Below are 144,179 nucleotides of genomic sequence, written 5' to 3' on the forward strand. Positions count from 1 at the left end.
GGTTGATGATCGGGAGCTGGTCGTGAGGTGTTAATCGCTTCTCGTTACCCCATGCTACAAGATGCACGACACATGATTAAGGCAAGACTCGGGCCGATAGTGTATAATATAAAGACAGCATAAATGGTGTTAGTGTAGAGGATGAAAATCAACCAGGACAACTCGTAAAACATCTGCTGACGTCTTGTTGAATTCAGGTCACAGCCTGATCACAGCTGGGACACTGAGAAAATCTACTGACCCTCTCAACTGAAATTATTGTGAAATATAATTCCTTTATTAGAATTAAAGTTTAGACTTAAATAAAGTTTCTATTCTATCACATACATGCAGTATAAGGTTCGGTTAGCAATATTTCAATAAAAAGAGGTGGTAGAAATGTTCTTCAAGGAGCTACTTTTACTTTTTTACTTTGAGTGCACTTCAGAGCCAGTACTTTTTCACTTTTATTTAAGTCTGGACTATTTTTAACACTAGTATCTGTACTTCTATTTAAGCAAGGAATGTTGGTACTTTTGCCACCTTTGTCTACTACATTATATATAGTAGACATTTATATTATATATAAATGTCTACTATATAGTAGAATAGTGCAAAATATTATATTTTGCATATTATAGTGCAAAGTATTATATTTTGCACTATTCTACTGTATATTATTGTATACTTGTATTCTATTGTGCATATTGTATATCTTATTACTCTGTTCCTCTGTCTGTCTTGCTGCATTGAACATGTGTATGACAAAAGAATTTCCCTCGGGATAAATAAAGTTCTTCTTATCTTATCTCATCTCATCTCATCTTATCTTATCTTATCTTATCTTATCTTATCTTATCTTATCTTATCTTACTACTGACAGTGCTGTCATCATTGTGACTCCTCCCGCCAAAGAATTGCTTTAAATGGTTGCCTTACCTTTGTTATCACACCCTATGATTTCTGCATTTTGGTTTCAACAACTGTTGTGATACTTTCAGCAGAACACTCAACTCATAAAAAAAACAAAAAAAAACCCCAAACAAACGCTTGAATTATTTTTCATGGGACTAACACAATGGACTGGATAATTCGTGCTACACTGTTCTCATCAGGTAAGACAATTTTTGTGCCTTCTGATTTTTCACTCTGTAATAATTAGAGATGGCACGATACCACTTTTTAATGTCCGATACCGATTCCAATATCATAAATTTGGATATCTGCCGATACCGATGTGAATCCAATATAGCGTATTTTGTAATCAATAAAACTGTTTTTTATAAATATCTTGCTGCATTTTGTATAAGCTCATACTCAAGTTTTAAAAAACAAGAGACTGAAGCTATTCTGTTATACCTGTATGCAAAAAATACACTCCACCCAAAACATTTTGAAGTTCAGCAACACTGATCAATCTAATAAATTTAAACCTACACCATCCTCCCTATTCTGGTATTTTAAAGAGTACTTACCCACCTAACTAATAGGGTTGCCAACTCCCAACAAAAATATTAGGGAACCACCCCCCGCTCTTAATTGATGTAAACTTTAATTTAATGCAAGTGTAAAACAAATGCACAGAAATAAATTATTTTTCTACAATAATTAAATAGATTCATCATCTTTCTTCAACAGAATTGCAGACTGCACCTTACTAGAGTGTATATTAGACTTAACAGTTACTATATACAGTAATGGATTTCTATACATTTAATCAGATGACCACTTTTGTTGTAAGATTCAGACAATTATTTATTCAAAGTTTTTAAATGACAAAACACAAACGAAAATATTTCTTTGTGCCCCCCTCTCCCTGTTAATGCCCAACCTGGCCCCCGACAAAACTTTGCTAGACCCGCCCCTGCACAGTTACCAGTAGAAAAGGTAGAAAAGGATCCTGGTGTTATTTGTCTCTCAGAAATAGTTCATAACTTCCCTTTAACTCATTTATGTCACCTAAAAGGTAAACCTGTTTCTCCATCACCTGCTCAGCTCTGATGATTCAGTAAGGACATCTCCTGGTTTCATCTTCATGTTTCCCTCTCACCAGATAACCAAACCGACATAATGACCAGCAGCTTTTACAGCTGTGGCTCCAGCAAACACTAGCTGATACTAGAAAGTATTATTAAATAAACTCTTAAGAACAGCTGATCACACTTAAACGTGCTGCTGTTGTTTAGCCGCTGGTTTCCTCTTTCTGGGGCAAAGTGAGCGATAAACAAACAAGAGAGACGGGACTTTAGGCAGAAAAGCCGATCAGCTGATCATTGATCAGTTTCACGTTTGAAGTAATAACAGGAGAGGGAGGGGGAGTGAATGAGAGAAGTAGATGCAACTGCGCAGCAAAGACAGAATAACTCCAGCTTTGTGTCTATTTTTTAATTCTAGCTGACGTATGGGACAAATTGCTTCCTTTTCAGCTGAATATGGAACTCCGATGGCCAGTCCAGCTGTGGCTCAATATATCAGTTGTTAAGCTTAACGTGGAAATACTAGGCAAACATTCAGGGATGAACTTACACACTTGCTTTACTTCTCTGGGATAGTTTTCGCCGAGATGAAATGGACAGGTCTGGCAGACTTCAGCCGCTCTATCACGTGACACATACTGCTCCAATGCACCGAGCTGGGTTACGCCAAGTAGCGCGTTTTGTGAGGTGATTTTGTGATACTTCGGATCGGATCACATTTTGTATTTCTCTCCGATATCCGATCCAGTAATTTAGGTCAGTATCGGATCGATACCGATACGTAATATCGGATCGGTCCATCTCTAGTAATAATAAATGTGTGCAAATATGGGACGGCTATCTGCCGTGCAGATGCAGAGATGTATATTAACACATAGTGAGTGAGAAAGGTGACTGGAAAGGAAAAACTCAGTGCATCATGGGAATTCACCGGCAGCCTACGTCTATCGCAGCATAACTAAGGGAGGATACAGGGTCACCTGGTCCAGCCCTAACTATATGCTTTACCAAAGAGGAAACTTTTAAGCCTAATCTTAAAAGTAGAGATAGTTTCTGTCTCTCGAATCCAAACTGGAACCTGGTTCCACAGAAGAGGGGCCTGAAAACTGAAGGCTCTCCCTCCCATTCTACTTTTAAATACTCTAGGAACAACAAGTAGGCCTGCAGAGCGAGAGCGAAGTGCTCTAATAGGGTGATATGGTACTACAAGGTCATTAAGATAAGATGGGGCCTGATTATTTAAGACCTTGTATGTGAGGAGCAGGATTTTGAATCCAATTTTGGATTTAACAGGAAGCCAATGAAGGGAAGCCAAAAATATGCTCTCTCTTTCTAGTCCCTGTCAGGACTCTTGCTGCAGCATTTTGGATTAACTGAAGGCTTTTCAGGGACTTCCTGATAATAATGAATTACAGTAGTCCAGCCTAGAAGTAATAAATGCATGAACTAGTTTTGAGAGATGAGTCCACTGTCAGAGGCTATAAGAAGGTCATCTGTAACCTTCACTAAAGCTGTTTCTGTGCTGTGATGAGCTCTGAAACCTGACTGAAACTCTTCAAATAAGCCATTCCTCTGCAGATGATCTGTTAGCTGTTTGACAACTACTCTTTCAAGGATTTTTGAAATGAAAGGAAGGTTAGAAAGGAAATACATACAACACAGCAACATTCTTAATAAGAAAAACTGTAGTATCCAAAACTAACATGGACTATAAATCATTTAGTGAAATAATATCATCCAGAAATACTTTAGTGATGGTCATTACTGTATTTACATTTTAGCCTCTGCTAACACAAATTAAATGTGCGATTAGCTCAGTTAGCTTCTAGCTGTAATTAGCATTGGTTTTTTTGTTGTTGAAATTCACTGATTGAAAAAGTCTTTCATAAATAGTTTTACTGAAACAAACGAAACGCTTGATTATAAACCATTAGAAAATGGTAAAACTGGATTTAAGATCCATAGATAATAAATTTACCATATCTGCCTCACTACCTTGTGCAGGGCTACAAAAAACAGGACATTTTGCACCACTGTGACGTCATACTTCATCCATCCAACGTATTTATGACCCTGCACTCACCTTTGCTATAGGTGGTTATTTTTTAAATTCTTTATTTTTATATTTTAATGCTTGTTTTATTTTATTTTATTTTTTAATTGAACACTAGTATATATTCAGATAAAAATACACCTGAAAAATATAAATGCACATATGAAAAAAAGCAAACTAGTGAAGAAGTACATTTTTTCTTTAACTGATGTTGAAAATATCAAAACATGTGACAATAAGGAAAAGCAGAACTGGAGGGCGTACCACTGTTACGAAATGTATTTCAAAATAGGTTTCGCAAAACTTTGAAATCATGACACTGTCATTGTTGAATACTGTGACAAGAAGCAGGAAACAAAAAAGCGTTAGCACTATGTGACGTATTGACTGCTCTTAGCATGTCCATAAAAGCAAGGCTTTATTTGTGTGGCAAAAATAAACAACCGGACAGCTGTAGGATCGCAACAATACACGATTTTACTGGATAGTAGTCATAGCATGGATCATAGAATGGGTGTGGCACGTATTGATGAATCTGGCAGACAGTTCAAGAGGAAAGAGGAATATGCACACCAGTAAAATTTTCTACACAATTCAATTTTTAGTACTGCAAAATAAGCAAATGTATACAGTATATTAATAGTTTTTCATACTGTAGCATAGCAACAGCATCTTTTCTTGAAAGTTTTAAGTGTCAATATTTTGCTTTTGACAGATGGAGTAAGATATAAGAATCAAAGACACAAAACTAATTCCATAATAAAATCTTAAGTATGTTTTTCAAGTGAATAATTACCTGCCAGTATCTTCAAATCTAGTATCTGACTTTGGTGCTCTCTAGTGGTAACTAAGAAAACGCTGGATTCAAGAGGTGGAATGAAAGTAACACAAAGACTGTATGGAGTTCCTCATATGTGATTAGAATTAGAGATAATATAACCATGTTATCATCTTTTACAGTGGCTTTAAATAAAACTACAGATGTTCTTCCTTCTTCTTTAATTCTCAGTGTTAAATGCTGCACTTTGTTTCACTATTGATCCCGCGGCGTGGAAGGCCCTGAATAACTCTGCTGCTGGTTTTGGGTACCAGGTGGTTCAAAGACAATCAGAGTAAGTCACATCATACATTGTTATGTTGGATGTCGATCTATAACTGCAGGTTTAACAATCATTTCTGTTAAGGCCCACAGTAATAAACAAACAAGGATATAATAGTTCTTAACAGGAAACATATGGGGTTTATTTAACCACAGTTTGCACTCTAGACTTCATCATTGTCTGAATTTATTTCCTCAGTTTGCTCGTCAGTGCTCCCCTTGAACAGTATTCACAAAATGGAAGAGGGAAAGTATATAGCTGCACCATGTCCTCCCCAAACTGCCAAAATATCCAAATTGAAGGTAGGTAACCAAATGTGATGAAACTCTGACAGTAACCATGTTGACATCAAAGAAATTCGCTAGCACAGAAACTTGTTTAACTCAAATCACAATAAGTAAATATCTTAGTAAGTGACACTGAGACTTGATGAAGTAAAAGAAGTCAATGTTATTAATAATGTTATTGTTAAAATGTTTCTTTTGTAATTATTTAAAACTTTAAAATGAAGCAATAGTGAAACTGAATCCTATTTGCATTGATATTAAAGCTTCCTGGTTTACAGTGAAGAGAAGTTTCAATGTCTAACACTTGTCATATCAAATGGGGAAGTGTTTCAGTCATGGTTCTTTGCAGTCATCGATTTAAGTCTTGTTTTCTTCCTTTCAATTGCCTTTTATTAGTATTTTTTTAAAAATATTGAATGCTTTCAATACAGCACCAGATTTTGCAGTCAACATGTCGCTTGGTCTGACAATGAAAAGTGATCCCACGAACCAAAACACTGTGGTGAGTTACTGAACTGCAGACACTATGAGAACTTTGTTAAAAGCACTGAGGATCAACATCCTCTATCCTTAAATGTCTTGTTATTGTTGCATGAAGGTCATCCCATGAAAAACCAGTTTGCCTCCCATCTGTCCTTCACAGAATCAGGGTTTACAATAACTTCAGCATATTCAATAAAGTAGAAATCAATGCAAAAATGTTATTTAAAAACACGTATGCGCTAAAAGTTTTTACACACCCCATATACTTTGGTAATAGCATTAAGGGACACATTTGAATGGCTTTAAATAGACTGAAGTTATTTTTTAAAATCTACATATTCTGCTGGATCGTGTGAGATTTTTTTTTTCAGTTTTGGTTGATTTTATAAGGAATGAACCGATGTTTATGGGACTTTATGGGAACTTGCCTTTGTCTCCTCTCAGGTGTGTGGTCCAACCATTCCAAGGGACTGCAAAAGTATCACCATGTACAATGGTGTGTGCTTTCACATGGACCGATCTAATAGATTTGGACCACCTGTATCTTCTTCTCCAGACGGTAACAATAAATGGAGTTTGTGAAAATGTGCCCTTAATAATTAGAGTCCCGGTGCTTCCTTAATAAAAATCTCTTGCATTTTTACTTGAACATAGTCTTACAATCATTTATATTTGTGCTTGTATAATCTCAAATCAACTGAAACTGTCTCAAGACTTCTCTTATATATTCCAGCAATTAAGGGTTAATCAGAAACAGTAAATAGAAAATTACGTTTGTGTGAGATGTGATTACTCATGATGATTACTTTTTTTGTTTGTTTACAGTTTTCCCCTCTAAGCCTTATTTCAGATTGTCTGTTTGGATTCATTGTATTGTAGTTTTATCCAAAGAGCTTTTCTGGACTGATTTGACCTGAATCCATCAACACTGAAACAAATGCTGGTAAAATTTGAGCTAGCCAAGATTAAATCTACAGCATAAAAATGTATTTAATTCTAAGGATCAGAATTTTTTTGAGATGGTCTCTTCAGTTATTCAGAATGAAATAACCATATCTGCATGTAAAATGAAAGTGTTATTTGAAAAACAAATACAAAAAAACCCTTTGATTTCAAATTCATTACAAAAATGAAACTAAGCCTGGTTGTTTGGGTTATGCAATGCATGACAAAATGCAAGAAGACTAGTACAGACACACAAGATCTTTGGGGGAAAAAATTAGAAGGAGACCGAGAAGTTTACTTCCCTCTAAAGCTACTTACGACTTCTTTAAAGCTCCGTATGCAAATAAGTAATGTATTATGGTTTTCCTGGAGAAAATAATTTGTGTTGCTGTGTGTTACATCACGGTGTATTCCTGTTACATAAGAACAACGTAAACATGAGGCTACTGTCGCTCACACTAACACAAATTCCAACCGTAACAAGAACGGATTGTTACGGTGGGGTAAGTACGGGTCTTTCTTTTAGTGTTGTAAGTTTGAACACAATGCTGTATACACTCAGCTTTAACATCATTCTGGGTTGATTCAAAGCGTTGTGTTAGCATGCTGTCTGTACAGATGTTTGCAAACATCTGATGTTGTGTTAGCAGTTTAATGCAGCTGTTTATGTCCTGGATGGGGTTTGCATGTTACCATCATGCTCGTGTCCCTTCATGGTCAAATAAATAAATAAATAAATAAAATAAAATAAAAGTATTGTCCAAAGCTCCACCATTTTCCTCCTCCCTGTACAAACCATTGTTTCTATGACTGTAATACAGGAAGAAAATTAAAGTAATTAGAACTGAATGCAAAAATCAAGGCTACAAATAACTAAATTAGTTTAATAACAAAATTAGGCTTCTGTAAGTAGTTTTAAGACTTGTTTAAACTCATTTAATCTCTTAATCTTAATTTCTTCTTTTCTTTCTTCTTTTAAAAGACTAATTGTCTAAATATGTGGGTATTCATAGTCGATTTGCTAAAATGTTAAAATTCACCTAAAATAATCAATTTCAATTCATCTCTTTGATAGTGTGCCCGACACAAGTAGACATTGCTTTTCTGTTGGATGGTTCAGGCAGCGTATCTGTCCCTGATTTTCAAACAATGATGAAGTTTGTGGAAGATCTAATCCAGGCATTTCTGTCAGTTGATGCACAGGTAAGACACTGTACTACCTGTCAGTTATATCATATTACAGACACAAATAGTTTCACCTGCTTTTCATTTATCTCCATAAAACAGGGCTATTTTATATTTTTTTATATTGTTTCTCCCTTTCTTCAGTTTTCTGTTTCCCAGTTTTCCTCGTTACCTCGGGTTCATTTTTATTTCAAGAAATTTTCCTCATCTGGATCACTAAAGACTGACATCAATGGAATCACACAGCTGGGGGGATCAACTTACACAGCTAAGGCCATCAGACATGTTGTGTAAGGGTTGCAATGATATTACTGAAGCATTAAAGTTAAATGATCTTGACAGACTTCCTGTGCAGATAATTTTCTTTTTGAGACTGACCACACTAAAAACTGTATTGACTGATGCAAGAGTTTTAAAAGAAAAACTTGCATTAACTAGATTTGCAAAATACTAAAATCTCCATGAGCGATAATACAAAACAAATGGATGCATGCAAAATAATAATCATTCATGCAATTTGCTCTATGATCAAAATGTGCACTGTAAAAACATGTTTTATGTTGAAATTAGATTTGTTTATTTTTAATTTGACAGAAACAATGTTTTCACACCACAAAGAGGTTCCAGACCAGATGTGAAGAAAGTCTTGATAGTAATTACTGATGGACAATCTAATGACCGGTATGACCTGGAAAATGCAACACAGCTAGCAGGAAATCAAAACATTGTTCGATTTGCGATTGGGGTAAGTACCTCCATTATTTAAACCTGCATAATGTTGAAATTTATACTAATAATGTGTTTTGGTTATTTATTAGACTACAGTCACATGATCCTACAGTATATGGAGCAAAGTAATGAGCCACCTACACAGAAACCATGGAAACCCGGGCCATACCATCACACTGTTTTTACACTATTGTTAATGTTAATTTCTCCTCTATTAGAGAAATTAACATTAATAATAGTTAATGTTAACAATAGCCAGGATTAAACTCAAAATCCTGCTCCTCACAAACAAGGTCTTAAATAATCAGGCTCCATCTTATCTTAATCACCTTATACTACCATATCACCCCATTGGAGAACTTTGCTCTCGCACTGCAGGCTTACTTGTTCTTCCTATATTATTTAAAAGTAGAATGGGAGGGAGAGCCTTCAGTTTTTAGGCCCCTCTTCTGTGGAACAAGCTTCCAGTTTGGATTCGAGAGACAGACACTATCCCTACTTTCAAGATTAGGCTTAAAACGTTCCTTTTTGCTAAAGCATAAAGTTAGGGCTGAATCAGGTGACCCTGAATCCTCCCTTGGTTATGCTGCAACAGATGTAGGCTGCTGGGGATTCCCATGATGCATTGATTATTTCTTTTTCAGTCACCTTTCTCACTCACTATGTGTTAATAGACATCTCTGCATCTGCATGGCAGATAGCCGTCCCTTCCTGAGCCTGGTTCTGCTGGAGGTTTCTTCCTGTTAAAAGGGAGTTTTTCCTTCCCAAAGTGCTTGCTCATCGGGGGCCATATGAGTGTTGGTTTTTTCTCTGTATGTATTATTGTAGGGTCTTCCTTACAATATAAAGCGCCTTGAGGCGATGGCTGTTATGATTTGGCGCTGTATAAATAAAATTAAATTGAATTGAACTGGACGAGGAGCTGCATTTACACCCCAGCATTTACAGCTGATCATTGAATATGCAGGAGTGGTATCTAATTACAGTACCATGCTCAAATTTCAATAAATAAAAAAGCTAAATTAATAATGGATATTGTATTAATGTCTGTATTAAACAGACTGTATTAATCTTTGTATTAAACTGTATTAAAGTTTTAATAAAATCAGAAAAATAATTTTGCATTAAATGTAAACACGTTTTAAAAAACCGTAGGTGGGGAATGCATTTATTCTGACTGAAGCAAAAAAAGAACTACGCACCATTGCATCGTCTCCCTCAGACAATCACGTGTTTCAAGTGCAGAACTTCAACGCACTTGAAATAATCCGGCAGAGTTTGCAGGACAAAATTTTTTCCATTGAAGGTAAATTATATATTTAACATTTAGCAAGCTTTGATAAAATTTCTGTAAAAGTTACATTGCATTATTGTATCATTGCTTGAGGCTAAAGGTCGAAGCATTAGTGAAATGAAAAATAACTATTGAGGCACCTTTATAATAAACAGATATCATTACACTAAATTACTAGTGTAATGCGCTGTATTGTGTCTATCAATAAACCTTTATATATTTTATATTTTTACAGGATCTCAAACCGGTGGAGTCTCACTGAAAATGGAAATGTCTCAAGAGGGATTCAGTGCAGTTATTGTGCCCGAGGTAATTAAAACTACCTGAAACTCACCAGACAGTCTAGTCATAGAAAGAGAGATTCAAACACTTTTTATAAAAACAAGAGTCCAGATTTTAAAGGTAAAATAAATTGTATATAAAATGTATTTCCTGTCTTCACTGTAGGGAATTCAAATGTCTATTGTTGGTGCAAACCAGTGGAAGGGAGGTTACGTGCAATACACAACTGGAGGGGAGAAGCTGAAAACACATGAGGATGTGTCTTTGGAGCCTGACAGTTATCTTGGTAAGAATATTACAGCTTTAACAATCTAACTCATACACATGTAATCATGTATAAACACAGCTCTGCTGTAATTCTTTCACACAAATACGTATATCAGATTTTATATCTATCTTCTCTTTTTGCCTACCTAAATTCTAGGTTACTCCATGGCAACTGCTAAAACCCAAAGTGGTTCCCTGACAATTGTTGGTGCTCCAAGATATAAACACAGAGGAGCTGTGGTCGCTGTTAACAGAGAAAGCTTTGAAAACCAAAAGATTGAGCCGTTGGCATCACAGGTATGTATTTACAGCAAGACAAAACTGAATGGGATTATAAACTGGTAGTAAATAGTTTCTTAAATACAAATTGTTGTCATTTGGCTTTATGCGATTATTTTCATCAATAATGTGTTTCTTACACAGTATCAGACTGGTGAATATTTCGGGGCAGAGGTGTGTGCCATGGACATAAATAACGATGATATCACTGATCTAATCTTCATATCAGCCCCAATGTACACGGAGCCTGATAGAGAGGGAAGAGTTTATGTTTGCAGACTAACTGGTTTGGTAAATCAAAGTTATATCCACTTCAATTAAATGAATTAGTTTATTTGTCAACTTCCCTAATGATCATATAATATTCACTCTCCTGCTTTTAGTTTGTGGAGTGTAATTTTGATGATCCATTAGTACTAAGAGGACGTGCAGCTGTCAAAGGAAGGTTCGGCTCTTCTCTTGCTGTGCTGCCTGATCTAAACTCAGATGGATTCATGGATTTGGCAGTTGGAGCACCTTTGGAGAATAATGGTGAAGGCAGCATCTACATATTCCACAGTGAAGGAGGAGGAAGAATCAGTCCTACTTACTCACAGGTACACAACATCGAGGAATTCACAAAGATGACTAAACTTATTTATCAATATACAATCTGCAGCTTAATTAATTACAATGTTTTCATGTACACAGAGAATAACTGGCTCTGAGGTCCAGTCAGGACTGAAGTTCTTTGGCGTGTCAATCAGTCAGTCGTCTTTTGACCAGAGTGGTGATGAACTGCCTGACTTAGCGGTGGGTTCAAAGGGTAAAGTTGTTTTACTGAGGTAAGTCACAGTCCAGATAGTCCAGTCATGCATTATAGTTATCTGTGGTAATTCCACCATTGTTGTTAATTTACAATCTTAACAAATGCACTACCTGTCAAATCTTAGGCAAATTTGAAAGGTCACCATAATAAGAACTGCATATAGGTTATATATCAATAAATTCATCATAAATGATTGAGTCATTCATTACAAGGGATTTATGCTTTTTTAAGAAATACAGATTGAGGGTAAAACTGTTGTCTAGAAGCATTAGAAACAAACAAAAGATAAACTGGAAGCTAGGACTAAGAAACTTGGAATTAACGACTAGGAGTGAACATGGAACAAAAGAAAAGAAAAGAGCAGACACAGCAGACGGAGATGACATGACAAAGATCGAAGGGAGACTGAGGACTTAAATACATGCGATTATGAGAGGATGCGCAACAGATGGAAGAACAGCTGAAAGTACTTACACACTACCAGCACATGAGAAGTATACAGGACAAGAGACTGTCAAAATAAAAGGGGAAGTAACAACACTGAGAAACAGACTAAGATGCATGAACTTGACATTAGGATTGGGAGTAACCTGACAAGGGGACACAACAGACCAGGGTAACAGGAGGGAACATAAAACACAGGGACAAGAGATAAACAAACATGGTAAGAGGCATGGTAAGAGGTACCTAAAGACTAGACGACAAAACTAAGACCACAAAATACAAATATTACACAAAGCAGAAACAAAACTAAAAGAGCCAAAACCAGGAACGTAAACTGAACTGTAGAATATTAAATAAGATAGAATCAAAATGTCCAAATATATAAACACACACAGCAAAATCTCCAGTGTTAAATTAACACTAGAGAGTGTCTATATGGGTCCACACCTCTGAGTGTTAAATACAACACTGTTGAGTGTTAAATTAACACTTTTGACAGTGTTATATGTTTAAAAGTAACCTAGTCAGTTTTGAAGATTAACAATGGCTAACACTGAGCAGTGCTGATTTTCTAACACTGGAATATTTCTAACATTTTGAGTTATTTTCCAGTGTTAGAAAATCAGCACTGCTCAGTGTTAGCCATTGTTAATCTTCAAAACTGACTAGGTTACTTTTAAACATATAACACTGTCAAAAGTGTTACTTTAACACTCAGAGGTGTGGACCCATATAGACACTCTCTAGTGTTAATTTAACACTGGAGATTTTGCTGTGCAGGATCATGACAAAAAGTTTATGGAGTCAAAAGGATTAGACATTTTTTTCAAATTATTTTACCACATGATGAAAAATGCTCTGCTGATTTAAAAAAAAAAAAAGCAGTAAATGTGTGAAACGGTAACTTTGTTCATACAGAAATGGAAATGCATGCAATATCAAAAACGTTTTCATACAATACCATGTGTTTCAGCACTGCTGACATTATCAAATAGGTATCATTTACTCCACCCATTAATACTGTGAAGTTACACCACTGGCACACAAGAGTGATGGTGATGGGAAATAGGACTATGTTGATGTACACCTACATAGATATTCCATTAAAAATCATTCCTGATTTATAATTCATTATTCCATAAATCATCATCTATCATTTAAAAGATTTCAGGACTATTAGGTGTTAAATGTCTCAAAATGTTTGAGCTGTAGTTGTTCATATGAAATGTTAGGGCAAAGGAAAGATTAGAGTGAAGTCTTGTTACTAATTCAGGTCAGAACAAAAAGTCAAATCTTGTTCACATGTGTTTTCCTACTTTCTAGATCAAGACCCATAGTAATGGTTGAAGCTGAGGTGTCATTCAGCCCAATCCAAATCCCTACTCAGAATGTAGACTGCTCAAAACCACTGGAGAACACAGCTGAAATTTGCTTTACTATGAGCAGAGTGTCTACAGTCAACACAGGTTCATCATTCTTGCTTTTTCTGAACTACAAAGCCACTGCCCAGCAATTTAATGTTTTCTAAATGTATGTAAATTACAGCATTGAAATCAAACACTGATTTATTCCAGCTCAAGCAAGGATTAATTACACTTTAACACTGGATGCCACTCGCAAACCTCCAAGCAACCGAGCATATGTTGGTGGGAAACGAGAGCAGTCAGGATCACTTACTGTGGACTTAATAAGAAAAAATTGCTCAACTGTGAAGTTCCTTGTTGAGGTAAAACAAATAACAACATCAGAAAGTTCAACTTGGTGTAACAATATATTTTGATTTCCATTTTGTTTTTAAGAGTCATCCAACACTGAATCTAAACTCAGCACTCATCTCTTCTTGCAGGCCTGTCCAGAAGATGCTCTCAATTCACTTTCCAATGAGCTCAAATTCAAGTTTGATGGTTTGCCCTCAAACACAAATCTCAGACCAAGCCTTGCCCAGCAGGCTCACACAGCAACCATTCATCCTGTAAGTAACCTTTATAGGTACTTTATTAACCAGATATCTGAGGGCAGTTTTGCGCTGAGGCCATGCATTCTGGAGAGATTTCTAGTTGAAATTAGTACTAGAATATTATTAGGAACTTTATTCCCAGTACCAACAGCAGGCACAGCTACATATTTGGGGTCATTACTCTAAAAAAGTTGTGTATTAGAAATTAATCGTTATTTTTCTTAAGAGTAATCCAATATGCTACAAACTTACTAAAGTAGTTTATTACACTGATCATTACATTATTTTCTTGTTACTCCATGAAATGACCCAAAATGCATTGTCTCATAATTATAAGTAAATAATATAAATCTTAGGCTACAGTCTGACACACCAATGCAATCCCTATCCCAATGAGAAAACACATATGATCTTTCCTTTAGTGTTTACATATAAACACAAGAGATTTTGAAATGGTTGCAACAGTGATTCTCCTTCAGAAACATTAATGAATATAAATGGAGGCTTCAAGCTCGACTGCTAATCACTGCCTTTCTTACCTGACTGGGCTCTGGCAGTCTGCATATGCTCAGCTTTAACGTTCCTCTGTTGGCTAGTTTTTTTGCTAGCATGCTGTCTGCGAAGATGCTTCCAATAATCCAATTAGTGTTAGCTGTGCAAACAGCTGCTGTTTCTGTCCTGGATGCAGTTTGCATTTTAGCATTGCAGTCTTCTCCTCTTGTGCAATAAAAAATAAAAGTAATGTCCATATTTCTACTGTAGATCACTAAACTATTTCCCTCCTCCCGCACACAAACTGGAATGGGCTAATTTTAGCCCAAGTGCACACGAGAAAACATTATTTTGTTAGATATTTTTTCCCTTTTTATCCAACCAACCAGCAGATAACTAAAGGAAACTTCGCAACACTAGTAACAATATAATTGTAACTGAAGTGTAATTACTGAATTCAGTACTGTAACACATCACATTATTGCATTACTGAAAAATATAAGGCTACTTTTTACTTTATGTTGCACCCGGCATTGGGTAGAACACACAAATTGTTTGCTGGATTCATCTGTAAAACGTTTACATTTATTCTGTGAATAATGTGTAATATAAATGTTTTTGACATCACACTCTCTTCCACAGTTAGGGTTTGAGATCAACTGTGGAACTGACAACAAATGTGTTGATAACCTGAAAGTGGATTTCAACTTCACCAGGTGAGGCAGAATTACAAAACTTTGTTTAGCTTTGCTTGTGTTTTTAGTCACTTGTTAGGTTTCATAACATGTACACTTAAACTTATCATGAAGTTTGAAGCACATAGATATTTTGGGACAGTTTGATATTTAGTCTGCATAATTTTATCCTAATAAAAGAGACAAACAATGACAACACACACACACACACTGGTGGTAGTATGTGATTGAGAGATCACCACCACATATTAAAATTAAAGAAAAACCCAACAATGGCAGGGAATATTTATTTCAAAATTATACCAATCCCCAAGAAGGCATTGAGGTTCTCTAAACCTTAGACAGGATCATGAATACTGGACCCAGAAGCAGACTCAGCACAAATTTAGCAGTGAACTAGATACATTTTATTTCTTTTGTGAGAAAACAATAGCAAACTCTGAAAGTGAAAGTTAAACTCAGGCCTGAGGAAACAGGAGCAAATATGGAGGTGAGTGCGGAGAAAAGGCATTATTGAGACCGTGGGAAAACTGAAACAGAAGAGGAAACAATTACTTAACTGTGGGGAAGCAGAGGAGAGAGAGAAAAGCAGGACAATGATGCTGCGTGTTTACTGTCAGAGCCAGACCACGGAGCTTGAAGGGTAAACGTCTGTGAGAGAATCTAGAGGGATGAAGTTACAAAGACTGTTATCCAGCGTGCAGGGCAGCCAGGTAGGACCACTGAGAATGGCTGAACGGAGCAGCAGACCATGCTGCCTGAAGTAGTCCTCCTATGACTGCCTGTTGATGAAATTCAGGTGCGACGCTGGTGGCCCTGCCAGAGGGCGTAACCGAAGAGCTATCCAGAAACATCCAGCACAATGCTCCCACAAACCATGACAGACAGAAACATGGCTCAAATCATTGAGATGTTGGTTTATTGACAATAATTAAGAAACATGAAATCAGTGAAAGGCAACAAGCAAGGCTGGGTATACTTGTATGCCCGTGGTTTGGTTTCCCCAGCTAGATTAGAGGGTTGCTTTTCTACACCATTGGGTTTGAAAACATGTCTTGATTGTCAGTGTACCCAGCTTCCATGAAGTCCCTGTATGAGGTAGTTGAAGATGCCTCTCCTGGGGACTAACCAACTAATGCTGAAGGGTATGCTCCAACTATGCTGGATGCTGTACTGGTCTGTTGTAGCAAAAAAACCTATTTCCCACCCATCACCAGGAAACAGTTGAGGTGGGTCAGCATCTGACTAGGACACCTAGAGACATCCATTCTGATTACTAGATTACTCAAGATCTCTTATTGGCCTGGGAATGCTTTGATTTCCCACTGGATGAGCTAAAGGAGCTGGCTGAGAGAAAGAACTCAGCATTTCTGCCTAGACAGAGGCCTCCATGATCCAAACCTGGATAAGTGTCCGAAAATCAATGGATAGTAATAGCTTTTTTCATAATGCATCATCAGTTATTTTATGATCACCAGGAAATGACAGCAAATTAAAATGATATAACGAGCTTCCGCACAGCCATTATTAATATGTTAGAATTCAACACAGAGCTATACTATATTTAGCCTCCTACAAGTTCAGCATCACAGTGCAGTCTTGCTTTCTTCTTCCTTTATTCTTGTTAGATCCTCAGAGGTTAAAGTGGGCATTGATGAGCTTTTGAATGTCACAGTCTCAGTGGAGAACAGAGGAGAAAACTCCTACAACAGTCGTGTTATTCTCACATACCCAGCTGGACTCTCCTACAGGAAGTTCACCATTCAGCAGGTAATGCGTCAGGATCGAGCCTGTGTCAGTTCATCATTGATTTGCTGCTCTCCCAATGCATCCAGCAGTCATTTTATTTTCTAATAAAGGGAAGAATTGAGTGCAATTCCTTGGACAGTGAAGATGGTTTATCCCGTGGAAGGACAGACTGCACTATTGACAAGCCAATTTTCAAGAGCAAAACTAAGGTTTGTTATTGTGGTATGATTTTGTCTGTTCACTTCTACACAGTTTAACAAAATGAGCAATCACTCTGATCTCTCTTCTTCAATTCAATCAAGGCTTTCTTCATTGTCTCATATGGTATCGAAACAAACACTCAACTAGAGAGGAAGATCTTTATCACTGCTAATGCCACCAGGTACTGTTTATTTAGTAGAGGTCCTTCTCATTTAAGCAATAACCCCACAGATACAGTTCAAATCATTTCACTTCTTTCTTTCAGTGGAAATCAGGAGAACGCTACTACAAGTGAAATCTACAAAATGAAATGGATTGATGTGAAATACAGCATTTTCATGACATTTGAAAAGTATGTGTTGTTCTGTTCTTTATAAGATAAATTACACATTTTGTCTTAGACAGTATGTATTTAATGTTTAAAATGTATCTGTTTAGCTCCTTCAGCTACAGCAATTTCACTTTTGGGATGCATAATTTGCAGATACCAGTCCAACAATTAATCAAGGTAAAATATAATAAAATATAATAAATATTATTGTGTGAATTAGACCTAACCATAATAGTGTTTGACTGCTTTTTCTTTACTCTCCATGTTTTAGGTTACAAATGATATCAGAGCGTTTAATTTCACTGTGGTGATCAAGGTTCCAGTGAAGCTTGGTGAAAAAGAGATTTGGGTATTGAGCAGCCTACAGGTAATATAAGTATCAGAAGATCTAAAAATGGGTCAGATTTAGCTGTGTGATGGGTGAATGAGGTAAAAATAGGACCAATCACCCTGACATTATTTTAAATGTATTTCAGATTGTAGACTGTCAGACAGAAAATGATGAAGAACCAAGTGTCAAAGATTTTGTTCCACAGATACAAAAGGATAAAGTGGTGGTAAGTATGCCTCTGTACTTTTGCTACCTACCTGTTAAAACTGAACCATGGTACAGATTCAAAACATAACATTGTACTGAATCACAGATTTGTTTCATTCAGTCTTCTTTAAATCACCCACAGGACTGCTCTGTAGTCATGTGCAGAGTATTCAAGTGCAACACATTCATGGGAAGACTGCAGAGTAGGACATACGAAATCTCTGCCAATCTCAGTTCAGGATGGATAGAGCAGGTAATTAAAGAATAGTTTTTTAAAATTGTTTCATTAATACTTTTCCTGAGTATGTATGAGTACCTTCATTAAATCTTCAGATATAACCATTTTACAGTTAAATCAAACAATACCTAATTTAGGCTTAACTCATTTCATTTTTTCTAAGATTGGACTTCAATCTGCCAAATTCCTCTTGACCAGTACAGCCACTGTGGATTATGACCAAAGCCAATACATCTACTTTTCAACAGTGTCTAACAACAATCCTCCTGTTCGCAAGGTGATTTAGCATTACTTTCTCTTGTTTGAGTTACACAAGAGCTTGAATATCATTCACAATCTGTTACCTTATCTCTCAGATTATAGTCGAGGTAGAAGTGTATCCTCAGACAAATTTCACCAAAGAGATTATAGGAGGATCCCTGGGAGGGTTGGCTTTTCTGGCTTTACTCACTGCTGGCCTGTATAAGGTGAAAGACTCTTCTTACACTTTTTCAACTCATCACACAGCTGTGAAAGGTTTTTAGAGAGTATGTCTAATTTTTTAAACAAAGTTCAAGAGTTTATATTTACTCATGTAGTTATTTGCTTTAATTTTGAATGTAAGTCTAATGAATGATCTCTGTACTTTCATTTTTTCCCCTTGCACTCCTAGGCTGGGTTTTTCAAGAGGAAATATCCATAGATGATGAATGAAAATGCAGAGACTGATCAGGAACCGGGGACTGATGGAAATGAATCCCAAACAGAGTAACAAAGCTCATATTTGTTGTTGTACATTTACTGTAAAGTTAAAACAAACATTAAACAAGTAAGGAAATTTGTGTTTGGTTGATTATCCCTTTGTTGTAACAGTTCTTCTTGGTAAAAAATCTTATAGTGTGGGAAAGCATTTTTATAGCTGGAACGGTCTGCTGGTGTCTGCTCCAAGCAGGCCACATTTGAGTGATCTGGATAGAGCTTTAGTGCTTCAGGGCAACCTCAAAGTTTTCCACATAACTAAGCTACAGCAATATTTTGAGTGAGCCCCAGTACCATCTTCAAATTGAAGGCCAAGTTCCATACACTCTAAAAAGTAATTCAGAGGCTTAGTAAATATCACTATAAATATAAGTTAGATGAGCCTGATAAAATCTATGAATGTCAAAAAAATAACACTATGGCTTGTGTCACTCAAGAATGCGAGTTTGATTGACCTTTTGACCTTACCGGAAGTACTCCGGAAGTGTCTAATCGATTCCAGATGTGTGACTAATCGCATGCAGCGGGGAAAAAAATTGATGTTTTGTCCAGAGAGGGAGGGGTCGGTGGAGGGAGGATGGTTGAGGGATAATTCTGATCAGAGGAGGGTCATTCCAGGGGCATGGAAAGTTCAGGGGGGTAACACAGCAGATTTCTGATGAGTCAGTGGAGATCATGTTCTATAGGGAGACAGAATGATCGCAGCAGTTAGTTTTTCACAGAAAAGAGTTGAACTCATAGTTTGAATTCTATTTAAATGTTTCACTAATAGCATCAATATTATGACAAAGATCTTGATAACCATTTTCTTGGTGAAGACTGAGAGCTATTTCTTTTTACAATAGTGGCTTTAGATGTATTTTTACTTTCTTATTACAGACGCAATACAATAAAAACCTTTAAGATTATCTGACTAGTAATGGATTGCATTTATATAGCGCCTGGTGGAGGCAAGCTACACCAGTGCTGGTAATGAAAAGGACTTTCTATTGCTTGTAACCTAGCAAAGAATTTCATAAAGACCTCAACTCCTTGTACGTGTAAAAAAAACCCTTAGTGAAAAAAAGCACCGCGCACATATTCAGAACTCGGTCCTACTTAAACAATTAAAACACCCTGATGAGGTATTTTGGTTTTGTGCAGCCACTCCTCAGACCAAAGTAAAGAGTTTTTTCTTCATTTTTTTGAGCTACTTTTACAACAGGTTTTCTCGTAGCAGAAAAAGCTCAATAGACAGAAAAACACAGAAACCCTAAAAGAAAACGGCCTTGTTTTGCACACATCAAGAAGGAGTCAACAACCCCTCTAATCAATATTAGTATTTCTTAATGCTTGTAACCTAGCAAAGAATTTCATACAGGCCTCATCTCCTTGTACGTGTAAAATAACCCTTAGTGAAAAAAAGCACCGCGCACATATTCAGAACTCAAATAACTTTATTAAAGCAATTCCCCCCACCCCCGTGGGAAAGAGTTTTCTTTTTTTAGAGTTGCTTTTACAACAGGGAAGCGGGTTTTCTCATTAGCAAGAAGGAGTCAGACGCCCGTTGCCCATAAAGCAAACAAATAACCCCTCTCTAAGCGATATTATTACAGTCGGGGATGTGAAAAACGGACAACCGCATTTATTCTTTTCAGAATAAATGGCTGAGAAAAAAACCCATCAAAGTTGAGGTAAGTGGTTACCACACATAAACAGTATCATTTTTTTGTTTATCTGATATTAGTTTGTGAGGGTTAAATTTCTCTTTGGGTAAAAATTAAGCCAACATCCAAGTGTCAAAGGCCTCTAAAAGGTCGGTTCTAAAAAACAAGTCAGTCCCTGAAGCTTATTTGTGCCACAGATGCTAATTCGGTGAGTAAGGAATGTTTTGGGACCGGACCCCTGTCTGATCTTAAAAAACTAACTTCGTCGTTACATTACAGCAATATTGAGGAAACATTTAAGGGTTGATCATGGAGCAGGATGAAGGTCAAAGGGAAAGTCCCTGCCACGCTTCTGGTCATGCTTCCATCCGGGGTAGTCATCCGACCGGTCCATGCTATATAGCCTCTCCCGACCTGGAGTGGTATAACGTGTTGTAGAAAAGTTTGATCGATTGTTACGGCCCTAGCTGGGCCTCCTGAAACTGCCCTTGTGTGGGCGTGGTGTTTTTCTCCGCCTCCTCCTCTCTTGCTCCACCCTCGGTCTCTCTCTTGCTCTTCTCTCTCCCCAGGACACAGTTGCTGCTCATTGGCCTCATTTACCGCCTGGGCCCAGTCAGCAATCACTTCTCTGAGGTTATATAAGCTGGGGATGGGCTGGATGTGGGAGAGTGGCTTTCTCTGGTGTCTCCGCTTTGAATGTTAGGTGTGTGATTGTCCTGCCTATGGTGTGGAGTTGTAGGAGCAGTGGGGAGAGTAGCTGCTTCACGTGAGTAGTGTGGGCTTGTGGGCCTCGTAAGCAGTAAAGCTAGCTGCTGCTAGCGGCAGGGTGAGCTTGTGGGCCCCTGGAAGTAGGGTTGCCAACCGTCCCTTAAAAAACGGAATCGTCCCGTATTTAGAAACAAAAGTACACGTCCCGTATTGAGCTAATAAGGGACGCACTTTGTCCCGTAATACAGTGAGAATCAAAAGTAGTCTATAAATGTTTATGGAATTAACGCTTTGTTTGAAAACATAATTCCCAGCCCCTCTCCTGCTTTGTGACCAATGAGCTGACAGCACACTTATGACAATTCAGATTACCGCTCATCTCATTGGTCGAGGAAAGGTCGCTTACAGAGAAAATACCGGAAGACAACAGATGACCACAACAACAAGCATGGCCAACAGGGAAACAAACGCTGACACTGCGGTGCAAGTCTCGGACGACAGTACACCTAAAGCTGGGCAAACACTGTGCGATTTTTTTTCAGCCACGTTATTCAGCTCCTGCTCAAACTGCACGATTGACTCACAGGGGTTAGAAGTTGGTAGGTCACGATGCAGGGTCTCACACTATACTCTGATGCGACCTGAGTGCTCACACTGTGCCTCCATAAAATGAAGGTTATAACAGAAAATCTGTTGCTCGCTCTCCCTCTCTGTCTTTCACTCACACAGACACACCACCACCATCAACTTTGCTAAATTGCTAATGAAAAACATTGATCAGGCAGCTGTGATTAAGCAGCAATGTAAATCCAACTATTTTCACGGTTGTTGTGGTCGTGATAATTTTGTGACGCCACATCGAAAAGGCTCGGATGAGCTTTCCAAAGTAATACAAGTTGTGCCTCCATCGCTTGTGTCCAGATCACACGCTGCACTGCCGCGCTGCTCCGTCTTTTTCACCGACGTTTATGTGTTTGCACGTGAGCAGTGTGAGCGGCTGCGGTGACACGTCACGAGCGATTGATGATCGGGAGCTGGTCGTGAGGTGTTAATCGCTTCTCGTTACCCCACGTATACTACACGATGCACGATGAAGGCCAAAATCGGGCCGATCACCAAATCGGTCGCACGACTCAAAAATCGGCTCAAAATGGGCCAAAAATCGCACAGTGTAAGCCCGGCATTAGACCAGCAATGTTTGTTCGCTCAGAGAAAGAAAAAAAGGCTGCAAAAGTACAGGGAGGAATGGGAAAAGGAAAACACCTGGCTGGGAAAATGCACGATAACACCTATAAAGCGCACTGCACTGTGCCGGCGCACTTTTTCCATAGGCATGCTTCTAATGGTGGGCACATGAAGAACATGAGGGGCGTGAAAGCTCGGGGAACCCTTAACCAATTTTTTGTCCACCAGGCCACGGCAGAAGCAGATATGGTATGTAAACATTGGTTTGTTTTTTTTAAACCCTCTGGTTAAGGTTAATATGGGCATGTGCAGTGAATATCAGCGCTATGTGGCCAGAAGTGTGATAATATAATTTCTTTTGTGTAATAAACAACTGCAAGGATAGATGATTACAACAAATAGATCACTAATACATAAAAGTAATACATAGATTAATAATGATGATGAGTTATGATGCGTAATCATGGGAACAAGTGGGTTTACAAACAGGAGCAGCTGATTAGCATTAGAAAAGCTGAAATAATACCTCAACTGAAGCCAATTGTACTAAATGCACTATATGTGCACTGTTACAAGAATATTTTTCGTTCTATTGTTTTCTATTAATTTATATAATTTTAAGTTAAGCAGGACAGAGTTCTTTTAAAGAAAGATTTACTTATATTCTCAAAAGTTAAGCGTGACAGGCTTCTGTTTAAGAAAGAGACCTGTTTTACTGTGTTAATGTTGTCATTTTGAGCTAAAAATAAATGGATAAATGATCATTTGTTTCCCATATGGTCATATCACAAAGAATATGCATCTGCTTAAATCAAATTCAAGTCAAATGGTTAAAAAATAACTTCACACACAAAAAAAAGAGCTACCACACTGGGAAGGGTGAAGACAACTGGGTTGCCCGGCCCTGGCCACGAGGTGTCCCTTATTTATTTTTCAGGGAGTTGGCAACCCTACCTGGAAGTGCCTCCTCTTGGTGTGGAGTTTTTTGTTTGGTTGTTGTGTTCTGTGTTGTTGCAACCTTTTTCCTTTTTCTCTCAAAAAATAATAAGTTCTCTGGGGTTTTTCTTATACGCTTATGGTACCCGACGGAGGAAGTTCAAGCATCCCGAGCTCTCGGAGGTAATTGACCAGGATGAACCGATCTTATTGACCCGCGGTGTGCGTAAAACAAGGCCATTTTCTGTCTATTGAGCATTGTCTGCTAATGAGAAAACCTGTTGTAAAATTACTTCTAAAAGTAAGGGTGGCTGTGGCCTCAATGTAGCTTGCCATCACCAGTGTGTGAATGGGTGGATGACTGGTTGTGTAAAGCGCTTTGGGGTCCTTAGGGACTAGTAAAGCACTATACAAATACAGGCCATTTACCATTTAAAAAATGAAGAAAAACTCTTTACCTCACAAAACCAAAATACCTCATCCGAGAGTGAAATAGTTTTAATTGTTTAAGTAGGACCGAGTTCTGAATATGGGCGCGGGGCTTTTTTTTCACTAAGAGTTATTTTTTACACATACAAGGAGATGAGTGGGCGGACTGTAGGTTACAAGCAATAGAAAGTCCTTCTTTTCATTACCAGCACTGGTGTAGCTTGCCTCCACCAGGCGCTATAGAAATGCAATCCATTACTAGTCAGATAATCAGATAAAAGGTTTTTATTTTATTGTGCCTGTAATAAGGTTAACATAAGAAAGCAAAATAAATCCGCTATTGAAAAAAGAAATAGCTCTTTACCGAGAAAATGGTCATCAAGATCGTTGTCATATTATTGATACTGAAACATTTAAACAGAATTCAAACCATGAATTCAACTCTTGTCTGTGGAAAAACTAACTGCCGCGATCATTCAGTCTCTCTATACAGCAGTGACTCATCAGAAATCTGCTGCATTACCCACTGAACTCTCCATGCCCCTGAACTTTTCCTCAACCCCCCCCCCCCAGGAACCACCCCTCCTTTTTTTCCCCACCGGTGCTATTGCTGTGATGTGTGTTGCAAGTGTTTGTCAATAAAAAGGCTACGAGGCAGCTGCTCTTTCAAGGATTTGGGTTTGGAGTCAGGTGAGGAGCATGAGCTCCAAGAGCTGGTTCTGACCCAAAACTTCCCTCGTTAGCGAGTGAAAAACCGGTTGAAGATGTTCTGTTATGTCTTGAGCTCTTCATGAGGAATATGTCTCTAAACTAGCGGGGCTTGTGGAACCACAGACCCAACAACTAGTCTCCCTTGTATCCTAATATTGCAATATAAAGGCTCAAATGCCTTTATAGGCATTCTGTACTAAGCCAGTTCCTACTTTTGACTAAATAGAAAACAATCTAGGTGCTACAAATTTGCCACCTTTATCTTCCAATAGTAATAGAAACAAAACAACATGAACACCAAGCGCACACTCAGTAACCAACATCAACAAGGTATTTTCATTTTCATATCAGACCATTCCCTGTAAACCCTGGAGATGATTATGTGGGAACATCCCAGTATCATCATTGTCTGAAATACTCATACCAGCCCGTCTGACATCACCAACCATGCCACATTCAGTCGTCTTTCTTCCTTGTTGTGATGCACGGTTTGAACTTCTGCTGGCTGTCTTGACCATGTCTACATGCCTAAATGCTTTGAGTTGCTGGTGATGTCAAAGGCTGATTGGATATTTGGATTACTGTAATGAACAGTGGAACAGGCGTACCTAATGAAGTGGTTGTTAAATGCATGTAGTGTGACTTTACTGCACTATACAGTAGCTGATTATAGGTTTTCAGATTGTATATATTTTCTAATATATATAGTTTCATGCAGTAGCGGTTTTTGATACGGGCGACATGGGCAGTTGCCCGGGGCGGCATCGGCAAAAAAAAAAAAAAAATTGCTCATACTCATGCTGCCCCGACATCAGCCAGCGCATATTGGGGATGGCATAAGCACCATAAGTTCGGTTTTCTATCGCCCATTTGCTGGGAGTAAGGGCGCCCTCCATTTGGAGGAGAGGGCGGGGCGGCGGGGGATTCTCTGGCTGGCTGGAGCGGCATCTAATAACCAACTCGCAAAATAAAAACAAAACAAAAACACCAGACATTATGATACACACTTGTAATTTGCACCGATTTTTTTTCTTTGAAATTCTATACACGAACAGTGAGCGCGAGAGCCCTCGGTGCGCCTGCTTGCTGCTGTGCTGAAGTCAAAGTAAACTTTATTGTCATCTCCGCTATATACAGTCCAGTATATAGAGAGACGAGATGACAAAGCTGCAGTTACAGCAGTGCAAGTAAACAAACAATAAATATAAGAAGAGTAAGAAAATAAATATACGCTTTAGGACTCGGGGTAAAGGGATCAATAACAATTTAAAATTTATAATTTACAGTTTGATGATTTAAAGTCTCACACACAACCCGTCGAAAGGGGAGGGGGGCCGGCTGCTTCCAAATAGAGCACATTTCATTCATAATGATGTAAATCCAAGCCCATTATGTATTCATGATTTGAATCCTGGGTTGTGCGAAATCCCAGAAATACACCTTAGACAAAGTGAATATGTGAACTAAGGTGTAGGTCTATTAGGTTAAGTTGTGGCGATCCTCGATATGGGGGATTTGTCTTCATACTGGAGTGCAAAATTAAAACCAATGGAAGATGGACAAGAAAAGTTCAAAGTCATCAGGTGCTCAGTTTAGAAAAAATAGAAAAGAAGAGGAGGAGAAACGAGCAAAAGATACAGGTAAGCAGATGTGTCAGTGGATAATGGCAGGTCATCCTGAAACAATCAGAATCAGAATACTTTATTAATCCCTAGGGAAATAATGTGGATTACAGTTGCTCCAAAAAGAAATGGTAAAAATAGTAACAGTAAAAGACTAAACTCCAAACAATACATTATGTTACAGATTTTAATATCAGTTAGTTCCGACAACAGTTTTATGTTAATGTACAATCCTTAATATGTTTTATGTATGTGTATGTGTGTGTGTGTGGGGGGGGGGGGTAGGGGGGCGCCAGAGGGAGTGTTCGCCCGGGGCGCCAAACAGGCTAGGACCGCCACTGGTTTCACGATGAAACTGTATATATGATGAATGATGAATTTTGCTTTTCTCCATTTCATCAGTTTTGTAAAGTTTAAAAAAATTCAAAGTAAAAATTTGTACTCTACGTTAGGCCTAGATGTCAGGTCAGAAGTGAAACGTTTTTATTCATTCATCACAGAGCTTAAAGGATTTACTGAGTATTCATGTTCTGACAAATGTCAAAAAGGTCTTGATTGTTGTAGTGTGACTCTTTGTTATGAAAAATGCCTTAACTGTTTTGAGAACTGCATGAAGAGTGGTTAGAACTGACTCCAATCGATTGAGAAAAACTGCAAACACAAGGAGTGAAGCTAAGGAATGCAAGAATTCATGAGACAAGTAGACAGCACAGGGGAAATATAAGAAAATTAGATACATTAAATTTTATATGCTATGGGGTAGATGTACTAAACGGGCAAATTATTGTGATGCTTCAATCGTAGGCAGAGGCAGTTAGAGGGTGATCTGCTAACAGATCACCCTCTAACTGCCCTATGATTTATATAATAAAACAGAACCAGTTCACTTCAGTAAAAACCAAAGTTCTGCCAAGACAGGTTTAAGATGTCGATGAAGAAATGAAATAACCAATCTGTTTACTAAGTGTTAATATTGATTTGCACATTACCACCACAATACTGTTTTATAAAAACAGATAGATAATATGTGGCAGGAAACAGGCCGGCAACCTCATTGATTAAAGGTTTTGCTCTTAAAATTACAGTTTTGTAAAAGTAAATTTGCCAATATTTTCAGTTGAATAACAAACTTATTATTGTTCAAATGCCCTCTAAAGTCTGGAGTGGGTTTTCAGGTGGAGATATTATATAGCAGCTGGGTTTAAGGAAAAATGAGCACAGCTTTAAATGTCCACACCATCTGTGTCAGTAACAAAATAAATGTCAAAAATGAGATTGTGCTGCTTTTTACTTAAATGTAACATTTTAACCTAATATCAAAACATTTTATACACATGTATTTAAAAAAAATGTTTGCTAGAATATCAAACTAGCTGTACTCAAAGAAAGGTGTGGTTCAGCAATTGCAATCTTACATTGAGAAATAATATGCTAAAAATATTTGACCTGGCCATCACAAGTCTTAGCAGCCAGGTTAGACTGATGCATCTTACAAGACTAGAAAAAAGAAGGAAGAAAGGTCTCAATGTGTAAGAGGGTAGTGGCCCCTCTAACCTCTGTGCTCTTTCTCAACTTGTATTACAAAACACAGATCAAGTCTTGTATTATATATCTTTATTCTTAAAGCATCAGAGCCTGGACTATCATCCTAAAGAATGAAATTACAATTTTCCAAATTCTTGAGTATTAAGAAAATTTTGAAATCTAGGCAGTATTAAATTAATCACATTTTAAAACATGCAGCATAATATCTACTACTAGAGGTGGGAAATAATGAAGTACACATAATTCATTTCTGTACTTGAGTATTTATTTTTCTGACAACTTTTTGACTTTTACTCCCAGCGTTTTTAAACAAATATCTGTGCTTTCTACTCCTTACGTCAAAACGGGCTCGTTACTTTAGGTTTGATGCATTTGAGGAGAGTTATTATTTCATGTCACTGTGGGCCTTGACACATCAAACCAATTTGAGCCTAAACAGGAACAAATGAAAGGTCAGAATTAAGCTGGGCATACACTGTTCGATTTTTTCAGTCGCGTTAGTCAGCTCCTGCTCAAACTGTACGATTGAATTGCAGGGGTTACAAGTTTGTTGGTCATGATGCAGGGTCTCACACTATACAGCCCAATGCTCTGATGCGACCTGAGTGCTCACACTGCGTCTATAACATGAAGTGATAATATGAAGTTTATAACACAAAATCTGTCTCTCGCTCTCCTTCTCTGTCTTTCACTCACACAGACACACACACCACCATCAACTTTGAAAAACATTGACCAGGCAGCTGCAATTGAGCAGCAATGTCCATCTTTTTCATGGTTGTTGCGGCTGTGATAATTTTGTGAGGCCACATCGAAAAGGCTCGGATGAGCTTGCTAATGTTCTACAAGTTGTGCCTCCATCGCTTGTGTCCAAATCACATGCTGCACTGCCGTGCTACTCCGTCTGTTTCACTTCCATTCTGTGTTTGTGTGTGCGCAGTCTGAGAGGTATCGTTGATACCCTCATGAGGGGCAACAGGATTTCAAACAGGTTTGATTTTCTTGCGACCATACGGTTGATGATCGGGAGCTGGTCGTGAGGTGTTAATCGCTTCTCGTTACCCCATGCTACAAGATGCACAGCACATGATTAAGGCAAGACTCGGGCCGATAGTGTATAATATAAAGACAGCATAAATGGTGTTAGTGTAGAGGATGAAAATCAACCAGGACGTCTTGTTGAATTCAGGTCACAGCCTGATCACAGCTGGGACACTGAGAAAATCTACTGACCCTCTCAACTGAAATTATTGTGAAATATAATTCCTTTATTAAAATTAAAGTTTAGACTCAAATAAAGTTTCTATTCTATCACATACATGCAGTATAAGGTTCGGTTAGCAATATTTCAATAAAAAGAGGTGGTAGAAATGTTCTTCAAGGAGCTACTTTTACTTTTCTACTTTGAGTGCACTTCAGAGCCAGTACTTTTTCACTTTTATTTAAGTCTGGACTATTTTTAACACTAGTATCTGTACTTCTATTTAAGCAAGGAACGTTGGTACTTTTGCCACCTTTGTCTACTACTGACAGTGCTGTCATCATTGTGACTCCTCCTTCCAAAGAATTGCTTTAAATGGTTGCCTTACCTTTGTTATCACACCCTATGATTTCTGCATTTTGATTTCAGCAACTGCTGTGATACTTTCAGCAGAACACTCAACTGCTCAGTGTGTTCTCAACAAAAAACAAACCCCCCAAAGAAACGCCTGAATTATTTTTCATGGGACTAACACAATGGACTGGATAATTCATGCTACACTGTTCTCATCAGGTAAGAAAAGTTTTGTGCCTTCTGATTTTTCACTCTGTAATAATTAGAGATGGCACGATACCACTTTTTAATGTCCGATACCGATTCCAATATCATAAATTTGGATATCTGCCGATACCAAATATTGAAAACATTACAGGCCTTTGAACAAACGAAAAGTAAATTAAAGCTATAAGTGTTCCTACTAAATACACACAAGACAGCAACATTTTTAATGAAAAAACTAGTATTAAAAACCAGCAAGGACTATAAATCATGTAGTGAAATAATATCATCCAGAAATACTTTAGTGATGGTCGTTACTGTATTTGCGTTTTAGCCTCTGCTAATACAAATTAAATGTGCGATTAGCTCAGTTAGCTTCTAGCTGTAAATAGCATCATTTTTTTGTTGTTGAAATTCACTCATTGAAGAAGTCTTTAATAAATAGTTTTACTGAAACAAACTAAACGCTCGACTATAAACCATTAAAAAAAATGGTGAAACTGGATTTAAGATCCATAGATAATAAATTTATCATATCTGCCTTACTACCTTGTGCAGGGCTACAAAAAACAGGACTTTTTACACCACTGTGACGTCATACTTCATCCATCCAACGTATTCATGACCCTGCACTCACCTTTGCTACAGGTGGTTATTTTTTAAATTCTTTATTTTTATTTTTTAATGCTTGTTTTATTTAATTTTTTAATTGAGCGCTAATATACCTTCACATCCATGTAAAAATACACCTGAAAAATATAAATGCACATATGAAAAAAAGCAAACAAGTGAAGAAGTACATTTTTTTTCTTTAACTGATGTTAAAAATATAAAAACTTGTGACAATAAGGAAAAGCAGAACTGGAGGGCGTACCACTGTTACGAAATGTATTTCAAAATAGGTTTTGCAAAACTTTGAAATCATTACACTGTCATTGTTGAATACTGTGACATGAAGCAGGAAACAAAAAAGCGTTAGCACTATGTGATGTATTGACTGCTCTTAGCATGTCCATAAAAGGAAGGCTTTATTTGTGTGGCAAAAATAAACAACCGGACAGCTGTAGGATCGCAACAATACACGATTTTACTGGACAGTAGTCATAGCAGAAATCATTTTAGGTTCTCTGTAGTATTTTTAGTATCCAAAGCAATCACATGCTAATGACTTTAATTTCTTCTTTGGGCATTTACATTCACAGTATCAACTTCCACAGAGACTTTTTTTGTTACTTGTGAATGCGTGTGGCACGTATTGATGAATCTGACAGACAGTTCAGGAGGAAAGAGGAATATGCACACCAGTGAAATTCTCTACGCAGTTCAATTTTTAGTACTGTAAAATAAGCAAACGTACACAGTATATTAATAGTTTTTCATACTATAGTATAGCAACGACATCTTTAACGTCTTTAATTTAAGTGTCAGATGGAGTAAGATATAAGAAGACACAAAACTAATTCCATAATAAAATCTTAAGTATGTTTTTCAAGTGAATAATTACCTGCCAGTATGTTCAAATCTAGTATCTGACTTTGGTGCTCTCTAGTGGTAACTAAGGAAAGCTGTGACTGGATTCAAGAGGTGGAATGAAAGTAACACATACACTGTATGGAGTTCCTCATATGTGATTAGAATTAGAGATAATATAACCACGTTATCATCCTTTACAGTGGCTTTAAATAAAACTACAGATGATCTTTCTTCTTTAATTCTCAGTGTTAAATGCTGCACTTTGTTTCAATATTGATCCCGTGGCTTGGAAGGCCCTGAATAACTCTGCTGCTGGTTTTGGGTACCAGGTGGTTCAAAGACAATCAGAGTAAGTCACAACATACATTGTTATGTCGATCTATAACTGCAGGTTTAACAATCATTTCTGTTAAGGCCCACAGTAATAAACAAACAAGGATATAATAGTTCTTAACAGGAAACATATGGGGTTTATTTAACCACAGTTTGCACTCTAGACTTCATCATTGTCTGAATTTATTTCCTCAGTTTGCTCGTCAGTGCTCCCCTTGAACAGTATTCACAAAATGGAAGAGGGAAAGTATATAGCTGCACCACATCTTCCCCAAACTGCCAAAATATCCAAATTGAAGGTAGGTAACCAAATGTGATGAAACTCTGACAGTAACCATGTTGACATCAAAGAAATTCCCCACAGACGCCAGCACAGAAACTTGTTTAACTCAAATCACAATAAGTAAATATCTTAGTAAGTAACATTGAGACTTGATGAAGTAAAATAAGCAAAGAAGTCAATGTTATTAATAATGTTATTGTTAAAATGTTTCTTTTGTAATTATTTAAAACTTTAAAATGAAGCAATAGTGAAACTGAATCCTATTTGCATTGATATTAAAGCTGCCTGTTTTACATCCTGGTTTACAGTGGAGAGAAGTTTCGATGTCTAACACTTGTCATATCAAATGGGGAAGTGTTTCAGTCATGGTTCTTTGCAGTCATCGATTTAAGTCTTGTTTTCTTCCTTTCAATTGCCTTTTATTAATATTTAAATTTTCAATACACTTTCAATACAGCACCAGATTTTGCAGTAAACATGTCTCTTGGTCTGACAATGAAAAGCGATCCTGCGACACAAAACACTGTGGTGAGTTACTGAACTGCAGACACTATGAGTACTTTGTTAAAAGCACTGAGGAGCAACATCCTCTGTCCTTATATGTCTTGTTATTGTTGCATGAAGGTCATCCCATGAAAAACCAGTGTGCCTCTCATCTGTCCTTCACAGAATCAGGGTTTACAATAACTTCAGCATATTCAATGAAGTAGAAGTCAATGCAAAATTTTGTCTCTTTAATTTAAATGTGTTTCTTTTTAATTCAAGTTTTACATATTTAAGCTGCATTAAAAACTAAATGTGTTTATAAGCCTGAAAACTTAAAAAGGTTTGAGGAAAAATGTTATTTAAAAACATATATGCACAAAAAATTTTTTTACACACCCCATATACTTTGGTAATAGCATTAAGGGACACATTTGAATGGCTTTAAATAGACTGAAGTTATTTTTTAAAATCTACATATTCTGCTGGAGCGTGTGAGATTTTTTTTTTCCAGTTTTGGTTGATTTTATAAGGAATGAACCGATGTTTATGGGACTTTATGGGAACTTGCCTTTGTCTCCTCTCAGGTGTGTGGTCCAACCATTCCAAGGGACTGCAAAAGTATCACCATGTACAATGGTGTGTGCTTTCACATGGACCGATCTAATAGATTTGGACCACCTGTACCTTCTTCTCCAGACGGTAACAATAAATGGAGTTTGTGAAAATGTGCCCTTAATAATTAGAGTCCCAGTGCCTCCTTAATAAAAATCTCTTGCATTTTTACTTGAACATAGTCTTACAATCATTTATATTTGTGCTTGTATAATCTCAAATCAACTGAAACTGTCTCAAGACTTCCCTTATATATTCCAGCAATTAAGGGTTAATCAGAAACAGTAAATAGAAAATTACGTTTGTGTGAGATGTGATTACTCATGATAATTACTTTTTTTGTTTGTTTACAGTTTTCCCCTCTAAGCCTTATTTCAGATTGTCTGTTTGGATTCATTGTATTGTAGTTTTATCCAAAGAGCTTTTCTGGACTGATTTACCCTGAATCCATCAACACTGAAACAAATGCTGGTAAAATTTGAGCTAGCCAAGATTAAATCTACAGCATAAAAATGTATTTAATTCTAATGATTAGAATTTTTTTGAGATGGTCTCTTCAATTATTCAGAATGAAATAACCATATCTGCATGTAAAATGAAAGTGTTATTTGAAAAACAAATACAAAAACACCCCCTTTGATTTCAAATTCATTACAAAAAGGAAACTAAGCCTGGTTGTTTGGGTTATGCAATGCATGACAAAATGCAAGAAGACTAGTACAGACACACAAGATCTTTGGGGAAAGAAATCAGAAGGAGACCGAGAAGTTTACTTCCCTCTAAAGCTACTTACGACTTCTTTAAAGCTCCGTATGCAAATAAGTAATGTATTATTGTTTTCCTGGAGAAAAGAATTTGTGTTGCTGTGTGTTACATCACGGTGTATTCCTGTTACATAAGAACAACGTAAACATGAGGCTACTGTCGCTCACACTAACACAAATTCCAACCCTAACAAGAACATACAGTACAGAGGGTCTTTCTTTTAGTGTTGTAAGTTTGAACACAATGCTGTTTCTACGACTGTAATACAGGAAGAAAATACAAGTAATTAGAACTGAATGCAAAAATCAAGGCTACAAATAACTAAATTAGCTTAATAACAAAATTAGGCTTCTGTAAAGCAGTTTTAAGACTCATTTAAACTAATTTAATCTCTTAATCTTAATTTCTTCTTTTCTTTCTTCTTCTAAAAGACTAATTGTCTAAATATGTGGGTATTCATAGTCGATTTGCTAAAATGTTAAAATTCACCTAAAATAATCAATTTCAATTCATCTCTTTGATAGTGTGCCCGACACAAGTAGACATTGCTTTTCTGTTGGATGGTTCAGGCAGCGTATCTGTCCCTGATTTTCAAACAATGACGACGTTTGTGGAAGATCTAATCCAGGCATTTCTGTCAGTTGATGCACAGGTAAGACACTGTACTACCTTTCAGTCATATCGTATTACAGACACAAATAGTTTCACCTGCTTTTCATTTATCTCCATAAAAAAGGGCTATTTTATATTTTTTATATTGTTTCTCCCTTTCTTCAGTTTTCTGTTTCCCAGTTTTCCTCGTTACCTCGGGTTCATTTTTATTTCAAGAAATTTTCCTCATCTGGATCACTAAAGACTGACATCAATGGAATCACACAGCTGGGGGGATATACTCATACAGCTAGAGCCATCAGACATGTTGTGTAAGGGTTGCAATGATATTACTGAAGCACTACAGTTAAATCAACTGGGCAGACTTCCTGTGCAGATAATTTCTGTATTGACTGATGCAAGAATTGCGAAAATACTAAAATATCCATGAGCGATAATACAAAACAGATGGATGCATGCCAAAATAATAATCATTCATGCAATTTGCTCTATGATCAAAATGTGCACTGTAAAAACATGTTTTATGTTGAAATTAGATTTGTTTATTTTTAATTTGACAGAAACAATGTTTTCACACCACAAAGAGGTTCCAGACCAGATGTGAAGAAAGTCTTGATAGTAATTACTGATGGACAATCTAATGACCGGTATGACCTGGGAAATGCAGCACAGCTAGCAGGAAATCAAAACATTGTTCGATTTGCGATTGGGGTAAGTACCTCCATTATTTAAACCTGCATAATGTTGAAATTTATACTAATAATGTGTTTTGGTTATTTATTAGACTACAGTCACATGATCCTACAGTATATGGAGCAAAGTAATGAGCCACCTACACAGAAACCATGGAAACCCGGGCCATACCATCACACTGTTTTTACACTATTGTTAATGTTAATTTCTCCTCTATTAGAGAAATTAACATTAATAATAGTTAATGTTAACAATAGCCAGGATTAAACTCAAAATCCTGCTCCTCACAAACAAGGTCTTAAATAATCAGGCTCCATCTTATCTTAATGACCTTATAGTACCATATCACCCCATTGGAGAACTTTGCTCTCGCACTGCAGGCCTACTTGTTCTTCCTAGATTGGGAGAAGTTGAATAGGAGGGAGAGCCTTCAGTTTTTAGGCCCCTCTTCTGTGGAACCAGCTTCCAGTTTGGATTCGAGAGACAGACACTATCCCTACTTTCAAGATTAGGCTTAATACTTTGCTTTTTGATAAAGCATATAGTTAGGGCTGGATCAGGTGACCCTGAATCCTCCCTTAGTTATGCTGCAACAGATGTAGGCTCCTGGGGATTCCCATGATGCATTGATTATTTCTTTTTCAGTCACCTTTCTCACTCACTATGTGTTAATAGACATCTCTGCATCTGCATGGCAGATAGCCGTCCCTTCCTGAGCCTGGTTCTGCTGGAGGTTTCTTCCTGTTAAAAGGGAGTTTTTCCTTCCCAAAGTGCTTGCTCATCTGGGGTCATATGATTGTTGGTTTTTTCTCTGTATGTATTATTGTAGGGTCTTCCTTACAATATAAAGCGCCTTGAGGCGATGGCTGTTATGATTTGGCGCTGTATAAATAAAATTAAATTGAATTGAACTGGACGAGGAGCTGCATTTACACTCCCAGCATTTACAGCTGATCATTGAATATGCAGGAGTGGTATCTAATTACAGTACCATGCTCAAATTTCAATAAATAAAAAAGCTAAATTAATAATGGATATTGTATTAATGTCTGTATTAAACAGACTGTATTAATCTTTGTATTAAACTGTATTAAAGTTTTAATAAAATCAGAAAAATAATTTTGCATGAAAATGTAAACACGTTTTAAAAAACCGTAGGTGGGGAATGCATTTATTCAGCCTGAAGCAAAAAAAGAACTACGCACCATTGCATCGTCTCCCTCAGACAATCACGTGTTTCAAGTGCAGAACTTCAACGCACTTGAAATAATCCGGCAGAGTTTGCAGGACAAAATTTTTTCCATTGAAGGTAAATTATATATTTAACATTTAGCAAGCTTTGATAAAATTTCTGTAAATGTTACATTGCATTATTGTATCATTGCTTGAGGCTAAAGGTCGATTTCACGAAGTATTAGTGAAATGAAAAATAACTACTGAGGCACCTTTATAATAAACAGATATCATTACACTAAATTACTGGTGTAATGCGTTGTGTTGTGTCTATCAATAAACCTTTATATATTTTATATTTTTACAGGATCTCAAACCGGTGGAGTCTCTCTGAAAATGGAAATGTCTCAAGAGGGATTCAGTGCAGTTATTGTGCCCGAGGTAATTAAAACTACCTGAAACTCACCAGACAGTCTAGTCATAGAAAGAGAGATTCAAACACTTTTTATAAAAACAAGAGTCCAGATTTTAAAGGTAAAATAAATTGTATATAAAATGTATTTTCTGTCTACATTGTAGGGAATTCAAATGTCTATTGTTGGTGCAAACCAGTGGAAGGGAGGTTACGTGCAATACACAACTGGAGGGGACAAGCTGAAAACACATGAGGATGTGTCTTTGGAGCCTGACAGTTATCTTGGTAAGAATGTTACAGCTTTAACAATCTAAGGCTACGTTCACACTGCAGGCGAAAGCGCATCAAATCCAATTTTTTTTACCCTATGCGACCCATATCCGATCATGGTATGACAGTGTGAACGGCACAAATCCGATATTTTCAAATCTGATCTGGGTCACTTTCGTATTTGGTACTGAATCCGATACATATCCGATGTTTTAGAAAGCGACTGCTGTTCGAACGGTCATGTTGCATTAAATCTGTCTTTTACGTCACTGACACAAGGCAGACGCCAATTATCAGCTCCGGAGAAGCGCCCGAGAAGACATCGCGAACGCTTCCTGGCCATGCAGTGTAGACGTCAGTGAAACTGTTGGGAAGATAATGTTGGAGAAACGTGAACATTTTATTTGTACTGTATAATCTGCAGATTCTGACAGAAATCTGCAACTATCCTTTGAAGCACCGCTCCTCTAAAACAGCAATAAGGATAATTATTAGGTTATCTACATTATTATGTAAATAACAAAATAACTTAAAGCAAAAATTGGGAAACGTAAAGTCCGAAGTCTTTATATTAAGGGCCATCAGTCAAACAATACTGTTTGCTCTGGGTCTAAACAGAGCGCGTTGTGTGTGGCGTCTTGTTTTGCGCATGCGGGCCGCTTTGAGCGTTCACACTAGAGCACGTTTGCTGTCGCATTTTATTTGTAGTGTGAACGAGCAGACAAAAAAATCGGATTTGATCAAAAAATCGGAATTGAGCATTAAGACCTGCAGTGTGAACGTAGCCTAACTCATACACATGTAATCATGTATAAACACAGCTCTGCTGTAATTCTTTCACACAAATACGTATATAAGATTTTATATCTATCTTCTCTTTTTGCCTACCTAAATTCTAGGTTACTCCATGGCAACTGCTAAAACCCAAAGTGGTTCCCTGACAATTGTTGGTGCTCCAAGATATAAACACAGAGGAGCCTTGGTCGCTGTTAACAGAGAAAGCTTTGAAAACCAAAAGATTGAGCCGTTGGCATCACAGGTATGCATTTACAGCAAGACCAAACTGAATGGGATTATAAACTGGTAGTAAATACTTTCTTAAATACAAATTGTTTTCATTTGGCTTTATGCGATTATTTTCATCAATAATGTGTTTCTTACACAGTATCAGACTGGTGAATATTTCGGGGCAGAGGTGTGTACCATGGACATAAATAACGATGATATCACTGATCTAATCTTCATATCAGCCCCAATGTACACGGAGCCTGATAGAGAGGGAAGAGTTTATGTTTGCAGACTAACTGTTTTGGTAAATCAAAATTTTATCCACTTCAATTAAATGAATTAGTTTATTTGTCAACTTCCCTAATGATCATATAATATTCACTCTCCTCCTTTTAGTTTGTGGAGTGTAATTTTGATGATCCATTAGTACTAAGAGGACGTGCAGCTGTCAAAGGAAGGTTCGGCTCTTCTCTTGCTGTGCTGCCTGATCTAAACTCAGATGGATTCATGGATTTGGCAGTTGGAGCACCTTTGGAGAATAATGGTGAAGGCAGCATCTACATATTCCACAGTGAAGGAGGAGGAAGAATCAGTCCTACTTACTCACAGGTACACAACATCGAGGAATTCACATGAGATGACTAAACGTATTTATCAATATACAATCTGCAGCTTAATTAATTACAATGTTTTCATGTACACAGAGAATTACTGGCTCTGAGGTCCAGTCAGGACTGAAGTTCTTTGGCCTGTCAATCAGTCAGTCGTCTTTTGACCAGAGTGGTGATGAACTGCCTGACTTAGCGGTGGGTTCAAAGGGTAAAGTTGTTTTACTGAGGTAAGTCACAGTCCAGATAGTCCAGTCATGCATTATAGTTATCTGTGGTAATTCCACCATTGTTGTTAATTTGCAATGATTGAGTCATTCATTATAAGGGATTTATGCTTTTTTAAGAAATACAGATTGAGGGTAAAACTGTTGTCTAGAAGCATTAGAAACAAACAAAAGATAAACTGGAAGCTAGGACTAAGAAACTTGGAATTAACGACTAGGAGTGAACATGGAACAAAAGAAAAGAAAAGAGCAGACACAGCAGACGGAGATGACATGACAAAGATCGAAGGGAGACTGAGGACTTAAATACATGCGATTATGAGAGGATGCGCAACAGATGGAAGAACAGCTGAAACTACTTACACACTACCACCACATGAGAAGTATACAGGACAAGAGACTGTCAAAATAAAAGGGGAAGTAACAACACTGAGAAACAGACTAAGATGCATGAACTTGACATTAGGATTGGGAGTAACCTGACAAGGGGACACAACAGACCAGGGTAACAGGAGGGAACATAAAACACAGGGACAAGAGATAAACAAACATGGTAAGAGGCATGGTAAGAGGTACCTAAAGACTAGACGACAAAACTAAGACCACAAAATACAAATATTACACAAAGCAGAAACAAAACTAAAAGAGCCAAAACCAGGAACGTAAAGTGAACTGTAGAATATTAAATAAGATAGAATCAAAATGTCCAAATATATAAACACAGGATCATGGCAAAAAGTTTATGGAGTCAAAAGGATTAGACATTTTTTTCAAATTATTTTACCACATGATGAAAAATGCTCTGCTGATTTTAAAAAAAAGCAGCAAATGTGTGAAACGGTAACTTTGTTCATACAGAAATGGAAATGCATGCAATATCAAAAATGTTTTCATACAATACCATGTGTTTCAGCACTGCTGACATTATCAAATAGGTATCATTTACTCCACCCATTAATACTGTGAAGTTACACCACTGGCACACAAGAGTGATGGTGATGGGAAATAGGTCTATGTTGATGTACACCTACATAGATATTCCATTAAAAAGCATTCCTGATTTATAATTCATTATTCCATAAATCATCATCTATCATTTAAAAGATTTCAGGACTATTAGGTGTTAAATGTCTCAAAATGTTTGAGCTGTAGTTGTTCATATGAAATGTTAGGGCAAAGGAAAGATTAGAGTGAAGTCTTGTTACTAATTCAGGTCAGAACAAAAAGTCAAATCTTGTTCACATGTGTTTTCCTACTTTCTAGATCAAGACCCATAGTAATGGTTGAAGCTGAGGTGTCATTCAGCCCAATCCAAATCCCTACTCAGAATGTAGACTGCTCAAAACCACTGGAGAACACAGCTAAAATTTGCTTTACTATGAGCAGAGTGTCTACAGTCAACACAGGTTCATCATTCTTGCTTTTTCTGAACTACAAAGCCACTGCCCAGCAATTTAATGTTTTCTAAATGTATGTAAATTACAGCATTGAAATCAAACACTGATTTATTCCAGCTCAAGCAAGGATTAATTACACTTTAACACTGGATGCCACTCGCAAACTTCCAAGCAACCGAGCATATGTTGGTGGGAAACGAGAGCAGTCAGGATCACTTACTGTGGACTTAATAAGAAAAAATTGCTCAACTGTGAAGTTCCTTGTTGAGGTAAAACCAAATAACAACATTAGAAAGTTCAACTTGGTGTAACAATATATTTTGATTTCCATTTTGTTTTTAAGAGTCATCCAACACTGAATCTAAACTCAGCACTCATCTCTTCTTGCAGGCCTGTCCAGAAGATGCTCTCAATTCACTTTCCAATGAGCTCAAATTCAAGTTTGATGGTTTGCCCTCAAACACAAATCTCAGACCAAGCCTTGCCCAGCAGGCTCACACAGCAACCATTCATCCTGTAAGTAACCTTTATAGGTACTTTATTAACCAGATATCTGAGGGCAGTCTTTATAAAATTATTTTCCTCAATTGTGTTTTTTATTGGCATGCACTTGAAGAATACCTTCTGGAGAGATTTCAATTGAAGTACTGGAAGTACATGCATCAACATCACTGCAGTGGAATCCCACTGCAATAAATGCAAGCTGCTTTCCAGAATATTATTAGGAACTTTATTCCCAGTACCAACAGCAGGCACAGCTACATATTTGGGGTCATTACTCTAAAAAAGTTGTGTATTAGAAATTAATTGTTATTTTTCTTAAGAGTAATCCAATATGCTACAAAATTACTAAAGTAGTTTATTACACTGATCATTACATTATTTTCTTGTTACTCCGTGAAATGACCCAAAATGCATTGTCTCATAATTATAAGTAAATAATATAAATCTTAGGCTACAGTCTGACACACCAATGCAATCCCTATCCCAATGAGAAAACACATATGATCTTTCCTTTAGTGTTTACATATAAACACAAGAGATTTTGAAATGGTTGCAACAGTGATTCTCCTTTATAAACATTAATGGATAGAAATGGAGGCTTCAAGCTCGACTGCTAATCACTGCCTTTCTTACCTGATCGGGCTATGCTCAGCTTTAACGTTCCTCTGTTGGCTAGTTTTTTTGCTAGCATGCTGTCAGCGAAGATGCTTCCAGTAATCCAATTAGTGTTAGCTGTGCAAACAGCTGCTGTTTCTGTCCTGGATGCAGTTTGCATTTTAGCATTGCAGTCTTCTCCTCTTGTGCAATAAAAAAAAAAGTAATATCCATATTTCTACTGTAGATCACTCACCTATTTCCCTCCCGCACACAAACTGAAATGAGCTAATTTTAGCACAAGTGCGCAGGAAGAAAACCAATTTTCTTTGATATTTTTTCCTTTATGTCCAACCAACCAGCAGATAACTAAAGAAAACTTTGAAACACAAGTAACAATATAATTGTAATTACTGAATTCAGTACCGTAACACATTACATTACTGCATTACTGAAAAATATAAGGCTACTTTTTACTTTATCTTACACCCGGCATTGGGTAGAACACACAAATTGTTTGCTAGATGCATCTGTAAAACGTTTACATTTATTCTGTGAATAATGTGTAATATAAATGTTTTTGACATCACACTCTCTTCCACAGTTAGGGTTTGAGATCAACTGTGGAACTGACAACAAATGTGTTGATAACCTGAAAGTGGATTTCAACTTCACCAGGTGAGGCAGAATTACAAAACTTTATTTAGCTTTTCTTGTGTTTTTAGTCACTTGCTAGGTTTCATAAGTTGTACACTCGAAACACACTTAAAACTTCAAGTTTGAAGCACATAGATATTTTGGGACAGTTTGATATTTAGTCTCCATCATTTTATCCTAATAAAAGAGACAACAATGATAACACACACACACACACACACACCTACTCACACCTACTCACACACACACACAATGGTGGTAGTATGTGATTGAGAGATCACCACCACATATTAAGAATAAAGAAACAAACCCAACAATGGTAGGGAATATTTATTTCAAAATTATACCAATCCCCAAGAAGGCATTGAGGTTCACTAAACCTTAGACACTGTCATGAATACTGGACCCAGAAGCAGACTCAACACAAATTTAGCAGTGAACTATATACATTTTATTTCTTTTGTGAGAAAACAATAGCAAACTAAGAAAGTGAAAGTTAAACTCAGGCCTGAGGAAACAGGAGCAAATATGGAGGTGAGTGCGGAGAGAAGTTGGGACCTTGGGAAACCTGAAACAGAAGAGGAAACAATTACTTAGCTGCAGGGAAGCAGAGGAGAGAGAGCAAAGCAGGATAATGATGCTGCGTGCTTACTGTCAGAGCCAGACCGCGGAGCTCGAAGGGGGAAAACGTTTGTGAGAGAATCCAGAGGGATGAAGTTACAGAGACTGTTATCCAGCGTGCAGGGCAGGCAGGTAGGACCACTGAGAGTGGCTGAACGGAGCAGCAGGCCGTACTGGTTGATGTAGTCCTCCTGTGATTGCCTGTGGATGGAATTCAAGTGCGATGCTGGTGGCCCTGCCCAAGGGTGTAACCGAAGAGCCATCCAGAAACATCCAGCACAATGCTCCCACAAACCATGACAGGCAGAAACATGGCTCAAATCATTGAGAAGTTGGTTTATTGACAATTATTAAAGAAACATGAAATCAGTGAAAGGCAACGAGCAAGGCTGGGTATACTTGTATGACCGTGGTTTGGTTTTTCCAGCTAGATGAGAGGGTTGCTTTCCTACGCCATTGGGTTTGAAAACACATCTGACTGTCAGTGTACCCAGCTTTCTTGAAGTCCCTTTATGGGGTGGTTGAAGATGCCTCTCCTGGGGACTACCCAACTAATGCTGAAGGGTATGCTCCAAGGGACCACACTCTTCAGCCTCCCCTGGAAGGTGGAAAGTAGAGCTCATCTATTAGTTGAACTGTGGATCCAGGAAAAAAAATGCAGTTGTTCTCATAATCATGGAACACCGGACCAGCTCTTGACCCAAGTGAGGTTATGTGAAAGTGTAATGGGACCAATGGGTCCAACCAGTCTACATATGCTTTGGAGAACTATTGGAGAAGGCATTGATGCGCATCCCTCGGGGAATCTTATGAGGGTTTGGTTTGGCTGCTACTGTTACAGGCCATTCAGTCCCTGTACAACCATAAGAGTAGTATGCCAGACCGGTTCCTGGTGAACATTGAGCTCTTCTAGGACTGTCCTTTGCTACCAATTCTGTTCACAACTTTTATGACCTCATCAGGTGATGACCTCCAGTGTACACTATGGTGGTTTGCAGTTGAGTGTGAAGCAGATGAAATGAGAATCAACATCAGAAGTCTGAGACCATGGGCCTCAGCTGAAACAGTGGGGGTGTGCTCACTTTGTGTTAGGGGCAAGTAATAGGACAGTGGAGAGGGATATTGACAGGCGGATTGACATGGCAACTGCAGTGATGTGGATGCTGTACTGGTCTGTTGTAGCAAAAAATCTATTTCCCACCCATCACCTATGGTTGTGAGGTCTGGGAATTGCCAAAAAAGAATACGGCAGAAATTAGCTTTCTCCAAAAGAGAATGACTTCTGCAGAGTAATTTGAGAGGATATCAGAGTAGAGCTGCTACTCCTCTCCACTGAAATGAACCAGTTGAGGTGGGTCAGCATCTGACTAAGACACCTAGAGACATCCATTCTGATTACTAGAGATTACTAGAGAGCACTTATTTGACCTGGGAATGCTTTGATGTCCCACTGGATGAGCTAAAGGAGCTGGCTGCGAGAAAGAACTCAGGGCATTTCTGCCTAGACAGAGGCCTCCATGATCCAAACCTGGATAAGAGTCCGAAAATCAATGGATGGTAATTAGGGGTGGGTTTTGATAATCGATTTATCAATTTAAAATCGATTCTGGCTTTGATAACGTGATATCGATTCATTAAAATCCTGAATCGATTTTTTAATATAAATTTATTTTGCCCAAAACGCCAGAATCTCAGGTTAAACCTCACAAAATTTCAACAACCACCAAACAGCTAAACAGTAAATGAGAGCAGGTACACGGATTCTGCACAAAGACGTAAACACAAAGCGCGGACCCGCCGACGGATCAGAAGCAGCGAGATGTCGCTTTTCTCACCCAACGGCACGGGCAGGGTCGGGGCTGAAAGCCGACAGCTCACCAATTCTGATCCGTCGGCGGGTCCGCGTTTACGCCCCTTTTTGCGCTGATTCTGAAGCTGCAGGTTTCATCACTCACCAAACAATATTGACTGAACCAGCAGAGAAAGAAGATCCAAACTACACTTCACATAAACATCGTCATGAATTCACTCTTACTTTTGCTGTTTTGCTTCCACCATGATAAAATCACACTTCATGCACAGCTCTCTCACTCCCCCCCCCTCTCTCTCTGTACTCCAAGAACAGTTTCCCATCTAAATCTCTGTTTTCTGCATTATTCGCTTGCTTGTTACGCACAAGTCTACCGTTGTTTACAGCGCTGTCGGCTGCTGTTTTTGTTCCTTTTAGTTACTTCCGAAAAGAAAACCTAATTTCTGCCGTTCAACAGGCTACTGAACAAATTTAAACTTTTACAATTATGCAAAATGGAAAACGCTCAGCAGTGTCTCAAATAAAACCGCTGTAACTTCAGAGGTAATGTTCATACGTTGATTAATGGTTTTCTTTCGTTTTTGATGTACTGCAGAATATTTGTATAAAATCCCAGGCTAGGAAAATCACCTTCATGTTTTTCTGTGTTTTATCTTCAGCTACTTTGACACAAAGGCATCTGCTGTGATGCTTACACCTTTGATAAAGTCTTGCGAGTGTCAGCTTTCTTATTATAGATACAAAAATATGTAAATGTTCTGATCTGAATTACAATATTTCTGACTGTCTGAGGCAAAATTTCCCATATTCAAATTGAATTGAATCGAATCGTGGATCAAATCGATTCGGGACCTTGTGAATCGGAATCGAATCGATTCTAGAAATCAGTGACGATACCCAGCCCTAATGGTAATACCTTTTTTCATAATGCATCATCAGTTATTTTTTGTGTTTTATGATCACCAGCAAATGACAGCAAATTAAAATGATATAGGGAGCTTCCTGACTGCCAATATTGATGCATGATGGCGCCGGTGTGTGTGGCTTGCCGTCTGTCTCTGTCAATTTTGTTTTTGTTTGTTTTGTTTTTTACAATTTGTGCCACCCAAATCAACTCGCAACTGGTATATGAACGCCAAAAACTTTTTGATCTTCAATATTTTCTGACTAATCAGCAAGGACAAACAACAGGGTATCCACCATCCCTGGCTGATGTTCCTGCTTACCTGCTACGTGGAGCACTTCCTCCTGCTCCGACGCATCGTCGCAGACGCCGCGGTAAACGTGCCGGTCGGCTAGTGAAGCTTAAAGCCTGCCTTGCTTTTTCTCTAGCGGCTGCTCCAGTGGATTATAGTCTGTTCCATCACATCTCAAGGCGTCTCCTGGATCATGTTGCCCCTTGTCTGGTTCCTGTCGTAGCCTCGGGTGCACGTGAGCCTGCTCACCAATGTTTTTCACGTCTTGGGCGTTGTGGAATAAACTTTGTGAATTTGCGGTCATTAACTTGGGCTTCACAGACAACTTCTTCCCAGACTCCAGTTCCAACGAGGATGGCTTTAATAAATGCCTGGTCCATAGCAAGTAAAACGTTTGTCATAAACGATTTATTTTCTTCAAATGGTTTGGATCTCCTTTTTGTGACTGAGACATGGATGAAAATTGGTGAGTCTAGCTTCATTTCTGAACTATTGCCCTCCGACTGCTCATTTTTAAATGCTCCAAGGATATCGGGCAGAGGAGGAGGAATATTGACAGTTTTTAAAAATAACTTTAATTGCAAGCAACTCCATGTACCGGTTCCCCCCTCCAGTTTTGAACTGTTGATGTTTGAACTGGGACGTCTTCAACCGGTTGTGTGTGTGGTAATCTACCGACCACCGAAGTTTAACAAAGATGTTTTAAATGACTTTTCATGTTTCTTGGCTGACATTGTGCCTAAATATGATCGGATTTTAATAGTTGGTGATGTTAATATTCATGTCTGTTGCTCTGATGGTCTGCTTGCTCAGGAGTTTTTAAATCCTATTCAGTCTTTTAACTTTGTACAGTCCGTACAAGGCCCTACACACCAGCAGGGGCACACTCTTGACCTGGTGTTATCGTGTGGTTTATCTGTTTTTAATTTGGAAATTGGGGATTCTGTGTTTTCTGATCACAAACCTGTTTTATTTGACATTTCTCTTGTGTATGAGTTTAAAGCTCGCGCTCCACCCAGGCGCTGCCGAATCTTTAATTCTTCCACTGCTGCGCTCTTCTCCTCAACTTTTATAGAAAAAAATGCTTTTATTGACCCTGAAATTAGTTTAGGACTTAGTCTGGATGAGCTGCTATTGCAGTTCCAAGAAACCTGTACTGAGACCCTAAACATTATGGCCCCATTAAAAGTTGAAAAGTGTTAAAGTTGAAAATTTTGAGTCCACCTCAGCCCCCCTTTCTTGTGAGGTGCCCCAGGGCTCAACCCTTGGCCCTCTTCTTTTTTCATTATACCTGCTCCCTTTGGGGTCTATTTATAGAGAACATGAAATATCCTTTCACTGTTACGCAGACGACTGCCAAATTTATTTGCCTTTAGCACCAAATGGCCCAGGCTCCATCCAAATCCTTTTAAACTGCCTTGAAGATGTCAAAGCTTGGATGGCTCTGAACTTTTTGAGTTTCAATGAGAGTAAAACGGAGGTGATTGTATTTAGACCTAATATTATTTCATGCAACCCGCTCGTAAATTATGGTTGGCTAGGGTCTTATATCAAGCAGCATGTGACAAACTTGGGAGTCATTATGGACTCAGATTTTAAATTGAACAAACATATTAATTCGGTGTTGCAAAAAAGCTTTTTCCAGCTGAGGCAAATAGCAAAGCTGAAGCCAGTTTTGTCAAGACGTGACATGGAGAAGGTAATACATGCCTTTATTTCAACACGGCTTGACTATTGCAATGCACTTTATGTTGGAGTCAGCCAAGGGTCTCTTGCTCGTCTTCAGCTCGTTCAAAATGCTGCTGCCCACCTCTTAACTGGTACCCACAGGCATGATCATGTAACACCTATCCTGTCTTCTCTTCTCTGGCTTCCTGTTCATCACAGAATTAATTTCAAAGTCCTAACACTGGTTTATAAATGCCTTAATGGTCTTGCTCCCCCATACCTTTCCGAGTTACTTCAGCCTTATATTCCTTCACGGACCCTCAGATCAGCTGACCAGCTGCTGTTGGTTGTCCCAAAATCAAGGCTCAAATGCAGAGGAGAGCGAGCCTTTTCAATTATGGCCCCAAAACTTTGGAATACGCTGCCTTTAAATATTAGACAGGCATCTTCGTTTCCTGTTTTTAAAACGCTTTTGAAAACACACCTTTTTTCGATAGCGCTCAGACTGTTGTGAGTGGATATTTGTATGTGTTGTGTTGACATTGATAGTTTATGTGTTTTATTATGTTTTATGTAAGTGTCAGTGGTTTTATCTTGTGTTTTACACTGTGTTTTTGTACAGCACTTTGGGCAAACCTTTTGTTTTTAAATGTGCTATATAAATAAATTGGATTTGGATTTGAATATTAATATGTTAGTATTCAACACAAAGCTATACTATATTTAGCCTCCTACAAGTTCAGCATCACAGTGCAGTCTTGTTTTCTTCTTCCTTTATTCTTGTCCTCTGTCAGATCCTCAGAGGTTAAAGTGGGCATTGATGAGCTTTTGAATGTCACAGTCTCAGTGGAGAACAGAGGGGAAAACTCCTACAACAGCCGTATTATTCTCACATACCCAGCTGGACTCTCCTACAGGAAGTTCACCATTCAGCAGGTAATGCGTCAGGATCGAGTCTGTGTCAGTTCATCATTGATTTGCTGCTCTCCCAATGCATTCGGCAGTCATTTTATTTTCTAATAAAGGGAAGAATTGAGTGCAAGTCCTTGGACAGTGAAGATGGTTTATCCCGTGGAAGGACAGACTGCACTATTGACAAGCCAATTTTCAAGAGCAAAACTAAGGTTTGTTATTGTGGTATGATTTTGTCTTTTCACTTCTACACAGTTTAACAAAATGAGCAATCACTCTGATCTCTCTTCTTCAATTCAATCAAGGCTTTCTTCATTGTCTCATATGGTATCGAAACAAACACTCAACTAGAGAGGAAGATCTTTATCACTGCTAATGCCACCAGGTACTGTTCATTTAGTACAGGTCCTCATTTAAGCAATAACCCCACAGACACAGTACAAATCATTTCACTTCTTTCTTTCAGTGGAAATCAGGAGAACGCTACAACAAGTGAAATCTACAAAATGAAATGGATTGATGTGAAATACAGCATTTTCATGACATTTGAAAAGTATGTGTTGTTCTGTTCTTTATAAAATAAATTATTTTCAAAGTAACAAATTTTGTTTTACACAGTAGGTATTTAATGTTTAAAATGTATCTGTTTAGCTCCTTCAGTTACAGCAATTTCACTTTTGGGATGAATAATTTGCAGATACCAGTCCAACAATTAATCAAGGTAAAATGTAATAAAATATAATAAATATGACTGTGTGAATTAGACTTAACCATAATAGTGTTTGACTGCTTTTTCTTTACTCCCCATGTTTTAGGTTACAAATGATATCAGAGCGTTTAATTTCACTGTGGTGATCAAGGTTCCAGTGAAGCTTGGTGAAAAAGAGATTTGGGTATTGAGCAGCCTACAGGTAATATATGTATCAGAAGATCTAAAAATGGGTCAGATTTAGCTGTGTGATGGGTGAATGAGGTAAAAATAGGACCAATCACCCTGACATTATTTTAAATGTATTTCAGATTGTAGACTGTCAGACAGAAAATGATGAAGAACCAAGTGTCAAAGATTTTGTTCCACAGATACAAAAGGATAAAGTGGTGGTAAGTATCCGTCTATACTTTTGCTACCTACCTGTTAAAACTGAACCATGGTACAGATTCAAAACACAACATTGTACTGAATCACAGATTTGTTTCATTCAGTCTTCTTTAAATCACCCACAGGACTGCTCTGTAGCCATGTGCAGAGTATTCAAGTGCAACACATTCATGGGAAGACTGCAGAGTAGGACATACGAAATCTCTGGCAATCTCAGTTCAGGATGGATAGAGCAGGTAATTAAAGAATAGTTTTTTAAAATTGTTTCATTAATACTTTTCCTGAGTATGTATGAGTACCTTCATTAAATCTTCAGATATAACCATTTTACAGTTAAATCAAACAATACCTAATTTAGGCTTAACTCATTTCATTTTTTCTAAGATTGGACTTCAATCTGCCAAATTCCTCTTGACCAGTACAGCCACTGTGGATTATGACCAAAGCCAATACATCTACTTTTCATCAGTGTCTAACAACAATCCTCCTGTTCGCAAGGTGATTTAGCATTACTTTCTCTTGTTTGAGTTACACAAGAGCTTGAATATCATTCACAATCTGTTACCTTATCTCTCAGATTATAGTCGAGGTAGAAGTGTATCCTCAGACAAATTTCACCAAAGAGATTATAGGAGGATCCCTGGGAGGGTTGGCTTTTCTGGCTTTACTCACTGCTGGCCTGTATAAGGTGAAAGACTCTTCTTACACTTTTTCAACTCATCACACAGCTGTGAAAGGTTTTTAGAGAATATGTCTATTTTTTTAAACAAAGTTCAAGAGTTTATATTTACTCATGTAGTTATTTGCTTTAATTTTGAATGTAAGTCTAATGCATGATCTCTGGACTTTCATTTTTTCCCCTTGCACTCCTAGGCTGGGTTTTTCAAGAGTAAATATTCACAGATGATGAATGAAAATGCAGAGACTGATCAGGAACCGGGAACTGATGGAAATGAATCCCAAACAGAGTAACAAAGCTCATATTTGTTGTTGTACATTTACTGTAAAGTTAAAACAAAAATTAAACAAGTAAGGACATTTGTGTTTGGTTGATTATCCCTTTGTTGTAACAGTTCTTCTTGGTAAAAAATCTTATAGTGTGGGAAAGCATTTTTATAGCTGGAACGGTCTGCTGGTGTCTGCTCCAAGCATGCCACATTTGAGTGATCTGGATAGAGCTTTAGTGCTTTAGGGAAACCTCAAACTAGTTTTCCGCATAACTAAGCTACATCAATATTTTGAGTGAGCCCCAGTACCATCTCCAATTCTAAGCCCAATTTCCGTATAGTGGGGGATATCAGAGACTGGCTGCAAAGAAGAAAACATCACAAGAAGACAGTTTTCTCACCTTGCCAGCACTTAGGAACTGTAGACACTCATCTACACCTCTGCAGTCAAGGTTTGCAGGACAACATGGTCAATGGCTCCCGACACAGGCAATCTGCAAGGGATTGCACACAGCTAGTCTCATGGGGCTACCAGGAAGCCTACCATGCCTGCAATTAACTATCAGCCCTGTTTGCACTGGTATCTGCGACATGTGCACTAGAATCAAAACGTGGAGGGACGTAGTTTTCAGCAATGAGTCCAAATTCTGCCTACACCAGTTGGATCTTAGGATCAAAGTATGGAAAAGATTTCGACAACGCTATGAGAACTCTGTGCTGATTGCTGGTGGAGGCAGTGTGATAGCGTGGTGCAGCATCTCCCTCACTGGAAAAAGCAGTGCTTGTCATCACTGGAGGCCATTTCAGTGCAGAGAAATATCAAGATGAGATTCTGCAACCAGTGGCAGTCCCATATCTCCAAAGACTGGACCAAACTCTAGCCTCAAGAAGACAATCCTCACCTCTACAGAGTGGGTACTTTCAACATTTGGGAGCGGAAAGGATGTAGTAGCCTGGCTGCAGTCTAGACCTTAATCCCAGTGAACACTTGTGAGATTAGCATGGGAGTCCTGTTCGTGCCAGAGTGACCAACATAACCATACTGGCTGACTTGCAAAGTGCTGGTTAAAGAACGGGATGGCACAGTAGTGTGTGACCAACCTGGTGAGCACGATTTGGCAAGTTTTTCATCGGCGCAACCCACATACTCAACTCTACAAATGGCACTATTTCTGGGGAAATAAACAGGCTTTTCAGTGGTATAAGATTTATTACCAAAAAGCATTTATAACCTCCTAGGACCTGGCGTCCACATATGTGGACATCACATTTTGGGTTATTTAGACCAAAATACTCAATTTTGCTCTACAAGGGCCTGATTGTTATGAGAAGGCTGTGTGCAGGCAGGAGTGGTGATATGAAGGACCCAAAATGCAGACTCACAGAAACGAAACGTGAACTCAAATACAGCTTTAATGCTGAACTCCAAAAAAGTAACAAAACTGAGACTCCAAGGTAAGCTTTACACAGACAGAACACATAAGGGTAGAGCGCAACACCGACAAACTGAAACACAGGGCTTAAATACATAGAGGGAGCAATCAGGGAATAGGAGGGAAACACAGCTGGGGCAAATCAGGCCTAACGAAACAGGGGAAGCAAAACCAGATACATTAACATAAGACATGGACCTTCAAAATAAAACAGGAAACATAATACAGACTGAACTTACAGACACAGACTCACAGACAGGCACTACAACAGAGGGAACAGAGACGTGGGATCAGGGCAGACACAGACACTGACTGGACACGGGGATATAGCAGACAGGGGAGACAGCAACTAAGGATTACACAGAGACAAACCATAAGAAAGAACTCTAACAAAGAAACCAAAGACTAGAAATGATAAATAATATAATAAACTCAAAACCCTGGGTCAACGACCCAGGCATCCTAACACTGATATCCACTTACGAGGACATTATACTGCTACTGTTCTATCGAAATTTTATATGAATATCCTCATATATGGCTCTCATTTTTCTTAGAAACAAAGATTAGGTAAAAAAAAAAAAATCTGCCAATTCTTTGTTTTTACTTTCATCAGGTCCCAATCAGCCCTAATATCAAAGAGAAATTAAAAATGCATGCCGTGGAAGAGTTCGGGTCTTAGGAGGATAAAACACAAATTTCCTTACTTTTTTGTATTAAGTATATATGAAAGACCTGCCTGATATTTTAAGGAATGAATATGGTGTGCATGCTACCACATTTGATTCTTTAAGCCAGGGGTGTCGAACTCCAGGCCTCGAGGGCTGGTGTCCTGCAGGTTTTAGATATCACCCTGTTTCAACACACCTGAATCAAATGATTAGTTCATTACCAGGGTTGTGGAGAACTTTAAGACATGTTGAAGAGGTAATTTAGCCATTTAAATCAGCTGTGTTGGACCAAGGACACATCTAAAACATGCAGGACACCGGCCCCCAAGGCCTGGAGTTCGACACCTGTGCTTCAAGCAAACAAAAGATCACTCATTCCCTATAACCTATAACTTCTTCAAGACCGAATAATTGTTGAAATTAAACCATCTGAGCAGACACAAAGTTTGGATACTCAAATAAAATGGACAATATTAAATGTAGTGACCTACCTGAGCAGATGGAGTGAATTTTTGGCAAAGTCCTGCCATGCATTATGGTAGGAAGTGTCTTTTCCAAGTGACCCTATGTTTTTTGAAGAATCTTACTGCTCAATGAAAGTTTCCATGTTTGAATGTATGCAAACACTATATGTTAATCATGTAAACTGTATTTAATGGTTCCATTCAATTCAATTTTATTTATGTAGCACCAAGTCACAACAACAGTCGATTTAGATCAGGGTGCTCTATATTGTAAAGTTAATAAAAAACCTTCCATGCCATCATGTAGACTACTGCAAAATGTATGAAAATCAACATATATGCTGAAAAGTACTAAAAAAAAAGCTATTTTTGTTAAACTGTAGAAGGTGACTTGATTCATTCATGCTGCTTTAGGTCATGCTACCTGGGTCGTTTGCCCATTGTCTTTGTGTTTTTGGACTCTTGGACCTTGCTTTTTATTGTGGTGATGTATTTTTCTTAGTCTTTATTTCATATTATTTAGTTTCCTTGTGCTTCCTAGTTTGTGAATTTCTAGTTCTTAGTTACTTGTTTATTTAGCCACTTAAGCCCCATGCCCCCCGGTACCGGGGGCAAAAAGGAGGCGATCACGTTTAATCGGTTATAACGCGGGTTGAGAAATATAAGTCCAGACATGTGTGGTATCCACAGAAACCTCTGAATCTCAGCTAAAATGTCATATAAACCATTTCTACAACCACCAAACACACCGAAAACAAGCCGTGATTAAATGAGCAGTTACGTAAATGCGCAGAAGTCCGCTAAACAAACAAAACCGAACCAGAAATTCTACAGACTTCATGTAACCGGCTAAAGACAGGCTGGTTAGCTTCCAGAGCTATCACTGACTCCACACACCAAGTTTCACCACGATCAGACCAAAATTCACTGAATGACCCGCAAAAGAAGACCACAAAAACACACAGCGGCGCAAATGCGCTAAGACAGAAATTGGCTTATCGTCCTGATTTCCTCCATTATTTTTCGGCGGTAGCCGGTAGCCACGTGATTACCAGTAGTTACCATGCCTACCTAGCCGCATCAGAGCCATTTTCTGTCAACAACCTCCATTTTAGACCCACCTACAGACACGTGACTGGACAGACGCCACATGCAGTAAATTTGGGCCCACGTGGGTTTTGGCATTGCAACTTCTGATTGGTTGAAGTGACGTGAATGTGGCATAGTTACAGTGAATCTATTGGCTCAAACGATTAAAAAGAGGTGTCAATCACGCAAATTGACCAAAAGAAACCAAAGCTACAGCCCCTCAGATTTTAAAGGGCCAGAGGCCAATCAAACGCTCTATGCGCACTGCAGAAAAGGGCCATTACCATGTAAATGTATGGTTAATTCTTCAAAAATATTTTAAAAAAAAAAAGCATTTTTAGGACTGTTAATAAAATTTATTAATTTCTCCTCTTTAATACCTAAAAAAATCAACTGGCATGGTGTCCAACTGTGTGCCAAAATTGGACATTTTTGTACAACGTCTGGATATTCATGTATTGACAGGGCTGTAATTTTTCACTATTTCACTTTAGAAACATAAATCTTTGCACAGATGATGTTTATATGTTGGTTACTGAATTTCTGGAACCAAATGTGATCTGAGGCATATTTTTAAAAGGGTTATATGCTAAATTTTTTTAAAAAAAAATTAGGCGAGGATAAAATCTACTTACTTTTTCTGTGTTCCAGTCTCAGTAACTTTGACATAATATCTGCTTCAATATTTACACCTCTGATGAAATTTCCCAAGTGTTAGCTTTATTTTGATACCAAGATTGTAAGGACAGAGTTTGTAATTGCAGAGAAATAATCAATTAAATTTGGGCATTACATTTTCGAGCAGGAAGCTCAGAAACCCCCTTGGGGCTTAAGAGGTTAGTCTGTTCCCTTTTTGTGTCTGTCACTGTGTGTCCTCCCCAGCATCTCCTGTGTTAGTTATTTGTGCCTGTCTTGTCTCTATGTTTAGCTGTCCGTTTCCTCAGTCATATCTCTGTGTGTCTGTCAGGTTTCTCTCGCCCTCTCTGTCCCTCGCTCTCTGTCTGTTTCCTGTTTTATCGTGATAATCTCTTGTCTTGCTTGTGTTAGCTTTTCTTGTTGTTTTGAGTTTGTTCTCCAGCTTCAGCAGTGAAGCTGTTTGAGTTCAGTTAGTCTGTGTCTGCATTTTGGAGCCTCTCTCTGCCTGCCACACACCTTCACATGACAGACTGGTGAAAAGATGTGTAATTTTTCAGCTTTCTGTTGTGAATTTGTAACAAAAAAATAAAATTTTTTTCTTCATTGTTTATTATTTGCAGTACTGTATGTGAGCAGAATTATATGCCATTTTTTTGCATATGATAATATTTCACTGTTAAAAAGAATAAAAACACAATGATAAGATGACAGCAGTGTAATGTATTGAACATACACATTCTTGTATAATTAGCTTTTTTAGAATAAAGATTATATATATTATATATAGGAAAAATAATGCAGCTTTATTATTATAAATGTAAAGTGCTTCGAAATTGCTAATATAGTTTCTTCAGTTTTAACCGACTATAAACAGCTCTGTTAATACATCAATGTGGAGGCTTATTAAGAGTGTTAATGTCTCAGTCACTTTCACATTTCAGTGCAATGATGAATTACATCAAATGCCCACAATAACAATTACTGACTAAGAAGAGCATGATGTGAGAAAGAATTATGAAATAAAAATAGTTTGTGGAGGTAGATAAATATGTGTTATCTACAATAATAGCACACGTTTAAACACACACACGCATGCATACACACACGTACACATGCATGTGTGTAAGGAATTCAGCGCAGTATTGAAATGATGTTGAAATAAAGCATTAATTAAGCATAAACTCTTAAAATATTGTAGAGCAGCGGTCCCCAACCTTTTTTGTACCATGGACCGGTTTATTTCTGACAATATTTTCATGGACCGGCCTTTAAAGTGTCGCGAATAAATACAACAAAATAAAACCAGTACCAATTTATTAATAACACATGGGAAAAGACCCAGGGAAACCAAGTTAACAATAAAAAAGATTTTAAAAAATGACAAAAACAGATCAAAAACCCTAAAAAAACCATACATTTCACACCCGAGACTCAACTTTCGCAGCCCGGTACCAAATGACTCACAGAAGTTCTTCACTTTGTGATCTAACTAAAGTTAATGTGTGAGAGAAGATAACTTGAAGGTGGCTATGCATCCGATACAAGTTAGGGACTGAGTTGTAAATAACAGAAAAATAAATTATCCATAAATGATGAATGGAGTTGATGAATGTCTGTAAAACAGAACACGCACAGCAAATTTGTCACATATGAGTAAATGTGAATAAGGAGTAACTGTCACCTCCAAAGCATTGTGGTGATAAGGTGAGATTGGATTTAAGTTTTTCAGTCTGGGTTAAGATTGGAGAAGGTTGGCTACTACTTGCGAATATCTAAGCAAGGTCATGAGTTGTGGTGGGTATGACCCATGGCACCACGACAGCAAGGGAACCCTTTTAGCTGTTATAACATAAAGGAACTTAAATAAAATTATGGTGTTTTGTGAATCACAAAGTGGTTATAATTCCAGGGACATGTTTACTGTCTACTTTTGGCATACCACACACACTGAAGCTCTGGTGGCTTGTTGAGTTTTGTGGGGTTTGTTGTAGTGGTGTATAACTTCTAAGTGTGATCAGTTCCTTTTTCTGTTTTGATGATCTTTAGACCGTTTGTTTACTTCAGTATGTAAGTTCCTGTCAGGCTTTTTGTAGGTTGCTATTTGAGTTTAGCTCTTAATTGTTTCTTGCATAATAGTTTATATATTTAGACCTTGTCTCCGTGTTCAGTGTTTTCCTGTTGTTACTTCCTGTTTTATTTTCCGAGTACCCTGTCTCACAAAATAAAACAGGAAGTTTTGTTATACTTAGTTGAGTTTTACTTCCTCCCAGTTCTTGTCTTGTTTCCACTGTTCCTCCTCACCTCTTGTGTGTACTCAAAGCCTCAGTTTGCTTGTGTTTTTTAATTGGGTCATACTGTGTTCCTGTGCATTCCTCCTAGTTTGCTTTTCCTCCAGTGCCTTTCCTATTTTATTTATTTGCATTCAAGATCTTTTTACTTGCCATAATAAAGACCCACTTTTTTGTCTCCTCTTTTCTTGAATATTATGATTGAAACTTACAAATATGTTTAAACACATAAATTCTCTTCAGTCACTTTTCACTTAACATCCTCAGCACAAACTAAGCAGAGAAGCCCCTGCAGCTGACTTCACCTGGAAACAGTCAGGTCTACCACTATGAGACTGTCAGGGTAGTTAGGGGAAAAATACTATGTCTACACGTGTCTGTATCTATGAAAGACGATTAAGGCCAAAAATCAAATTTTTATTCAGATGATTTCTTTTTTCAAATCTTTTTTCAAACTTTCAAATCCGGGCATTGTCTGTAATGTTTTAATGTTTTAGTCATCATCCTCGTACTTCAGGCTTAAAAGTGTTCAGGGTAATTTATATTATGCCTTGTTTTACTTTTTTTTTAAAATGCTGAGTCTTTGCATTGTTAAAACTCGATCAACCACAGAGCGTAGCATTTTATTACATTCCTATCTCTTAGATATCGCATTAAGAACACACACACACACACACACACACACACACACACACACACACACACACACAAAGTGAGAGAGGAATACTTAAAAAAAAACTGACATGAAACCTTCACCTCGGATGTGGGTTGACAAAAGTGCTACATTTTTTATCAGTGGTGGACACTTGCAAAAGAAGTGACTTCCTGAAAACCAGTTGTAGTTTGCAAAGATGTGATGAAGCTTCAAATAAACTAGAGTTAGCTGGTTAGTCATGTGGCAGCCAGGCAGGGTTCAGAAATTATTTTAAGGTGCACAAAGAATTACTGAAAAACTTGTTTTGTAATCCTAAACTGGATAATACATTGAGTGAGCTATGGCAACATTTGTAAAGTACATGATTTTCCTTTTGGCTGCGTTTGCACATTATGCAACAGAACATCTACTTTGAGTTCTCTTTTTAAACCACAGACATGAAGAAGCCATATAAGGCCTGTTATATTGAACCCATCCTGCTGAAGACGTTTTTTTTAACCCTTACGAGACCCGTTTGGGTCCCTTTTTTTCTCGAGGGTCTCGTAATGGTTAATAAAGGAACGAATTTGCAGTCACCTATATAGAGTAGAATAGAATAGAATAACCCTTTATTGTCACTGTACATGTACAACAAATTGTTGTACTCTGTGGTCTTTCAAGCTCCTTGGTGTTGCTGAGTATTGATAAGCACACTGATGCTACATACTAAAGAAGAGGTGTCACATCAGTACACACATCACTTCAGCAAAACAACAGATACTTGTGTCTGTGAAGGTTCTCAGTCATCCAGGTCATCGTAGAACAGATACTTGTGTTTAAAAACTCTCGTAAAAGTTTTTTTATTCAATCAAAAGTAAAACAAGCAAGTAACTATGAAATGTACTCAAAGCACAAATTAAAAAGTAACTCTATGGATATTGCTTGGACATTTTGCAATTTTTGTGCAATTCTAAAGGAATCTCTTATTACAATAATAAAATTACAGACTCTTCTTCATGATAAATTCTAATAAGTGTACACAAGCAGAGAAAAATAACAATAATTAAAAAATAGATCTATTTGCTGTTGCCTACATTGCAGATGGGTTACTGTTGGAGCTAAATTTGATGTGTGTCATCTGGTAAGGTGTGGAAAAAGGTGCATGCAGCAGTGTCACTTGTGAACCAGGGTCAGAAATGCATGGAATTAGAGCGAGTAGAAAGCCAAACAATTATTTTGTTTTTGTAGTTTTTGTTACCAGAGGTCACTTTGTGGATGAATTGTGTTTTTATCATTCAGTTGTTTACTCATCTTTCGCAGTTTTGAAAATCTAGATGACAACGTGTTCAAAGTATTGGAGAATCACAGTTTTTTTTTACCAAAACAAGTTTTAAAAGACTTCACTTCCCTCCTGTGAACTGTTTGGTGGTTTGTTATCCACTGCAGTAGTAGTCTGCACACCAACACAGGAAAATGAGTTGAGGTCAGCAGGGGTGTGAACACTAAGACTGGTCGTTGTGGTGCAGTGTGGGGAAAAGAATAGTCTTAGAAACAAGTCAAGATAATTTCTCTTGTGAACTCCAGTAGATTTATTTATTTATTACTCTGTTTATTAATTTTCTTTGCTTGTATTTACAGGCTATGATTAGCTGATTGTGCTGCTGCTCTTTGTAGATTTAGCCAAATGAATTCAAAAAGATAAAAGCAGATGTTATAGTTCAACTCCTACACGGTATGAAGCTTGCATGAAGGTTGAAGTGAGTGAGTGAATCATCAGCTAAATTTAAATGTGTGTCTGTTACTTGTTACACTGACCTTCTTCACCTCAGCTGCTCTTTACCAGCCTGAATTCTATAGAAGTGTAGGTTACATGAACTTAGTCATTTTGGTAATGAAAAAGGTAAGTAAACATATCACAGAGAAGATTTTGCCGACTTTGAGAAGTACTGTACCCCTCATCTCTCTTTGAAACTAATAAGGGGTCATTCATCAGTTTGCACAGTTTATTTTAAAGCATGACCCTACTCGAACATTGTAAAACAAATAGAAACATGTTGAGGTCTTCGCGTGTGGTGAGTTCACCGATCGACATCTCCGGCTACAGAAAATATCTCTCCTATACATTTCATGCTTTGTTTCTGCAGTTTAATACAGATATTATAGTTTTGTATATTTATAAATGTGGCTACATTTATCTGAGAGTCTACTATGTGTGTATGTGTCACGGATGTGGCGGCAGATGTGTGGGGTGGTGAGAGAAGGATCCAAGTGCAGGCACTGACTTTACTGCGAGTGAGCTTTATTTACAGTGGATGAGATACAAACAGAAGCAGAACATGGCAAAACTAAACTAAACAAAGACCTAAACTGGGAGGCAACTACAGAAACTAATACAAAGGAACCAAAAGCCTGAGAGGAGTGTTGACCAGGGGACAGAAAAGCCTGAGACGAGGAACATGGAGAAATGACATGGATGAAATGCAGACGAATACACAGAGGAAGACACAGAACTTAAATATTAAACAGAGGGATAACATGGGAATAAGACATACGAGGAAAGCACAGTTGGGACAAATCAAACATGACGAGACTTATGGGAAGCAAAACTGGAAACATTAACAAACAACACGGGACTATCAAAGTATAACAGGAAACGTAAGACAGGCACAGAGACATAGACTTCACACTGAAACAAGGAGACATGGCTGACAGGGGAGAAAGAGGGAACATGGATCACCGGAAGAGCACAGAAACCAAGAGACTAGAAATTCTAAATAATAATAAAGGCAACACTGGGTGACCGACCCAGAACCAAGATAGTATATTTGTAATTATGTATAGCATGTATAAGTGCTTGCACTCGCACATTGAGCAGAAGCACAGCAATACAAGCAATTAAAAAAAATTTAATGGAAAGAATTGAACAGCAGAATTGAATTGTCAAAGTTGGTTGCCCGCCCAAATCATATGGTCTGCTGCTGTCGCCTCTTCTTCCTCTCCTTTCTAACATCTTTCTCCATCTCTGACTGAAGTTATCTCACGTTTTTTTTCTCTTCTCATTAAACACAGCAGCTGCAGCTTTAGCTAGCTGAGGAGTGTGACTGTGCAGCAAACTGCACAGAAAGTTTGTGTGATTACTGATGTTTATTGGGCTGTTTTCAAAATTACATCTAAAATTATCTGCCACCTAAAAGCAAGCTAAGCCCTAGATATACCAGCTAGATATAAAAGCACCAGAATCACAACTTCCTGACACTTTTACCCTGTAGAGCAGTGTTAATAGTGTTGTAAATAATGCATAAATGTTTTTGGCTTCTTTTATCTCTATAATAATTCATGATGAATACATCATTAGTGTATCCAGTGCTTCTTTCCTAAAAATCAGTTTGATTTTTGAAACTAAAATGATTTTCAAATCAGTTTTGAGCAACAATAACTGCCATAAAGAGTCGTAAACCAAAAGCAACAAGCTTGAAAAAGTAAGAAGTAGAAACTACATTTGTGTTAAAATCCAGGGAGTAAAAGTAACTGAAACTACAGATACCTGAAAATTCTGCTCAAGTACTGTAATGAAGGATTTGTACTTTGTTACTTTGATTGACTGATGTTACAATCTACCTGAGTCCATTCGTTTATGATGACAATGTACCGATCTTCTGATGGCTGCTTCCAGAACGATGATGCACCACATCACAAAGTCCAAAAGATTTTAAAATGGCTCCTGGAACATGAAAACAAGTTCACTGCAGTCAAACGACTCAAATCAGACACAGGACATAATCCTGAGGCATCCTCCTGATAGGAAATGCCCACCTTGCCAAGGAAGCATTCAGAATGCATCCAGATGTCTCAGCCCTCCTTTCACTATGGAGACCATATCTCTAAGAGAGAGTCGAGACACCCTATAGAGGAAGCTCTTTTTCTCTGTATGTATCGGTGATCTCAAACTTTCAGTCACTACCCACTGCTTGTGGCCATAGTTGATATTAAAAATGCAGATGCTTTTGTGTTCAGCTCTCTCTTCATCTAACAAACTGGTACAGCATCCGCATTATTGCAAATGTTGTACCATTAAGTCTGTCAATTTCTAGCAAAGATGACAAGATTCTTATAGAACTGTGTCAGGTGCAGCAACTCCTTCCTGACTCGGAGTGGGCACTTCACTTGTTTCTGACTGAGAACTACAGCCTCGTACTTTGGATCTGTTAAATCTCACTGTGCTTCACACTCAGCTGAAAGCCGTCCCGGAGGGCTCTGCCTGAAGAAACCTGATGAATCACATCGTCCATAAAAAGCAGAGAGGTGACCCTGAGGCTGCAAATCCAGCACAGTCCCATGCACACTTTAATATCCTTGACAGGATAAAGAGCTGGTCCAGTGCACCAGGAGGATAATCAAACTATATCTCATAGACCCAAGGTTTGTCTCACAGAGGGAGTCAACATCTTCAGTCCGCTGGTGTAGAGGGGTGTTAACCAAGGCAGCCCCACAACATCTACAACCTTGAGAAACTCAGGGCAAATATCATCCACCACACGAAGACATACCTCACTGACCTCGACTTACCTCGTCCACAGTGATTGGTCATTCACCGCACTTCCTGTATGGGAGGTGTGTGAGTGGGTTTAAGGGGGTGATAATGCCATTCATGTCACTACATGCCCACTGTATACATTGTGAACAGGAGACCATCTTGCATCAGTCAGTCTCTGTTTATCAGAATCAGGTTAACCGTCTGGCTTAGCAAAGGTTGCACATTCACACGGCATCAGTTTCAGTTTCCCTCATTCAAATAGCTTATGAAAGAAAACAAACATTTGAAAAGATGTGAAATGTTGCACCTTGGATATGTTAACACTGGTGGGAAGTTGGTGCAAATGAGGATGACTTTATGTAGATTGTAGTCTGATCACCTCAGCATACAACCACAGTCAGCTGGTTATTCCTCTACCATTTAGGTGAGGTTTTAGAAATTCATTATTTTTAGATCCTCAAAGTAGTGCTGAACATAAAATTGTAATTTAAAATTGCTTCACTTTTGGTTATGTGTGCACATCAGCGAGGTGGGGGTACATGGTAAATGGCCTGTACCTGTTTAGCGCTTTACTTAGTCCCTAAGGACCCCAACGTGCTTTACACTACATTCAGTCATCCACACACAGGTGATGGCAAGCTACATTGTAGCCACAGCCACCCTGGGGCGCACTGACAGAGGCGAGGCTACCGGACACTGGCGCCACCGGGCCCTCGGACCATCACCAGTAGGTAACGGGTGAAGTGTCTTGCCCAAGGACACAACGACCGAGACTGTCGGAGCCGGGACTTGAACTGGCAACCTTCCGATTACAAGCCAAACTGCCAATTGCCAACTGGCTCAAGAGTACATATTTAATCCAGGCCTGGAGACCAGCTCATGCCTCTTACAAAAGTGGCACATTAGCAAATTTTCTCACAGATAGTATGAAACAGTTCAGAGGAAGTCAGATGAAAAGGAGAAATGGACTTTCTATTTTTAGATTCTTTTTTTTCAAGAAGAAGGTTTTCTAAACCATGCTTTGGTGAGTCGGACAGACACTTCATTTTAAATGTTTTTTACATTTTCACTACAGTACTATGAAAAGAAGTTGACACTGTACACTCAATAAACATTTTTTAACCAAAACTTTTAGTTTCACATCAGCAAAGAGGAACAGATATGAGAGAGTTTTTATTTTGCTATTTCTTATTTTAAATAATATTCAAAATTACACTAATTTGATCTTGTTACCCAGAAACTAATAAACTTTCTAGTCTGTTTACTGTGAGTTTTATTATTGTTTATTTGAAATTAAGAGGTTAATTCACATTAAACCATACCACCACAGTGTGGTGTAGCATCAAACAGACAGTGCTGTCAGTGTTGCTCCTCCTACTTAAGAGTTCCTCTAAATGAACCTCTTACATTGGAGCAACTGTCTCATGATTTCTGCATTTTGCTTTCATCTCCTTCTCTGACACTATCAGCAGAAGTAATACTGAACTCATGTGTCATTTATGTTTTTCATGGGAGTGACAGAATGAACTGGATAATTAGTGCTACACTATTCTTGTCAGGTAAGACAACTTTGTGCATTCTGAGCTTGTCTTTTGTTCTCTAATTATAAGTTTATGCAAACAGTGAAAATATGACTTTAGTGTTTCTACTAAATAAAGCACAGTGACATTTTTCAGTAAAAACACTATATATATTTCTTCTGGTATTAAAAAGCAGGTACGACATATTAGAAGGGAAAAGATATCATTTAGAATTACATTTGCAATGGTCATGTCCTTACTTACATTTCATTACTGCTGAATCAAACTACCTGCTGAACTCTACAATCAGCTTAGTTTGACTACAAAAATACCTTGAAAACTAAAATGTTTTGTTTTTCTGTTGTTGATGTTTACTGAGTGAAAAAAGTGTTTCCTAAATAGTCATACTGAAGAAAGTAACTTCATTATTTATCAAAAGCAAACAGTAGAACTGGACATAATTTCATGTGTTCATTTGACATATCTTATTTGCGTTCACTCTGCGGTCCATCTCATCCCAAACCAACTCGACTGGTTTTAAGTTACTGTGGAGGCCAGGCTATCGGGCGCAGCACTCCATCACTCTCTTTCTTGGTCAAATAGCCTTTACATAGCTGGAGGTGTGTTTGGGGTCATTGTCCTGTATACAAACAAATGATGGTCCAACTAAATGCAAACTGAATGGCATGGCATACCGCTGCAGGATGCTTTGGTAGCCATGCTAGTTCAGTGAGCCTTCAATTTAGAATAAATCCCCAACAATATCACCATCAAACCTCCTCCTCCACACTTCATGGTGGGAACCATGCATGTAGAGACCATCCCTTCACCTTTTCTGTGTTGCACAAAGACACAGCAGATGAAATCCAAGATCTCAAATTTGGACTCATCAGACCAAAGCACAGATTTCCACTATGTTCATTCCTTGGGTTTCTTGGCTCAAAAAAATCTCTTCTCCTTGTTTCTTTTCCTTAGTCGTGGTTTCTTAGCAGATATTTGACCATAAAAGCCTGATTCACACAGTCTCCTCTGAACAGTTGATGTAGAGATGTGTCTGCTACTGGAACTCTGTGTGGCATTTATCTGGGCTCTAATCTGAGGTGCTGTTAACTTGCGATTTCTGAGGCTGGTGATTTGGATGAATGTATCCTCAGCAGCAGAGGTGACTCTTGGTCTTCCTTTCCTGGGGCGGTCCTCATGTGAACCAGTTTGGTTTTTGTGACTGCACTTGGGGATACCTTCAAAGTTTTAGCAATTTTCCAGACTGTCTGACCTTCAGTTCTTAAAGTAATGATGGACTGCTGTTTCTCTTTACTTAGCTGATTGGTTCTTGCCATAATATGAATTTTAACAGTTGTCAGATAGAGCTGTCAGCTCTGTACCAACCTGACTTCTGCACAACACAACTGATGGTCCCAACCTCATTAAGCATGCAAGAAATTCCACAAATGAACCCTGACAAGGCACAGCTGGGAAGTGAAAACCATTTCAGGTGACTACATCATGAAGCTCATTAAGGGAAGCGTTTGCAGCGCTGTCAACAAAGCAAAGAGTGGCTGCTTTCAGGGATCTAAAATATAAGACATATTTAGAGTTATATATTTTTTCTTTGCTACATAATACCATATGCCTTACTTACTGTATTTGATGTCTTCAGTATGTATATACAGTGTAGAAAGGACCAAAAAATAAAGACAAACCACTGAATGAGAAGGTGTGTCCAAACTTTTGACTGGTAGTGTATATCACAAGGTTTTTCTTTATTCCTTTTAAAGCCACAAAAAACAAGTTGAGTGTGTCATGCTGATGAGGTAGATTTTTAGATAACTTTATATTTCTGGAAACTAAGACATCATGAAGCTGTCATTGTTGAACAAGCAACAGTGCTATATGATGTCATACTGACTGTTCTTATCATGTCTTAGCTTTGTTTTTGTAACAAATATAAACAACAGGACAGTTTAGGTGTTGCTTTGTTTTCAACAAAGATTTTGTTATGTGTGGTTGTAGATTTTCACTATAGAATGATTATGTCAGAAAATATTTAACTACAGTGAAATTTAAATTTGAATTTTTATGGGGAAATTTGTTCTGAGCCACAGTGTGCAGAACTTTAAAATGTCTTTGGTGCTCTCTAGTGGTAACAAAATAAACTTATGGTAATAAAAATAGAAACAAATGAACGCAATGTCACGAAATTAATATATTGTTAGTGCTTATTTAGTGCTTATTGTTACTTGTTTTTAATATAGTTTGCTTCCAGTCTAAAAAGGGCCAACTGAGTAGAATCTGAGCCAAAAGTACTGACAGGAAACTGCATGCTTTTGCAGAGAACAGGAAGCGTGCAGACAGAAAGTGAAACTAAGCAGAGTGTTTTGATCAAAACTGTGTGTTTTGATCAAAATGTTTATTTTTACGTATATCATATATATATGTACACACACATATATATACACACACATATATATATATATACGCATGTAGCTTGTAATACTCTCAGACCTGAGCTTGTGTGTTTGTGTGGCGGGTCTCCATTTCCGGAAATGTAAAAATAAAGATCATTTTTTGAGCTTGACCACTCAGACTCCAGTCTTTCTCTGTCGCCAAAAGAATTCAAAAGAAAGGAATTTAATAGCAACTGATATATTATACATGTATACTCATATACTATCTACAGTTTCCTATGTGTGATGATAATTAGAGGCCTATAACCACATTATCATCCTTTACAGTGGCTTTAAATAAAATTACTGATGTCCTTCTTAATTCTTTGATTCTCAGTGTTAAAAGCTGCACTTGGTTTCAATATTGATCCTGTGGCTTGGAAGACCCTGAGTAACCCTGCTGCTGGTTTTGGCTACCAGGTGGTGCAAAGACAATCAGAGTAAGTCAGGACATGCATTGTTATGTTGAAAGCGGGTTTACAGCTGCATGTTTACCATTACTGCTATTTATTTTTTATTTATTTACCATCTCTGTTATGCTATATGGACATATGGAGTTTATTTAATTAGAGTTTGCTTTCTAGACTTACATGATTGACTGGATTTATTTTGTTAGTTTGCTCGTCAGTGCTCCACTGGAACAGTATTCACAAAATGGAAGAGGGAAAATATACAGCTGCAAAACCTCTTCCCCAAACTGCCAAAATATACAGTTTCAAGGTAGGTAACCATTCATTTCTAAATGTGCTAAAACTCGGATAGTATTTTGCCATAAAAATAGATATCCATAGATCCTGTCACATACATTTGTTTAAATCAAATCACAGTTACAGTAGATTTCCATATTAGATATCTTAGTATGTAACGTTCAGCCTTAAAAATGAAATAAACTTTCCAACTGATGATAAAAACAAGAAAACATTTCTTAAATTTTGACAATAGTGACGAAGAAAAGTAAAACTGAGTTTTGTTTTGCATTCCTTCATTTTGAAAATATTTATCATGCCAATTCATGAATTGTGGCACTTTGTAGTTCTCAATTTGAATATTGTTTTCTTCCTTACACAAAGTGTATTTTAGGAGTGTTTTAACACATTTGTAATGATTTCAATACAGCACCAGAGTTTGCAGTCAATATGTCGCTTGGTTTGACAATGAAAAGTGATCCGACAGCACAAAACACTGTGGTGAGTTACTTAACTGCAGACATTACCAGTGATTGTATCTCTCTATATCTATCCCTATATCTGTATATTTCTCTGTCTCTCCCTCTCTTCTTTAAATAGACTAAAAGTCAGCAGATTTTAAAGAGTTGTGTAGGAATTTCTAATTAATAATTGTTTAAGTTACAAAAAATACTCAACCTGCTGAATTATGGCATCTTGGCTTTGTCTCCTCTCAGGTGTGTGGTCCAACCATTCCAAAGGACTGCAGAAGCATCACCATGTACAACGGTGTGTGCTTTCAGATGGAAAGTTTCAAAAGGATCAGACCACCCGTACCTTCTTCTATTCAAGGTAACAGTAAATGGTCTTTGCCTCTCTGTCTCTGTCTCTCTCTCTCTTAAACAAACAAACACACACGCACACACACACACACACCATGTATATCATTACTCATGTTCTAAGGGGACACTTTAAAGGGACTATGTTTAAATGTGTGGCATTCACTGACCCTTGGTAAAGGGTCAGTGAATGCCATGCAAGATATGAGTTTAAAAAAATATAATTCTGAATCCATCTCTTTGACAGAGTGTAGAACACAAGCAGACATTGCCTTTCTGTTGGATGGTTCAGGCAGTGTATATAATGCTGATTTTCAAACAATGAAGAAATTTGTGAAAGATCTAATCGAATCATTTCTCTCAAGTGACACACAGGTGAGCAACTGTTGTCCCTCTGTCAGTAAAATCATAGCAAAGACATAAAATAGCTACATTTTTATTTCTATTAAGTATTTTTTCTCTCTTTTTCAGTTTTCTGTTTCCCAGTTCTCTACTTCACCTGAGGTTCACTTTTACTTTAAGAAATTTTCCTCATCTGGATCAGTGGAGACTGACATCAATGACATCAGTCAACAGGAGGGAGCTACTTACACAGCCGAGGCCATCAGATATGTTGTGTAAATAATGCAGTTATAATAGTGAAGAACTGCAGATACATTATTGTCCAGTTGATTTTTTTCCATAAATCTGATCACATTAAGTACTGTGTGGACTGTATGACTGAGGGAAGCCTTTTAAAAGACACACTGTACACAAACTTGTGCTTCAGAGTGTCATCTTCTACAGAGAAGATGATATGGCCCCAACTAAGGCTAAATTCAAATATTTGCTGAGTTTAATTTGAAAAAACAAACAAAAAAACTCAAACAAGCAAACAAGCAAACAAACAAACTTGTATAATGTTGATTTGTGCAAAAGTTTAAAAAATTGCCAAAGAGAATGACATGCAGAAATAATAATAATAATGCAGTTTACCTGATTGTGTATAATTTACAAGATCAACTGTAAAACAATATTTTAAAATGAGATTTGTTTTTTGTTTGACAGGAACAATGTTTTCACACCACAAAGTGGTTCCAGACAAAATGTGAAGAAGGTCTTGATAGTAATTACTGATGGACAATCTCATGATCGGACTGATCTGAGAGGTGCAGCACAGCTAGCAGAGAGTAAAAACATTGTTCGATTTGCTATTGGGGTAAGTACTTCCATTATTTAAACCTGCAGTATGTTGACTTTTACAGTAATAATGAGTTTTATTCAGTAGTCACACTACAGTCACATTATGCTGCACTATAGGGAGAAAAGTCCTGAACCACTCACTCACTACAGCTCCTGAAGTTGCTTGGCCATAGAAACCAATGTTATGAAATTCCTGTCGCACAGTTTTTGTCTAAATGTTTCCACTTTGGAATAATACCACATAGAGTCAATCATGAAATATACAGGCAGACCAAATAAAATTTGGTGACTTGTTGCAGCAGTGGGATCATATTACAGTCCTACACTTAAATTCAGTGAGCTCTTTAGAATGACTCACTCATTCACAAATATTTGTAAATTCAGACTGCATGGCTAAGGGATTGAATTTTTCATGCTTGTAGTGATATGACTGAAAAGCCGAATTCAAAGATATGTGTGTAATACAAATACAGCTAGTAGAGGAAAAAATATGTGTAAAAACTATTTTATAGCATGACATAAATGCTATCATGGATTTAGGTTCTATTCAGTGTTAGAGAGTTTAAAACCTGTTTGTAAATCAAGTGAAGTTTAACAAATGTATTTTAATAAAGTGAGCAAATAATTTTGCATAGTATGAGGACTCAAACATGTTTGTCAACAATCGTAGGTGGGGGGTGCATTTGCTAACCCTGATGCCAGAAGAGAACTGGACACCATTTCATCGTCTCCCTCAAACAAACACGTCTTTCAAGTGCAGAACTTCGACGCACTTGAAGTAATAAGACAGAATCTGCAGGACAAAATTTTCTCAATCGAAGGTACAAACATAAATTTATTGTTACAACTTTGTAAAAATTCCTGTAAATGTTTCAAAAATTAAAATAATTGCGCTGTAATAAATGCTACTTTCAGCCGCTCACTTATTCACAAGGGATTTTTTCACATTCATTACATGGATCTGTGTCCTTCTGGAATTGAAGCAGTTCACTTTCATTTGTTGTGTAAAATGCTACAATAAGAAGCAACTAAAATTAGTACATTGTATTAACTTTATTGTACTGTATTCAGTAAAGTCACATGTAAAATCAAATGTAACTTTACATTTTGTGAAATGAGCAATAAATGCTCAGTAGTTTTAAAATAAACTGTAATTTTTTTTTAATAATTACTTGAAGCATAATAAAAAAAATGAATCTTCAAATTGAATTTGACTCATCGTGTCTCTCTTTTACCTTCTCATTTATTTTTCTGTTACAGGATCTCAAAGCAGTGGAGAGTCACTGAAAATGGAAATGTCTCAAGAGGGATTCAGTGCAGTTTATGTGCCCGAGGTAATTAAAATTACCTGAAACTCACCAGACAGTCTAGTCATAGAAAGAGAGATTCACATGTGCCTTTGTGGCAGTTTTTAGGTTCTAATGGCAAATACAGGTTAAACACAGTCCAGATTTTAAATGTAAAATAAATTGTGTATAAAATGTATTTTCTGTCTGCACTGTAGGGAATTCAGATGTCTATTGTTGGTGCAAACCAGTGGAAGGGAGGCTACGTGCAATACACAACAGGAGGCCATAAGCTGAAAACATATGAGGATGTGTCTTTGGAGCCTGACAGTTATCTTGGTAAGAATAGTTTGCAAAACAGACATAATTTAAAAGGAGGAATCAGGAATCTTAATCTGTCTTCTCCTTTTGAAAACCAAAATTCTAGGTTACTCCATGGCGATTGCTAAATCCTGGCATGGCTCTCTGACAGTTGTTGGTGCTCCAAGATATAAACACAGAGGAGTTGTGTTTGCTGTTAACAGAGAAAACTTGAAAAACCAAAAGATTGAGCCATTGGCATCACAGGTATGCATTTGTAGCAAGACAGATATGAATTAAATTATAATTTCCATAGAAATTATTATCTCAGATACAAAAATAATAATATCTTCCTTACACAGTATCAGACTGGTGAATATTTCGGGGCAGAGGTGTGTACCATGGACATAAATAACGATGACATCACTGATCTAATCTTCATATCAGCCCCAATGTACATGGAGCCTGATAGAGAGGGAAGAGTTTATGTTTGCACATTAACTGGTTTGGTAAATCAGTTTTATTTACTGCAGTTAAATTAATCGGTTTATTTTTCAAATTGTTATTGACCATATAATATTCACTCTCCTCTTTTCAGTTTGTGGAGTGTAATTTTGATGATCCGTTAGTACTAAGAGGACATGCAGCTGTCAAAGGAAGGTTCGGCTCTTCTCTTGCTGTGCTGCCTGATCTAAACGGAGATGGATTCATGGATTTGGCAGTTGGAGCACCTTTGGAGAATAATGGTGAAGGCAGCATCTACATATTCCACAGTGAAGGAAGAGGAAGAATCAGTCCTACTTACTCACAGGTACACAACATCAAAGTACTCACAAAGATGTCTAAACTCATCTATCAAGTAAAGTCAATATTTTATGAAATCTGATTAATTAAAATATTTCAGAGAATAACTGGCTCTGAGGTCCAGTCAGGACTGAAGTTCTTTGGCCTTACAATCAGTCAGTCGTCTTTTGACCAGAGTGGTGATGAACTTCCTGACTTAGCGGTGGGTTCAAAGGGTAGAGTTGCCTTACTGAGGTAAGTCCAGGTAATGGTCAAATATTTAGGTACAAGTTCATTATTATAAGAATGGCACATTTACAAATATATTTTATAAAAAGCTTTAATGATTTATGTTAAATTATTACATAAATCATTAACAATAATTCAGAGCATTTCTATTTTTTGGGGTTTGGGGTATGATTTAGACCTTTTTCAATGCTTATTTTCTGACTTTCTAGTGCTTCCCAGTGTTTCCCTTTATACTCAAACTTCCCTCTGTGAATTATTAATTTATTATTTTCAGTTGTGTTTTGTTTCATTGTTTCCTATATCCATGATTATCTGATATTTTATACTGTCTGATACTCCCTCTGTTCCTTGTTGCATCTTCCCTCTAAATAAGTCCTATGATTTCTGGTTTGAATCCCTTGCTTTTTTTTTTTTTTTTTTGCTTTTGTTTTGAAAGTATTCAGCATTAAAGCTGCCTTTTCAGTTTAGATATCATTTCTCAGGTCCATATTTTCCCTTCCACACAGCTTAACCCAGAGAATTAGATGAAATCAAAAGTTCTCTTTCAAAAAGGACATCCTCCCCTTTAACAGGAAGAAACCTCTGGCTGAACACGGCTCAGGCAGGGGCAGCCATCTGCCATGTCCTTCACACGTGTTTTTTTTACTTTCTAGATCAAGACCCATAGTAATGGTGAGAGCTGAGGTATCGTTTAGCCCAAACAAAATCCCTACACAGAATGTAGACTGCTCAAAACCATTAGAGAATACAGCTGAAATCTGCTTTACTATGAGCAGAGTGTCTACAGTCGACACAGGTTAATCATCCTTCTCTCTTTTTCTCAATCACTGCACATCATTTTATTTTTATTGTATTTAAACTTGCAACATTAAAATCAAATTCTATTCCTCTATTTTAGCTCGAGCAATGATTGATTACACTATAACACTGGATGCCACTCGCAAGCCTCCAAACAACCGAGCTTACATCAGTGGGAAACAACGAGAGCAGTCTGGATCAGTTACTGTTGACTTAGGAAGACAACAATGTATAACTATAAAATTCCTCATTGAGGTAAGATCTAATAGCAATCTTAAAATAAAGTCCTTAAAAGTCATTAAACTTAAGATTTTATTTAATTAATTTTATTTTTAAGACTCCTGCAACATTGAATCTAAACCTCTTCTTGCAGGCTTGCCCTGAAGATGCTCTCAATGAACTTTCCAATGAGCTCAAATTCATTTTTAATGGTTTGGCCTCAAACACCAACCTCAGACCAAGTCTTACCCCGCAGGCCCAAACAACAACCATTCATCCTGTGAGTAAACTTTTAAAAACCCTATTAGCTGACCAACTGAGGCTAGTCTTTATGAAGTTATGAGAAACTTTTAGGTTTGCCCTTAACTTTACTGAATCAATTTTATTGTAGGCATGCAACTGACTGATACTTCTTTGAGCGACTTCTGCTCAAGTACTAAATGAGTCACCATTAGTGCATTGATGGCCTGTTTAAAGCTGAGCCCATAAAGGCCTCCTGCCTGTTCAGAAATAAATATCAAACAGAAAAAAAAATGTGTTTTTAAGTCACACATATGACCTTCCTCTTAGTATTTATGTATGAATACAAAGCTGACAGCAAAAAGCAAATATGAAAACCTGCAAAAAGAGACTTTCAAGCTATCGCCACAGTGATTCTACTTTAGAAACATGAACAGGTAGAAACAGAGGCTGCAGCCTGACAGCTTATCATTTTGTTACATGTTGAACTTCAGGGTCTTGCTGCTGACCTGAGGTCGACATTCACTCAGCTAACATCACTCTGGGTACTTGCATCAGCATGTTGTCTGTGGAGGTGATTACAAAGAGCTGAAGTTGTGTTAGCAGCATAATGCAGTTGTCATGCTCTCATTCTTTATAAATGAAAGTACTGTCTATATCCATGCTGTAGAACACACCTTTATTTTCCTCCATGATGATTCTTGTGTGAGTACAAGTGGAACAGATAAGTGAAATCAAGAGGCAAGCAGACTAACAATTCCAAGGAATTGAAATTTTGATAACCTTTCTTAATTCCCTCCCTTAACCTCTTCATTGGCTCAATTGGTCAAAAATCCTTCTTTTGGTTCATAAAACTCCAGAACAACTGCTTCCCCAGTCTCTCAAAAAACCTCACATCAGATCAAGTGCAGCGTTTTGAACTGTTCTCACGATGAGATTAGAAGTGTGCTAAGCGGGGGTTTCTGTTACTGTGGCTCTGTGTTTACATTCAAAAAGTCTCAAAGTCCTTTTAATTTGTGCAGGGTTGCAGTTATTAACTGTGTTTTTTGTGTGTATATATTAACTTCTATTTTCTGTCTTTGTAAAGTTTTATTTTGTTGATTTTATTGCCTGTAGACCTACATGTGGTAGCACATTGCATCACCATAAAACCACTTATTTAGTCTTTAAATAATGTATAATGTGTACTTTTCCATCATGCTCTCTTCCACAGTTAGGGTTTGAGATCAACTGTGGCACTGATAACAAATGCGTTGATAACCTGAAAGTGGATTTCAACTTCACCAGGTGAGGCACAGTTGCAAAACCTAAGCTTTGCTTGTGCGTCTTGTTTTCTTCAAATGTGTTGTTATTTGCAAGCTGTACTTAATGTCACTTAACTTGTCCTTATACAACCATTATTAATATTTTTGAAACTAATGACGCTGTTGTTTTTTGTGCTACCCATATGGAAAAGAAATAGAAAAAACTTTTAAAAGACTTGCATGAGATGTGGCTTACTTCATATAGTAAATCACATAAGCCTTTTATGATTCACTATATGAAGTAGGCCACATCTGATGCAAGTCTTTTAAAAGTTTTTTCTATTTCTTTTCCATATGGGGAACCAGCAAGTATTAGAATGTTAACTCAGTAAGAAGGGATGGATGTTTTTGTTTTTTTACATTTAGCATCAGTATCTTAGCAAAGCCATTTACCTTACTGTTTGAGCAGAAAAATAACATGGTTTATCAAAGCTCAAAGTGCATTATATTTGATATACTGTGACATTAGTATCCTTCTAGTCTTGTCTTGTTTTGCCTTGTTCTCATCGGGCTTTGTACTCTGCCAGATCCTCGGAGGTTAAAGTGGGTATTGAAGAGCTTTTGAATGTCACAGTCTCAGTGGAGAACAGAGGAGAAAACTCCTACAACAGCCGTGTTATTCTCACGTACCCAGCTGGACTCTCCTACAGGAAGTTCACCATTCAGCAGGTAAGGCATCAGGATCAAGTCTGTTTTAGTTCATCACTGATCTGCTGCTCTTCCAATCCATTCAGCAGTCATTTTATTCCTAATAAAGGGAAGAATTGAGTGCAACTCCTTGGACAGTGAAGATGGTTTATCCCGGGGAAGGACAGACTGCACTATTGACAAGCCAATTTTCAAGAGCAAAACTAAGGTGTGTTTTTTTTTTGGTAATTAATATTTTTTTTTTGTCAATTCTTTTTTTCTGACTTTTGCACAATTTAAAGGCAAAGAGAAGTCTCTCATCTTTCTCATTCAATTAAGGCTTCCTTCATTGTCTCCTATGGGATTGACACCAATAGTCAACTTGAGAGGAAGATCTTTATCACTTCAAATGCCACCAGGTAATGTTTCTTTGGTACAGATACTCTTAATTTATGCAACAGCACCAGATACAGAACAGATTTTTTTTTCTTTTCTCTTTCAGTGGAAATCAGGAGCATGCACCTACAAGTGAACTCTACAAAAAGAAATCGATTGATGTAAAATACAGCATTTTTATGACATTTGAAAGGTGTGTGTTGTTATGTTTGTAACAAAAGAAATCACACAGTAACAAATGTTCTATTACATAATGTATATTTAAACCTCAAAATATGTCTGTTTAGCTCACTCAGCTATAACAATTTCACATTTGGGAAGAACGATTTGAAGAAACCAGTCCAACAGTCCGTTAAGGTAAAATATAACTTCTATCCTCTTTAAAAGTTTATTGTATGATTTAGACCTAACTCTAATTCATTTGGTCCTTTATTTATTTAGGTAACAAATGATATCAGAGCGCTTAATTTCACTGTGGTGATCAGGGTTCCAGTGAAGCTTGGTGAAAAAGACATTTGGGTGGATTTGAGTAGCCTACAGGTAATATATATATGTAATATATGTTTTAGCTGCTGAAACTACAAATAGTTTAAATTTTATTGTGGATGGATGCATATGGTAAAATTAAGACCAATAAAACTTAAATCAAACATGTCAGATTCCAGACTGTCAGAAAGGAAATGACGAAGAACCAAGTGTCAGAGATTTTGTTCCAAAGATACAAAAGGATAAAGTGGTGGTAAGTATGCCTCTGCACTTTACCTGTTCAAATTTAACCTGATTGTAGATTTAAACAAACAAGCAAAAATCACATTACACTGGCTCACAGTTTGTGTTGCATATTCTCTTCTTTAAATCACAGGATTGCTCCTTAGCCACATGCAGAGTGTTCAAGTGCAACATATTCCTGGAAAGACTGCAGAGTATGACGTACAAAATCTCTGCCAACATTAGTTCACGATGGATACAGCAGGTAACTGGAGGGATTATTGGGTTAAATGATAGATTTATTTTTATTTACAACTGTTAAATCTTTAAGCTTTACATTTTTTCTTAGATTGGGCTTCAGTCTGCTAAATACCTCTTGACCAGCACAGTCAGTCTGGAGTACGACAAAACCCAGTACATCTACTTTTCAACAGGGTCTGACATCAATTCTCCTGTTCGCAAGGTGTGTACACATTATTTTCTCTCATTTTACTTATTAAGAGTTTCATTGGTATCAACATCCTGTCACTTCATCTCTCAGATTGAGGCAGAGGTAGAAGTTTACCCTGAGCCAGATTTCACCAAAGAGATCGTTGGAGGATGTCTGGGAGGGTTGGCTTTTCTGGCCTTACTCACAGCTGGCCTGTATAAGGTGAAAGACTCTTCTTACACTTTTTCAACTAATCAGTCATAAAGGTTTTAGAGAACATATCCTGTTGAAAATAGTTTAAAGGTTATTATATTTACTCATATACCTTGATTATTTTCATTCATTTTTAATGCATGATTGTTACATTTTGGCTTTTTTTGCACTCCTAGGCTGGATTTTTCAAGAGCAAATACAAACAGATGATAAATGAAAATGCTGCAGATGGTCCGAGTCCTGGGACTGATGCAGGCGCAACCCTACCAGAGTAAAAAAAGATCACATATGTAGTTGTACATTTAATTTATATGAAATCTATAGATCCTCTGGATAGTTTTAGGACTGAACATGGTAGGTACAAATGTCCATTCTACTACATTTGATTGATCGAACAAAAACAGCTTGCTGTGTCTAATATCACTCATTCAGTTTCCTCACTGGTGGTCAAGACATTGAAAACAGGGTCACAATACTATATTTTTGAGGAATCCTTCTGCTCACCTTTCAATTTAAATTACTGCAAACATTGTACAGTGAAACTAATTGTCATGCCATTATGTACTGTAAAACTTATCAAATTCAATAGATATAGTTAAAAAACACTTTGCTTGCTTTTAAAAAAAAAAAAAAAACTGAACTTGTGAAATGTGACTTGCTTTGTTGAGAAATAATGGACAGGGTATGCAATGTTTTAGCTCTGTGATGTGACTTTGCATAAATATATTTCTCATACGTCAGTGTTTGTTATTTGCAATATGTAAAAAAAGATTTTGTTTTTTGTTTCATATGATTAAGTTATAATTAGAACGATAACAGCAGTTTAGATTAACCATATACTCGTATCATAAGTTTATTAAAAAACAAACAAACATATTGTCATGTTGTCTTTAATGCGTGGTCAGTCATCCAGATAAGAATATACTTGTAGACATGACAACACGGGCTTGATAACATGAAACACACAGACAAGAAATACAAGTAATACTGACACAGAGAACAAGAGCAGACTCACACAAAGGGACATAGATGAAAACCTAAACCAGAATAGCACTCAGCTATATCCTAACTGATAATACCAACACAAGACTAACATATTTTCAATATAATATAAGAAATCAAAAATACAAAATGAACTCAAAATACTGTGTCACAGACCCAGCAATTCGAAACAACAACATTGCAGACGTGGAAACAAAGCAACTGTGGATGGAAGTTTCAGCCTGTCTTAGCAATGCAAAGCACCCAGCATCCAACATCAGTGTGGAGGAGAGGAAGGAACTTACCTTGGATTTTGTTGAAAAGATGAGAGAGGTCATTATGGAGGCAGATGAAACAATGGTCTCATATGATGTTACATCTCTCTTCACTGGCGTTCCAGTCACGGAGAGATTACAGCATGACCCCAAATTCAGCAACAGGACCACTCTCTGCAGCAACCAAGTGTGATTGCTCTTTGAACTAACAGTATGAGGGACTTTTAAAAGTTGATGTGTACCATAAAGCAATGCATAGTGATCAGCATTTAAAGTTTGACTCTCATCATCAACTGGAGCACAAACTGGGTGTCATTAGGATGCCACAACACAGATGCCTACAGACATAGTGGCCAGGAACATCATATCAAAAAGGCCCTGAGTAAATGTGGTTATCCCAGCAGGACATTTGTCAAAGCTGGGAAAGCACCTAAAGAAAGCTCCAGGTGATCCAGGAGAGACGAAGGACAACTGCTGTTTAAGTGAAAACCCTTAGTGATCCCTTATGTGTCAGGATTATTGATTCAGTTCAATTTTATTTATATAGCGCTAAATCACAACACAGTCACCTCAGGAGGCTTTATATTCTAAAGTAGACCTTACAATAATACAACAGTTGTGATGCATTTTCTCTAAACACTGCATCTCTGGGTTTTAAACCCTAAAACACGCAGCACTAAAATAGTGTCTAGGATCTGGCCCTCCGGCACAAAGTAGAGTAATATAGGAGGATTGCCATTACATTGTATCATATATTAAACAACCTCTGGTGAAGCGGATGGCACAGTACAGAAGAGCTAACTCGTTAGGCCAAGACTCCAGTCTAGTCACACCTACAGACCAGTAGCCACTCTTTCAACCATGAGGATGTACACATCCTGGACAGGGAGGAACGCTGGTTTGAGCACTGATTAAAGGAGGCAATTTACATGAAAAGGGAGAGACCATCTCTGAATCGAGGAGGGGGCCTAAGGGCAGTGCTGGTCAAGTTACTTGAAAAAAGTAATCAGTAACTAATTTCTTCCCCAAAAAAGTAATCCCATTACTTTACTGATTACTTATTTTCAAAAGTAATTAATTACTTAGTCAGTTACTTTTTAAAAACACGATTTACAACCTGAATAGGTGATAAAGTGATAGATCTTTCAGCCCAATTCTACTTTTTCTGCATAATCCATCATACAAAATGTAATCAAATGGAAAAGTCTCTTTTTAAAACTTTTATTAGTTTTAATCTTTTAACGTTATGCATCAAGCAAAAATTTAATTATATGCAACATTCTCTGACTGGAAGGAATTTGTTTAGCATTTATTTTCTGCACATTCCAGGACATAAAATAAAATATATTTTGTGTTTACACTCACTCTTTCAAATTGATGCAAGTAAAACACAGCAGAAAATAAATAAAATCCAAGACTAGCGGTCCTGTTGCTCTATTATCACCTGTAAAGCAGGAGTGGGGTAGGCGGAGGTGTGCTCTGGTGCAGGTGTGCTGCAGCGGTCAGTTGAAGAATCCGCGAGTTTCTCTGTGAATTTCCCATTACGTGGTAGCGCACTCGGTGCTTGCTTGGAAGTTTAGGGTTTTTTTTTCCCACTATAAAAATAAGTTTTCTTCCCACATACAACGGACGCTAATGTTTTTGTCACTTTATGGAATCAAACTCAAAATAAGGTCAGTACTTCCACGCTTTAAACGCTGCATGCTCATACTCTATCCATTGTTGATCTGCACACAGCTGTTGTCACGAACGTCGCACTCGCTTACGTAACTGTCATGAGACATTCTCGCAAAAAAAAACAAAAAAACAAAAACAAAAAAAACCCCACGGTTTTAGTAACGCAGTAATGCAGCGTGCTTACGAGAAAGTAACGGTAATCTAATTACCGTTTTTGCAATAGTAATCCCTTACATTACTCGTTACTTGAAAAAAGTAATCGGATTACATCTCTGCCCATCTCTGCCTAAGGGTACATCTTTCACCATCTTACAATGTTGTGACTGCAGACATTCCCTAACTCTCTGTGAATGGTACTCATGTTCTCTGATCAGTAGTGATTGATCAATGATCAATGAGCTTTGATCAATGGTCACGACAATTTGCATATTAATGATCTAGAAACTGACCTCACAGCCCATTACTCGCCAGTGGTGTGAGTTTCAGTCATTGTGCAAAGGTACTGTTTATAAAGTTGGGGAAACTTGCAGTCAGCTGAAACTGAAGAAGTCACTTGAATGAGTGACAAAATGTTTCTCCCACCGAATTGGCTACATCCAGATGAACAGAATCAAATTTTTGGGATAAAGCCATCTTATTGTAATAAATGTAAAGTAATTTGAAGTGGTTGAGAATATATAAGCTAGATTCTGTGCTGTGGTGAAGGAGAACCATGGGTAGGACATGATGGAAACCTTCGAGCTATTTTAACTAACACCTATCAAACGTTATTGCATCCCACTCTCATAACCCATGCCTGTTGTTTAAAACTTCTGACTCTGTTCTTAATGCCTCAGTCTGTCTCTTTTGAAAACTCCCGAAAATGTGTAATACATTTTTGAACTTTTTTTATTGGTGACTCTGACCCTCCAGTTCTTCCCTTCATGCCGTTACTTCTTGATTTTTTGAGGAGATTTTTCCTAGAGTAGGTCTAGTGGTTCTTGCCATGATTAAATGCAATGTCTTCTGCTGTGGTCTTTCCATATTTTAAACATGCAGTAATGCAACTTTTTTTTATTAATCAACCTGATCTTGATCAAACTGTGCTAATTTTAGGCCTCTCTCTAAACTACCTTTTCTTTCAAACATTTTAGAGAATATGGTTTTTATTCTGGTGAAGACTTTTGGAAAAGTTGGTGATATCCTTCAATGTACAGAGTCTGTCTTAATCTGTTGCTGGTCTTTGCATGTTTTGATGCGCTGAGTGATGGAAGTGATCTATCAGCTCTCTGCCCTTTGAGGTGGAGTTTGGAGCTTTTTCTACTCCCTGGCTGGATCACCTATGGCTCATTGGTCTAATTAGCTGCAGCACAAATGAACCAGCTCTCATAGTCATTCCCCATCAAATTATCAGCTACTCCTTATTGTTCGTATATCCTTTTTTTTTTTTAACTATATCCTCCTATAACTTTCATGAAAGTTCCCTGTATGAAGTGATGACTGCTGCTCGCCTCGAGTGTGTGGTTCCAACCTCTTCCCGTTCTCCAATCAAGCACATACTTGCTTGACTTCTTGGTCCCCTTCAACACTTCCTTCTCAAACCACCACTGATAAGGAATGTCTGTGGTCGCTGGACATTGAAATTTTATCTGTGAGTATGCATCCATATTACTTAATATGTCGCTTCAAGGTATATGCATATACATATAATATACAAGGCACAGAGAAAAACCCAACAATCATCTGACACCCTATGAGCAAACACTTTGGCGATAGTCGGTAGGAAAAACTCCCTTTTAGCAAGAAGAAACCTCTTGTAGAACCAGGCTCAGTAATGGACGGCCACCTGCCATGACCATTTGGGGTAAGAGAAGAAAGACAAGACAAAAGACATGCTGTGGAAGAGAGCCAAAGGTTAATAACAAGTAGGATTCAAAGCAGAGAGGTCTATTAACACATATTTAGTCACCTTTCTCACTCACTAAGAAATACTCCATGCATCATGGGAATCCCCCAGCAGCCTAAACCTATTGCAGCAGAACTAAGGGAGGATTCAGGGTCACCTGGTCCAGCCCTGACTATCTGCTAAATTTAAGCTTAATCCTAAAAGTAGAGATAGTGTCTGTCTCTCGAATCCAAACTGGAAGCGCAAGAGGGGCCTGAAAGTTGAAGACTTTGCATCTATTTTTCTAATTTTAAATATGCTAGGAACAACAAGTAAGCCTGCAGTGTGAGAGCGAAGTGCTCCAATGGGGTGATATCCTGATAAAAATTAATTACAGTAATCCAGCCTAAAAGTAATAAATGCATGAACTAGTTTCTCAGTGTCACTCTGAGACAGGATGTTTCTAATTTTAGAGATATTGCGCAAATGGAAGAAAGCTGTCCTACATATTTGTTGTGTGACATGTGTCACTAGTTGATCTGCAGTGTAAACACCCAGAGCCTTTCATCAACATCACTGGTGACTTTATGTATCAGTCTGGACTCCACTCTACCCATTTTCCTGCATAATATGGACTGCAAAACACAGCGCGGTAAAACTTTGGACCTTCTGCATGCAAACATGCATGAGGCAAACAGAACCACTGCCCTCCCCCCACTAGGTAGATCAGACCACAACCCGGTCCTGTTAACACTTCAATATGTTCCTTTAGTTCAAAGACTTCCTGTTGCCACCAAGTCTGTGAGGAGTTGGAGTCATGAACCCAGCAAGGCCATGCAAGACTGCTTTGAGACTACAGACTAGAACATGCTCTGCAATCCACATCAACAGCATCACAGACTGCATCACTATATAAATTTCTGTCAGGATACCAGCTTCTCAACCAGGATTGTACAGTGTTTTCCTAACAACAAGCCCTGCATCACCAATGACCTGAATGCCCTACTGAATAAAAAGAGGACCTTTAGATCTGAGAACAAGGGTGAGTTGATAAAATATGGTGTGAACTGAAAGCGGGGAAGATCTTAAGATTGGTTTTGTACATTACCACAATGAATTTTAAATAAAACAACTCAGATGCAGTTGAAGTGTCGACTTTCAACTTCAGTTCAATTGGTTGATCTAAAAGATTGCATAAAAATGTGAGCAACTAAAGCATTTTTAAACACAATCCCTTTATTTCAGGAGCTCAAAAGCAATTGGACAAATTAAATAACTGAAAATAAAATGTTAATTTCTAATACTTGGTTGAAAACTCTTTGCTGGCAATGACAACCAGGAGTCTTGAACTCATAGAAGTCACCAGATGCTGGATTTCATCCTTTTTAATGCTCTGCCAGGCCTTTACTGCAACAACTTCCAGTAGCTGTTTGTTTATTGACCCTTCAGTCAGTTGACTGACTTGGCCATTCATGAATATTCCACTTCTTTGCTTTTATAAACTCCTGGGTTGCTCCACCTGTATTATGAAACTCCACCATATCAATTTGACTGCATTTAGCCAGATTTGAGCAGAGAGTTTGTCTCTGAACACCTCAGAATTCATTCGGCTGCTTCTGTCCTGTGTCACATCATCAATAAACACTAGTGTCCCAGTGCCGCTGCCAGTCATGCCCGTCCAAGCCATCACACTGTCTCTGCTGTGTTTTACAGATGATGTGGTATGCTTTGGATCATGAGGTGGAACAGCTATACTTTTATACTTTTTATCTATAAAGCTTTATAACAACTCTGTGCCAGGTGAACATGACTGTCAGGTATAAGGCTGCCAAAAATATTTTCACATCATACCTTAATTTTGCTATTTCTCTTTGGTTTAAAATATACATGTTATTTAGGAATAGAATTTGCACTTCTCACTTACTGTCACTGTCACTTACTGACACAACACACACAAACTAAACACAGACTGGGGGAGACAGAACATAGGAATATGAAACGTGAAAAAAGGACGGTACAAAACCCCAGAATAACAATAAACTAAAACATAAACACGGAGTCACAGACTCCGGACCATGACACTTACACAATGTCAGTCTTAGCTTTGCTGGTTTTAACTAACTTCCGTTTTACTTTTCTTTGTTTATATATAGTCTTACAGAGGAAGGGAGGATCCATCTGCTTCCTCCCCCAGCCTGCAAGCTAGTGTTACCGACTCTCATCCAGTTCTGACTAATCTGAATAACTCATGCTGTATGCGTCATTAAAAAAAAAAGCCAAATTATCAGATTTTCTGGCTCACAAGAACTGGATGAAAGTGCAGAGAAAGTCAAGCAAAAAAGAAAAAGGTCAAGAGCATCTATATCAAAATATTAACCATTAACCACATTATATCAAATGAAAAAAGTCCCTCTTAAAAAATTACAGTTGTTTGTTTTGTTTTGTTTCGTTTTTAAGAAGGGGTCTATAATAAAATATAATAATAAATTTAAAAAAAAACTGAGCTAAATCTAAATGCAGTGGATGACTGTTCCAAAGTCACGGTGCCACAGACTGAAAAGCTTAGTCCCTCCTTAGCCTTGAATCTAATATGTGAACAAGCAGCTGATTCTCAGCCTCTGAACCAATTCTATGAGCAGCAAAGATCTTGGTAAAAAGCTGGGATAAATAGTCTGGAGCCTGGGTGTTTAGTGCTCTGTTTGTGAGAACAACAATTTAAAACAAAGTTTTAAATGTACTGGAAACCAAGGTAAAGAATATAGAATGGGACCCTTGTGAGCTCGCTTGCTGGATCATGTTAATATTCTGGCCGTAGCATTTTGTATGATAATCTAGATTTTTTTTGGTTTAATAATCTAAGGCATTAAACAAGGTATTAGATTAATCTAATAATGACACAAAAACATGAATAATTTTCTCCATTTCTCCTAAAGAGACAATATGTCACAATTTAGAAATGTCCCTTAAATTAGAAAAACAGGAACAAAAAGTAGATGCTACATGAGTATAAGAGTTTAGCATTTGAACCATTTAAGAGCCTAATTTTAGAATATAAATCAGGAAGAGCTATGATCATGGTGCTAATTTTGTTTGCATTTAGGACATGTCTCAGGTCTGTCATAAAAGCAGAACCCAAACGCAAGACTTCAAAAACAAAAGGTTTCAAAAGAGAGACGTGTAAAGAGTTATGAATTTTCAAGTTTCGAGGCAGGTTTAAATGGAGAGACACTTCCAAACTCGGGAAGTGACCTGAGGACCTTGGTCCAATACAGTGTCCTTGGGGATGTAGTGAAGCCATGTTTGGTAAGTAACTGTGCTGTTTCAAGGGCTGTGGGGGATTTTGGGAGAGGGACAAACTGGGCAGCCTTGAAGAAACAGTCAACAATGGTGAGAATGGTAATATTACCTAAGAAAGGAGGTAAAGCAATATGGGACCACGGTCTGCCAGGAGTGGGAACTGGTCTTAGGAGTTTGGTGGGAGGTGAGCTTGAAGTCTTATTCTGTGCCCAGGTGGGGCAAACAGAGACAAATTCCTGGACATCTCTGGCCAAGGCTGGTCACCAGAACGAGTGCTGCATGAATGAAATAGTGCGATTCTTACCAGGACGTCTTCCACTCGTCTCCTTTCCTGATCCTGACAAGATGGTAAGCATTACTCAAATCTAGTTTAGAAAAGATTGAATGTGCATGGCAACAGAGGAAGTAGGGGTACTAGTTTGTCTTATTCAGGCCTCGGTAATCAAATAATACAGTGATGGAGAGACTTGTCCTTTTTCTCCACAAAGAAATATCCGGCCCCGGAGTGTAGAAGTGGAGAGACTGATTATACCAGCAGCTAAGGAATCCATGATATACTTCTCTATAGCCTCCCTCTCTGGTTTAGAGAGGCTGTAATCTACGCCGCAATGATAGGGGCGATGAGGTGGAAGATACGGCGGTAGTGTTTGCTAAAGATGGTTCATCCCAAAGTGAGGCTTAAAAGACAATATAGAGCCAAGCACAGGTGCAATCTTGGTCCAAGAGCTTATCCAGGATGTGCACATTGTGGACTGCATATTTAGTGCTACACTGTTATTGTCGTGTACAACAAGTTTTATTCACTAATTATAAACTAGAGTTGGATGTCTCGAGACCACTTTTACGTGGTCTTGTCTTGGTCTTGCTGTCTCAGATTGACATAGTGGTCGGGAGATTTGGAGTCAACACCCGTAAACAAAGCAGCATCTGGCTGCAGTTTAAAGACTTTTTTGTCTCGGTCTTGGTCTCATCTTTGTCTTCGTCTTGACTCGGTCTGTCTTGTTCTTGTCTTGGTCTCGATACCCTCTTGTCTTGGTCTTGTCTTGGTCTCGATACCCTCTGGTCTTGGTATTGTCTTGGTCTTGGTTTAGGTGGTCTTGACAGCCATTTCAATTAAAGCTGCAAGCTGTGTCTCAATTAAATAAACAAAACAAATAAAAAAATTTATATATACTATGAAAATATAGTTCAGCCTCAGTTGTGTGATCACACATGATGTCTGCATAGAGGGAAAAACCAGGGCTTCTTCCCATTACAATTGCTTAAAAAAAGTTTATTTAAAAGTTAGTTAAGATTGTCCTTCATTCTCACTCGACTTCTTTTGCTTTAGCTAGATATTAAATAACCACAACTTTCTGACGCTTTTACCCCAAGTGTAGTGGTCTATATCATGCATAAATCATGTTTTCATTTTTTTGATTCTTATCTCTTAGTGTGCTATAATCATTGATGATTTAGTTAGATATTGCAAAACTTGAGCTGGTGCAGTGTTCCATTACCAGGAGGAAAATCATACCTCATTCACCCCACCACCACACAAGGAAGTTATTTCCCTCATCGACATTATCCAGTTAAACACCAGGCTCTACTTCCTCTATGTAAGGTGTGTCAGTAGGATTAAGCATCTCTTTGAAGTACACACTCTACACTGAAGTCACTACAGACCATCTTCCATTAACCCTCTCGAGGCAGGCGTTGCCGATTTGCAACAGTTAAAAACTAACAACCTGATTACCCCACATGCATATTTTATGAGTTTTTTTTACTCAGAAGTACCACTGCAGGACTTGGTTGTGCATTAGCAACAAAAAGTTTAATTTGAGCCTGAGAGGGTTAATCAGTCTGTGTTTTTCAGGATCAGGTTACACATTCATATCGTCAGGTTTTACTACACATCACATCGCTTTCAGTTTCTCTCATCCAAATAGCTTATGAAACAAAACACACATTTGAAAACATGTGAAATGTTGCACCTTGGATATGCTCAGAGCATCACGTGTAAGTTTGTGGTGTCAAAAATATACTTTAACACTGGTGTGGTACGGGTTAGGGGAGAGTGACTTCTTCTAGACTTCCGCATACAGCAAGAATCAGCTGGTTAGTCATCTACCATTGAGGCGAGGCTCAAAAATGAAGTATTTTTAGATGTTCAAAGTGATGCGAAATACTAAAAATGTATTCACTTTATGTGCATATCAGGATAATGTGCTCACAAAATATCTACACTGTTCAAGATTAGGGTTGTCAGGGTATGAACAGTCAACCACACACATGAAGTAGGAACATAATAAATCCAGGCCTCTTTGTCGCTTGCAAAACTGCCACGATACCAAATTTTCTCACTCATAGATGTTCAGATGAAGTCACATGAAAAGCAGAAACTGAATTTGTATTTTTAGATTTCTTTTTGCTTTTAGATTTGATTAAGACCAACTTTTTACCCAAAAAAATATTTTCACACCAGCAAATAACAAACTGATAGAACCTTAAATTGAAGGTTTTTGTTTTACTATTTCTTATCTTCATATTCATAATCACAGGGATTTTATCTTGTGGCTCAGAAACTAATAAACTATCCAATGTGTTTACTGTAAGTGTCAGTATTGTTTACTTAAAAACAAGTGTTTAATTCACATTAAACACCACCACCACAGTGTAGTTTGGCATCAAACAGACAGTGCTGTCACTATTTTAGCTCCTCCTACATAACCAGCCGTTCCTCTAAATAAAACTCTTACCTTTGAGGAACTCTCTTATGATTTCTGCATTTTGATTTCATCTCCTCCTCTGAAACTTTCAAGAGACGTAATACTGAACTCCTGTGTTGTTTACATTTTCCATGTGAGTGACAGAATGGACTGGATAATTAGTGCTACGCTATTCTTGTCAGGTAAGACAAGCGTGCACATTCTGTGTTTGTCTTTTATTCATTAATAATAAATGTCTGCAAACAGTAAAAATATGTAAGTAAGTTTTTCTACTAAATACACACAGCACAGTGACAAAGTGTCTTTAAAAAATATATTTCTTGTGGAATTAAAAACAAGTAGACACTACAGATTAGCAAGGGAAAGCAAATCATTTATAAATACCTTTGTAATGGCAATTTCCTTATTTGCATTTTTCTCCTCTATCTCTGCAATCAACTCAGTTAACTTCTGACTGTATCAATAGTTTAATTACTAAAATGTTTATGAGTTTATTTCCTGAATAGTCAAACATAACAAAAGTAAATTCTTACTTACAACCCAAACGAACTGTAGAACTGGACATAAATTTCAATATACTTATCACTTCTTGTGTATATATCCATTTTCCATGACCATGTCCCTCAGTGGCAAAGCTCAGCGAGCCCCAGACACACCAGCCATGTAGGCACACACCCACACACACACACTCACACACACACCCAAGGCATTCACTTACTCGCTCACACATATCCACCCATTAACAACACAAGCAGTGAACCAGATGCGAGCTCGTGATCTGTTTTGGGAAGTACTTAGTCCTAACACATGCATTCAGAGAGCTGTATAGATCCAATCTATGAAGAATGTACCAAAAATCCAAATTTGTATTGAGCGGCTAATAAAAATTTAGAGTTTACCCGGTCAAAGACTTTCTCTGTAGCTAAAAAGACAACTGCGGTTTCTAATTTATTGATGGAGCAATAATCTATTATATTTATATTATATTTATTAGTCTGTGTGTTTTTTAGTGGTGGAGTGTTTACCCTTTTTGATCAGGATGTATTATGAATCAAGTGATTTTATTCTAATCTTCTGACAAGGACTTTGCAGAGTATTTTAAGGTCAACATTTATGACTGGAATTGGGCGGTATGTTTGGAGATCACTCTGAATTTGAGTTACCCTTTACCAAAAAAAAAGTAGGTGCTATCATAGGCCCAAGTTCTTTGTAACACTCAGCTGGAAAACCATCAGGATTTGTGGCTGTATCAGAGAGACTGGCACTGGTGCATGATCTGATGGTGATATAATGAAGCTGCTAACTAAAAACTTGTCCAAGCAAGAGTGTGAGTACTGGAGTAGTGTACTGGTTATAAGAAGGTCTAATCCCTGAGAGTGGGGTGATGTTAATGCCAAGCATTGCAAAGACCAAAATCACTCATGTATTGTTTAAGAATGTCTGTGGACTGCCCATTCCTTTGACTCACTGCTGTACTGAGCCTTTGATTGCTAGAAACATTTGATTCCTAGATACTGGCAATACATAAATACTGAGCATGGATCTAAGTGGATCTAAGTTTTACAAATCTACCTTCTGGATCTGTAATAACAGCTGCTAACAGTAAGTTTATTCTTCTGCTTATTAGTACGGCTACACCTCTGTTTTTTGAGTTGTAACAAAATGAGAATGTGTGAGGAAAATGTGGAAAAGTGTGTGCACAGATGTTTCAGACCAATGAGTCCACAATGTAGAAAGACAATGTTTGCCATTTAACGGGTTAGAAAGTTTAAGCCTGTTTTACTTCAAATCAACTTCCCATACATGCCATGCGACAAATCTCAGTGTGGTCATGTATAACCTATCCTAGTACTAACTAGGATCAGTACAGCCATTGTGTGGTGTTTTGGTCATGATAAAGTTGCCCTTTGACATACAGCTTATTGACCATGATGACAGCCTGGGAGCCTCCTTGAATGAGAACAGGAACTTGCATCACTCCAGCATTTCCTTTGGAAACTGCAAACATTCAAGTCTGTTCCTCTCAGCTCCTGGCTGCGGCTTTTTACCAGTGTTTGAATTTGTCCACAAAAGATCGGGATCTGCATCCATCTGCTCATTTACCTTCAAAACAATGAGCACGGTGTATGCTGATGTTTTTAACTACATCCACCCAGAGTTTCAGATAAGTCTGGATATCATGACTCACCGTTGTTTCTGGATCCTCTTCTGCCATCTCTGGTATTCCTGAAAACACCAAGCTATCCATCATGCTGTGAGCCTGGAGCTCAATAATAGTGTCTTTGATCTTTCAGTTTTCTCGGGTCATTCCTTCTCGATGGATTTCACCGACTCTCTGAGGATGTTGTTTACAGCAGCAAGTGTTTGCAGCCAGCAGCTGCTGTCTGAATTCCACTGACTCGTGCAGCACTTGAAAGTCTTTTTGAAGGCTTGCCAAAAGGGCTAGCCGTGAATCACAGCTGCAGAGTTTTGTGCTTATTGACTTCAAAATGCCCACCATGTCACCGGTCTGTGGAGAGGCTGGCTACAGGGAATCTTCAGAGTGAATTCTCTTCATGGATGATACCGGTTTGCTGCTTGAGCAAGTCAGTGCGTTTGGGTTCCTGATAACAATGCACTGAAACACTCATAAATATAAGTCTGAACTGTCCAGATATAATTTGCAGTCCTCTAGAGTGCTGAAGTTGATTAAAATATAGCTATAATTCTCATTTTCTATGACTTTTAAAACTTTCTAGGTGTAAACTGGCAAAGAAAATTAGTGGAACGTTTGCAATTAGCAATTTAGCTCAGCTGCACACGCTCAGTGCTGCTGAGATTCTTGTTTGGCCTTGCATGCCTACAGCATAGCCCTTTGACTTTGTTACGTATGGATGTTGTGGTATGACATTTTCACTGTATGGTAATCAAATCAAAAACTATTTAAGCTTCCACAATGAAATCTAATAACTTCCAAGCAAGTAACTGCTTTGAGCACAATATTCTGAGCTTTTTAGTCGCTAGTGCTAATGAAAGGGTTAAAAAAAAAAAAAAAACCAGAGCCTACTTTTCTCAATGTGATTTTTAATTAGAGGCGCTATAACCACATTTTCATTCTTATGAAGGCTTTAAATAAAACTTCTGATATTCTTCTTTCTTCTTAAATTTTCAGTGTTTAGTGCCACACTTTGTTTCAATATTGAGCCCGTGGCTTGGAGGACCCTGAGGAGCTCTGCTGCTGGTTTTGGTTACCAGGTGGTTCAAAGACAATCAGAGTAAGTGAACATTGGTTTCCATCTGTGTGTTTAAGATTATTGCTATTTATGTATTGATTTTGAACTACCATCTATGTTATGCACCAGAGCAAAAAATAAACATATAAAACACTTGTAGTTTTGTAGTTTAACTTATATCATTGACTGAATTTATTTCCTCAGTCTGCTGGTCAGTGCTCCACTTGAACAGTATTCACAAAATGAAAGAGGGAGAATATATAGGTGCACCACATCTTCCCAAACCTGCCAAGATATCCAATTTGAAGGTAGGTAACTGGTAACAGTAAATATTTTGCTCTCAAAGAAATTTTGCACAAATCCAGGCACAAGAACTCGTTAAATCGGTTCATAGAGTACATATATCTAGGTATCTTAGTAGGTAACATTCACTCTTCAAAAACAATATTGATTTACCAGTTAAGAAAATTAAATAAGCAAAGAAAAAAAATCATTAAGGTTTTTCTTTTCTATTGTTTTCAACATTTTAAAATGACGTAATAGTGAAATTTTATTCTGTTTTTCTTTCAATTTGTTACCTTCACCCTTGTGCTCTTACTTTTACAGTGTATTTTATGTTTTGTTTAAAAAAAAAAAACAATAAAAATATAATGTTTTCACTACAGCACCAGGTTTCGCAGTCAACATGTCGCTTGGTTTGACAATGAAAAGCGATCAAAGAGCACAAAACACTGTGGTAAGACATTACCAGTGCTTTGTTACATTCTCTAAGGATCAAAATCTTCTGTCCTCTGTGTCTCAGACTTTTTGTTATAATCTCAAAATGCATGAAGGTCAAGTCATAATGTACTTAATAAGTTGTGAAGGCTCTAAAGTGCTGTAAAATTAACTAATGAAAAAATTAAAATCATGTTTTAAAATGCTCAAATTTGTCCCTTAACGTAGAAATTATTAATCATATCAAGGTAAAAAATTTGCACAACTTCTTAAAAAGGCTAAAGTTGTTTTTTTTTTTTGTTTTTTTTAATCACCAATTCTGAACAGTCATATAAGAATTAGTTTTTTGTCAAATTGGTTGATCTCAAACTATATACCATTGTTTAATCACATCTTGGCTTTGTCTCCTCTCAGGTGTGTGGTCCAACCATTGCAAAGGACTGCAAAAGCATCACCATGTACAACGGGGTGTGCTTTCAGTTGGACCGTTATAATAGGCTTGGACCACCCGTACCTTCTTCTATTCAAGGTAACAGTAAAAGGAGTTTGGCAAAGAGACACTCTTTAACACATACTCTCTTATACATGTCAGCATAAATTAAGGCTGATCAGAAAAAGCAGTGGAGCAAATAAAAAAATACTTTTTTGGAAGATGAGATTGCTGCAAAGGTAGAAGGGACACCAGGCTACATGTATGACTTGTATGATTTGGTGTAAAAAAGAGATGACAGTCAAGGCCAAATCTGAAGCCACACCCCTAAAAAACTTGCAAAAACCTAAATCAAGTTTAGATATTGCTTAGAAATCATTTCCTTCTCTTTTTTTAAAATTATATTTTTATTGAAAAGGGCTTGTTACAGTAAAGTGCATTAATATTATTTAGTCAAAAGGAAAAAAAAAAAAGACTTTTTCTTAGTCCTTTTGTTTTACATTCACATAACAAAAAGTGAACTCGGTGGCTTGACAGTGTATACATAATGCAACATATTTAACTTATTTACTTAAAGTACATTTAATACATATTATGAAGTAGAGGGTCGACCTGGCATTATACAATACATGGGAGATACACCAATTCAGGGCTGATGTTACCTAAATTCAGGGCGGATGGGGGACACAAAGCTAATCCATTTATTCCATATTTTGTAGAATTTATCTTTTTGAATTTTTAAGGAGAATGTCAATTTTTCCATGTTAAATATTTCAAAAACCACATTAAACCAATCCTCAAGTGTTGGCGGAGTTGGATTTAGCCAATTTTTGGTTATTGATTTTTTGCTGGCCACTAATAGCGCTTGTAAGAGCTTTGTGTCCCATCCCCAGACCCATGTACAAATTTACAAAATTACAAATTTTATCTTAAAGACCTCGCACAGAGTTTAATGAATTGCCTTGATGTGCCTTTTCTGATCCACATCTTCTCCAGCATTTTGCTTTCATTTTCATTGGTCTCTCCAAGATAGTGAACTTGTTGAGTACCAATGAAAATTACAAATCCTCTCCCAGTTCTCGTTTGTTATACCCATCCCTGATTCCAATTCCCATTTGGTCTTAATGTTTTGAGTAGTATCCTTCCTTGCCCGAAGAAGCACATTATATAGTTTGGAGATTGCCTTTCTCAGAGAAACAACATATGTTAATTTAACTATCTTAAAAATTCCTGACTCAACCGAGTTTGGGTTTGGGATATTGCAATGTTTGTTAAAATAATCCCGCATTCGAAGAAACCTGAAGAAATCTACTTGTCTTAGGCCATTTCTTATTTGTAAAGACTGAAAACTCCATAGTGTCCCTTTATGTGTGGAGGAATGGAATGTTGTTAGCCCACTCTCTATCCAAGACTGAAATCTTTTATCACTTTCATTTGGTTTAAAATCTGTATCGTATGCACACCATCTAAATTCTTTTAATATTCGTTCACTAGAAATCACTTCCACATCACAAATTAGGTTTTGTACATAATTATTTTCCTTCTTGAATGCATACTTCAGATAGTCTATTTAGAGTTAAAGTTGGATGTTTTACATCAACTTTATTAAGAATTTACATTAAAGAGAAGCTTGTCTAAATGAGAAATTTATGGTAACCCCCACCCACAAAGTCCCAAGTCCTGCACTGCATTTAAGCACTTCAAGCAACTTCTCCTTTTAATGTGTGCCTTCCTCTTCTTTGTTATTTATTTTTGTTGTCTTAGTATTTATATTTCCTGCACAGTTGGTGTGAGCAGCCATAGTTTCACTGTACATGTACAATCTGCAACAAAGGGCTATTCTTTTCTATTCGATTCTATTGTTTATATAATATGAGTTTGAGGAAAATGTTAAAATTAACCCTTTAAAATGTATTTCATTCTGAAATTAATCTCTTTGATAGGGTGCCCACTGCAAACAGACATTGCCTTTCTGTTGGATGGTTCAGGCAGCGTGTCTCAGGCTGATTTTCAAACAATGAAGAGATTTGTGAAAGAGATAATTCAATCATTTCTCTCAAGTGAAACACAGGTAAGCAGCTGTTGTCGCTCTGTCAGTAAAATCATGGCACAGATATAAAATAGTTCCATTGTTATTTCTATTAAGTCCCATAAAAATAATGTTTTACATGTTTTAATTTCTGCCTTTTCAGTTTTCCGTTTCCCAGTTCTCCACTTATCCAGAGGTTCACTTTAACTTTAAGAAATTTTCCTCATCTGGATCAGTGGAGACTGACATCAATGGAATCAGACAGCAGGGGGGATCTACTTACACAGCTAAGGCCATCACACATGTTGTGTAAGTAATACAATGATATTACTGAAGCACTGCAGTTACCTCATTGTTTGGACTTCCTGTCCAGATGACTTTTTTTCTTTGAATCTGACCACACTAATTTGACTGTGATTGCAGGAAGCCTTTTAAATGGGACACTGTACTCAGACTTGGGTTTTAAAGTATCTTCACCAGAGTCATGGCACCAAAAAAGGCTAAATTCAAATGTTTGCAGATTTAAATTTGAAAAAAACAAAAATCAAACTTGTATTACATTGATTTGTACAAAAGTAAAAAAAAAAAAAGCAAAACAGAATGATGTATGCTTAAATAACAACCATGCAATTTACCTGATAGTATATAATTTACAAGATCAACTGTAAAACAAAACAATCTTTAGAAATTAGATTTTTTTTTTTATTTGACAGGAACAACGTTTTCACACCACAAAGAGGTTCCAGACCAAATGGGAAGAAGGTCTTGATAGTAATTACTGATGGACAATCTACTGACCGGTATGATCTACGAGATGCAACAAAGCGAGCAGAGAGTAAAAACATTGTTCGATTTGCTATTGGGGTAAGTACTTTCATTATTTAAGCTTGCAGAATGTTGCGTTTTATACTAGTACTTGGTTTTGTTCACTTGTCACACTACACTCCCATTATAATGCACTATAGGGAGACAGGTCCTGAGCAACTCATTCACTACACCTTCAGAAGCTGCTTGACCATAGAGACCCAGTCTATGAAGCTCACAATCTTTGTGCTGCATTAATGCCACAGGAGGTTAAAAGTGTTTTCAACTTTTACACTGAGTTGGCATGGCTCTAAAGCAGGGGTCCCCAATCCCAGTCCACGAGGGCCGGTGTCCCTGCAGGTTTTTGATCTCACCCTGGGTCAACACACCTGAATCACATGATTAGTTCATTACTAGGCGTCTGGAGAACTGAAGACATGTTGAGAAGGTAATTTATCCATTTAAATCAGCTGTGATGGATCAAGGACACATCTAAAACCTGCAGGGACACCGGCCCTCATGGACTGGGATTGGGGACCCCTGCTCTAAAGGCTTCCACTTTGAAATAATACCATTTATAGTCAATCGTGGAATATACAGGAGGGATTAAATTTCACAAACTGACTTGTTGCAGCAGTGAGATCATATTACAGTATCACACTCATATTAGGTAAGGTCTTTAAAATGACTAATTCTTTCTCAAATATTTGTTAAGGCTAAGTAATGGCTTAGTGATGTGTGTAAATTTTACTGTAAATCAGGTGAAGTATAAGGACTGTATTTTACTAAAGTGAGCAAATAATCTTGCTTAATATGAGGACTCAAACATATCTGTAAAATCATAGGTGGGCAGCGCATTTAGGCTCCCTGATGCAAGAAAAGAACTGCGCACCATTGCATCCACTCCCTCATATGTGTTTGAGGTGGAGAACTTCGACGCACTTGAAGTAATAAGACAGAATCTGCAGGACAAAATTTTCTCCATCGAAGGTATGAACATGAATTTATTGTTTCAACTTTGTTAAAATTCCTGTAAATGTTTCAAAAATTCAAATAATTACATTATGTTAAATATTATTTTACTGCCTACCTATTCATAAGAGTTTTTTCACATCAGATGTCATTCCTAACATGATGATAATCTGTGTGTTTTACTGGAATTGAAGCAGTGAACTTTCATTTGTTGTGTAAACTGCTACACTATGAAGCAACTAAAATCACCACATTGTATCAACTTTATTATATTGTATTCATTAGATTCACATTTTAAATTGAACATCCTGTAACTTTACATTAGAGAAATGAACAACAAATGCTGTTATAATAAACAGTAAAAAAATCATTTGAAATGATTTATTATGTTAATGAATGTAATAATAATGCTAAATTTCATGCTAAGCATGCTATTACTATAACGTTTTGAAAGGAAGAATCCATTTTCAGATACTTTTATAATAAACAAATTATTTGAAAATTGCACTTAGCATAATGAAGCATAGTGAGAGAATGAACCTGTATGAATGTATATGTTGTATTGTGTCTCTCTTTTACCTTCTCATTTATTTTTCTGACACAGGATCTCAAAGCAGTGGAGAGTCACTGGAAATGGAAATGTCTCAAGAGGGATTCAGTGCAGGTTATGTGCCTGAGGTAATTAAAACTACCTGAAACTCACCAGACAGCCGAGTCATAGAAAGAAAGATTCACATGTGCCTGTCCGGCAGTTTTTATGACCTATAGGCAAATAAACATTTATACAGTTAAATCAGTTTAATAAATTATATATAAAATTTATTTTCTTTCTACACTGTAGGGAATTCAGATGTCTATTGTTGGTGCAAACCAGTGGAAAGGAGGCTACGTGCAATACACAACAGGAGGCCAGAAGGTGAAAACATATGAGGATGTGTCTTTGGAGCCTGACAGTTATCTTGGTAAGAATATTACAGCTTTAACAATCTAACTCATACACACGTAATCATGTATATACACAGCTCTGCTCCAGTTCTTTCACCCAGAAACACTAATGAGTTTGAAAAACGGACACAATTTTGTCATGAAACTGCTGTGTCAGGCAGGAGAAAGGACCCAAATGCAGAACTCAAAACACAGGGATGAACTGAAGGAGGCTGCTTTATTGCAGTGGCAAAACTTACACAAAAAACACTTATAAAACCAAACCAAAACCCAGAAACTGGCAACTAAAAACAAAACACTGGGAAACTCAGGATTGCAATCTCTGGGAGTACAACAGGAGAAACCCACAAGCATGAGATCTGAAATCTTAACGAAACTGGGAGCAGAGCAGAGAGACGCAGACTAAGGAACAGGAACACCATAGAACGCAGACGAGCCGACAACGAACACAGACCGACACCCACTAAATATACACACACAAGGTAATCGGTTAATCACACACAGGAGGGAAGAACAGCTGAACCCAATACACATGAGGACCGGAGGAGACAAGCTGAACACAATGACAACAGACACAGACCTTCAGAACAAAACAGGAAATCTAGAACCCGAACCGGACACAAGGGGGGAGGACACAGAATAACTAGAACAGAGGGACATAATCATAAAACACAAAACGCTGGGCCAACGACCCAGCACCATGACAGAAGCCAAACTAGACACACTACCATGACACACAGATTTACAAAGTAAAGCAGGAAACATAACACATAAACGCAGGCTTAACAGGGATAGAGTTGACAGGGGAGACAAAGCAACCATGGAACACAGAGACAAAAACCAGAATACTAAGAACGCTAACACCGAAACCAAAAGACTAGAAATGATAAATACTGACAGAATCAAAGTTCAATAATAATGCAAAACACTGGGTCACTGACCCAGGACCATGACAAATTTAAATGGAGGCATCTTAATCTTTCTTCCCCCTTTGAATACCTAAATTCTAGGTTACTCTATGGCAGTTGCTAAAACCCATCGTGGCTCTCTGACAGTTGTTGGTGCTCCAAGATATAAACACAGAGGAGCTGTGGTCGCTGTTAACAGAGAAAACTTGAAAAACCAAAAGATTGAGTCCTTTTCGTCACAGGTATGTTTTTGCAGGAAGACAAACCTGAATCAAATTGTAAAAATTATTTTCTCGAAAATAAAAGCTGTTTCAGTTACACAGTTTTTCTAATTAATAATTTTATTGCTTTAACATTATCAGACTGGTGAATATTTCGGGGCAGAGGTGTGTACCATGGACATAAATAATGATGACATCACTGATCTAATCTTCATATCTGCCCCAATGTACATGGAGCCTGATAGAGAGGGAAGAGTTTATGTTTGCAGATTAATTGATTTGGTAAATCAGTTTTATCTACTACAATAAAATTAATGAGTTTGTTTGTCTATAATTTAATGATCATATAATATTCACTCTCCTCCATTTAGTTTGTGGAGTGTAATTTTGATGATCTGTTAGTACTAAGAGGACATGCAGCTGTCAAAGGAAGGTTCGGCTCTTCTCTTGCTGTGCTGCCTGATCTAAACTCAGATGGATTCATGGATTTGGCAGTTGGAGCATCTTTGGAGAATAATGGTGAAGGCAGCATCTACATATTTAATGGTGAAGGAAGAGGAAGAATCAGTCCTACTTACTCACAGGTACATGACATCAAAGAACTCACAATGATGACTAAAATCATCTACCACGTAATTCCAATATCTATACAATCTACAGTTGGAATATATAATCTGATTAAAATATTTCAATGTACACAGAGAATTACTGGCTCTGAGGTCCAGTCAGGACTGAAGTTCTTTGGCCTCACAATCAGTCAGTCATCTTTTGATCATAGTGGTGATAGACTGCCTGACTTAGCGGTGGGTTCAAAGGGTAGAGTTGTCTTACTGAGGTAAGTCCAAGATAGTGTAATCATACATTACTGTCGTTTATGATAATTCTATCATTTTTGTTGATGGTGAACCTTAATGAATTCACTAATGTATAAAAGTTTACATCAGTTTGAAATATAGAACAGGGTAAAACATATTTATTTTTCAAAGGTCAAATTATATTAATGAAAGTTTATAATTTTCAAAACGTAACTAATGAATGGATTTCCTTTTTCTAGTTATCTTAACACTTGATTGAAAATGCTCTACTGGTTAAAGAAGCAATAAATGTGGTTGCTTAAGCATCTAGAATTATAGTCTGTGTTCAGTCTTGTTGTAACAAATGATTTCCATTCAGAAATTGAAATGCATGCATTACCCCAAAACAGAGGATTTAATAAAATAGTGTGTAGTAAAGTCATGTTAGCATTATGAAATAATTATCATTTAGTAAGCCAATTGGTATGATAAAGTTACTTAACTGAAACACTATTGTTCTAGAGTTGTGAAAATTCAATCAAAAAGCATTTCCTTAAATGTTCATTTAAGATTTGTTGTATAAATAATTAATTGTCATTTACAACATTTCAGCTTGAAAAAGGACATTTTTGGGTGACTCAAAATTCTGTAGCTTTAAGTTTGGTACTAATTAAAACCCCAAATGTAATTTACACGTTTTCCCCCTACTTTCCAGATCAAGACCTATAGTAATGGTAAAAGCTGAGGTGTTATTCAGCCCAAACCAAATTCCTACTCAGAATGTAGACTGCTCAAAACCATTGGAGAACACAGCTGCAATCTGTTTTACCATGAGCAGAGTGTCTACAGTCAACGCAGGTTCATCATTCACCTCACTTTTTGTAAAACAAAAAAGCCAATGTCCATTATTTTAATGTTAATGTCTAAACATTTGTAACATGGAAATGTATTTGTTCCAGCTCAAGCAAGGATTGATTACACTTTAACACTGGATGCTTCTCGCAAATCTCCAACCAACCGGGCTTATGTCAGTGGGAAACAACAAGAGCAGTCTGGATCAGTTACTGTTGACTTACGAAACCGACAATGTTCAACTGTAAAATTCATTATCGAGGTAAAATCTAAACATCTGAAAAAGTACTAAAACCAAGAGAGATTCAAGTCATTAAACAAAAGATTGTTTTTTCAGAGTCCTCTAAACTTAACGTTGTTCTCTTCTTGCAGGCCTGTCCAGAGGATGCTCTTAATGTACTTTCCAATGAGCTCAAATTCATATTTGATGGGTTGCCATTAAACACAAACCTCAGGCCAAGTCTTGCCCCACAGTGTCAAACAGCAACTATTTTTCCTGTAAGTAACCCAAGAAAAAAAATACCAACCAACTAAAAAACAAACCCAAAGAATATTTGACTGGATAACTGAGCCTAGTCAAAGTTAAGAAACAGTTTTAGTTTTGCACTTTCATTTTCAAATGCCTTGTATTATTGGCATGCAATTGACTTATACCTATTGGAGACACTTCTACTGAAGTACTGGAAGTAAATGGGTTATATTTACTCCAGTGGTGTACCCCTACAATACATGCAAGCTGTGCAAAGAAGAGCTTTCTGTGTGCAATTTTTTTTAGTCTTTTAAAACACGTTTTTAACACAAAAGAGAACCTATATAGTTCTCAGCTGCTTCCACAGTAGTGACAAATTTCAAGTTTAAAAATAAAAAATATACAAGCTTTTACTTTATGAACAGTGCCTATGTCTAAGAAGTGTTCAAGAAGCGGATCCCAGTAAAAACAGCACAAAAGCAATGCTTAGTAGAATAGCCAAATTGCTGTTCATTAGCAAGCATTGCATTGTGCTTTGTGAAGAAATATTCTTCAAGAAGAAGAACAATACGTACTTAAATATATTGCAATTTGTGGTGCAAATGACCAAATTATGCTTATTTTTTGCTTGAGAGGGAGTAGAGCAAAGGCAGTCTGCAGACAGTCACAGACTACCCGTCTGCCTGCAGACATTGTTTGTTGTCAGATGAGGACAGCGTCAGAAATACATGATACATCCAGTCTTTAGGCTAATCTTGCGTGCTGTTGATAGTCCATCAGTCAACTACCGAGAAAAGCGAAGTTATGACATCCAAAGAGCTGAAGTGAAACCAAGTGTTGAAAACAATGTCAAGTGTCCATGGCAGCCACTGTGTGTACTTTGCACAATCTATTTTTGACCTTTTATGACTTTTTTTTCTCTTTTTTGCATATTTGATCTATTCCTGGTGAACTCTACTGTTTCCCCTTTCCCTATTCTGGACCACTTGTCAACAAATCAGCATTCGACTGATGCATAGGTCATTTTGTCTAGCGATATGCAGTTGGGATTGTGGAGGGCTGCACAGGAGCACATTTGCAGTGGTTGAAAACCACCAAAGTGGTATACTGACTTGCAAACTGCCAAAACTTCTGATACTGTTTTTGGAGTCTGCATAAGGAGATAAAAGTATGTCTTGGACACTTGCTTGCATGTGCTTCACTCTCTTGGTGGTTGCATTATGTCCTCCAGACCTTTTTTTTTTCCAGTTGAAAGGTGACGGGGCTCTTCTACTTATTGGTCATGTTAAAGATCTCAGCGTTGCTTCCTAATGGATGTGGCAACTGTCTCCGTTTGACTTACAAAAATTGCCTAGTTGGAAGGAAGAATATCTACTTGGTACCAGATCAGACGTGTTGAGCGGCTCCTTGGCTCCATAGTCACCGTTGCAGATGAGAAACTAACTTCAACCTTCCCATGCCTGGATGTAGCTGCCACCTGGCATTTCACCTTTTGAACAAGCTGGGAACTAAGCCAAATGCCTAGGCTAGCTCCATGTCTTGCCAGAAAATCTGAGCCTAATTCTCTATCCTGAATAAGGATGATTTCCACGCTGCTGGTGATAACTACAATCATACTCCATCTGTGGGATGCCGAATCAGAATCCTTTAATAAACAGACTAAAAAATGATGTGGTCACAGTTGGTGCAAGACAGTAAGTGGCCTTCTGTAGTTGCCTCCATCTGTGACCAACTCCAACCTCATCACTGTGGCCAAGTAGCATTCAATTCACCCCCTGCCCTAGTGATGCTCTTCCCAGTGTTAGGGTGGTCTACATGCCACCCACCCAGTCATCCAAACTCTGGTTCACTCTAGCTCTATCTAGTTGAAGAGCTACTGTTGTTCAAGAGACACCCACTAGGTGAACAATTTTATTACCTTCCATAAAATAACAGATCTCTTTAGAAAAGATCAAATTTGTCTAAATATGAAACTATGGCAGAAATATTTTGTTTTTGGTCCAAAAGGTCAGGAAAAAAAAATTCTGTTCATATCAATACTATTTTTTGGAAACACACCTGGAATCTGGGCATAATTTTGGAAAGTGTTCTCAGTTTTGATAAGAATATTAATAAGGCCACAGTGACACGGTTTTGTAAACGGACTCAGGCGCAGACCAGGAGACCTTTGCAGAAACTGATAGTGCATTTATTTACAGTGCTGTCACCGGGTGATTATATATATATATATATATATATATATATATATATATATATATATATATATACACAAGGTGCTCGGGGAAGGGGTCCGGGGCTCCAGGGGGGGAAGGGTCCAAAACCACACTCTGCTCTTTCAGCCAACAATCCCACTCTTTTCCCACTCCAGTCGCTCCTCTCGCTCACTCGGGGGTACAGGGACGGGTCCGGGGGGAATCTACGCACACACACAGAAAATCCAATTGGCACTAGATCACAAGGAAACTCACAGACTTAGGCAGATTGCTGAAGCACTAACGCGGGTGACTCAACGTTCCAGCGACGAGTAGTGTAGGTCTGCCATCTTAAAAAGCCCTTCTGATTAGAGAGAGAGAGAGAGAGAGAGAGAGAGCACACGGAATCAGCCGGTGAGGCACAGGGACCGTGACACACAGATAGTTCTTTTTTTTAATCACTTAAAGATATTTATCAAAAATTTAATAATTCTCAGCTAAAACTGACTCAGAAATTAGTCTCTGCTTAAGCAGGTAAGGTAATAATATTTTATTTACAGGATTTTCCAGATAATCCGTATTATTACTTCAACTTTTTCGGAATATATCAGCCACAGACCTTACATGTACATGTAAATTTGAACATATTAACCTGGTACTGAAGTCACTTAATTGGCTCCCAGTTCAGTTTAAAATCTACTAGTTCATAAAGCAAATAATATATACTTTATTTACGTTTCCATATTGCTCTCTTTCACAGTTAGGGTTTGAGATCAACTGTGGTACTGACAACAGATGTGTTGATAACCTTAAAGTGGATTTCGGCTTCACCAGGTGAGGCTTGCTTGTGTGAGCACAGCTATTGTTGCTATATTGTTTGAACTGAAAAATAACATGGTTTATCAGAGCTCAAAGTACATTATATTTGGATGCACTGTGGCAGTATTAGTATGCCTGTAGCCTTGTTTCCTCTCTCTTTTTCTCAACTTTCTCCATGTGCTACCAGATCCTCAGTAGTTAAAGTGGGCATTGATGAATTTCTGCATGTCACAGTCACAGTGGAGAACAGAGGAGAAAACTCCTACAACAGCCATGTTATTCTCATGTACCCAGCTGGACTCTCCTACAGGAAGTTCACGAGTCAGCAGGTAAGGCATCAGGATCACGTCTGTATCGGTTCATCACTGATCTGTTGTTGTTCAAATGCATCCAGGAATCATTTTGTTTTTTAATAAAAGGGAAGAATTGAGTGCAACTCCTTGGACAGTGAAGATGGTTTATCCCGGGGAAGGACAGACTGCACTATTGACAAGCCAATTTTCAAGAGCAAAACTAAGGTGTTTTTTTGTAAATAACATTTTTTCATCAATTCTTTTTTTCTGACTTTTGCACAATTTAAAGGCAAAGAGAAGTCACTCATCTTTCTCATTCAATTAAGGCTTCCTTCATTGTCTCCTATGGGATTGACACCAACAGTCAATTTGAGAAGGAGATCTTTATCACTGCAAATGCCACCAGGTAATGTTCCTTCCTCATTTAAGTAACAGCCCCATGTATACATTACAAATATGTTCACTTCTCTCTTTCAGTGGAAATCAGGAGCATGCCCCTACAAGTGAACTTTACAAAAGGAAATCAATTAATGTAAAATACAGCATTTTTATGACATTTGCGAGGTATGTGTTGTTTTGTTTGTAACTAAAGAAAGAATTACATGTAGTAAGTAACAAATAAGTATGTAATAACAAGTATTATATATATTTTAAACATTAAATATACATTATCTGTTTAGCTCACTAAGCTACAACAATTTCACATTTGGGAAGAATGATTTGAAGAAACCAGTCCAACAATCAGTTAAGGTACATTTAAACTTCTACAGTGGTGTGAAAAAGTTTTTGCCTCTTTCCAGAGTTACTGTTTTTTTTTTGTATATGTCTGTCACACTTAAATGTTTATCAGATAATCAAAAAAATTGTTATTATTAGACCAAGATAATACAAAAAACATTATGTTAATTTTATAACACAAGTTAACTGTGGTGTATCACATTTTTGGAAAGTTGTACAATTTCTCTAGCCACACCCAGGCCTGATTACTGCTATATCTTTTCTTAAGAATTCACTTAAATGGGACCTGCCTGATAAATTAAGTAAACTAAAAGATCCTCAACAGACAGACATCATGCTGCATTTCAAGGAAAATCCAGAACCAACAAGAAACAAAGCAATTGAGATCTCCCACCACTTACCTCAGGGTCAGACTTCTTGACATAAGAAAGAGTCTGGGCAAAAATGGCCTGCATGACAGAGCTCCAAGATTAAAAGAAATGCTGAGCAAAGAGAACAATAAAGGATTGTTTCACTTTTGTCAGAAAACATCTTACCGATCCCCAAGACTTTGGGGAATATACTCTGTGGACTGATGAGACAAACATACCAAAACATCATGAAGGAGAATGTTGGGCCATCTGTTTATGACCTGAAGCTGAAGCACATTTGGGTTCTGGAGCAGGACAAGGATGCAAAACACACCAGCAAGCACACCTAGTCCAAGTCCTGACCTGAATCCCAAAGAGATGCTGTGATATGACATTACAAAGGTGGTTTTAATTCTCAAAAACCCTCCATTGTGTCTGAATTACAACAATTCTGCTACAATGAATGGGCCCATGTAGGTTTGGATATTATTTCCTCTCAAACATAAACACCTTCATTTAGAAACTGCCTTTTGTATTTACTTGTTATTTTTGTCTAATATTTAACGTTGTTTGATGGTCTAAAACATTTAGGTGTGACAAACATACAAAAAAAAAAATAGGAAATCACTTTTTCCCAACACTGTATCTATATTTTTCCATTGTATGAGTCCATTGTATGATTTAGACCTAAATTTAATGGTTGATTGTCCTTTTCTTTACTTGTTTAGGTTACAAACGATATCAGAGCGCTTAATTTCATTGTGGTGATCAAAGTTCCAGTGAAGCTTGGTGAAAAAGACATTTGGGTGGATTTGAGCAGTCTACAGGTATTACATTTGTCAGAAGTCTTAGTTTTTGACTCCACAAATGGCTTAAATTTTGATATGGATGGATGCATATGGTGAAATTAGAACTAATAAATCTATCAAACTGTTTTTTATTTGATAAATCAAACACAGATTTCAGATTGTCAGAGAGGAAATGATGAAGAACCAAGTGTCAGAGATTTTGTTCCAAAAATACAAAAGAATAAAGTGGTGGTAAGTATGCCTTGGTACTTAACTGTTCATATTTACCCTAATTGTAGATTTAAAAAGAAATCACATTACACTGGATCACAGCTTATGTTGCATTTTCTCACCCTCAGGACTGCTCTGTAGCCAGGTGCAGAGTGTTCAAGTGCAACTCATTCTTGAAAAGACTGCAGAGTAGGACATACGAAATCTCTGCCAACATTAGTTCACGATGGATAGAGCAGGTAGTTGAAGGGAAGTTTGTGTTGTCTCATTAAGATTTGTTCCTGAGTATGTACTAATAACTTGTTTTTTTTTTTAAAGATAAGTATGTTTCCTATTAAATCAAAAAACACCCAATTTTGGCTCATTGTGTTTCATTTTTCTTAGATTGGACTGCAATCTACCAAATTCCTCTTGACCAGTACAGCCACTGTGGAGTACGACCAAAGCCAATACATCTACTTTTCAACAGTGTCTAACAACAATCCTCCTGTTCACAAGGTGATTACATCTTTTTTTTTTCTCTTGTCTGAGTTATGAAAGATCTTGAATATAATCCATATTCTATTATCTCTCAGCTTGAAGCAGTGGTTGAAGTATATTCTGAGGCAAATTTCACCAAAGAGATCATTGGAGGATGTCTGGGAGGGTTGGCTTTTCTGGCTTTACTCACTGCTGGTCTGTATAAGGTAAAATACACTTTTTAGACTTTTTTTTCAATTACTTGCACAGCTTTAAAGTTTTTAGATAACATGTTCAGTTAAAAATAGTTTAAAGGTTAGTATATTCACTCATATAGCTTTGTTTTTTCACTAATCTTTTTAATGGATGACTGGTGCATTTTTATGTTTTTCCTTGCAATTCTAGGCTGGATTTTTTGAGAGTAAGTACAAGCAGATGATAAATGACAATGCAGAGGACGGTCCAGATCCAGGGACTGATGGAAGTCCATCCCCGGCAGAAAAATAAAGATCACATTTGTAGTTGCATGTTTAAACTATATGAAAGCTATAGATCCTCCTTATAATTTTAGATGTCAACATTTTGTGTAAAAATGTCAATGCTACCACATTGGATTAATTAAACCAAAAACAGCTTGCTTTATCTGACATCATTCTTTCACCCACTCATTCAACACTTTACACTTTACTATACAATGAATATTTCTGAGTTTGAATTGCAAACATTGTACAGTGAATTAGAATTTTTGTGCTTAGTGCAGTGCGATACATGCAAATTCTTGTTAGTTTTTGTAGTTTTGTGCTGATAGTTTTGGCGCAACTGTCTCTTTAGCACCACCAATAGGTGATTTTGTGAATAGTTTTAACACATAGTGACACTGCAGGAAGTGGAAAGAAGTAGGAATTTTTAAGGAAGCTACACATGACTGCAACCAATCCACATGCATCAGCCATTAATCCTTAGACCTTTCTGGCATCATCTGTATGTATATTGTTTATATGATCAAAAACAAAAATAATCCCAATACAGTGTCATGTACTGTTTAAAACATAGTGCTGTCAGTATTGTAGCTCGGTGTACACAGGGCTTCCTCTAAATCACTGACGTAACTCTGAACAGTCACCCTGTAACTTCTGCATTTTGGTTTTCAACTCTGACTTTGTCAGCAGAATCAATACGTCACTGATTTCACAAACTACTTTCATGGATGTAACACAATGGACTGTTTAGTGTGATGCATGCACAATCATTCTTGTAACAACATCCTAAAAAGTTGATTCTGTTCATCTGTTTTTAGTGGAAGAAACATTCATAAACTCATCTAAGTGAGTTTTTCAGTCTCAGCTGTCTGCAGATTTCAACAACCTTATAAATTAGGGGTGTCAAACATAAGGCCTTGGGACTAGTGTTGGCCTGACAAAGACTTTAATCCTGCCCACTGGACACCTTGAAAAAGAGGGCATAAATTTTAGACTTTTAACTGTATATATCTATTTTATAAGTGTTAAAGATTTTCCTACAGATAAACACACGCACGCACACACACACACACCCACACACACAACCTGCAAATATCAGCAAGACCTATTTAGAGACAGGACTCAAAACGTTCAAAGCAGTTGGAAGGCCCAGTCTCCACAGGGCTTTTGCTTAGACCCAGACTCATGTCAATATTATCCCAGAGTCCACACCAGAGTCACACACCACTCAACAGCTCGCAATTTCCAAATCCTGTACACATGGACAGACTGGTGAACATAACTTTACAACAAATCCAAACAATAACCAAAGTAGGAGTAGAACTTCACTAGCTGCTTTCAAGGCACCAAGCCATCAAAAGCTGATGCACTGCTGCATCCTTTCAAAGCTGCCCAAACAAACTCATCAGAGCGAGTGTGTGATTGCCACCAGGTATGTGACCCTGAAGGAACATAGGCCAACGCACACAGGCCAAAGCACACACACACACACACACACACACACACACACACACACACACACACACACACACACACACACACACACACACACAGGGAAAATGGAGAATGGAGGCACAGACTTGAAACCAAAAACACAGAGACAAGGGCACAAGAAGAAAACATCAAACAACATAACATAATATAAACATGATATGATATACTGAAGAAGATATTAGAGAAAACAGAAAAACTCACACATGGGGAAATCAAAAAAACTAATAGAATCTAGAAACAAGCCCACTTTTCAGTATTAAAACAGCAATGAGTTAATACGATTCAAATACTATTCATACTAAATAACAGTAATCAAATACAAGGGCTCTAGAGTAAAAAGTAAGAACAAAAAGTGAACATTTTCTGTGAATTAACAAAACCTTTGTTAACTTGATTTAATTACCTGGAAAATTTTCCCATGATTAAATTGTGTTCAACAGATTATTGTTTTGAATGAGACCATGTCATTTAGCTATATTTTTGTTATATTACTACTACTACTGTTACTTGTGAGTACAAATGGTTGTCTGTCTCTCTGTGTTAGTCCTATGACAGAGTGGTGATGTGTACCCCACCTCTCGCCCTACGGCAGCTGAAATATGCTCAAAACAGGAAATGGACACTGTCAAAGGATTTTTGCTTTTAAAGGTTTTAGTATTCATATAATAATCAGCTAAGAGTGTTTATATTTCTGTTTGTACTCAACCAGCTGCACAATTAACCGCTGGCTCTTTGCTCTATAACGGAAACTGTTTGCCGTCACATTATCTGTCAGCAACAGGAAACCGCCACCCAAGAATAAGAAACGACCTTGTAGAGAACACAACGTTTTGAGAAGTCACACCTGCCTGCTTGACTAGATAAGCATGTTATTTCCTTTTTTTGTATGCTTCATGCTGTGTATAAATAAAGGCAGAGAGCTGCTGCAGGGTGTGAGTCTCCGTTGAGCTCTCACCCGTGCACGTTAAACTGCTGAAGTGTCTGAGTGTTATTTCATTATATCTGAGTGCTTGATAAAAGAATATCTCTAACAGACACCATGACATCTTCTTCTGACAAATGTGTTCCAAGTCAGGACGTTCAACATACTTGAAATAATAAAGCACTCTTTTCAGGATAACATTTAATCCATTCAAGATTAAAAACAAATCCCTGTAAATGTTCTAGTTATAAAAAATGGTTCATTTTTGGACATTAACATATTTTTGGCCATTGAAGAATATTACATTTCTTCACCTTGAATAATTTTGTTGTTTTTACACTGCATGATTTGAGTCAGTATTGAGTCACAGTGACGTGCTGTGAAGTATTAGTGGTAATCCATGAATGTTTGGTCAACACACTGGAACTGAAAGGGCGTTGTCTAAAGTAGAGGTATATTTGCACCCATGACCCCTCATCACTGCTCACACCCATTTTGATGTGGAGATGCAACAGCTTTCCAAAATGACTGATCTCCTCAACCATATCTCAGAGGAAGTGAATTTCCATTGTATACATCCATAAACACAATCTTTCAGTCACTAATAACTGATTTGCTCATAGATAGTCTTAGAAACAAAGATTGATCAATAAATCGAGAGCTTTGCTTTCATGGTCTCTGTTTACCATGACAGACTGGTACAGTCTCCACACCACTGCAGATGCTGTACCAATCTATTGGCAACAAAAACTGAAGTTAGAATAATAAATAGCCAAGTAAAACCTTTAATTATTATTTACATGAGTTGATTTTGTTGCCTAGAAACTAATAAACTTTTCAGTTGTTATAAAAATCAAGTGCTTGAATCACTGGATAAGACTTAAGCAATACCACCACAGTCTATAGTGTCATAAAACAATGATGTAACTCCTCCTACATAATAATTCCTTTAAATGACTGTCTTATCTTTGAGGAAGCACTGTATCATTTTTGTATTTCTCTGACACTATCAGCAGATGTAACATCTCACACAATGGACTGGATATCTAGTGCTACACTATTCCTGTCAGGTAAAACAAGTTTGTGTTTTGTGATTTTAACTATTAGTTCTAATTATGAAGGTCAGCAAACAGTAAAATTATGACTGGCATTTTGATGAAAACTGTGTTTTTCAATCATAAAACTAAAACAGGTTCAAAACTGTAATAAGTCCATGCAATCGTTATACATACATATCTGACTGTTATGTACCTGCCCATACAGGGCTAAACCAAACCTGAGGCTTTTTACATTAATGTCACATCATATGTATCTGTCCAGTTTATTCTGACACGTTTAATATCATGTTTATTCATGTCTGTATAACAATTGAGCAGAAATGTAAATAACATGAAAAATCAAACAAATTCTAAGCGGATTGATAGTTTTTAACTATTGTTGAAACAATAATGATCATATTAATATAGCTGAGTCATAGTGACAAGAAAAAAATGAGTGCATGTCATAATGATGAGGTATATTTTTCAAATACATGTACATTATGGAGAACAAGCACTATATGATATACTGGTTATTTCAGAAAGCTGTGTAAAGCTAATGCCCAAAAAATTAAGGCAAAAATAAGGCCGGTCATTTCAGGGGGAAGCCCTCTACAGGACATTCAATTTGCAATGTAAAATTAGATTGTAATTTTATGGTTTTCATCTGAGAAAATATTTGCCTCTCTGTATTTTTTGAATATCAAAGTTAGTAATCACAGTTTACTGATTTCAATTTATTTTTGGGATTTATAAAAATGCTATACAAACCTTACTTATCTCAGACATTTTCTGTCTTATGTGTGTGTGTTTTTGTTTGTAAGTGTGTGTGTGTGTGTGTGTGTGTGTGTGTGTGTGTGTGTTGGCCTATGTTCCTTCAGGGTCACATACCTGGTGGCAATCACACACTCGCTCTGATGAGTTTGTTTGGGCAGCTTTGAAAGGATGCAGCAGTGCATCAGCTTTTGATGGCTTGGTGCCTTGAAAGCAGCTAGTGAAGTGCTACTCCTACTTTGGTTATTGTTTGGATTTGTTGTAAAGTTATGTTCACCAGTCTGTCCATGTGTAGAGGATTTGGAAATTGCGAGCTGTTGAGTGGTGTGTGACTCTGGTGTGGACTCTGGGATAATATTGACATGAGTCTGGGTCTAAGCAAAAGCCCAGTGGAGACTGGGCCTTCCAACTGCTTTGAATTTTTTGAGTCCTGTCTCTAAATAGGTCTTGCTGATTTGCAGGTTGTGTGTGTGTGTGTGTGTGTGTGTGTGTGTGTGTGTGTGTGTGTGTGTGTGTGTGTGTGTGTGTGTTTATCTGTAGGAAAATCTTTAACACTTATAAAATATATATAAAAGTCTAAAATGTATGCCCTGTTTTTCAAGGTGTCCAGTGGGCAGGATTAAAGTCTTTGTCAGGCCAACACTAATCCCAAGGCCTTATGTTGTGTGTGTTTTTGTTTGTAAGTGTGTGTGTGTGTGTGTGTGTGTGTGTGTGTGTGTGTGTGTGTGTGTGTGTGTGTGTGTGTTTGTGTCATAACTTGATGAATCTGACATAGTTCAGGAGAGCAGGATGTATGTGCACACAGGTGTGATTGTCTATTTAGCTGCATTTTTTCAATACTATAAATAAGCAAATTATACAGTATAGTAATGATATGTTTTGATACTGTGGTATACCTGATAAATATCTGGAGCTTTAAAAAGTACTACAATATCTTTTCTTTAAAGTTTATGTTTCAGCACTTACTCTTGGACTGATGGATTAAAATACAACAATCAAAGACACAAAACTGATTCCAAATTAAAATATTAAAAATGTTTTTTAACTGAATAACTGTTCTGAGTAACAAAATTCAGAGCTTTAAAATGTTGGACTTTGGTGCTCTCTAGTGGTCATAAAAGAAACATTGTGGCTGCATTCAAGAAATACAATGAAACTAACACAGACTGTATACTGTTTCTATAAGTGATTATAGATAGTGCTGATAAAATCACATTATTATTCCATAATCAGCTTCAATAATGTTTTTCTTTCTTCTTTAATTCTCAGTCTTAAATGCAGCGCTTTGTTTCAATATCGATCCTGCGGCTTGGAAGACCCTGAGGAGCTCTGCTGCTGGTTTTGGCTACCAGGTGGTTCAAAGACAATCAGAGTAATACTTTTGCTTTTTTGTCAAAGAAATATTGAATCATGTAATCCTTATTAAAACAATGGGAGCTTTTTCACTTCACTTCATCCACCAAACTTGTATCTTATGTTTGGTTTTCTCTCGTTAGCTTGCTCATCAGTGCCCCACTAGAACAGTATTCACAAAACAGAAAAGGGAAAATATATAGGTGTACCACCTCTGGAGAAAACTGCCAAAATATACAATTTCAAGGTAGGTAGTTTCTTAATGTCTCAACAGAATGTCCTGAAACTCTGACAGCATTTTTCAAGTATTCATTAAATCATATTCAACTTTTTTTTTATAGTGATCACAAAATGTATTTTATGAGTGTTTTAAACATCTAATGAATTCTTCCAATCCAGAGCCAGATTTTGCAATCAACATGTCTCTTGGTTTGACAATGAAAAGTGATCCTGGAACCCAAAACACTGTGGTGAGTTGGTGAACTGCAAATACACTGGCACAGGAAAATAATCAGTTAACTCTAATCAGAATTTGACCTTTTTTTTCTTTTCAGGCATGTGGTCCAACTATTCCAAAGGACTGCAAAAGCTACACCATGTACAATGGTGTGTGTTTTCAGATAGACCAGTACAATAGATTTGGACCTCCAATCCCTTCTTCCATTGACGGTAACAGCATACTTATATGATTTGAAAATATACTTATGTTTCATGCATGCCCACAAATACAACATGGGCAGTGGGGGTCACAGAATGAACAAAATCTAATTACTTTCTTTTTTTTTTTGCAATGTAAGCTTTGATTGATACATAGAGGAGTTTAGTTGAGACAACATAAAACAGAGTATAATACTTATTGTCATTGCATGTGCCACATATAATAGAATTACAGTGTCTCTTCATCAAGAACTGCAAACCATACATGTACATTTGAACCCCCACGCCCCTTAAGAAGAGAAACAGTGCTTGTATTCAGCAGACTGGTTGAGTTGGCAAATAGGACAAAATTTGTAGATTTTAGTTTTTTTTATTAAATGTAACTACATGTTACTAGTTTGAATTTGATTGAGTTAATTAAAAAAAGAGTTTTATTTTTTTTTATTTTTCTTTGTTTAGTTTTAGTCAAGTTAAACAACCATGGCCTGGTGTCACAGGCTGGGTCTCTGAACCAGCGCTCTGAGTATATTTTTTTATTCATCTCATGTTAGATTTGTGATTATAGTTCATGTGTTATTCCTATTTAGCTTTCAGTTGAGGTTAAAGTCAGCCATCATTTATGATTGTCTCCTTGGTTTCTGCGTTTGTAAATGGTAAATGGCCTGCATTTGTATAGTGCTTTACTCAGTCCCTAAGGACCCCAAAGCGCTTTACGCTACATTCAGTCATTCACCCATTCACACACTGGCAATGGCAAGTTTGTGTCTTGTCTAACATCTGAAACACACCGGCTGACAGTCTAAGAGTGACATGTTTCCTTTTCTTTGTTTGTGATTTCTTATAGCTTCCAGAAAGAAATACAAATAACTGCAAAAACTAGTGTAACTAATAAAAAAGTAATTTTTTAACAAACGAAATTTGAAATTAAGAAGTGAAAGTTTTTGTTTTAAATTCACTGCAGACCACAAAGAAAGTTGTTTTATTTTGTTATGCGAGTTGTGCTAAGTCTTAAGTGGTGTTAAACATTCAAACACAGGACTCAATTTCAAGTTAAATAGGGCCCAAAAAAGAAGTGAAAAGGAGATTTAAAGGGAAAACAATGATGTTAATATTATTCTTCCAGAATACCAAGAAATTCAGTCTTTTCCACAATAAGGGCACAGAGAGCAGTTCAGAAACACTAAAAGAGCATTCCTTGCCCATCTCTTTGACAGAATGCCTGATTGGAACAGACATTGCCTTTCTGTTGGATGGTTCAGGGAGTGTAAATCGTCAAGATTTTCAAAAAATGAAGACCTTTGTGAAAAACCTCGTTGGGTCATTTCTCTCAAGTGATACAAAGGTGAGGAACTGCACTGCTATTCTCAGTTAGACATAGACATTACAAGTACATGTAGCTTTTTTAAATTTCCATAAAATATGGGTTTTTTTCTCATGTTTTCCACTTATTTCTCTGTGCATGTTTTTTCTTCAGTTTTCTGTTTCCCAGTTCTCTTATTCACCAATGGTCCATTACTACTTTAATAATTTTTTCTCATCTGGATCATGGAAATCTAACATTGATAGAATTACACAACTACGTGGAGGAACTTACACAGCTAAGGCCATTGAACACGCTGTGTAAGTGCTGCCAAGATTTTGCATGTTTATTGTGTGATCTTTTTATCCAAAACACTGATGTAACCTTTTTCAAAAGAGTCTAGTGTTTGTGGATGTCTATACAGTTAATGGAGCAAGTCAAATATTAGATATAAAAACTGTACTTGTAGAGCTATATTTAACTGAAATCTAAATTCCCTGTTATGTTAGAAGAAAATACTGTTAGAAAGCAGGGTACGATTGTTATTTAAGAGGTTATTTTATTTAACCTGTAAGACAACAAGATGAAAGATGAACTGAAACTCTATTTTCTTCATTCAACAGCCAAAATGTTTTTACACCACAAAGGGGATCCAGATCAAATGCAAAGAAGGTGCTAATAGTTATAACTGATGGAGAATCTCAAGACTCAAATCGCTTACCATATGCAGCACAGCTAGCTGAGAGTAAAAAAATAGTTCGATTTGCTATTGGGGTAAGTACCTGTTCATTGAGCCTGTAAAGTTAACCTAATTTATACATTCCCAGCAGGTCCCTGAGGTCATGTGACCAGGGCTTGCTGGTTGTCCAACACGCGAGGCTGAAAACAAAAGGCGACAGAGCTTTTGTAACTGTGGCCCCCAGATTGTGGAAATCTCTCCCTTTGAGCCTGAGATCTGTGGACTCCGTGGTTGCTTTTAAAAAACAGCTAAAAACTCGTCTTTTTAAACTTGCTTTTGGTTGACTTTTATTTTTAGGTTTTAGCTTCTGTGAAGCACTTTTATCTTGAAAGGTGCTATGTATATAAAATTTTACTTACTTACTTACTTATACAATTTAAAAAGTACAAACATTGATAGGAAACTGATTGCTATGGGTGATAGACATGTAAAAATGGCTATTATAATGTATTTAGATGTTATCATCTATAAGAGCATTTTGTTATTTTGGGGAAATTATGAAAGTACAGTATACAAACTCAGTACTCATTGCAAATGCAAGTATACTTGGATCCCTTTGGTTTAATAGAGAAATAAATCCACACAATATAATAACTTCAATGTGTGTGTGTGTGTGTGTGTGTGTTTTCCCCTCTAGGTGGGGGATGCATTTAATAAACCTGAGGCAAAACAAGAACTGGACACCATTGCATCTTTTCCCTCAGACAAACACGTGTTTCAAGTTAGGGACTTCAACGCACTTGAAATAATAAGACAGAACTTAGAGAAAAAAATCTCTATCGAAGGTACAAACATAAACTTGCTTTGTTGACATTTTCTGGAGTAAAGGCCTGGTAGAGCATTACAATGGAGAAAAAGGAATTTGGTGACTGGTGGGATTTATTTCTAAATTACTTTATTTTTGGAAGTTTCTGATTAATAAATTAATTTATAATATTAGGAATCCTCTGTTTTCATTATTCCATTGTTTGTTTTTGGCTTCTCAGATATCCCTAGTACTTGAGATCTCCAGTTCTGATTACATTTTAATACTCTCTGTAGTATTCTCATCAGTGTTTCAGTGCTGTGTCTTTCCCCTTCTCTTACATGTCTACAGACATGTCTGTTACGCATGTCTCTGCTTTTTTTTTTGCTATTTCAGTTGTTATTTACTTTTATGAATATGGTTATTGTCTTTATTTCAAACAACTTGAATCAAAGCTGAAAATGTGCACAGCTTGAGTCATTGTCCAGAAACTCGTGGTCCTAACTGTATTTAAAATTTATAGCAATTCTTCCATCTGAAGTTGATAATTTTGTCTTTGTCCATTTGTAAAATGACCAAAATACACTCTGACACGCTTTCAATAAACAGCAAGTCATTATTTAGAATTATACCATATAATAATAGCATGAATGAGCAAATCGGAATTTATTACAGTCTTTTAAATTTGTGTTTATTTTTGTGTTTCAGGATCTCAAACCAGTGGGGAGTCACTGAGAATGGAAATGGCTCAAGAGGGATTCAATGTAGCTTATGTGCCTGAGGTAATTAAAACCACTTTAAACTAACCAGACAGTCAAGTGATATAAAAAAAAAAAAGGGCAGCCAAACAAACTTCAGATTTTAAAATAATTTCTATGAATTCAATATATATCTATCTACACTGCAGGGAATTCAAATGTCTATTGTTGGTGCCAACCAGTGGACGGGAGGCTATACTCAATTTACAACTGGGTATGACAGGGTGAAAACATACGAGATGCCATTGGAGCCTGACAGTTATCTTGGTGAGAATATTACACTGACAACAAACTAACTGTAAACATAGCTATGCTGTAATTATTATTATTGGAAGAAATATAAAAACTGAAAAAAATATTCAAAATGCTGAAGGTGTATATGCTAAAAGCATTTTAATATCAGTCACATTGTTTTGATTGTCTGTTACTTAACATAAAATATGAAACAAATGGCTACAATTAAAATAATAAAAACAATAAATAAAAAAAACCTGGAAAACCCAGAAGACTGGAATAAGAAAAGACAACAATAACAAATAAATTTAGGTTTAAATGACCAAAAACTGCCCTCAATAGTAAGATGATAGACAAATGGGTGAATGTATGGTTGGATGGATATGCTCACTAGTAAGTATGTTGGGGGTTCCTTTGTGATTCAGAGTATAGAAACTGTAATCACTTTAACAAATAGATTCAGAATAAAATCAGGTGAAGACTTCTTTTGGTCTGCAGACATCTGCAACATGCAGTAGGCTTAAGGCAAGAAAAGGGTATGTTGAAATAGAAGGCTTCTTACTGCAAATGATGGCTGAATTATAGGATACAAGTAAGTTTTTTTGTTTGTTTTAATCTGGTATATTAGACAGTTGTTGAAATATGTAATTTCAAACTTTGCTCCCTGCAGAGGTACTTTAGAAAAATCTATACAATTCGTCTATGTTAGCCACATTTGATTTTTTTAACTAATGGCTTTGACTGCTTGACTGTTAAATTCTAGGTTACTCCATGGCAATTGCTAAAACCCAGCGTGGCTCACTGACCGTTATTGGTGCTCCAAGGTTCAAACATAGAGGAACAGTGCTTGCTGTGACATGGAGTTTACAGGTCTCAACAGCTAACAGACAAAGCTTTATGAAACAAACGATTGAGCCGTTTCCGTGGCAGGTACAGCTTTACAGTATAAGACGGACATGAAAAATAAACTATAATCAAAACCTGTATTATTTTTATGTATCTGATGTTTTTTTCTTTAATAATTTGTTCCTTACACAGTATCAGACTGGTGAATATTTCGGGGCAGAGGTGTGTGCCATGGACATAAATAATGATGACATCACTGATCTAATCTTTATATCAGCCCCAATGTACATGGAGCCTGATAGAGAGGGAAGAGTTTATGTTTGCAGATTAACTGGTTCGGTAAATATATTTAGAATATTTAGAATATTTTATGTACTACAGTTAAATTAATCAGTTTATTTGCCAACTTTCTTAATGATCATAAAATATTAACTCTCTTCCTTTTAGTTTGTGGAGTGTAATTTTGATGATCCATTAGTACTAAGAGGACATGCAGCTGTCAAAGGAAGGTTCGGCTCTTCTCTTGCTGTACTGCCTGATCTAAACTCAGATGGATTCAGGGATTTGGCAGTTGGAGCACCTTTGGAGAATGACGGTGAAGGCAGCATCTACATATTCCACAGTGAAGGAGGACGAATCAGTCCTACTTACTCACAGGTGCACAGCATCAGAGAGCTCACAATGATGTCTAAACTCATCTATCATGTAATCTCAATATTGACAAAATCTGCAACTTGATTAGATAAAATATTTCCATGTACACAGAGAATTACTGGCTCTGAGGTCCAGTCAGGACTGAAGTTCTTTGGCGTGTCAATCAGTCAGTCATCTTTTGACCAGAGTGGTGATGGACTGCCTGACTTAGCGGTGGGTTCAAAGGGTAAAGTTGTTTTATTGAGGTAAGTCCAAGACAGTCCAATCATGTGTTATTGTTGGCAATGTTTCTGCCATCTTAAAAATATTATTAAGTGACCAAAAACCTTTAAGCAGTAGTGATTTATAAAATGTGTTGTGCTTACTTTTGTGAAATCGTGTTACTAATTCTGGTGAGAACACCACTAATGATACCCAATGTTATTATGTTATTAATTATGAAGGTAAAAGTAGTTCACATGTATATTACTACTTTCCAGATCAAGACCCATAGTAATCGTGAAAGCTGACGTTTCATTCAGCCCAAAGCAAATCCTTACTCAGAATGTTGACTGCTCAAAACCACTCGAGAACACAGCTGAACTCTGCTTTACCATGAGCAGAGTGTCTACAGTCAACACAGGTTCATCATTCTCCTCTCCTTTTCTAAACTACAAAGTCACTGCCCATCAGCTTAATGTTTTTTATTCATATAAATTCATAGCATTGAAATCCATTTGTGATTTATTCCAGCTCAAGCAAGGATTCATTATACTTTAACAGTGGATGCCACTCGGAAACCTCCAAACAACCGAGCATACATCAGTGGGAAACAACAAGAGCAGTCTGGATCATTTACTATAGACTTAAGAAACAGACAGTGTTCAACTGTAAAATTCTATATTGAGGTAAAATCTAACAATATCTGGAAAAAAAACAAAACAAAATATAAACAATACAATACAATCAATTGATTTCAATGCAAAGAGTCCTTTAACACTGAATCTAAACCATTCATCCCTCTTCTTGCAGGCCTGTCCTGAAGACTCTCTCAATGTGCTTTCCAATGAGCTCAAATTCACATTTGATGGTTTATCTTCCAACACAGATCCCAAACCAAGTCTGTCCCCACAGGCTAAAAGAACAACCATTCATCCTGTAAGTCTATTAACAAAACAACTTGCTCCACACCCTGAATTAAAATTCTTTTGTCTACAAGCTGCTAGGCATCAGTTTTTGGAAAAATGAGTCCTACTCTACATAGTTCTTTACCCTAAAATTATAGTTTCTGTCTTAGATTATACACTTTAAATTGTTTCCCTGAGCATCCAGAGGACCAAGATGTCTTCCATAAGTGGATCAAGAATATTAACAGAAATTGTTTTGTTTCCTGTAACAACAACACAAAGCCTCCACTAAATGGCAGCACACAAAAATTGGTCATTGGATTTGGCTATACAATGTTCAAATTGCAACCCGTAAATAAAACATCATGTAAATACTTTTTTCCATCATGCTCTCTTCCACAGTTAGGGTTTGAGATCAACTGTGGCAATGACAACAAGTGTGTTGATAACCTGAAAGTGGATTTCAACTTCACCAGGTGTGGCAGAATTACAAGACTTGAGCTTTGCTTGTGGCTTTCCTTTTCCTTTGTTCTCATCCTCCTTTATACTTTGCCAGATCCTCAGAGATTAAAGTGGGCATTGATGAGCTTTTGAATGTCACAGTCACAGTGGAGAACAGAGGTGAAAACTCCTACAACAGTCATGTTATTCTCACCTACCCAGCTGGACTCTCCTACAGGAAGTTCACGAGTCAGCAGGTAAGGCATCAGGATCAAGTCTGTATCAATTCATCACTGATCTGCTGCTCTTCCAATCCATCTAGCAGTCATTTTATTTTATAATAAAGGGAAGAATTGAGTGCAGCTCCTTGGACAGTGAAGATGGTTTATCCCGGGGAAGGACAGACTGCACTATTGACAAGCCAATTTTCAAGAGCAAAACTAAGGTTTGTTTGTTTTCTTTATACATAAAGTATGTCCTAAGTTCTGCATAATTTAGCAAAAATTATTACTCAGTCTTATCTCTCTCATTCAATTAAGGTTTTCTTCATTGTTTCCTATGGAATTGACAACAACAGTCTACTTGAGAAGAAGATCTTTGTCACTGTGAATGCCAGCAGGTACTGTCATTTTGGTACATGTACTCCTCATTAAAGCAATATCCCAGACACAATACAAATATTTTCAATTCTCTCTTTCAGTGGAAATCAGGAGCATGCCACTACAAGTGAACTTTACAAAAAGAAATGGATTGATGTGAAATACAGCATTTTCATGACATTTGAAAAGTATGTGCTGTTCTATTTAAATCTATCTATCTATCTATAATTGTTTTTCTTTGTATTTAACCTTAAAAATATATCTGTTTAGCTCCCTCAGTTACAACAATTTCACATTTGGGATGAATAGTTCGCAGAAACCAGTTCAACAGTCAGTCACGGTGAAATATACCTTCTCCATAGATTTTTATTTTTTTTTAAATGTATTGTGTGATATAAACCTAGCTATAAAGCTTGTAATTCTTTTCTTTTCTTGTTTAGATTACAAATGATATCAGAGCGCTTAATTTCACTGTGGTGATCAGGGTTCCAGTGAAGCTTGGTGAAAAAGACATTTGGGTGGATTTGAGCAATCTACAGGTAATTTATATGCCAGAAGATTTAGCTGCTGACCCCGAAATGGCTCAAGCTTAGCTGTGGGACAGATGTATGTGAGGACCAATCACACTGGCACTTAAATGTATTCCAGATCACAGACTGTCAGAGAGGAAATGATGAAGAACCACTTTTCAAAAATGTTGTTCCTCAAATACTGACAAATAAAGTAGTTGTAAGTACACCTCTGCACATTAGCTATTGAAATGTAAAATCACAGTAGATTTTAAAATTCAAATTGTACTGAGTCAAGACAAGTGTTCCATTCAGTCTTCTTTAAATCACCAACAGGACTGCTCTGTAGCCAGGTGCAGAGTGTTCAAGTGCAACACATTCCTGGAAAGACGGATGAAGAGGACATATGAAATATCTGCCAACCTCAGTTCAGGATGGATAGAGCAGGTAGTTGAAGGGAAATTTGTGTTACATGTTTCATTAATATATATATATATATATATATATATATATATATATATATATACACTGTATATAAAAAGAATTCCCCTCTCGCCCCTGCGGGCGGTCTATCCTTCAAGCGACTGTCCTCTACCACAGGCCTGGGAGCTTGAGGGTCCTGTGCAGTATCCTTGCTGTTCATAGGACTGCACTCTTCTGGACAGAGATCTCAGATGTTGTTCCTGGAATCTGCAGGAGCCTCCTGCCTAGCTTGGGAGTCACTGCATCTAGTGCTCTGATTACCACTGTTACCTTCACCCTCCGCATCTTCTCAAGCTCTTCTCTGAGCCCTTGGTACTTCTCCAGCTTCTCATGTTCCTTCTTCCTGATGTTGCTGTCATTCAGGATTGCTACATCTATCACTACAGCCATCTTCTTCTGCTTGTCTACCACTACTGTGTCCGGTTGGTTAGCCATCACCATTTTGTCCATCTGTATGTGAAAGTCCCACAGGATCTTTCTGGATGTCAGCCACTTCCTCTATCTGACAGTGGTACATACCGTGCAGGGGCCTGTCCTTCCATGATGGTTCCTCCTCTTGCTCCTCATTCTTGGGTTTCTGCTGCCTGGGGTATTCACTGAGCAAGTGGTTGGTTGGGGCCACTTTCATTATGCATTCATGGATGTTCTTTGTCTCATCCTGGAATGTGGTTCTGACACTCACCAGTCCCCGGCCTCCTTTCTTGCACTTAGCATACAGCCGCAGGATGCATGCAAGGTCAGGAGCTTCCTCATCTTGATCTAAATGACTTCTATCTCCTCCTTAGGCAAGCTTATTATTCCAGCAGGATCATGGGCAGGGTGTAGGTTTTGATAGCCCAGTGTAGGTGTTGTTCTTACCGTTCAGCTCACCCCTCTGGACTTCCCTGACCCGCTGCAGGTACTTTCCTAGCATTATGTTTGGACACACTTCAAAACTATGAATGAACACATATGGAATTGTGTAGAAAAAAATGTTTGAAATAACTCAAAACATATATTTTAGATTCTTTAAAACAGCCACCCTTTGCTTTGATTACTGCTTTGCATACTCTTGACATTCTCTCAATGAGCTTTGTGATGTAGTCACCTGAAATGGTTTTCCAACAGTATTGAAAGAGTTCCCAGAGATTCCAGTCACATCCAACTACCAGCCAATAACCACCCTCAGTACCACATGGAAGCTCCTGTCTGGCTAAAATGAACAGGCACATTGCTCAATACATGAGCAGGGCACAGAAGGGAATTGGCAAGAATACCAGAGGCGCAAAACACTAGCTACTGGTAGACAGCGCAGTCAGCCAAGACTGCAACACTAGGGTGACCAACCTGTGTGCTGCCTGGATTGACTACAAGAAGGCCTATGACTCGATGCCCCACACCTGGATGCTGGAATGTCTAGAACTGTAAAAGATCAACAGGACTCTAGGAGCCTTCATCATGAACTAAATGGGAATGTGGCGTACAACACTAGAAGCTAACTTCAACCCCATCGCACAAGTCACCATCAAGTGGGGGATCTACCAAGGATATGCACTGTTGGGCACAGAGTGACGAAACCTGCAGCTTCAGAATTTGTGAGGTGTCGGCTTTCAGCACCCGCAGCGTGTAAATGTATGTGCTGTCGGGTTAACGATCCGCTCTTTGTGTTTATATCTTTTTGCGGAATCTGTTTACCTGCTCTCATTTGTCTCATTTTGTATTTTAAATACGTAACGGCGGTACATCTATTCTGTTACTCTCCAACACTGGCTACCCTATTGGGGTAATAATCTTGCCAAAGGAGGAGAAGCCACTGATATCAAGACAAGGAAGCGCCTGACCATGCATGGAGGGTTTCAGCCCAAGGCCAGCATCCTGAGGCTGGACTTGGCGTGCCTAGCAAAAGAAGTTTGGGAAACACTGGTATACAGAAACATCTGTGTCAAGTATGGCCTGGAAGTCCCGAGGTCAAAATAGGAGACACCCCCTAGGGTGGTCAAGAATGACCGAGCGAAGATCCTGTGGGACTTCCACATACAGACAGACAAAATGGTGATGGCTAACCAACAAGACAGCCATCTTCCTCTGGACAAGCAGAGGAAGACGGCTGTAGTGATAGACGTAGTGATACCAAATGACAGCAACATTAGGAAGAAGGAACTTGAGAACCTGGAGAAGTACCAAGGGCTCAGAGAAGAGCTTGAGAAGATGTGGAGGGTGAAGGTAACAGTGGTCCAAGTGGTAATTGGAGCACTCGTTACAGTGACCCCCAAGCTAGGTGAGTGGCTCCAGCCGATCCCAGGAAATATCTGTGCAGAAGAATGCAGTTCTCTGAACAGCAAAGGGACCAGCAGGACCCTCAAGCTCCCAGGTCTCTGGTAGCAGACCCGAGCTTGAAGGATAAAGACTGTCCACAGAGGCGAGAGGTGAACACACATTGTTCCTGTAGATGTATGAGTAACTTGGTAAATGAAATAATCTAATGTATGGCCAGCTCATTCTATTTTTTTTCTTAGATTGAACTTCAATCTGCCAAATTCCTCTTAACCAGCACAGTCAGTCTTGAGTACGACAAAAACCAGTACATCTACTTTTCAACAGGTTCTGACAACCCTCCTGTTCATAAGGTGAGTACACATTCTTGTCTATTGTTTGAGTTATTAAGAGCTTCTTTGGCATCGACATCCTGTTTTCTCTCAGATTGAAGTTGTGGTAGAAGTGTATCCTGAGCCAAATTTCACCAAAGAAATTATTGGAGGATGTCTGGGAGGATTGGCTTTTCTGGCTTTACTCACTGCTGGCCTGTACAAGGTGAAAGACACTTCTTACACTTTTTCAACTAATCAGTTATAAAGGTTTTAGAGAACATATCCTGTTGAAAATAGTTTAAAGGTTATTATATTTACTCATATACCTTGATTATTTTCATTAATTTTAATGCATGATTGTTACATTTTGGCTTTTTTTGCACTCCTAGGCTGGATTTTTCAAGAGCAAATACAAACAGATGATAAATGAAAATGCTGCAGATGGTCCGAGTCCTGGGACTGATGCAGGCGCAACCCTACCAGAGTAAAAAAAGATCACATATGCAGTTGTACATTTAATTTATATGAAATCTATAGACCCTCCGGATAGTTTTAGGAGTGAACATGGTAGGTACAAATGTCCATTCTACTACATTTGATTGATCGAACAAAAACAGCTTGCTGTGTCTAATATCACTCATTCAGTTTCCTCACTTGTGGTCAAGACATTGAAAACAGGGTCACAATACTATATTTTGTGAGGAATCCTTCTGCTCACCTTTCAATTTAAATTACTGCAAACATTGTACAGTGAAACTAATTGTCATGCCATTATGTACTGTAAAACTTATCAAATTCAATAGATATAGTTAAAAAACACTTTGCTTGCTTTAAAAAACTGAACTTGTGAAATGTGACTTGCTTTGTTGAGAAATAATGGACAGGGTATGCAATGTTTTAGCTCTGTGATGTGACTTTGCATAAAAAGTATTTCTCATATGTCAATGTTTGTTATTTGCAATATGTAAAAAAAATTTTGTTTTGGTTTCATATGATTAAGTTATAATTAGAAAGATAACAGCAGTTTAGATTAACCATATACTCGTATCATAAGTTTATTAAAAAAAATCATTTTTATACAACATATTGTCATGTTGTCTTTGATGCGTGGTCAATCATCCAGATAAGAATTACAAAGGTTTAAAACATTTTAGTGAAGATTTCCAGTTAAAAAATAATTTAGAGGTTACAATATTCATTTATGTAGCTTGGTTATTTATTTTCATTTTTACTGCCACTGAAATTCATGATTGCTTGATTTTTTTCCCTTGCATTCCTAGGCTGGATTTTTCAAGAGCAAATACAAACAGATGATAAATGAAAATCCAGCAGATGTTCCAGGTCCAGGGACTGATGCAACAGCAGAATAACAAAGATCACATTTTTTAGTTGTAGGTGTAAACTAAATTAATAGGATGAATATCTGTGAATATACCCTCCTGATATTTTTAGGAATGAATATTGTGCGTATAAATGTCAGTGCTACCACGTTTGATTCGCTAAACACAAACAGCTATGTCTGAAATCACTCCATCCCTCACTTACTAACTATTACCTATAACAGAGTTTCCTATCTGTTTCCTATCATCTTTCATAGTCTTTTTTCAGAACCAGGAAATTGTTCAAAATACAAATGAAAAAAGCAGCACTAATATGTAACAGTAAACACTTTAGAAGAGACACTAAGAGATTCTGATTTACCAACCTAAGTTTGTATCTGAGCCAGTGGCCATCTCGTGTCCAGAGACAGGAAGGAGCTCCTTCGTCTCTTCTCACCTCACCTGTGCCTTCTTCATATGTAGTTTTAAAAAGCTTCTTAGATCAGTTGTTAAAGCATTTTAACTAGTTAGTCACCACCAGATATCCCTGCTTTGAAACACAGCTACTGGAGTCCCTGGTGGTGTTGAATCCATTTTGTTGGACCAATCAGCACAGGTTCTTAGGTTTGCTCAGCTGTGATTGTTTCTTCAGATTTGAGTAGTGAAGTGTTTTAGTGAATTCACCCTTGATAACTAGTGAGAAACAAAGACCTGAATACATTTGTCCTTTAATAATCATGATAATGCCATGATCACATGAACATATTTTCTGAAATGTTGTTTAAAGTGAAATTTTATTTATTATAATCCTGAGCTATACAGTGGGAAAGGATCTCAATCTGCGTTGTAAGTGTCCTCAAGTATCTAAGTTCAAATGCACCACTAAGTGTTGTCTGGTTGTGGTAGCTCTCTTATTTTGTAAAAAAAAAAAAATACTATCAGCTACTCCATTTTCACAAGGTTTAGCAAAGTTTTATGTCAGATGCCCCTCTCCTAAGGTTTCTGGAATTGAACCTGTAACGTTTTGTTTGTCAGATTAATGCATAAATCATTACCCTATTGAGCTACATTTTCCACAGCAAAATGAGGTTTAGTTAATCCTGTGTTCCTGCAAACTTTTAAGTCTAATGGTGTTTTTTCCCCTGCTTCCCAATGTTCCCTGTGTGGTTCAAGTGTGGCTCCCTTCTCAGTCAACTTTTCTGTTTCTGTTGAGCTGGTCAATTCCACCTGAAATCCTTCACTCCTGAATTCTCTGCATGAACTCACTTGCCTGTTCGCCCTCCAATGACTCTGCCCACCGACACAAAAGAGAGCAGTGACCTCTCATTGAGCATACTCTGAGGACAAATTAAGTAAACCGCCCCACTCACGTTATAAATTATTTTCTGGAACATTTCTGTGGAACCACTGTTTGTAGACTCCGCTAACCAATGAGACGCTGTACTTCCTCTGTCAGTTAAATCATAGAACAGATATAAAATTATTACATACTTCTGTTCATTTAGCTCCTTACAATTTGACGTATAGCACACATGACATGGCAAATGTATTTATGCAACAATAGCACACAAACACACACAGAAATACATGCATGCACATACATATGCATGCATGCATGTGTGTAAGGAATTTAGTGCAGTGTGGGGGATGTATCACTGATTGGAATTAATATGTAATAATAGGTACAAAAATTTGCCTGACTGTGACCAGTGCGCAGAGAACAGTAGAATCTTTTTAACACAAATAAATACAGAACTGTAACTGTAATGCTCTTATTGAATTTAGTACAATAATGTGTAATATTTGATCTTACTTCTGCAGTCCAATTTTGAGTTTGGGGGAATTTTGAGTTTTTTTAAGAATGTCAAAAAAGTAACTGTATAGCTTGTGTCACTCAAGAATGTGAGTTTGATTGATGACCCTAGCCTTGACCTTCTGACCTTATCGGAAGTACTCCGGAAGTGACTAATCGATTCCAGATATGTGAGTAATATGATCCATATGTGTGACTAATCACATCCGGCGGGAAAAAAAAAATTATGTTTTGTCCAGAGAGGGAGGGGGTCGTTCCTGGGGGGAAGTTCAGAGATAATTCCAGGGGCATGGAAAGTTCAGGGGGGTAACACAGCAGATTTCTGTCGAGTCAGCGGAGATCATGTTCTATAGGGAGACAGAATGATCGCGGCAGTGTTGGGTAAGTTACTTTTAAAAAGTAATTCATTACTAATTACTTAATCAATATTGTATTTAAAATACTTATCTAATTACTGTGTCTGAAAGTTAAGTTAACTAAATACTTTTTAAAATCCTTATAAACCTTGAGTGGACAAACAACAGAAATGAAACTCTTTAAATAATTTTTTTTTTTTTTAAAGACGGAGACTCTACAGTACGCAGCGGTAGCATGTCTTCCACAATGTAGCCTGCAATCATTTTTTTAAGCTCACCTTCAGATTCTTTCTCTGCTGCTGAAGTAAAATCAAGTTTTGCCTGCTTAGCAGGAGTTGCCGCGGTGTTATCCATGGATGATGAACAAGGATCACTCAGAAGTGTTCGTCTACGCTCTCATGTCAGGCGCTTCAGTAGATTACTCGTGCTATTAACAACGGCCAATAGTTTTTTCTCCCCAGGACAAAGCTTAAATATTGCTGTAATGTTCTTGTCTGCTTGTTTTAGAAAAGTGAAGAGACGGGAATATGTCAATTTCATAAAACAGCCACTTGTTTCAGCCGAGTCTGACATCTTTTGCTTTAGAATACGACTACGCAGCAAACTTGCGCGAAATGACGTGCAGCTGCACTACAACGATGTTAAAGCAGCAGAGTTTACCTTTACCTTTAGAAGATAAATTATTGAAATTAAATAATGATATTCAGCGAGTTTAATTATATTACAATGTAACGCAAGTACATTGTAAGTAACTGTAATTAAAATACCTAAAAATGAACAGTAATCAGTTACTCTACTTTTTCAGTGGAAAAGTAATTTAATTACAGTAACGCGTTACACCCAACACTGGATCGCGGCAGTTAGTTTTTCACAGACAACAGTTGAACTCATAGTTTGAATTCTGTTTAGCACACCAAGTAAATGTTTCAGTATTAGTATCAATATTATGACAAAGATCTTGATAACCATTTTCACCTACAAATGTAACCATTTTCTTGGTAAAGACTGAGGGCTATTTCTTTTTACAATAGCGGATTTATTTTACTTTCTTATATTAACCTTATTACAGATGCAATAAAATAAAGATAAAAATAAGATTATCTGACTAATAATGGATTGCATTTATATTGCGCCTGGTGGAGGCAGTGCTTGTAATGAAAAGAAAGACTTTCTATTTACTTGTAACCTAGCAAAGAATTTCATACAGGCTGCCCACTCATCTCCTTGTATGTGTAAAAAAAATAACCCTTAGTGAAAAAAAGCATCGTGCCCGTATTCAAAAATTTAGCGTCCCAAATAATTTTATTCAAACACCCTGATGAGGTATTTTGGTTTTGTGAGGTAAAGAGTTTTTCTTCATTTTTTGAGCTACTTTTACAACAGGTTTTCTCGTAGCAGAAAACGCTCAATAGACAAAAAAACAGAAACCCTAAAAGAAAACGGCCTTGTTTTATGCACACCAAGGAGGAGTCAACAACCCCTCTAATATTAGTATTTCTATTGCTTGTAACCTAGCAAAGAATTTCATACAGGCTTCTCCCTGAACGTGTAAAATAACCCTTAGTGGAAAAAAGCATCGCGCACATATTCAGAACTCGGTCCTATTTAAACAATTAAAACAATTTCTCTCTCGGATGAGTTATTTTGGTTTTGTGAGGTAAAGAGTTTTTCTTCATTTTTTAGAAGTAATTTTACAACAGGTTTTCTCATTAGTAGACAATGCTCAATAGACAGAAAATGGCCTTGTTTTACGCACACCGCGGGTCAATAAGATCTGTTCATCCCGGTCAATTACCTCCGAGAGCTGGGGATGCTTCAACTTCCTCCATCAGGTACCAAAAGCGTATGAGAAAAACCCCAGAGAACTTATTCTTTTTTTAAAAGAGAGAGAGAAAGAGAGAGTGAATCGATCAAACTTTTCTACAACACGTTATACCACTCCAGGTCGGGAGAGGCTATATAGCATGGACCGGTCGGATGACTACGCCGGATGGAAGCATGACCGGAAGCTTGGCAGGGACTTTCCCTTTGACCTTCATCCTGCTCCATGATCAAACCATAAATGTTTCCTCAATATTGCTGTAATGTAACGACGAAGTTAGTTTTTTAAGATCAGACAGGGGTCCAGTCCCAAAACATTCCTTACACATTCCCACAGACTTGAGTTGTCACCGAATTTGCATCTGTGGCACAAATAAGCTTCAGGGACTGAAGTGTTTTTTAGAACCGACCTTTAGAGGCCTTTGACACTTGAACGTTGGCTTAATTTTTACCCAAAGAGAAATCTGACCCTCGGAGACTAATATCAGATAAACAAAAACAAAAACACGATACTGTTTAGGTGTGGTGAACAGTAACCACTTACCTCAACTTTGATGTTTTGTTTTCTCAGCCATTTTTTCTGAAAAGAAATAAACATGTTACAAGGACAGATATGGACAGTTTCGACACAACGCACATTGCAGAGTAGGAGTGGGTTTTGATAATCGATTTATCGATTAAAATCAATTCTGACTTGGATAACGTGATATCCATTCATAAAAATCCTGAATCGATTTTTTAATATTAATTTATTTTGCCCCAAACGCCAGAATCTCAGGTTAAACCTCACAAAATTTCAACAACCACCAAACAGCTAAAACGGTAAATGAGAGCAGGTACACGGATTCTGCACAAAGAGGTAAACACAAAGCGCGACCCGCTGACGGATCAGAATCAGTGAGTTGTCGCCTTTCTCACCCGACAGCACCGTGTCCGTGCTGTCGGGTGAGAAACGACGGCACCGTCAGCTGATTCCGACGTTTCGGCGGGTCGGCGCTTTGTGTTTACCTTCATTTTTGCGCTGATTCTAAAGCTGTTAGTTTTATCTCTCTCCAAACAATATTGACCGAACCAGCAGCAAAAGAAGATCCAAACTACGCTTCACAAAAACATCGTCATGAATTCACTCTTACTTCTGCTGTTTTGCTTCCACCACCATAAAATCACACTTCATGCACAGCTCTCTCTCTCTCTCTCTTTCTCTCTTTCTCTGTACTTCAAGAACAGTTTCCCGTCTAAAAATCTTTTTTCTGCATTATTCGCTTGCTTGTTACGCACAAGTCTACCGTTGTTTACAGCGCTGTCGGCCGCTGTTTTTTTTTTCCTTTTACTTGCTTCCGGAAAGAAAGCCTAATTTCTGCTGTTCAATAGGCTTTTGAACAAATGTAAACTTAAAGTAAAGAGCAGTGATAAACGTCCTGACTTAGCGGTGGGTTCAAAGGGTGCATACAGAGAAAAGGGTACTTATCAAATTATATTACCCATAGTTTATTTGTTAAAATTCTTGCTGACCATTAGAAAAATATTTTTTCTGGTTAATTTACCACTTGATTTAAAATGCCCTTCTCATTACGGAAGCAATAAATGTAGTTGGTTAAACACCTCGAACAACAGCCTGTGTGGGTTTGGTTCAGATCTCAAAATGAAATGTGAAATGCATAACAGTAGCCTTATTCTAACAAATAATTTCCATTGAGAAATGGAAATGCATTTAATACCCCAAATGCTGGAGATTTCATAACACACTGTGTAATTTAGCACTGCTAACATGATGGACTAGTTATCAAATCAAATCAAATCACTTTTATTGTCACATCACATGTGCAGGTACACTGGTACAGTAGATGTGAGTGAAATTCTTGTGTGCGAGCTTCACAAGCAACAGAGCTGTGCAAAGTACAATAACATAAGAACAAGCAAAATATAAGAATGGCTAAATCTGAGAATTATATGAATAAATATATGTACAATATAAGAGTGTATGCATATTACTGAATGTGTATACTAAATATGTATGTCTACGTGTGTGTGTGTGTGTGTGTGTGTGTGTGTGTGTATACATATTTTACAAATTAAATAGAGTAAACAATAAAATAAAATATATAAAATATACAGAGGTTGGTAGATATTGTGCAAAACAAGTGGCATTTATATACAGTGTGGAGTGCATAATGTTGAAGTTCCAGTAGTGAAGGTGAGGTGTCTATGACATGTTCAACAGTCTGATGGCCTGGTGGAATAAGCTGTCTCTCAGTCTGCTGGTACTGAACAGTTTATGGCTGGGGTGACTGGAGTCCTTGATGATCCTCCCTGGTTTCCTCAGGCACCGCTTCCTGTAGATGTCCTGGAGGAAGGGAAGCTCACCTCCAATTATCCGTTCAGAACACCACACTACTCTCTGGAGAGCTTTGCAGTTGTAAGCGGTGCTGTTGCCATACCAGGTGGTGATGCATCCAGTGAGGATGCTCTCAATGGCACAGCGATAGAAGGTCCTGAGGATGTGGGGGCTCATGCCGAATCTTTTCAGTCTCCTGAGAAAGAAGAGGCGCTGTTGCGCCTTCTTCACTGTACTGACCACGTAAGATCCTCAGCCAGATGTACACCAAGTAAGCGGAAGCTGCTCACTCTCTCCACAGCAGCGCCGTTGATAGTGATGGGGGTGTGTACTTCTCTGCACCTCCGGAAGTCCACTATCAACTCCTTTGTCTTTGCGACGTTGAGGGTGAGATGGTTGTCTTGACACCAGTGGGTCAGGGCGCTGACCTAATCCCTGTAAGCCGTCTCATCACCGTTGGTGATAAGACGGCTGACCTCCTCCCTGTAAGCCGTCTCATCACCGTTGGTGATAAGACCCACCACTGTAGTGTCATTAGCAAACTTCACAATGATGTTGGAATTGTTAGTGGCTGTGCAGTCGTAGGTGTAGATGAGTACAGGAGAGGGCTCAGTACACACCCCTGTGGAGCACCAGTGTTCAGTGTGATGGGGGATGAGGTGATGCTGCCCAGTCTGACCACTTGGCGTCTGTCAGACAGGAAATTAAGGATCCAGCTGCAGAGGGAGCTGCTCAGTCCTAGATCCTGCAGTTTCCTGTCCAGCTTCGAGGAAACGATGGTATTGGATGCTGAGCTGTAATCTACAAACAGCCTTCTCACATACGTGTCTCTCTTCTCCAGGTGTGAGAGGGCAGTATGTAGTGTCAGGGCTATGGCATCATCAGTGGACCTGTTGTGGCGGTATGCAAATTGTAGAGGGTCCAGTGAGTCGGGTAGTGCAGAGCAAACGAAGTCCCTGACCAGCTTCTCGAAGCATTTGCTCACGATGGGGGTCAGGGCTACAGGTCGCCAGTCGTTCAATGAGGAGATGGTGGATGATTTGGGTACAGGGACGATGGTGGCCATTTTGAAGCAGGCTGGGACTACAGACAGAGAGAGGGAAAGGTTGAAGATGTGTGTAAACACTCCAGCCAGCTGAGCCGCGCATGACTTGAGGACGCGGCCGGTGTTCTGGGAATTTAGCCTAGCCCGTAAACCGTCCTACACGTCGTTTCTGAGCATGTGCGCGCATGCGCACAACACAAAAAGGGAAGCTAAGCGCATCCGGCTGTGATTTAATGCTACTCCACGCTACTCCGTTGTCATATATATCACATATATATGTAAATGTCAAATATATGTATCTGTAAATATATTCAGTAAATATATACTGTAACTCTAATGGAGTGAGTTCATTGTCAAAGTTTATATAGTCAGGTGTTCCAATCACTTCAAGGGTGACAGGTGTATAACTTAAGCACCTTGGCATGCAGACTGCTTCTACAAACAAGTGCCAAACCATGCTACCTTTGTTAATAAGAGCAAGAAGCATAATTCTGATGGGAGGAATTACGTGCCAAACCATGCTACCTTTGTTAATAAGAGCAAGAAGCATAATTCTGATGGGAGGAATTACGTGCCAAACCATGCTACCTTTGTTATTATAAGCTAGAAGCATACACTGACGGGAGGAATTACGTGCCAAACCATGCTACCTTTGTGAATGTGACCTACAAGCACACTTTAATGGGTAAAAAGAAGTGGCAAACCGTCCTGGCTTCATGAATATGAGCTACAAGCATACTCTGATGGGCAAAGTTAAGTGGCAAACCGTCATTCCTACTTAAAATTGTGCTGGAATTACTCTGTGACATCAGAAAAGTGTATAAACTACTTAGGGAGGAAATTTTAACAAAGTAGGATGTTTTTTCAGAACACCGTTCTACCCATTTAAATTTATGCTGGAATTTTTGTGTGGCAGCAGAAATGTGCATAAATTACGTACAGTAGGACATTTTGCCAAAGTAGGGCAGTTTGTCATAAGCCAGCGTAAAATTATCCTACTGGTAGGACGGTTTGCCAAAGTAGGACGGTTTGTCAGGGGACACCGTAAAATTATCCTACGGGTAGGACGTTTTGCCAAAGTAGGATGGTTTGTCAGAAGTTGTATTGCGGAGTCCGATAGCCAGGTTTCTGTGAGGCACATCACGCAGCAGTCCCGCATCTCTCGCTGGAATGAGATCCATTTAGTCAACCTATGAATAATAAAGTTGCGCCTTTGGGACACTGATGGGGCAAGAAAATGGGTCTCTGTAAACCTACATAGACATTCGATTAAGTGATTTATGAGGAGGAATGATTCCATAAAGCATTTCTGATCAAGTTAAAAAGCATATTCATATATGACTCAAAGCTTTTTGAGGTTTGTAAATTTTGACATGTTTGTAGAACAAAGGAAAGTGTTGTTATTAATTCAGGTCAGCACATACAATTTAGGGGCAGCTTTTAGTTTGGTACTATTTAAAAAGAGCCAAATCTTGTTCACTCGTGTTTTCCTACTTTCCAGATCAAGACCCATAGTGATGGTTGAACCGGAAGTGTCATTCAGCCCAAACCAAATCCCTACTCAGAATGTAAACTGCTCAAAACCGTTGGAGAACACAGCTACAATCTGCTTTACCATGAGCAGACTGTCTACAGTCAACACAGGTTCATCAGCTTTTTCTGTAACACAAAGTCACTGCCCGTTTATTTTTAGTGTTTGCACATTTGTAGAGTTTAAATCAAACTCTGATCTATTTCAGCTTAAGCGAGGATTAATTATACTTTAACAGTGGATACCACTCGCAAGCCTCCAAACAACCGAGCTTATGTCAGCAGGAAACAACAAGAACAGTCTGGATCAGTCATTGTTGACTTAAGATAGAAAAAGTGTTCAACTGTAAAATTCCTTATTGAGGTAAAACCCAATAACAGCAACAGAAAAAATAATACAACCAGTAAAGTTCAATTTCCATTTAGTTTTTAAGAGTCCTACTACAAACCTAACATTGCTTTCTTCTCGCAGGCCTGTCCAGAAGATGCTCTCAATGCACTGTCCAATGAGCTTAAATTCATGCTTGATGGTTTGCCCTCAAACACAAATCTTAGGCCAAGTCTTACCCTGCAGGCTCAAACAACAACCATTTATCCTGTAAGTAACCTTTATAGACACCTTATTAACTGAAGTGAAGAGATGGCTTTAGTTTGATCTTACTTACTTTAATGTCCTTGGGCAAGACACTTCACCCGTTGCCTACTGGTGGTGGTCAGAGGGCCCGGTGTCGCCAGTGTCCGGCAGCCTCACCTCTGTCAGTGCGCCCCAGGGTGGCTGTGGCTACAATGTAGCTTGCCATCACCAGTGTGTGAATGTGTGTGTGAATGGGTGGATGACTGGTTGTGTAAAGCGCTTTGGGGTCCTTAGGGACTAGTAAAGCGCTATACAAATACAGGCCATTTTATTCTTACCGTGCAATTGACCAATACCTTTTGGAGAGGAAAAACCATAGTTAGAAAAAGTGTCAGTGGCTTTATCTATATTGTGCTATTTAGTCTGAAAATAATATAAAAACTTTTTACATCATGCTTTCTTTCACAGTTGGAGTTTGAGATCAACTGTGGCACTGACAACAAATGTGTTGACAAGCTGAAAGTAGATTTTGGCTTCACCAGGTGAGGCACAGTTACCAAATTAGAGCTGTTATGTCAAAGGGTACAATAAAATTGACTACAGTTTGCACAGTTTATTAGTCTATATTATCTTGTCTTTCAAATTTCAGTTCCTGAAGATAAATAAACCTTGATGTGAACAGAAAAAGAAAAACTAGCTTTTCTTAGAACATGTTGTTAGTGGCATGTTTTATTTACTTCTCACTTAAATTTAAATAATACACCATCACTAATAGTAAAACTGATGAAACATTCAGTTGTTCTTTGGATTTTGTGCTAATAAGCAAATTGGCACATTAACTCCTATAATAAAAATGCCACCCCACATAACATAACCATTGTTACCATTCTAGTAATGAGCTCAAAGCTATACTACACTATATTACTGTGGGATCACTTAGTAGTAAGTTAAATGGTAGTAGTCTTGCTTTGTTACGCACTTTATTCTCGCCCTTCTTCATAGGCTGACAGATCCTCAGTGGTTAAAGTGGGCATTGATGAGCTTTTGAATGTCACAGTCACAGTGGAGAACAGAGGAGAAAACTCCTACAACAGCCGTGTTATTCTCACGTACCCAGCTGGACTCTCCTACAGGAAGTTCACCATTCAGCAGGTAAGGTATCAGGATCAAGTCTGTGTCAGTTCATCATTGATCTGCCGCTCTCCCAGTGCATCCAGCAGTCATTTTATTTTATAATAACGGGAAGAATTGAGTGCAACTCTTTGGACAGTGAAGATGGTTTATCACGAGGAAGGACAGACTGCACTATTAACAAGCCAATTTTCAAGAGCAAAACTAAGGTTTGTTTCTTTATATCATTGGTACAGAACATCTTTTATCATTTTTGGTCTATAATTTTTTTATAGTTTAAAGACAAAGAGGACTAATTCTCATATCTCTCAATTAAGGCTTCCTTCATTGTCTCCTATGGGATTGACACCACCAATCAACTTGAGAGGAAGATCTTTGTCACTGCAAATGCCACCAGGTACTCTTCCTTTAGTCCAGGTATTGCTCGTTTATGCCATAGCCGTACATAAACAATAAAACTAATTTCAACTTTCAGTGGAAATCAGGATCATGCCCCTACAAGTGAACTCTACATAAAGAAATGGATTGATGTGAAATACAGCATTTTTATGACATTTGAAAGGTACATGCTTTTTTAATTTGACATAAAAGAAATCACTGAGAAATTAACAAAAATTGCCCTGCATAATATTTATATAATGTTTTGAATATGTCTGTTTAGCTCCCTCAGCTACAACAATTTCACATTTGGAACAAATAATTTGCAGAAACCAGTCCAACAATCAATCAAGATAAAATTGAACTTCCATCTGTATCTTTAAAAGTTCATTGTGTGATTTAGACGTAACTGTAATGCTTGGTTGCTCTTTTCTTTATCTGTTTAGGTTACAAATGATATCAGGGCACTTCATTTTACTCTCATGATCAGGCTTCCAGTGAAGCTTGGTGAAAAAGACATTTGGGTGGATTTGAGCAGCCTACAGGTAATATATATTTCTGAAGATTTACTCCAAAAATGTCTAAGGATGGATGCATGTGTTAAATTAGGAGCAATGAAACTTCAGTATATCAAATGTATTTCAGATTTCAGACTGTCAAAGTGAAAATGATGAAGCACCAAGTGTCAAAGATTTTGTTCCAAAGATACAAAAGGATAAAGTGGTGGTAAGTATGCCTCTGCACTTTAGCTACTTACCTGTTTAAACTGAACCATGTTATAGATTCTTAAAGTAACATTAAAGTGGATGAGAAACTTGTTTCATTCAGTTTTTAAATCACCCACAGGACTGCTCTGTAGCCATGTGCAGAGTGTTCAAGTGCAGCACATTTATGGGAAGACTGCAGCGTAGGACACATGGAATCCCTGCCAACCTCAGTTCAGGATGGATAGAGCAGGTAATTGATGGGAACTCTATGTTAAATGTTTCATTAATATTTTTCCCATCTGTTCCTGAGGAAATGTTATAAATCTTTAGATAAAATTATTTCCCTGTTAAATCAAACAACACCTGATTCAGGCTCAGCTCATCCCATTTTTCTTAGATTGGACTTCAATCTGCCAAATTCCTCTTGACCAGTACAGTCAGTCTGGAGTATGACAAAAACCAGTACATCTACCTTTCAACAGGGTCTAAAAACAATCCTCCTGTTCGCAAGGTGAGTACACATTACTTTCTCTTTTTTGGGTCAAACAGAGCTTGAATGTCACCCACATTCTGCTTCCTCATCTTTCAGATTGAGGCAGAAGTAGAAGTGTATCCTGAGACAGATTCTACAAAGGCAATCATTGGAGGATCCCTGGGAGGGTTGGCTTTTCTTGCTTTACTCACTGCTGGTCTGTATAAGGTGAACCTTTTAATGAATTCCACAGTTTTAAAACTTTTTTTATAGAACATGTCCAGTGAAGAAATAGTTTAAAAGTCATTATATTCACTCATGTCACTTATTTTCAGTAATGTTTGTTACAACAATTGGTAAATTTTTGTATGGTTTTTTTTGCACTCCTAGGCTGGGGTTTTCAAGAGTAAATACAAACAGATGATAAATGAAAATCCAGAAGATGATCCAGGGACTGATGCCAGTGCAGCCCTAGCAGAATAATAAAGATCATATGTGTAGTTGTAGTTGTGTTTGTGGGAACCGTTTGTGAAAGCAGCAACTTGGTGCTTTTCACTGATATTAGCGTCACTACGGTAAACCTAGACAAGATGCCACATGGAAATCTTGGCAAAGACAGACAGAAAGCAGCGGGGGGGAAAAAAAAGCAAAACAGTGACAAGAACCCAAATACCCAATAAAATGTTTGTTTTCTGCATGTCTATATGTCTCTAGAGCTCCATCACACTCACTCACTTTCTCTGCTCTCAACCATCCTTTATCTTTACTTACCGAATACTGCAGGAGCATCCAACTCCAGGCCTCAAGGGCGGGTTTTAGATGTGTCCTTGATCCAACACAGCTGATTCAAATGGCTAAATTACCTCCTCAACATGTCCTGAAGTTCTCCAGAGGCTTGGTAATGAACTAATCATGTAATTCAGGTGTGTTGACCCAGGGTGGGATCTAAAACCTGCAGGACACTGACCCTGGAGGCCTGGAGTTGCCCACCTCCTTGAATACTGTAATGACCCTAACTCACAGAAAAACACTGCTTCCAGGAAGCGTTAGAATTCTTTCAATTGAGCAAATGATTCAAGAGTTATGGGAGTTACAGATGTTAAAAAAAAAAACAAAAAAAAAACCCCAAAACATTGCAAAACACCTGCCCAACGCCAGTGACAGGTTAGGCTTTAGAGGGTTAAACAAATTGTGTCTGAAATCACTCTCTCCCTTACGCTCAAGGTAAATTTCACATTGTACCTTCCAAAAATATTGGTGACTTTGTCTTTGCAAAGTTATATTATATTTCATTAGTTGTCTTACACTTTCTCTGCAATGAAACTTTGTTTCAATTCCAGCAAACATTGTACTTTTTTTTTATTTCATGGTGAAAAGAACTTTCATGTACCTTAACTAAATAGATGTGTTTAAAAGCACCTAGCTGGCTTAAAAAAACAAACTTGTTTAATGTGACTTGCTAAATTTAAGAATAAATCACAACATATAAAATTTTTAAGCTTTCTGATTTTAATTTGCATTTTAAAAATCATTTTGTTTATTATTTGCAATATGTGAATAGAATATTCATAAGCATAAGCATAAGTCCCTTGCAAGTGCTGATATTAAGTTTTTCTTCAGTTTAACTTTAGTATTAACAATTTTTTGAATAATATGAATGGAGGCTTATGAAGAGTGTTGACAGCTGTCAGTTTTACATTTCAGTCCAATAACTACATCAAACCAATCACAAACAATAACCAAGAAGAGTATGTTATTACCCAAAAGTCATTGAGCTGTATTTTCCACAGAAATGCTCTTTCTTTTCTTTCTTTTTTTTTTTTTTTTTTTTTTTTTTTACAAAGAATTTAGCTCTGTGTGTGGAATATTGCAATACCTGGAATTTGTTAGCAACATGTATAACAGGTAGGTAAATTAGCTTGGTTCTATTGAAACAGAGCATAACCTTTGGCTCACCAAGTCAAACTGCACATTGCATGCCTTTCATTTTCCCTCTGATGTTGATTAAATATGATTTTTGTCCTTTGAATGTATTGTATTGTATATTGTGTACAATGGTCCCACAAGATTGGAATTCGGTGAACTGAAATACTAATAATATCTAAAAGCATCTATTTTAAAAGCATCTTTATATATTAAAACAAAAAATCAACTATTTTTTTTTTTTTTTTTTTGCAAAATGTTGTGTATAGTAGAAAAGTTGCAAGCTTATCCCTCTCAGTCTTTAGTACTTTCTTTAAATATATGCTGTTTCTAGCTCCAAGACCATGAAGAAGGCAAGCATAGCCCCTCATAAGTATGCTTAAATTCTGGTGACTCTGGAGGTATAGAGTAAGTATTCGATTGCAGCAGCTATTCTATAGTTTTCCAAGTTTTGTAAGAACAAAGGACAGTCCTGATGCTCTCTTGTATGTCACAGACATTTGTGTTTTGTGAGTGTATAACATTCTCACTGCGTACTTGTCATTGAATCCTTGGATATAAGTAGGAAGTATTTAAGTAAGTATGACACCTCAATTATGTCTCAGACTGTGTATCAAATCAAAAGAGAGTGAACATGGGCCTTTAGATGGATGTCTCAGAGTCAGGTAAAGTCAGTATGTCAGTACTGACACGGACACTGAAAAGAAATATTGATTCATCCAGCGAGGACAAGTATAAGGTAGTCCCTGAAGTGGAAATTACCTTGGCACACTGATGATTCCAAGTATGTGTCTCTTTGTTCTGTATTCCATCCACTGATGAGAGGCTTTTTTAATTTCCAGACTGTGCATCCATAAACCAATGGATGCACGGTCTTCATTTCAGTTTTATTTATTTATCATGAATTCAAAACAACAGTTGCCTCAAGCACATGATACTGTAAGGTAAGGACCCTACAGTAATACAGAGAAAACCACAACAATTAGATCACCCCCTATGAGCAAGCATTTTTGTAAGAGTGGGAAATGGAAGAACTGCTTTATTCTATATAGTTTTAGCATATCAGTTACTTTCATCCACATTTGGTGGACAAAAATGGGGGGAGGAGAAAATTAAATACAGTTGAAAACAAAATCATTACCCCCACCCCCTATGAATTTTAATGTTTTTGTTAAAAATTTCCCAATTGCTTTCATAAGGGATTTTAAATATAGCATTCCCCATCATACTTTATTATTAGGCCCCTGAAAAACTGACATTTTTATTCAGTCAAAACTACTGATGTGCAGTGATGTGCTTTGTAATGCTCAAATCTTATAAAATCAAGTTAAGACTAGGAGTCATCTTCCAATTTCACACACACAGTTATGGTCTGCATTGCCACTTGAGAGAATATCATACCCAAAATTAACGAAATTAGTTTAGACTTGAGAAAAAGAATGTTGATGATGAAGCAACATATCTAATATAGGCCTATTTGACCAACTCATGCTGCATGCATAATAAAGAATAAGCAAATTATCAGATTTTCTGACTTACAGGAACTGGATGAGATTGCAAAGGAAGTCAGGCAAAATTACCCTTTTTATTTTTAGGCTTCTTGTAAGGAGGATGCTTTAAAGGATGATCTGCTGATTTCATCAAACAAGCATGAAATGAAAACCTTGCAAATTCTTTTATATGCATACTATAAACTGGAAATTGATTCTCTATAATCATATTTCTTATGTACAACTGAAAGGGACAAAAATTGAGTATCATCTGAGTAAAACCATCTATCAATTTATTTTCACTACAGTCAACAAGAACTGAAGTTATTTGGTTAGTTATTTTTTTTAATTATTATTTATGATTAAAAATAACTTCATATGGGAGCAAAAAAAACTCTCCGGAATACTTGCTGTAAGTGCTATTAGTGTTTATTTTTTTTAAAAAAAGGACTGGATCCCCCCCCCCACAAAAACCTGACAATACTCTCAACCTACATAGGACTTCCTCTGATCGTATATGTGTAAATGTATGGGATCAGTCTAGCACTGTTAATGAGGTACATACCACTTGGACTGGCAGTACTATTACTGAAAATACAGTCACTCGAGCCAGCTGTCTAGTTAATCTCAAATTCCCTTTTGTCTAAAACATTTTCAAAGAGTAGTTGTTGTTGAGTCTGCGCTTCCACAGACCCCGCTAGTTTAGAGACTTATTCCTTGTGAAGAACGAAAACAAGACAGAACATCTAGTTCAGAACATCTTCAACCGGTCTTTTACTCGCTAACGAGGAAAGGCTAGTTCAGAACCAGGCTGTGGAGCTTAACGCTCCTCACCTGTCTCCAGCCCAACTCCTTCAAAGTGTAGCCCTCCTCGTAACCTTTTATTCCCATGACAGTTACAGTTTACACAACACAACACAAGCACCTCCCACCGTAAAACCCCCCAATGGTTCTAAAAGACAAGGCACTATGTATGTATGTATGTGTGTGCAGGTGTATGCATCTCTATGCATGTGCAAGAACGTGTGTGTGTGTCATGGGGGTGCATTTGTATGACCTCCTGCTCACCAAAAGGATCATAAAAGCAGGAAGCTTACAACACAAGATAGGATGTGCCTAATAAAACCTCCCCCAGCACCAGAGCGGCTGGAGAGGTGGTCAAAGACAAAGGAATGTCTTTGATCATGCTGCTTGAACTAAGACTTTACAAATTTAAGAAACACAATGACAACATTCAACAATTTGATTCCAACAGTTGTAAAATGGCTAACTGATCTTCTGCAGAGGATGGGTTTATTTGTAGTTTTATTCAGGATTCACAATTGATGACAGTACAGAAATACAGTACAAGCAGCTGCATGACCTTCAGCTTTCAGGTTCTGCAGCACCTTGTTTGGATTCATAAGACAGACACTCTCTCTACTTTTAAGACTAGGCATAACACTTTATTTTTTGATCCAACATAGTTTTAGGTATCAGGTAACCCTGAGCCAGGGCTTCCCATGATGCAATTGTTTTTATTCATGCACCTACTTTTACTATATGCATTTATACACCACAGATAAGCATTAGTTGTTATAAATCTTTGACCCTCTTCCACAGATTGGCTTTCTTCCCGTCTCACTCCCTTCACACAGGCTCAGTGAGGGGCAGCCATCTGCCAGATGGTTAATTAATTGAAAAATTTTAATTAGCTTTGAGAAGTCACTGTATAACTTCTGCATTTTTTTTATATGTCAGCAGAATTATTACCTCACTTCATTTGTCTAATAAAATTGACCGGATAGTTTGTTGCATGTTGGGGAATGGCTGCAATCTCAGCATTGTAAGATGTAAAAAAATATACTTTAAGGCTTCTTCTTCCTATTCGTGTTTGTTCCCTTTTCACGTAAATGGCCTCCTCCCCATTCAAACCAGCATTTCTATAAGTTAACATTTATTTTCACAGACAACTAGTCACAAAGCGTTGTACACAAAACAAAATAAATCAGCAAATTAAATGTCATAACAAAGACAAATAAATTAAATTAATAAAAGTATCAACAAAAAGCCTGGTTAAACAATAAGATTTTCAGCTGGGTTTTACAGTAGTCCACAGAGTCAGCTAAATGTCATTGTAGTGTGAGAATGTTCCAAAGTTGTGGTGCCACAGACTGAAAAGCTTTGTCCCCCTTCGTCTTTAATCTCATACATGGAACAATCAACAGATTCTAAGCCTGTGACTCATAGCCAAGTCTATGAGTAGCAGTGTGCTTGGTAAAAAGCTGGGATGAATAGTCTGGAGCCTGGCTGTTTAGTGTGCTGTATGTGAGAGCAAGAATTAAAATGAATTCTAAAAACATAACGAATGTGTAATGAATATAGAATCAGACTCGTGTAACAAGTGTCACCTGGCAGTTCGCTGCCTTCTATCAGGTGATTGGCGGAGGAGCTCTGAAAAGGTAGTGGGTGTGTGGGGTGAGGTCTGGTCTTCTGTGGGAAATTCCAGAGGCGGTTAACTCACTATGGTGCGAGTGGGTATATTGTTCGGTAAGAGACTTTTGCCATTTTGTTTGGATATATTATTATTTTGGTTGCCCATTTTTAATGCGTGTTGTTGGACTTTTTTTAGTGTGACCAGGAGTTTTAATGGGGGAATTGATCAAGCTCTAGATTGACTCTAAGGAAAATGATCAATATTGTAGGTATACTGGGTGTTTGTTTTAGATCTGTGATTTTGAATGGTTTAATGAAACTGATATTTTATTGGGTAACATTTTACTCTATAATTTTGTGTTTTGCACCTGTTCTTGTGCTGTGTCTGATGTCCTTTTTTGTCATTTTGGTTGATTTGTAATTTTGTTTTGGTTAGTCCGTCCAGCCGTATAGGCTGTTATGATTTGAGGGGAGTTTTGTAAGGGCGGACCCCCCCACCCCTCTGCCTTTTTTTTTTGTTTTGTTTATTTGTCTTTTGAATTCGAGAAAGATATTCATGCATTTATTTCATCCAAGGTTGACCACTGTAACAGTCTTTATTTTGGTATCAGCCAGGCTCTGCACTCTCGTCTTCAGCTTGTATAGCATGCTCCAGGCCATCTCTTGACAGGCAGAAGTAAACGCAACTCTATTTCTCCAGTCTTTGCTTGTTTACACTGGCTTCCAATACGTTCGAGAATTGACTTTAAGATTCATTTGTTAAAAGTTGATTTGTTATTTAAAGGATTTATTCTAAGGTTCCTAGGTTGTTAGATTAAGATTATTAGATTCCCCCTTGTGTCTTTGCCCCATCTCCCTCTGTCTCTCTGTGTTTATTTAATTGTGAGTTCTTGTGCCTTGCTTCCCCTCCTGTTTTTTTCCATGTTTCCCCTGCTCGTCATGTCTGTGCTCTCCATGCTCCTCTGTTTTCTCTCTCCCCCTCCAGTTTGCGTCTTTGTGTACTTCCTGTTTTACTTTGATAGTCTCCCGTCAGTGTATGTCATGTTGTGCTTGATCCTGCCCTGTCTCGTTAGGATTATTTGTGTCAGCTGTGTTCTCCGTGTCCTCCATGTCCCTCATTAGCTTTCTGTGTATTTATGTCCACGTCTCCCTCAGTTCCGTGTCGCATCCTCCCTCATGGTTTTGTACCTCTCTGCGTTTCCCCGAGATGATGATGATTATTATTAGAATTTTCCTCAGTTTAGTTTTGTATTGATTTGCATCCAGCAATAAAGCTGAAATGTTTAGATGTAAATTTAGAAAAATGGGAATGAGAAGTAGATTTTGTAAGCAGGTCAAAACCAGGAGAGGAAGGAAACATTACAGTAAATTCGGAACATTGGATTTAGCAGTTGAGCAAAAGGAAGTAAGAGTCTGACCAATTATAGGTTATAAATTGGGAGGAGTTATGGTCATGGTGTCAGTTTTGTTGGTGTGTAAGACAAGGTTATTGACACAAAGCTAATCACTAAACCAGGTTAAACAGTGGACTAGGGTGAAGCCAGCCAGTTTAAACTGCAATTCGGTATTGTTGTTTTGGGTGGTCTGGGAGCAGACACAGTTTCTAAGGGGGTGGGGTTTGGGGAGGATGGAAGAAGGAGAGACTGGTCCCAATTCTGGATAGCCACATTTTTTTGTGGGGGGCGGGTACATATTTGGAATTAGGAAATAACATCATAAAAACCATATGTTATGTAGTGAGTAAAAGCCACCAAGTAACCACTAAGGGCCTCTGTACTACCCGTGCACGCCCAAAGCTCTTGCAGGAACGAGCCCAGAATAAACGGGTCAAGATCAGCCAGGGTACATTAAAGTTTATTATTTTAAAAGAAAATACAAAGGGTTTGCAATAGACCAAAATCATCACAATAAAAATGTCGCTAATGACCACAATATACTCTTATTGGTTCAACCTGCCAGCAATGTAACTATCACCTGAGGGCAGCCCCAGATGCTCGTTTCTTTAAAAGAAACAAGCCCACCCCAAATAAATATGAGCCCAGCAGAACACTTATCACATGCATTAAGTGTTTTAGTTCAGGCAATAATTGGTAGCACTACAATCACTGCTAATGAAACTTAATCACAGCAAATCCACTCGGAGCACCTCTGCGAGACCTAATCTCCTTAAGGTAAGAGCCCAGCTCAGGGATTGCACATTGCCCAACTAATATTGCACCAGCCCAGTAGAGATAAAAACAAA

General features: G+C 37.7%; 5 protein-coding genes across 7 annotated transcripts; all 5 read left to right on the top strand.

The window, feature by feature from the left end:
* Positions 1-1,057: 1,057 nt before the first annotated feature.
* LOC146381697 (integrin alpha-M-like) lies at positions 1,058-18,994 on the top strand. Its single transcript, XM_084937808.1, has 30 exons — positions 1,058-1,094; positions 5,018-5,120; positions 5,307-5,410; positions 5,827-5,897; positions 6,323-6,437; positions 7,899-8,026; positions 8,153-8,298; positions 8,603-8,753; positions 9,893-10,043; positions 10,267-10,340; positions 10,479-10,599; positions 10,738-10,877; positions 11,004-11,150; positions 11,243-11,455; positions 11,550-11,683; positions 13,435-13,577; positions 13,686-13,837; positions 13,958-14,083; positions 15,203-15,276; positions 16,884-17,025; positions 17,115-17,213; positions 17,307-17,386; positions 17,471-17,557; positions 17,644-17,713; positions 17,808-17,903; positions 18,013-18,093; positions 18,217-18,327; positions 18,476-18,589; positions 18,669-18,779; positions 18,965-18,994. The coding sequence occupies exons 1-30, from the start codon at positions 1,058-1,060 to the stop codon at positions 18,992-18,994; spliced, it is 3,351 nt and encodes a 1,116-aa protein (XP_084793934.1).
* Positions 18,995-29,121: 10,127 nt separating this feature from the next.
* On the top strand, positions 29,122-51,188 carry LOC146381698 (integrin alpha-M-like). Its single transcript, XM_084937801.1, has 30 exons — positions 29,122-29,606; positions 31,311-31,413; positions 31,593-31,696; positions 32,138-32,208; positions 32,751-32,865; positions 34,068-34,195; positions 34,321-34,466; positions 34,716-34,866; positions 36,007-36,157; positions 36,389-36,462; positions 36,601-36,721; positions 37,606-37,745; positions 37,872-38,018; positions 38,111-38,323; positions 38,419-38,552; positions 39,813-39,955; positions 40,064-40,215; positions 40,337-40,462; positions 41,649-41,722; positions 47,791-47,932; positions 48,022-48,120; positions 48,214-48,293; positions 48,375-48,461; positions 48,560-48,629; positions 48,724-48,819; positions 48,929-49,009; positions 49,133-49,243; positions 49,392-49,505; positions 49,585-49,695; positions 49,881-51,188. The coding sequence occupies exons 1-30, from the start codon at positions 29,570-29,572 to the stop codon at positions 49,977-49,979; spliced, it is 3,420 nt and encodes a 1,139-aa protein (XP_084793927.1). The 5' UTR covers positions 29,122-29,569; the 3' UTR covers positions 49,980-51,188.
* An 11,949-nt stretch (positions 51,189-63,137) lies between these two features.
* On the top strand, positions 63,138-76,782 carry LOC146381699 (integrin alpha-M-like). Its single transcript, XM_084937800.1, has 30 exons — positions 63,138-63,262; positions 66,005-66,107; positions 66,284-66,387; positions 66,784-66,854; positions 67,070-67,184; positions 67,419-67,546; positions 67,643-67,788; positions 68,219-68,369; positions 69,024-69,174; positions 69,614-69,687; positions 69,858-69,978; positions 70,067-70,206; positions 70,302-70,448; positions 70,538-70,750; positions 70,844-70,977; positions 71,625-71,767; positions 71,870-72,024; positions 72,143-72,268; positions 73,442-73,515; positions 74,060-74,201; positions 74,290-74,388; positions 74,499-74,578; positions 74,662-74,748; positions 74,843-74,912; positions 74,997-75,095; positions 75,214-75,294; positions 75,418-75,528; positions 75,613-75,726; positions 75,805-75,915; positions 76,083-76,782. The coding sequence occupies exons 1-30, from the start codon at positions 63,226-63,228 to the stop codon at positions 76,179-76,181; spliced, it is 3,426 nt and encodes a 1,141-aa protein (XP_084793926.1). The 5' UTR covers positions 63,138-63,225; the 3' UTR covers positions 76,182-76,782.
* Positions 76,783-84,096: 7,314 nt separating this feature from the next.
* On the top strand, positions 84,097-105,833 carry LOC146381700 (integrin alpha-M-like). The gene is made up of 31 exons (XM_084938633.1): positions 84,097-84,348; positions 84,587-84,671; positions 89,860-89,962; positions 90,125-90,228; positions 90,586-90,656; positions 91,052-91,166; positions 93,011-93,138; positions 93,260-93,405; positions 93,810-93,960; positions 94,746-94,890; positions 95,477-95,550; positions 95,714-95,834; positions 96,828-96,967; positions 97,088-97,228; positions 97,318-97,530; positions 97,648-97,781; positions 98,456-98,598; positions 98,700-98,854; positions 98,965-99,090; positions 102,014-102,087; positions 102,260-102,401; positions 102,492-102,590; positions 102,692-102,771; positions 102,843-102,929; positions 103,046-103,115; positions 104,182-104,280; positions 104,413-104,493; positions 104,601-104,711; positions 104,857-104,970; positions 105,048-105,158; positions 105,337-105,833. The coding sequence occupies exons 1-31, from the start codon at positions 84,097-84,099 to the stop codon at positions 105,436-105,438; spliced, it is 3,717 nt and encodes a 1,238-aa protein (XP_084794759.1). The 3' UTR covers positions 105,439-105,833.
* Positions 105,834-108,859: 3,026 nt separating this feature from the next.
* Positions 108,860-136,592, top strand: LOC146381701 (integrin alpha-M-like). 3 transcript variants are annotated; one of them, XM_084937804.1, is made up of 30 exons: positions 108,860-108,896; positions 110,907-111,009; positions 111,134-111,237; positions 111,390-111,460; positions 111,545-111,659; positions 112,862-112,989; positions 113,122-113,267; positions 113,571-113,721; positions 114,324-114,471; positions 115,140-115,213; positions 115,339-115,456; positions 116,187-116,353; positions 116,462-116,608; positions 116,717-116,926; positions 117,035-117,168; positions 117,403-117,545; positions 117,656-117,810; positions 117,935-118,060; positions 118,432-118,505; positions 118,586-118,727; positions 118,817-118,915; positions 119,010-119,089; positions 119,171-119,257; positions 119,340-119,409; positions 119,510-119,608; positions 135,576-135,656; positions 135,777-135,887; positions 136,035-136,148; positions 136,227-136,337; positions 136,500-136,592. In XM_084937804.1, exons 1-30 carry the CDS (start codon positions 108,860-108,862, stop codon positions 136,590-136,592), a joined length of 3,438 nt encoding a protein of 1,145 aa, XP_084793930.1. The 3 variants fall into 3 exon arrangements, with proteins under 3 accessions (XP_084793930.1, XP_084793931.1, XP_084793932.1); XM_084937805.1 differs by lacking the exons at positions 108,860-108,896; positions 110,907-111,009; positions 111,134-111,237; ... (9 more) ...; positions 136,227-136,337; positions 136,500-136,592 and adding exons at positions 119,718-119,798; positions 119,915-120,025; positions 122,557-122,667; positions 122,741-122,851; positions 123,018-123,644; XM_084937806.1 differs by lacking the exons at positions 108,860-108,896; positions 110,907-111,009; positions 111,134-111,237; ... (9 more) ...; positions 136,227-136,337; positions 136,500-136,592 and adding exons at positions 119,718-119,798; positions 119,915-120,025; positions 122,557-122,667; positions 122,741-122,851; positions 123,018-123,644 and having other exon boundaries at positions 116,468-116,608.
* Positions 136,593-144,179: the final 7,587 nt, after the last annotated feature.

The sequence above is a fragment of the Perissodus microlepis genome, chromosome 8 (assembly GCF_051167445.1).
Source record: "Perissodus microlepis isolate ML-2025 ecotype Zambia chromosome 8, ASM5116744v1, whole genome shotgun sequence".
NCBI lineage: Eukaryota > Metazoa > Chordata > Actinopteri > Cichliformes > Cichlidae > Perissodus > Perissodus microlepis.

What these genes read in the sequence shown, in the direction of transcription:
- LOC146381697 (XM_084937808.1), top strand. Translation starts at nt 1,058, where the DNA reads ATGGACTGGATAATTCGTGCTACACTGTTCTCATCAG. An exon ending in TGTATCTTCTTCTCCAGACG is followed by an intron (nt 6,438 to 7,898) that starts GTAACAATAAAT and finishes TCTCTTTGATAG; the next exon opens with TGTGCCCGACACAAGTAGAC. An exon ending in AAGGCCATCAGACATGTTGT is followed by an intron (nt 8,299 to 8,602) that starts GTAAGGGTTGCA and finishes TTAATTTGACAG; the next exon opens with AAACAATGTTTTCACACCAC.
- LOC146381698 (XM_084937801.1), top strand. Translation starts at nt 29,570, where the DNA reads ATGGACTGGATAATTCATGCTACACTGTTCTCATCAG. An exon ending in GGAGCCTGACAGTTATCTTG is followed by an intron (nt 36,722 to 37,605) that starts GTAAGAATGTTA and finishes CCTAAATTCTAG; the next exon opens with GTTACTCCATGGCAACTGCT. An exon ending in TCACTGCTGGCCTGTATAAG is followed by an intron (nt 49,696 to 49,880) that starts GTGAAAGACTCT and finishes TTGCACTCCTAG; the next exon opens with GCTGGGTTTTTCAAGAGTAA.
- LOC146381699 (XM_084937800.1), top strand. Translation starts at nt 63,226, where the DNA reads ATGAACTGGATAATTAGTGCTACACTATTCTTGTCAG. An exon ending in GTGGTGCAAAGACAATCAGA is followed by an intron (nt 66,108 to 66,283) that starts GTAAGTCAGGAC and finishes TTATTTTGTTAG; the next exon opens with TTTGCTCGTCAGTGCTCCAC. An exon ending in CGACAGCACAAAACACTGTG is followed by an intron (nt 66,855 to 67,069) that starts GTGAGTTACTTA and finishes GTCTCCTCTCAG; the next exon opens with GTGTGTGGTCCAACCATTCC.
- LOC146381700 (XM_084938633.1), top strand. Translation starts at nt 84,097, where the DNA reads ATGGTAATATTACCTAAGAAAGGAGGTAAAGCAATATGGGACCACGGT. An exon ending in TTTGCAGATTAATTGATTTG is followed by an intron (nt 97,229 to 97,317) that starts GTAAATCAGTTT and finishes TCCTCCATTTAG; the next exon opens with TTTGTGGAGTGTAATTTTGA. An exon ending in CAGTCCAACAATCAGTTAAG is followed by an intron (nt 103,116 to 104,181) that starts GTACATTTAAAC and finishes TTACTTGTTTAG; the next exon opens with GTTACAAACGATATCAGAGC.
- LOC146381701 (XM_084937804.1), top strand. Translation starts at nt 108,860, where the DNA reads ATGGACTGGATATCTAGTGCTACACTATTCCTGTCAG. An exon ending in TTCTCTCAAGTGATACAAAG is followed by an intron (nt 112,990 to 113,121) that starts GTGAGGAACTGC and finishes TTTTTTCTTCAG; the next exon opens with TTTTCTGTTTCCCAGTTCTC. An exon ending in GGAGCCTGACAGTTATCTTG is followed by an intron (nt 115,457 to 116,186) that starts GTGAGAATATTA and finishes GTTAAATTCTAG; the next exon opens with GTTACTCCATGGCAATTGCT.